General features: G+C 38.1%; 2 protein-coding genes across 3 annotated transcripts; both read left to right on the top strand.

Moving 5' to 3' along the window:
- Positions 1-13,600: 13,600 nt before the first annotated feature.
- TPD52L3 (TPD52 like 3) lies at positions 13,601-14,290 on the top strand. The gene has a single exon (XM_059071924.1). It carries the CDS (start codon positions 13,601-13,603, stop codon positions 14,288-14,290), a length of 690 nt encoding a protein of 229 aa, XP_058927907.1.
- A 55,657-nt stretch (positions 14,291-69,947) lies between these two features.
- UHRF2 (ubiquitin like with PHD and ring finger domains 2) lies at positions 69,948-143,694 on the top strand. 2 transcript variants are annotated; one of them, XM_059071863.2, is made up of 16 exons: positions 69,948-70,483; positions 76,212-76,445; positions 84,931-85,190; positions 104,196-104,414; positions 118,199-118,308; positions 120,589-120,775; positions 125,042-125,165; positions 125,400-125,507; positions 128,418-128,522; positions 131,377-131,483; positions 134,692-134,854; positions 135,546-135,686; positions 137,605-137,698; positions 138,026-138,183; positions 141,535-141,633; positions 142,662-143,694. In XM_059071863.2, exons 1-16 carry the CDS (start codon positions 70,331-70,333, stop codon positions 142,806-142,808), a joined length of 2,409 nt encoding a protein of 802 aa, XP_058927846.1. In that variant the 5' UTR covers positions 69,948-70,330; the 3' UTR covers positions 142,809-143,694. The 2 variants fall into 2 exon arrangements, 1 of the variants encoding a protein (XP_058927846.1); XR_009336945.2 differs by lacking the exon at positions 142,662-143,694 and adding an exon at positions 140,857-141,044 and having other exon boundaries at positions 69,954-70,483; positions 141,535-141,617.
- The last annotated feature ends 485 nt before the right edge of the window (positions 143,695-144,179 follow it).

Raw genomic sequence — 144,179 nt, 5'->3', positions numbered from 1 at the left:
ATCTCAGACATAATTTTAAATAAAAGAAGTCACACAAAAAAGTGTTTATTATATTCCATTTACAGGCTGTTCAAGAAGAGGCAAAATTTATGTTAATAGAGGCCAGATTGGTGAGTACCTATGTGGGAAGAATGGCTATGATTGGAAAGGGGCATGAGATAGTCTTCTAGAGTGTCAGAAATATTCCATGTCTTGATCTAGGGGGTGGTTACATAGGTGTATACATATGTACAATTACCTTGAGTTATGCACTCAAGATTTGGTCACTTTATGAATGTTATATCTCAATTTTAAAAATTAAGTCTAGAAGGATATATTTCCAGACAAATACACACAAAGATACTATGAGAGTTATGTATGCCATATCTCAAGAGAAAAATAATGAGGATGTTCCAGAGAACATGCAATGGTAGAGTAAAGAGGATGGACTTTGGAGTCAGATAGACCTAGGTTTGAATTCCAGCCCTGCCACTTATCAGCTCTGTGAATCTGGGCAAGTTATTCAACTTCCCTCTGTCTCAGATTCCTCACCTGTAAAAATGGGAACAATAAGAGTACTGACCTCAGAGGATTATTGGAAGAATCAAATGAGATAATGTAGGTGAAGTGCTTAAACGAGTAAATGGGTAATAGAAGGTATTCAGTAAAAATTTCTTCTGCTGCTAAAGGTAAATGTAGAAATTCTTTTTTCTGATCCAACACAGGAGCATGCCCATGCATGAGCCCCCACTCACACATACACATGCATGCATGTACACACACGCACAGACACATCCACACACACAGATCCTCTACAAATGTCTCTATTCTATTGTCAAAATTACGAAGAAACAAAGCAAAAAGAAAAGAGACTAACAGCCAGGATTATACCATTTCCAGGAAAAATATAAAGTATTAGACAAAAATATTTTAAATTATGCATATTTCAATTTGCATAAAACGTTTTGTGAACTTTCCAATGAAATTTTCAAAAATCCCAACAGCAAAGAACATGTTTCAATATTCATCATCAGTATTCAAAATTATCACTTGGGGATGAACAACAAGGTCCTACTGTATAGCACAGAGGACTATACTCAGTATCCTATAATAAACTATAATGGAAAAGAATATTTAAAAAAAGAATATATACACACACAACTGAATCACTTTGCTGTACAGCAGAAATTAACACAACATTGTAAATCAACTATACTTCAATTTAAAAAAAATTTTTTAAGTCATCACTTAAAAAGATTTTCCTGTTGGTCCAGTGGTAAAGAATCTACCTTCCAATGCAGGGGACATGGGTTTGATCCCTGGTCAGGGAACTAGGTCCCCACATGCTGCAGGGCAGCTAAGCCCGTGTGCCACAACTACTGAGCTTATGCGCCTCAACTAGAGAGCCCATGTGCCGTAAACTACAGAGCCCACACGCTCTGGAACCCACGTGCCACAACTACAGAGCCCACGTACCCTGGAGCCTGCTCGCCACAACCAGAGAAGAGAAAACCCACACACCACAGCTAGAGAGAAGCCCACATGCCAGAATGAAAGATCCCGCGTGCCGCAACAAAGATCCTGCATGCCACAACTAAGACCTGACGCAGCCAAATAAATAAATAAATAATCACTTAGAATTTCAAATAGAAAACTGAAAAATGCATCAGAAAAGAGACATACAAGTTTGTAAATGCAATTGTCTTCCCTTATTGGAGTGGTTAAGATCAATCATTAACTATGCAGTGATAAAAATAAATAAATCTTCATTTGTAATACTAAAAAATGCTGAAACACACCCTGGGATTCTTTTGCCTGGGCCAAAGGGAAGAAAACCATAATAACTCTTTTTCATAGATTATTAATCAGAATTGTACTCCTGGCCTGGGAACCAGAAGTATATCGGTGGATCAGTGGCTAAAAGAGCCAGCATTCTGAAGAGAATTTTCAAATTGTAAGTGAATGTAGCACAAGTTTAACAACTGAATTATGCAAACAAATTGATGATAAAATCCTTTGAAGGAGACTCCTGTAAAGAATTTTCATTGGCAGACAATGAAAATTTTAAAGCAATGTACAATATTTTAGGGATAATTCAAACCCTAAGAAATAAAAAGACAAAGATCTTCCCATGTTCAAAGTTTAAAACCCAGGTTATTTGTGATTTTTGTTTTGTCACTAAACACCAATAGTTTAATTTTCTGAGGGAGAGACAAGAAGACACACTAATAGAAATACACAAATCTCATGTTAGTCAATAATATCAATAATAGTCAAGGACTTCCCTGGTGGCACAGTGGTTAAGAATCTGCCTGCCAATGCAAGGGACATGGGTTCAACCCCTGGTCTGAGAAGATCCCACATGCCGTGGAGCAACTAAGCCCGTGCGCCACAACTGCTGAGCCTGCACTCTGGAGGCCACAAGCCACAACTACTGAGCCCGCATGCTGCAACTACTAAAGCCCGCACACCTAGAGCCAGTGCTCTGTAGCAAGAGAAGCCACCACAATGAGAAGCTCACACACCACAATGAAGAGTAGCCCCTGCTCACCACAACTAGAGAAATCCCACACATAGCAATGAAGACCCAATGCAACCAAAAATAAATAAATAAATTTATTTTTTAAAAATAATCAGAATCTATATCCTACTTCCTCTGTGCCAGACACTGCTCTAAGTGCTTTTCATGTATCTACTAATTTAATAAGGTAGATAGTATCACTAGCCTCACTTTACAGACAAAGATACAAGGAATAGAGGGATTAAGTAACTTTACCAAGTCGCACACTAATAAATGACAGAACCATGATCTGAATTCAGTCTTCAGACTCCAATATCAATGGTCTTACCACTCAGCCATTTAATTAAAGATATTAAAAAGTATGTAAATTCAGTGATGTCAAGTACCCTTGATATAATGTGATGAGAATGGCACTCTCCTCTGTGGTCATCCTCCCCCAAACATCAGACAACCTCAAATTGATAGACATTCTACAAAACACTACTCAAAACTGTCAATGTCATCAAAAACAAGGTAAGTCCAAAAGACTGTCACAGGCCTAGCTAAGACAGCACTAGAACTAAATGTAATGTATTGTGGATGAAATTCTGGAATAGAAAATGGACATTAACCATAAACAAGATGAAAAGACAACACTCAGAATGGGAGAAAATATTTGCAAATGAAGCAATTGACAAAGGATTAATCTCCAAAACTTACAAGCAGCTCATGCAGCTAAATATCAAAAAACCAAACAACCCAATCCAAAAATGGGCAGAAGACCTAAATAGACATTTTTCCAAAGAAGATATACAGATTGCCAACAAACACATGAAAGAATGCTCAACATCATTAATCATTAGATAAATGAAAATCAAAACTACAATGAGGGATCCCCTGGTGGCGCAGTGGTTGAGAGTTCGCCTGCCGATGCAGGGGACACGGGTTTGTGCCCCTGTCTGGGAAGATCCCACATGCCGTGGAGCGGCTGGGCCCGTGAGCCATGGCCGCTGAGGCTGTGTGTCCGGAGCCTGTGCTCCACAACGGGAGAGGCCACAACAGCGAGAGGCCTGCGTAAGGCAAAAAAAGAAAAAAAAATCTACAAACCATAAATGCTGGAGAGGGTGTGGAGAAAAGGGAACCCTCCTACACTGTTGGTGGGAATGTAAATTGGTACAGCCACTATGGAGAACAGTATGGAGTTTCCTTAAAAAACTAAAAATAGAGCTACCGTATGACCCACCAATTCCACTCCTGAGCATATATCTGGAGAAAACCGTAATTCGAAAAGGCACATGCACCCCAATGTTCATTGCAGCACTATTTACAATAGCCAGGACATGGAAGCAACCCAAATGTCCGTCAAGAGGAATGGATAAAGAAGATGTGGTAAAGGGACTTCCCTGGCAGTCCAGTGGTTAAGACTCCGTGCTTCCACTGCAGGGGGCGTGGGTTCGATCCCTGGTTGGGGAACTAAGATCCTGCATGCCGCATAGCATGGAAAAAAAACAAAAAAGAAAAAGAAAAAGAAAAAGAGAAAGAAAAAAAGATGTGGTACATACTTGCAATGGAATATTACTCAGCCATAAAAAAAGAATGAAATAATGCCATTTGCAGCAACATGGGTAGAACTAGAGATTGTCATACTGAGTGAAGTAAGTCAGACAGAGAAAGACAAATATCATATGATATTGCTTATACATGGAATCTTAACAAAAGGGTACAAATGAACTTATCTACAAATCAGAAATAGAGTTACAGATGTAGGAAACAAACTCATGGTTACCAGGGGGTAAGGTGGGGAGGGATAAATTGAGAGATTGGGACTGACATATACATACTACTATATATAAAATAGATAACTATTAAGGACATACTGTATAGCACAGGGAACTCTACTCAATACTCTGTAATGGTCTATATGGGAAAAGAATCTAAAAAAGACTGGATATATGTGTATGTATGACAGATTCACTTTACTGTACACCTGAAATTAACACAGCTTTGTAAATCAACTATACTCCAATAAAAATTTTTGAAAAATTACAAAAACTTTTAAAAATGTGTGTTACAAATAAAAACAGTTTGCATAAACCCTTCTTTAAAAAAATGTAAATCTAAAACTATTAAAAAAATCAACAGGTTATTTCTTTAAAAGTATATAACCAAATATATGATTTTTACTTACCATCTCCACTCATCCCTTGAGGCACTTCTTGGTGAGATATCCAATAGATAAGCAGCTAGTGTCAGAAAAACACAAAGAGGGAAAAAAATGAGAGGTTTTCTTTCCCATGCCAGAGAACTAATTCCAGGCAAAGAGGGTGGCTTTTATCTTGTTGCCCTTGGAGAAAGTCCTCTGGGATCTAGCCAAAAGACCTGAAGGCAAATGAAAATAATCTTTATTTTTCCATCTCTTTCACCAACAAGGATGTGATTTGTGCCCTACCCCCAACCTAAGGACATTTTTCTTTTTTTACGCTACACGGGCCTCTCACTGTTGTGGCCTCTCCCAGTGCGGAGCACAGGCTATGGACGAGCGGGCCCAGCGGCCATGGCCCATGGGCCCGGCCGCTGCACGGCACGTGGGATCCTCCCAGACCAGGGCACGAACCCGCGTCCCCTGCATCGGCAGGCTGACCCCCAACCACTGAGCCACCAGGGAAGCCCAGGACCTTTTTTAACAATGGTTATTTCCATGTTTCCTGTTCATTAGAGTTACTAGTATACAAAACAGACCTTTCATACAGTATTTCCAGGCACCAAGTGCAATATGCAGTTTTATTCAGTAATATATTGGATACTCCAGAAAACCAACTCAGACTAAACCCTGAGATGACAGCAGGAAGTCCCCTCTGTTAACTCAAGGAGAAGGCCCAAACCAGAATGTAATGGAAGAAGGTTTTTTAAAATTATTATCATTATTTTATTCTTGGCTGCATTGGGTCTTCGTTGCTGTGTGCAGGTTTTCTCTAGTTGCTGCAAGCAGGGGCTACTCTTCATTGCGGTGTGTGGGCTTCTCATTGCGGTGGCTTCTCTTTTGTGGAGCACAGGCCTTAGGCATGCGGGCTTCAGTAGTTGTGGCATGCAGGCTCAGTAGTTGGGGCTGGTGGGCTCTACAGCGCAGGCTCAGTAGTTGTGGTTCATGGGCTTAGCTGCTCTGCGGCATGTGGGATCTTCCCGGACCGGAGCTTGAACCCGTGTCCGCTGCATTGGCAGGAGGATTGTTAACCACTCTACCACTAGGGAAGTCCCTGGAAGAAGGCTTTTGCAACCAGATGACTCCTGATAGGTGGGGAAGAGTTAGCCAGGAAACAAGCAATCCGGGCAGAAAGAGAAACATGTGCAAAGGCCTAGTGGCAAGAGGACACAGTGAATTTGAAGTTTTCAGAACTGCAGTAATTTAGCCCTGGAGTACAAAGTATATGATGGGAAGTGGAAGAAATGAGGCTGGAAAGATAACACATCAAATATGTTTCAGGATATATTTCAGGAAAGAAGAGTCTATTGTGAACAAATATGAAGTCACATGTGCAAGAAAACTAAGTGTATATGCAGGAATAGACTTCAGACAGGCTTCTGGCCTGGGATGGTATACCTGGGAAACTCACCTTCAAGTCACTCAGTGTCTCAGTAAAGAACTTTCATAAATAGAATGTTTAAATATGTTGTGTTATATACATACTAAGGACTACTATACAGCAGTGAAAATGAATAAATTATAGCAATACCACCAACATGGATGAATCTTAAAAACAGTGGGCAAGTGGGCTTCCCTGGTGGCGCAGTGGTTGAGAATCCACCTGCCGATGCAGGGGACACAGGTTCGTGCCCCGGTCCGGGAAGATCCCACATGCCGCGGAGCGTCTGGGCCCGTGAGCCATGGCCGCTGAGCCTGTGCGTCCGGAGCCTGTGCTCCGCAACAGGAGAGGCCACAACAGTGAGAGGCCCGCTTACCACAAAAAACAAACAAACAAAAAAAAACAGTGGGCAAGTCACAGAAGAATACATAAGGTATGATTCCATTTATATAGCATTCAAAAATAGTGACAGATGTTAACTAGATTTATTATAGTGATCATTTCACAGTAAAGTTGACCCTTGAACAACACAGGGGTTAGGGATGCCAATCCCCTCAGAGTTGAAAATCTGCATATAATTTACAGTTGGCCCAATATATCCATGGTTCCACAACTATGGATTTAACTAACTGTGGATCATGTAGTACTATAGTACGTATTTACTGAAAAAAATCCATGTACAAGTGGATCTGTGCAATCCAAACCTCTGTTGTTCAAGGGTCAAGAAATATACAAATATCAAATCATTATGGTATACCCCTGAAACTGTTATGTGTCAATTATACCTCAATAAAAATAAAGTTCAAAAACTGGCAAAACTAAGTAATACATTATTTATAGACACAAAAGAGGTAAAAACTTATGAAGAATAAAAGGAATGATCACCCCAAAATTTGGAATAGAGGTTAACTGGGGGGAAGGAAATAGAATGAGAAGGATACATATCATGCTTCAAAAACACTGGAAACACTACTTGTTAGCTGAGTGATGAGTACATAGTTATTTACATTTATAATTTTTTAAAGTACATATATATACTTTTACATGAGTATTATATTTCAGAAGTAAGAAAGATAATAACGAGTTTAAGTATGAGTTTAAAAAAATGAAGCAGCCCTAGGTTTATAGAGTAATATCCCAAATTTGCTACTTAATAACTAGGTGGCAAGTTATTTTCTGTGCATCTCAGTTTCTTGATCTGCAGAAATGGGAAACTGAGTCTCACAGAGATTAATAGTATTTCTAATACCTACCTCTCAAGATTATTATGAGGATTAAATGAAATAACATATGTGAAAGCACTTAGAACAATTCCCGGCACATAATAAGTAATCAATAAACATTAGGTATCTCCATTATTTTTATTATTGTAGCAGATATTTAATAAATGCTAATTCCCCTTCTGTCTTTTCTTTCAGAAAGAGAAGAGGAACCAGTACAAATGAAGGTCCATTCTGAACTCCAGTAGAAGAATCAAGCAGAGCCATTAGTGTTTATAGTTTGCTGCACTACTACTGTATTTCTTCACTTCTTAAATTCACATTTTGTGGCGTTTAAATGTTTCTAAAATTGGGATTGCGTGATTTAATCAGTGTATGATTTAATACAGGTTTTTCCTCCTAGAAACCTCTTATTAAAATGAAGATGTGTCTTACAATTGATTGTGTCTCAGAATCGAGGAAATAAAGTAATTATGCTGTTGCCATAGCAGGCATGACAGATTTAAGACAAGAATAGCTAAGCAACTACAGAGTAGAGTCCAAGCCTTAGATTTTATGTGTTATAGCAAATTCACCACAATGGTCATAATCTTTATAAGATTGTGAGTTTTCTATTAGCAGTTTGATTGCCCCCAAGTCTCTGCAGCCACTGGCTACACGTGAGTCAAACTGCTTTGGCCCCCACCTTTTGCTGGTTCTAAACCCTCAGAGCCAAGCTTCAGGGCTTAAGCACACCACCACCCCATGCCACCAAGTCTCCCCAGTCACTTCTTCGAGCCTTCTATGATCAGGACCAGCCCTTACATGTGCTTCTAATCTGTTCTCTCTATGGATGTCCAGTCTGTGCCCAGTCCCTTGAGGGAAAGTGTATCTCCTAGTACTCAAAATCTGAACATCCTCCAGATAAATTTTCCTGCTTAATTAAGGGTCAAGTAATCTGGGTCCCTTACAGACATTTTAATAGCAGTCTACACCTTTGTTGAAACTGCATGTAATTCAGGAAGTGTGTTGGCTGGGGAGGAGGGTGATAGTGAGAAGCAAGTGTCAAAATGTCTTTTTACAACCCCCTGTTCCCTTTTAAGGAATACTCCTAATTTCTAGATGCTGACTAGAGAAACACACCAAACCCTGGGTTCCTTAGCAGAGCACAGACAACCTATTTCTACCAGCCCATAACTGACCAAGTCTTTACTGACTCATGTGCCAGCTTCAACAACATTCTTCTCTTAGATGACTCTCTAATGTTGTCCCCAGGACTTACCATCCAACCTGCTATCCTCCAACATGTAAGGAGAAAAAACAAAATCAAAACTTCTGGGAAGGGATAATCTGTTCCCCTCACTTTCCTCAGCCAAATGAAAAAAGGGAATGAGAACACCTTCTGTTGTGAAATTCCCCCTAAAGTCTCCTCATACTGCCCTTTATTTAGTTTAGTTCTTGGGCTTCTTTGCCCTTCATCTTCAGCATTATGAGGGTAGTTTCTGGTTCAGAGTCTGAGAAAATTCTTGGAACCACTAGTGTTTCTGCAAGCATCAAAAGAAAAGTCCATTCTCTGGAACAAAATAGTGTTTAAAGAGCCCTTACTACCCTTTGTAGGTCTTTATATATACAGCCTTCATGTTTCCAACAGGAAGAATCTTCATTTTTAATCTAGGGAAGTTCCTATATCTTTTGATTATTTTCTTTTCCCTTCTCTTCACCCCTCCACTTCCATCGAATGATGGAATCCCTCTGAGGATTCATACGTAAAATTCCTCCTAACAAGCCCCTTCATCCCATACATATCATCTCATGCAAATGCAGAGAGGAGAACATTAGTTCTTCAGATTCAACCAGATTCTGAATATTAATTTGATTCCCCCAAGGATTCCTGCTACAATTATATACACCACCAAAGAGAGTGAATAACTCTCCAACTTAAAATAAGCTCCAATTTAATATCCTGATACTATGTTTGGGTTTCAGAGAAGAAAATCCTATGCTATAATATACCTCACTATTTTTTTAAGTTAATTAGCCCATGTAGAAGGGCTGCTGAAAGGAAATGTCACCCTGGTTCTAAATGAAGACCAACTCAACTACTGAAATGTGAGGATTGTTACCCATAACCTGTGCAGCTGTAAACTGCAGCAAATATTCCAGTTCATGCTGGAGAATATCTATGGGGAAGGTGACTCACTGCATATATTACAGATGGAGCTGGGCTATGATGTGAGATAGTTATGAAAATAACTTGCAAACTGAAATCAAATATAATATTATGGCTTTCCACAAGAAAAGCCTAACTACCAATTTTCTCCTCCTACTCTTGAAACATTCTTACTGGATTAGGTTTTCAACTATATGCCTTATTTTCAGGCCCAATTAAACATTTAAACATTTTTCCTGTTTTTCAGCTAAAATGAACAAAATGTTCATGGTAATAGTTCTGTCATCATAGAAATAAAGTCCTAGAGAACCCACTATGGTTAAATCTAGCAGTGCAAATGACCAGACTACAGGGTGAGTTGTCAGTTCTTTAGAAGCAATCTGAACCACTAATGTGGATTATTTTACAAGAGCTGATGTAATCAGGAAGCTCTGCATTGACCTTCCATAACAAAAGAAGTCAAGTGGTTAAAACTGCTGACACTGGTACAAGTCGCTAATCATTTCTAGACTCAAGAATCAATTACTACAATCTCGCTCCTTCCATCCCCAAACAACCCAGACCTGGTGAGTGGTATGACTTTGCTTTTACATTCAAGTTTCAATAATTTATTTCTAAAACATAATATACAGGCTTCTAAACATTAAGAGAAAAAAACATTTTGTTGTATCATTTACCTTTACATTTACAAAGGATTGGTAAAAATCCATCATCCTTAGTAGAAAAATAATTCGAAGTTTATTCTTTGCAAAAAATGGGTCAATATGGGAATAAAGACACAGAGCTACTAGAGAATGGACCTGAGGATATGGGGAGGGAGAAGGGTAAGCTGGGACAAAGTGAGAGAGTGGCATGGACATATATATACTACCAAATGTAAAATAGATAGCTAGTGGGAAGCAGCCGCATGGCACTGGGAGATCACCTCTGTGCTTTGTGACCACCTAGAGGGGTGGGATAGAGAGGGTGGGAGGGAGGGAGATGCAAGAGGGAAGAGATATGGAAACATATGTATATGTATAACTGATTCACTTTGTTATAAAGCAGAAACTAACACACCATTGTAAAGCAATTATACTCCAATAAAGATGTTTTTAAAAAATGGGTCAATAACGTCTTTCTTGGGAAAAAAATATAGCAATCCATTGTGGGATTAAAAATAATTTTCAAGCTCTTTCTTCAGAGATTACTAACTCAAATATTTTGGCTGTTTTTAGTGAGCAAATAGCATCAAAAAGCTTTCAGTTTCAGATGAACAGTTATGTGAGCCTTTCTGTGGAATACTGATTATTTCATTGTCTAATCTAGAGAGCTGAGGTTCTAAAATCATGGGGCAATAGTGTGGTATTTTACATCTTAAAAAGATAGTTTATTCAAACAGTTGGTTAGATTCACTATAAATTAAGTAAAATTTCATTTGATAGATCTACGTTTTCAAAACCTATGTGTTGTTTTGTATGTGGTTATGCATAAGCCTAATAAAATGGACTGTTCCATTGTGTAACTTATTTTTCCAGGCCTACTTAGGAGGTCAGAATATTACTAGCTAGGAGGCCCCTTTCCAGAGGCCGTGTTTTTCTTTGTTTGTTTGTTTTAACATCTTTATTGGAGTATAATTGCTTTACAATGGTGTGTTAGTTTCTGCTTTATAACAAAGTGAATCAATTACACATATACATATATCCCCATATCTCCTCCCTCTTGCATCTCCCTCCCATCCTCCCTATCCCACCTCTCTAGATGGTCACAAAGCACCGAGCTGATCTCCCTGTGCTATGCAGTTGCTTCCCACTAGCTACCTATTTTATATTTGGTAGTGTATATATGTCCATGCCACTCTCTCACTTCATCTCAGCTTGCCCTTCCCCCTCCCAGTGTCCTCAAGTCCATTCTCTACATCTGCGTCTTTATTCCTGTTCTGCCCCTAGGTTCTTCAGAACCTTTTTTTTTTTTTTTTTTTAGATTCCATATATACGTGTTAGCATACGGTATTTGTTTTTCTCTTTCTGACTTACTTTACTCTGTATGACAGACTCTAGGTCCATCCACCTCACTACAAATAACTCAATTTTCTTTCTTTTTATGGCCAATATTCAGAGGCCATGTTTTGATTTGGGATATGGAAACGAAGTTGCTCAGAGAGGTCAGATCAATTTTGCTATGAGGGAAATCATTACTCTACCAAAAAGAATCACAGCTTAACAAAAGATTTCATACTTTGGGCTTCCCTGGTGGCGCAGTGGTTGAGAATCCGCCTGCCGATGCAGGGGACACGGGTTCGTGCCCTGGTCTGGGAAGATCCCACATGCCGCGGAGCGGCTGGGACCGTGAGCCATGGCCGCTGAGCCTGCGCATCTGGAGCCTGTGCTCCGCAATGCGAGAGGCCACAACAGTGAGAGGCCCAAGTACCGGAAAAAAAAAAAAAAAAAAAAAAAAAAGATTTCATACTTTGAACTGAAGGAGGAAACATAGAAATAAGAAAATAGGAAGTGAGGTTGGTGGCTGAAACAATTCAGAGAAGGATAATCAAGTGCAAGCTCAAATCTGGTCACCTGGAATCTCAACTTGGAAAAGACAAATGTATGCTCCGTGTAATTCAGGGGTTTCTTTAGCCTTCATCCTCAGTTTTAAAAGAAGAGCACTGGTTCAGGGTCAGAACATTCCTGAAACCACTAGCATTTCTGCAGGTGACTGAGGAAGAGTTCAGCCTCTGGAACAAAACAGTTTCTAGGCAGTCCTTATTGCCCTTTTCAGGCCTTTATACACACAGCCAAATCCCTCATTATCCATGTTTCCAACAAGGAAAATCCTCATTTTTTAATCCAAGGAGGCACATACTTCAAAGTAAGACAATAATAAACACTACTGAGCTATATGAAAGGATTATTAAGTATAAATCCAAAGGTTTGAAGTTGGTTTGGATGCCCAGCTAGATGCTTCATTATAGCTACATAGACATGAGTATGGCAAACAGCTGAAATTTGCTGAGGATCATATCAGGTTCCACAAGATCATGCTTGCAAGAACTACCAGAATATCCAACAAAACCACTATAAAATAAGACTTGCTCAAGGCTATTCCCTGGTAATGGGCAGCCAGGCAATGAGCTAAATGATACTTGACCACCTGCTGTTACTGGGTTGAAGTCCTGATTTTTCCGCTGTATAAATTACCAGCTCTGAATAGAAGTAGGGGATATGGTACGTTGGCATCCTGACAGAGCCTGTTCAACTACTACCAGTTTTCTGTGCAGACCAGCTCCCACAACTGATAACCATGTATATGGACAGACATGCCTTCAGAAATGTAAGTGGATGCTTGGAAAAGAAAGAAAATGCAACTGCAACATTGAAAACTCATGCACTGTCTATTTGCATATATCTTATTTCTTCTCTCTTAAATTCTCATAGTACAGTAGCATTTGCTTTTCTTAAGCTTAAACTTGACACAACTATTATAGATTTACTCATTCTCCCTGCCCAAAATAACAGACAATTGTGACGGGTCAGACTCACTTTCTAAGTTCCACTATCCCAAGCCTCTGTCACTGTTGATACTTCATGCCATGGGAGCACTGTTGGACGTAAGAGTTTTGAGGGGCCTTCATATACACCTTATGAGTGGTGCCAGGAGTTTCTCAGGCCCCTTTGGGAACCTGGGAAGGGAAAATTGGGAGGGTACAAGACCAGGAGTCCTAGACTCCCTGCCCCACTTTGAGGCAGTTTTTATTTATTTTATGTATGAGGCTTTGTCATAAATTTCTGTTAGCACAAAAAGTTCAACTGATTTTCAAGGTTTTTTAAATGGCTGCTGTGGTGGAAAGAGGTCTGTAAAGGGAGTTAGACTTGGTTTGAAGGGCAGGACCAGTCACCTCTGAGGCAGGAAGGAAAATACCTCTCCTCTCTGACAATTGTGGCAGCACCTACCTCACAGGGACGTTGTGATGTCTAAACCACTATGCGCATTGGAGGCGCACAGACTGAGCCCAAGTTCTGTCCTCCGCGGCCTTCGGGCCAGAAGTCCCACCTCTGCCTCCACAACCCCAACCCAACCTACCATACCCCCTAGCCACACCCCCAACCCCACCCGGAAGTGGACCCGGTAAACCAAGGCATCTATTCTGCAGCCAGGACACTGCACTGGCCACAGCGTCCATTCCACTGGCCAAGTTATGGATCTGTCCCACCCCACCCTACAGTCTGACCCTGAAGGCCTAGACTTCAACTCTGTTGGCCAAGACTACTTTTCCTCCGGCCATGAGTTCGACTATCTGTACCAAGAATTGGACCTGGACTCTCTTCATGAAGAACTTCTTTCTCAGTCTATGCCAGGTGCCATCACAGAGACCTCTGCGGCCACGTATGAATCCCACCGCACTGCCGAACCAGAGGATCTCACAGAGACGGAGAAAAAGGAGCTCAAATCTGAGCTTGGTAAATTGGAGGCAGAAATTGTAACCCTACGCTGTGCGCTGGCAGCCAAAGAGAGATGCTGCGTGGAGTTCAAGAGGAAGTTGGACCTGATGGTCTTGGTGGGGCTGAGGCAGAATCTGTCCAAGAGCTGGCACGATGCTCAGGTCACCAAAGCCTACATGAAACAAAAGACGTCAGCTGCCCTGTCCACCATGGGCTCTGCCATCTGCAGGAAGCTTGGAGACATGAAGAAATCGACCACATTCAGATCCTTTGAAGGTCTTATGGGGACAATCAAGTCCAGAGTCGCAGGTGGCAGAGAGCTAGGCAGTGACTGCCTTCTTTCTTCAGCGGGGAGTGGGGATGATCCGCTCCCAGTTTCAGGGAGTGGGAGTGATCCAGTTCCAGGAAGTAGGGATGACCTACTCCCCATTCTGGAGCCAGAATGAGCTCCTTGGTAAACTTGCCTGGCCACCTGACCAGTGCAAGAAGAACTCCCTTCCCTCATCCCAATTGCACCTCTGCTCTTCAAAAACAACAACCAAACGACAATGGTAAAATTAATTTAGGAAATGGACAGAGTCCGGTTTTTAGAAAAGTAGCTCCCATTTGTACATACATATTTGCTGCTGTTGAGATAAAGAATCCAACGTTTTGTACCCAGTTATTTTACACTAAAGTTTATATGTGAAATGTATCACTATACTAGCCTTCCTGGGGTTGCATTTAAATGGACAGACAATGGTTCCAGAGGGATTTTAGGCCAAAGCCAAAACTCCTTTTCTGGAAAAACCAGTGCATCAAAAGGCCAAAGTACGTTTCTGTTTAGAACTGGTAAAAGGTATGAAATAATCTGCAATTTTAGCCTCTCCCCATTTCCTTCCTTCCTTCCCTAAATCCTAGAAAGAAGCTTAAAAGCTCTACCTAGCCTACGATTTTTATCTTAAAAAGATGATCAAGAAAAATGTTGTTTCTCTCTGAGACCCTCAGAAAGGGGGAAAGGGCTTCCCTGGTGGCGCAGTGGTTGGGAGTCCGCCTGCCGATGCGGGGGACGCGGGTTCGTGCCCCGGTCCGGGAGGATCCCACGTGCCGCGGAGCGGCTGGGCCCGTGGGCCATGGCCGCTGGGCCTGCGCATCCGGAGCCTGTGCTCCGCAACGGGAGAGGCCGCGACAGTGAGAGGCCCGCGTATCGCAGAAAGGGGGAAAAATATTAATAGACTAATTGGTACATAATACTATGACTTTTATGAAATGATTTTTTTAACTCCTAATTAAGCAAAATAACTTTAGCTTCAATTTAGGAGATTGTCAACTACTTTGGACTCAAGATGAAATTGCAACTTTATTTTGCCCTGTGCTTTGTTTGTAATCTTTTTATATATCAAAATTAGAGTTTTATAATTGAATCCTTGTGGCCATGTGTCTCTGCCACAGCAGCATGCTACCTAAAAGAAAGAAAATTGTTTCTCTGTTCTGCGGCAATTCCTAGTTAGTTATCACCTTCAGCTGAGGGACTGAAGGGACAACAGCATAGCCAAATTCAATAAAGATAAACCCCTGTCTTAAGCGACATTTAAAACAGAATGTCTATCCCCTGCAATTCTGGCCAGTATGCCTTTGAATGGACCTAACTGATTGTACATCACCGGTCACCTTGACTCCAAGTTTGTCCTTGTTTTTAGCTAACCCCAATGGAGAAGGAAACAGAACCCAACCCTCAGGGGATATCAAGATAGTAGGAGCCTGTAGGAACAGGAACCTGGTTTGGGTTTGTTCGAACTTTCTCATATCTGATTTTCACAGGAGCTATGTTTTGGATTTTTTTGTTTTTTGGTTTTTTCTATTTTCAACATGTCAGGACCTGGAAGCTTCTTTCATTCCTCCAGTAACAATGCAGGTTAAAAGTTTGTGTCTTACATTGGCTTTTAGCAGGAGGACTAGAATCTTTATTTTCTTGGGTATATATATTGATAATGTCTCACTGTCTAAAGGTAGTCCCTACAGCCTAAGAAAGTGATCCTGTTTTGTTGATTTTTGAATGCTCCCCCTATATTCCTTTGGTTTTCCTACAAGCAAAACCAAATACCACTATAAATGCAAAAGCACTTGGTAAACTATAACGTCATTGATGTAAAGTCCACATATTTCTGAGGACAACGTTTTGCTTGGATTAAAATAAGATGTTCAACTATTTTACATGTTGTGTTTTAATTCATTGTAGTTTTATGTGCTGAAGAACTAGAGAGAAACTTGCAGCATTCATGAAGCCAAAGTAGCCCAACAGGCAAAGTCTTTGACCCCATATTGCAGAAAGCCTTGTGTTAGAGAAAATCTCCAGCTGACATGATGAGACAAACCCAGAATATGTTCTATTTTATGTAGTAATTCAAACAAATGCTGTAACAGTTTCCCCCAATAAATTCTCAAACCCCTGAGAGCAGTGAAGAACACAACTATTTTTGTTTATCATTGTATTCTCATGCCTGGCTTATGGTAGATGTTCAATAAATACTTGCTGAATTAATGAAGGAATCACTACATACTTCAGACATCAAATCTTGAACCCAAGAGATTATCAACAACATGAACTTGTTGACAAGTTTCTCCTGCTTTTAAAGCATTTCACTTCACCATTCAGCGATAATTTGAGATCCTACTATGTGTCAGGCACTGTGCCAGGCTCTAAAAACACAGAAATCAATTAGACATGTCCCATGCTCTCTAGATTTTCAAATCATTACAACTCATTGCAGTAGGTGCTAAAATAGAAGACATCTGTAAAGAATGGGTGTTCAATTCTGCCTTGGTAGTCAGAAAAGATTCAGAGAGGCATAAAGTCTTAAAGAACTAGTAGGAATTTTCCAGACAAACAAGAGTAGAACATTCCAGACAATATACAGAGGAACTAAGTCATGAAGGAATATAATAGAATGGCATGTTCCAGGAAATACCAATAAGTCATTGTGGCTAGAGAGAGAGGGGAAGTGGTGAGAGACGAGGATGGAGAAATAAGCAGGGGCAAGATCATAAATTGTCTTCTTTATATGCTATCTGACATTAGTATTTAATCCTGTAGGAAATGAGGAGGCTTTGAAGGTACTTAAGTCAAATTCATGTTTTAGATGTATCACTCTAGTCACCATAGAAGTAGATTGAGAAGTATTTAAGAGATAGAATCTCCAAAACTTAGAAAGCAACTGCATAGGAGAGAGGGAAGGACAGATTTGCAAGTTGATAAAGATGTAGAATTGAAAAGACTTGATACTGACAATGCTGGAGCTGCACATTCATTTTGCTTTGGTTCTTCTTTTGGATTCCAGCATACCTGCATCAACAGCCATGGATACCAAATAAAATGCCTTCATGAGCATGTGGACTTTGGGTCAAAGGTTTCCTCCAGATTTTCTTTCTTCCACTTGCTTCTACCCTACGCATGCATTGCTGACCCTCATTCCCTAGCCTTTATAATTTGATCACTTCTGCTCATCTAGCCCTATTTGGATTTTGTAGCCTAGCCTCAGTCTATTTTACTTTAACTAGGCCACTTCAGGATGCAATTTCCAATAATTCTCAGAACATGTGAACCCTCAAAGATGCCCCATCTGGCTCAACCCCTGAGAATCACTGGTTGGGAGTGATGTTGGAACCCAGTTCCCTGAGGCTCCCAGTTTTCTTGGTCTTCTATTGAAGAAGACCAAGTGGGGCTTGGTCTTGGTGAAGGGGCTGGAGTGGAAGGTAGAGACAAGGTTGAAAGTTCCAACTTCCACAGATGACACTCTCCATGCAGTTGGCAAGGATGGGAGTAGAGTACCAAGCCCTTGTTCATTAGCATCATACATACCCCAGCATACTGCAAGCATCACTCCCAGAGAAATTCACCTGCACTTCTGGAAACTACTCTACTCTAACCTTCAGATGTGAGAGAAAATATATCACATACCTACTCTCATGAATTGCATGGACTGCAGAGAGCTGAGCAATGATCCAGAACTGTGTAGGTCTTCTGATAGTGCTAGGCAATGTGCTTGATGGCCCTACCCATCAAGGGCACAATGATGCCATTTGTTGATTCTGCTAAGGAATGAGGTCAGTCACATCTGGGCCATGGAATTTCAGTTCTTGTCCATGAATTCCAGTGTAAGAAAAATTGATGAGTGTCCCTCTATCAAAATTACTGGGGCCGAAGTTACCATCTGAGACCATGACCCACTCCTTCTGACCAGATCTATTGATAGGAGGCTTGATGATGCCATGACTTCCAGTGCCTAGAGCCTCATTCACATAAGGCAAGTGAAAAGTGGAAGAATGCCTTCAAGATGATGCACCTTGGCCAGCTACTAAGAGACATTATCATGGCACTTGGTCATCTCTCAGAAATTACTAAGCAGGTCCCTAAAACAGTCAGAAATGTCTGACAATTCCTGAGAGTTCACCAGGTAATTTAAAAGTTCCTTCCCTGTTTATCTATACTATCACCCAAATAAATGACCACCTCAAGAAGAGAAGTGGGTTCTTCTGGAAGTTGAAGGCTTTAGTCATCTCTACCCCAATCCTGGCTACCTTGCCTCAGACCCATGGCATTACAACTTGCAGTTAATTGGAGAAAAAAATGTTACCTAAGTTAGAGGAATAATTCATAGACTTGGCTAAGCCAAACTTTCTTTCTAGAACACTATAACTAAGAGATTAAAAGTCTCAGTTGGGTTGAAACTGGTCTCTACAGTCATATAGATATAGATTTTTCATGATTTAAATTCATGGTATGGCTTCAAATATCCTAATATTGACTTAGAAGCTTGTATCGTAACCGAGGCCACCCACACTTCCAACCAACTGGCTACAAACCTTCAGGGTTCTTAGTACTCCTTCAGACACCATAATTCACTGGAATGACTCACAGAACTCAGGAAAGTCCTGTACTTATGATTACAGTTTTATTATAAAGGATACAAATCAGGATTGATCAAATGAAGAAGCACAAAGAATGAGATCTCAGAGGAAACCTGAAACTTCCATGTCCTCAGGATGCATCATCCTGCCAGCACATCAATATATGATTACCAAACTAGCAAGCTCAGGTGTCCAGCTTCAGGTGTCCAGAGTTTTTATTGGGGTTTCATTACATGGGTATGATTGATTGAATTATTGGCCACATGATTGAACTCAGTCTCCAGCTGCCTTCTCTCTCCAGAGGTTAGGAGGTCAGGTTAATATAATGTGACTCAAATCCCCAAACCTTAAATCACAAGGTTGGGTCTTTCCAGCACTGCCAGCCCCCATCCTGAAACTATCCAGGGACCTACCACGAATAACAAAGACACTCCTATCACTCAGGGAATTCCAAGGATTTAGAGTCTCCTCACAAGGAATCAGGGACAAAGACCAGCCAATTTTTTTATTATACAGAACAAGCAACAAGAACCTGCCCTACAAAATGGTCCCTCAATCTCCACAAACACAAGCAAAAGGCATTACGCCTCCATGCCAGCCTGTAAACACTTCTTACAGACAATTTGGCTGGTCAATGTTCCTTATCACCACAAAAATCTCATATAATAATTCACAGCATTGCTTCATTACCCAACATATACAATTCCATAACTCTTATAGCTTCCAGACTGTTATTTACCCCAAAATTCCTGATTATTAGTAACACCCTAGTGGTTTGTACCTAGAAAAGCCACAGACTACCAATGGAGGTGTATAAAATACCTTCAAAGGCACCAATGACTATTGGATTGAGGCTGTACTGGAGATGAAACATCTGCTCCACTCATCCCTGCATAAAAGTGAAATATGTCTTCCTTAGCATATTCAAAATCTTTATCCACCCTATGGAAGCTGATATCTAATTATACCCATCTCTGCATATTCATCCTGCCTTCCATTGGTCCTTGCTGAGCCTAGTCCATCTAGATCTTTACCCACTTTTACATATTATCTCCCAGTCCCCAAAATAGAAATATTAGACACCTACTTGTTGGCACCTTGGCTCCCTCTCCCATGGTACTTAATGCCATGGAGATTTTATGGAGTTAGAAAACTGGTAGTGGGAATCAGCCTCCCACTGCAAAATTATCCTAGACTGTGGCCAGGGCCTTTCATGAAGCTCTCCTGAGGGGGTTGGGTGGGGAGTTTAGGGGAGTGGGGTGAAACATTGAAGCAGCCATCCTGAACACCATCTCATTTCTTTCTGGCCTGCTGTCACACTGAACTCTCCTTCTTCCTCTGTACTCTGCCCTGCCTCTGTCTGACTCCAAACCTTTGGTTCTCTATACCCCAAACTTTGAACCTACCTCTGGCCCTGTGAATTTTTTGTTCAAACCAAGTGTTCCCATCAAACGGCTCTTATCTTTTCCTAATGGACTTAGTTTGCCCTTTGATTTGTGACTCTATGTTGCTGTCTGTGAAAGCCTGATAAGCCCATCTGAACCTTCTAGGAGAGGAGATAGGCAACCCACACATTTAGAGTTACCAAAGATTGGCTAGTTGGTAATGTATATAATTTCCAGAGAGGCAAACATTTATAATAATAAGAGCTAACATTTATCTGCTACTTACTATGGACCAGAAACTATTCTAACACATTTCAGGCTTTAATTCATTTAATCCTTACTATAGCTCTTTGAGGTAGATTCTTTATTATTCTAGTTTTACAGATTAGGAAACCAAGACTCGAAGAAGTAAAGTAACTTTCCGAAAAATACACAGCTAGTAAGTGCAGAGCCACATGCAAACTAGGAAGAGAGGTCTCAACAGAAATCAACCCTACCAGCACCTTGCTGTTGGACTTCCAGCTTCCAGAACTATGAGAAAATAAATGTCTGCTATTTAAGCCACCCAGTCTGTAGTATTTTTTTTTTATGACAGCCTTACCAGACTAATGTAATCTCCTTCAAATTTTTACTCAAAAGTCACCCCTTTTGGCCACCCTATGTACACTTTTAACCATCATCTCCTCATTTCTGGGTTTAGAACCATATATCACAGATAACATTTTTGCAATTTGTTTACTGTCTGCCTCTTCAACTAGAATGTAAATTCCATAAGTGCAGAGATTTTTGTCAGTTTTGTTCAGTAGTATATTCCCCAGCATCTAATGCAGTGTCTGACACATAGTAAGTGTTCAATAGATAAATGAAAGGAGGGAAGAAAGTCCAGGAGCTGACTGGCTTGGTCCTCCTCATATCTCACCAAACTCTATAGGACAGAAAGGAGTCAGGGTTGGGACAATAAATGAAACCTGGTCTGTATGCAGAATGGGGTCAGCATGATGGCAAATATCAACTTCAACAAGCAATCAGAGTAGCCAGAGTCAGAAAATCAAACTAGGTCCAAACCAAGGAGATGTCTGAAGTCATTAAAAACTTAAGGGCATCTAGGCAGCCAGTGACTAACTCTGCCCTATACCTGGTTGTTTAGTCCTGTGGTTTTTACTTCTGATTATTTCACCTGCTCAGATATCTGCATTCAAAGGCTTCTCACTCTTATTTTACCACTCTTGTCCTTAGCTCAGGCAGAATTGGTGGTGATCTGAGGAATGATATGCAAGTTTACTCAGTGACTTCAAAAGTTTCCTTCCCTTATAAAGCTTGAGAGTCCTAGAAAAGGAAACGCTTATAGTGTTCCCCCAGGTAGCAGCTAGGAGTCTCTGCAGGGTCCACCAGGTGTCCCTTGTTTCAGCCTAGCTTCCTCCACTGTCTATCTCTCATTGCCAGCCACTTGGATTTCACGTCTCTCGTCAGTCTTTTTGGATGGCATCTTAGTTTTGGTTTCATCCCTGGATACTGCCTCTTGAATTAATTTAAGCACTTTATTCAGAAGTCTCTTAACAGCTGAACCCAGGATCTCAGGATCCTACTCCTGCATGAGTGGATTGGGAGCAAAGCAATAAAGACCAACACTGAGACACTCCCCTTCTCCCAGCCACCTCCCCTCTACTTACAGCTTCTTCTCAACACTAGGGGGTGCTACTCACACTGTCACTTTACTCTATTTTGTGCTACACAAACCCCACAGTCATGCTCTTCATCCCTAAACTTCCATCAGTCATATCTCGTGATGAAACATTTATCATTAAAGCCTAAATCTATGACTCCCACTGAAATATGGATAAACATTGCACCAGTTCCTTATGTAGAAAAAGACTTACCATTAACTAGGGTTTTGACCTTAACCTATAGAACCTACTTGCAACACTGAGAAGGTCAGGGAGAAATTTTTTTGTTAATGTCATAGAATATCTGACTCCATATATTCTGTGTATTCGCTTCAGGACTAGGCAAGTAGAGGGGACTCCTTGTTCTGATCCAAAGTGAGGAGAGAGAAATCCTTCTCTGAAGGAAGAGGTTGTTTGTGGCAGTACAGGGAGAAGGAAGAGGATCAATAATTGGGATCAGTGGATGAAAAGAAAGGAAAAAAAGAAGGAGGGTCACACATGCCAAGGACTGAGGGTATGAAGGGAGTGCAGGCATGGTGGGATTTGAGGGCCACCTGCACCTAGGAGCCTTGGGTAGTTATCGCTGGTCAGCTGGGGTGCTCTGGCCTGGGAGTGTGGCATGCTGTTCCAAGGTGGTGGTGGTTGTGGGAACAAAGGAAGAGCAAGCGCCTCACTGAGTTCTTTGGGCCAAGTGGCTGTGGTGGTTGTTGCCATGGAGACATCAAGCAGTCAGAACAAGTCCGTTTTGGTTTGTATTGTAAATACCTGGGGGTGGAGACAAGATGGTGGAATAGAAGGATGTGACCTCACCTCCTCTTAAGAAAACACCAAAATCACAACTAACTGCTGATCAACCATTGACAAAAAAACGCTGGAACCTACCAAAAAGTTATCCTACATCCAAAGACGAAGAAGAAGCCAAAACGAGATGGGGGCAAACAGCAGAAGCAAGAAGAACTACAACCCTGCAACCCATGGAATGGAAACTGCAATCACCGAAAGCTAGACAAAACAAGATGGCAGAGGAATATGTACCAGATTAAGGAACAAGATAAAAGCCCAGAAAAACAACTAAGTGAAGTGGAGATAGGCAATCTACCTGAAAAAGAATTCAGAGTAATGATAATAAAGATGATCCAAGATCTCAGAAAAAGAATGGAGGCACAAATTAAGAAGTTACAAGAGGGGCTTCCCTGGTGGCGCAGTGGATGAGAGTCCGCCTGCGGATGCAGGGGATGCGGGTTCGTGCCCTGGTCCGGGAGGATCCCACATGCCGTGGAGTGGCTGGGCCCATGAGCCATGGCCGCTGGGCCTGCGCGTCCGGAGCCTGTGCTCCGCAGAGGGAGAGGCCGCAGCAGTGAGAGGCCCACATACCACCAAAAAAAAAAAGTTACAAGAAATGTTTAACAAAGACCTAGAAGAACTAAAGAACAAACAGAGATGAACAGTATAATAACTGAAATGAAAAATTCACTAAAACTAATCAATAGCAGAATTAGTGAGGCAGAAGAACAGACAAGTGAGCCAGAAGGCAGAATGGTGGAAATCAACGCCATGGAACAGAACAAAGAAAATGAATGAAAATAAATATGGACTTCCCTGGTGGTGCAGTGGTTAAGAATCTGCCTGCCAATGCAGGGGACACAGGTTCGAGCCCTAGTCCGGGAAGATCCCACATGCCGTGGAGCAACTAAGCCCATGCACCACAACTGCTGAGCCTGCAATCTAGAGCCCACAAGCCACAATTACTGAGCTCACGTGCCACAACTACTGAAGCCCATGCACCTAGAGCACGTGCTCCAGAACAAGAGAAGCCACTGCAATGAGAAGCCTGCACACTGCAACAAAGAGTAGCCCCCACTCACCACAACTAGAGAAAGCCTGCACACAGCAACAAAGACCTAACACAGCCAAAAATAAAATATAAATAAATTAATTAATTATTTTTAAAAGAGATTAAAATTTTTTAAAAAAGAAAAGAAAGACAGTCTAAGTGACCTCTGGGACAACATTAAACACACCAACATTCACATTATAGAGGTCCCAGAAGGAGAAGAGGAAGAGAGAAAGGACCTGAGAAAATATTTGAAGAGATAATAGCTGAAAACTTCCCTAACATGAGAAAGCAAATAGTCACTCAAATCCAGGAGGCACAGAGAGTCCCAGGCAGGATACACCTAAGGAGGAACACACTGAGACACACAGTAATCAAATTGACAAAAATTAAAGACAAAGAAAAAATAAAAAGCAACAAGAGAAAAGCAACAAATAATGTACAAGAGAACTGATTTCTCAACAGAAACTCTGCAGGCCAGAAGCGAGTGGCACAATATATTTAAAGTGGTGAAAGGGAAGAAACTACAATGAAGAATACTCTACCCAGCAAGGCTCTCATTCAGATTTGACGGAGAAATTAAAAGCATTACAGACAGGCAAAAGCTAAGTTAATTCAGCACCACAAGACCAGCTTTGTGACAAATACTAAAGGAACTTCTCTAGGCTGAAAAGAAAAGGCCACAACTAGCAACAAGAAGATGACGAATGGAAAGCTCACTGGTAAAAGCAAACATACAGTAGAGGTAGGAAATCATCCACACACAAATATGATATCAAAACCAGCAATCATAGCTCTATTTACAATAGCCAGGACATGGAAAAAACTTAAGTGTCCATTGACAGATGAATAGATAAAGAAGATGTGGCACATGCATACAATGGAATATTACTCAGCCATGAAAGAAATGAAATTGAGTTATTTGTAGTGAGGTGGACGGACCTAGAGTCTGTCATAGGGTGAAGTAAGTCAGAAAGAGAAAAACAAATACCATATGCTAACACACATATATGGAATCTAAAAAAAAAAAAAAAACGGTTCTGAAGAAGCTAGGGGCAGGACAGGAATAAAGACACAGACATAGAGAATGGACTTGAGGACACGGGGAGGGGGAAGGGTAAGCTGGGACGAAGTGAGAGAGTGGCATGGACATATATACACTACCAAATGTAAAATAGATAGCTAGTGGGAAGCAGCTGCATAGCACAGGGAGATCAGCTCAGTGTTTTGTGATCACCTAGAGGGGTGGGATGGGGAGGGTGGGAGGGAGACACAAGAGGAAAGAGATATGGGGATGTGTGTATATGTATAGCTGATTCACTTTGTTATAAAGCAGAAGCTAACACACCATTGTAAAGCAATTATACTCCAATAAAGATGTTTAAAAAAGAAAAAAGATGGGCTTCCCTGGTGGCGCAGTGGTTAAGAGTCTGCCTGCCAATGAAGGGGACATGGGTTCATGCCCCGGTCCGGGAAGATCCCACATGTCGTGGAGCGGCTAGGCCCGTGAGCCATGGCCGCTGAGGCTGCACGTCTGGAGCCTGTGCTCCACAATGGGAGAGGCCACAACAGTGAGAGGCCCGCGTACCACAAAAAAAAAAAAGAAAAGAAAAGGAAAACAACAATCATGAGGAGAGTACAAATGCAAGATATTGGAAATGCATTTGAAATTAAAAGACTAACAACTTAAAACAATCTTATCTATATATAGACTGCTATATCAAAACCTCATGGTAACCACAAACCAAAAATCTATAATAGATATACACACAAAAAAGAAAAAGGAATCTGAACATAACACTAAATATGGTCATCAAACCATAAGAAAAGAGAACAAAAGAGGAAGCGAAGAAAAAACACCTACAAAAACAAATCCAAAACAATTAACAAAATGGCAATAAGAATATACATATCAATAATTACCTTAAATGTAAACGGATTAAATGCTTCAACCAAAAGATACAGACTGGCTGAATGGATACAAAAACAAGACCTGTTTATATGCTGCCTACAAGAGAGCCATTTCAGATCTAGGGATACTTACAGACTGAAAGTGAGGGGATGAAAAAGTTATTCCATGCAAATAGAACTCAAAAGAAAGCTGGAGTAGCAATACTCATATCAGACAAAATACATTTTAAACTAAAGACTGTTACAAGAGACAAGAAAGGACACTACCTAATAATGAAGGGATCAACCCAAGAAGATACAACAGTAGTAAATATACATGGACCCAACATAGGAGCAACTCAATATATAAGGCAAATACTAACAGCCATAAAAGGAGAAATTAACAGTAACACAGTAATAGTGGGGGACTTTAATACCCCACTTTCATCAATGAACAGATCATCCAGAAAGAAAATCAATAAGGAAACACAGGCCTTAAATGACACATTAGATCAGATGTACTTAATTGATATTTATAGAGCATTCCATCCAAAAGCAGCAGACTATACATTCTTCTCAGTGCATGTGGAACATTTTCCAGGATTGATCACATGCTGGGCCACAAAATGAGGCTCAGTATATTTAAGAAAACTGAAATCATATCACGCATCTTTTCCGACCACAACATTATGAGATTAGAAATCAACTACAAGAAAAAAAACTGGAAAAAACACAAACACGTGGAGGCTAAACAATATGCTACTAAAAAACCAATAGATCACTGATGAAATCAAAGAGAAAATTTAAAAAATACCTAGAGACAAATGAAAATGAAAGCATGATGATCCAAAACCTATGGAATGCAGCAAATGCAGTTCTAAGAGGGAAGTAGCAATATAGCAATACAATCTGACCTCAGGAAACAAGTACAATTCTCAAATAAAGAACCATACCTTACATCTAAAGCAACTAGAGAAAGAAGAACAAAGAAAACCCAAAGTTAGTAGAAGGAAAGAAATCATAAAGATCAGAGCAGAAATAAATAAAATAGAGATGAAGAAAACAATAGAAAAGATCAATGAAACTAAAATCTGGTTCTTTGAAAAGATAAACAAAATTGATAAACCTTTAGCCATACTCATCAAGAAAAAAATGGAGAGGACTCAAATCAATAAAATTAGAAATAAAAAAATGTTACAATGGACACTATAGAAATATTTACAAAGGATCATAGGAGACTAATACAAGCAACTATATGCCAATAAAATGGACAACCTGAAGAAATGGACAAATTCTTAGAAAGGTACATTCTCCCAAGACTGAACCAGGAAGAAATAGAAAATATGAACAGACCATTCACAAGTACTGAAATTGAAACTGTGATTTTAAAACTCCCAACAAACAAAAGTTCAGGACTTCCCTGGTGGCACAGTGGTTGAGAGTCCACCTGCCAATGCAGAGGACACACGTTCGATCCCTGGTCCGGGAGGATCCCATACGCCGTGGAGCAGCCAGACCCATGCATCACAACTACTGAGCCTGTGCTCTAGAGCCTGCGAGCCACAACTACAGAGCACACACACCACAACTACAGAAGAACATGTGCCCTAGAGCCCACACACTGCAAATACTGCAGCCTGCACACTCCAGGGCTGATGTGTCACAACTACTGAGTCCACGTGCTGCAACTACTGAAGTCTGTGCACCTAGAGCATGTGCTCTGCAACAAGAGAAGCCACCACAATGAGAAGCCCATGCACCATAACAAAGAGTAGCCCCCACTTGCTGCAACTAGAGAAAGCCCGCACACAGCAATGAAGAGCCAAAAAAAAAAAAAAAAAAAAAGTCCAGGACCAGATGACTTCAAAGGCAAATTTTATCAAACATTTAGAGAAGAGTTAACACCTATCCTTCTGAAACTATTCCAAAACATGGCAGTGGAAGGACACTCCCAAACTCATTCTGTGAGGCCACCATCATCCTGATAGCAAAACCAGATAAACATACCACAAAAAAACAAAAAATACAGGCCAATATCACTAAGGAACATAGACACAAAAATCCTCAACAAAATGCCAGCAAACCAAATCCAACAATATATTAAAAAGATCATACACTATGATCAAGTGGGATTGATACCAGGGACTCAAGGTTTTTTCAATATCTGCAAATCAATCAGTGTGATACATCACATCAACAAATTGAAGAATAAAATATGATCATCTCAATAGATGCAGAAAAAGCTTTTAACAAAATTCAACACCCATTTATGTTTAAAAACACTCCAGAAAGTGGGCATAAAGGGAACATACCTCAACATAATAAAATCCATTTATGACATACCTACAGCTAACATCATACTCAATGGTGAAAAGCTGAAAGCATTTCCTCTAAGATCAGGAACAAGACAAGGGTGTCCATTCTCACCACTTTTATTCAACATAGTTTTGGAATTCCTAGCTACAGCAATTAGAGAAGAAAAAGAAAAAGAAAGGAATCCAAATTGGAAAAGAAGTCAAACTATCACTGTTTGCAGATGACATGATAATATACATAGAAAATCCTAAAGATGTTACCAGAAAACTACTAGATCTCATCAATGAATGTGGTAAAGTTGCAGGTTACAAAATTAACACACAGAAATCTGTTGCATTTCTATACACTAACAACGAAAGATCAGAAAGAAAAATTCAAGAAACAATCCCATTTACCATTGCATCAAAAAGAAAAAAATACCTAGGAATAAACCTACCTAAGAAGGCAAATACCTGTACTCCAAAAACTAAGAGAAACTGATGAAAGAAATCAAAGATGACACAAACAGATGGAAAATATACCATGTTCTCAGATTGGAAGAATCAATATTGTCAAAATGACTAAACTACCCAAGGCAATCTACAGATTCAATGCAATCCCTATCAAGTGGCATTTTTCACAAAACTAGAAAAAAAACCTTAAAATTTGTATGGAGACACAAAAGACCCCAAATAGCCAAAGCAATCTTGAGAAAGAAAAATGGAGCTGGAGGAATCAGGCTCCCCTGACTTCAGACTATAAAACAAAGCTACAGTCATCAAAACAGTATCATACTGGCACAAAAACAGAAATATAGATCAATGGAACAGGATAGAAAGCCCAGAAATAAACCCACACACCTATGGTCAATTAATCTATGACAAAGGGGGCAAGACTATGCAATGGATAAAAGACAGACTCTTCAATAAATGGTGTTGGGAAAACTGGACAGCTACATGTAAAAAAATGAAATTAGAACATTCTTTAACATCATACACAAAAATAAACACAAAATGTTTAATCCATTTTGACCTAAATGTAAGACCTGATACTATAAAGCTCTTAGAGGAAAACATAGGAAGAACACTCTTTGACATAAATCACAGCAATATCTTTTTCAATCCATCTCCCAGAGTAATGGAAATAAAAACAAAAATAAACAAATGGGACCTAATTAAGCTCAAAAGCTTTTGCACAGCAAAGGAAACCATAAACAAAACAAAAAGACAACTCTAAAAATGGGAGAAAATATTTGCAAACGATGCAACCTACAAGGGATTAATCTCCAAAATCTACAAATAGCTCATGCAGCTCAATAACAGAAAAACAAATAACCCAATCAAAAAAATAGGCCGAAGACCTAGACATTTTTCCAAAGAAGACCAACAGATGGCCAAGAGGCACATGAAAGGATGCTCACATTGACATCACATTATTAGAGAAATACAAATCAAAACTACAATGAGGTATCACCTCACACTGGTCAGAATGGCTATCATCAAAAAGTCTACAAACAATAAATGCTGGAGAGGGTGTGGAGAAAGGGGAACCCTCCTACACTACTGTTGGGAAGGTAAATTGGTACAACCACTATGGAGCACAGTATGCAGGTTCCTCAAAAAACTAAAAATAGAGTGCCATATGATCCAGCAATCCCACTCCTGGACATATATCTGGAGAAAACAATGGTTTGAAAGGATACGTGCACCCCAATGTTCATTGCAGTGCTGTCTACAATAGCCAAGACGTGGAAGCAACCTAAATGTCCATCATCAGAGGAATGGATAAAGAAGATGTGATACATATATACAATGGAATTTACTCAGCCATTAAAAAGAATGAAAGGGGCTTCCCTGGTGGCGCAGTGGTTGAGAGTCCACCTGCCAATGCAGGGGACACGGGTTTGTGCCCCGGTCCGGGAAGATCCCACATGCTGCGGAGCGGCTGGGCCCATGAGCCATGACCGCTGAGCCTGTGCGTCCGGAGCCTATGCTCCTCAAAAAAAAAGAATGAAATAATGCCATTTTCAGCAACATGGATGGACCTAGAGATTGTCATACTGAGTTAAGTAAGTGACACAGAGAAAGAGAAATATCATATGATATAGCTTTTATGTGGAATCTAAAAGGAAATGATAAAAATGAACGTATTTACAAAATTGAAATAGACTCACAGACTTAGAGAATGAACTTATGGTTACTGGGGGAGGGGAAGGGTGGAGGGAAGGGATAGTTCGGGAGTTCGGGACTGACATGTACACACTGCTATATTTAAAAAGGATAACCAACAAGGACCTACTGTATAGCACAGGGAACTCTGCTTAATGTTATGTGGCAGCCTCGATGGGAGGGGAGTCTGGGGGAGAATGGATACATGTATATGAATGGCTGAGTCGCTTTGCTGTGCACCTGAAACTATCACAGCATTGTTATTTGGCTATACACCAATATAAAATAAAAAGTTAAAAAAAAAAGATAACCAGCAAGGACCTACTGTACAGCATAGGGAACTCTGCTAAATATTCTGTAATAACCTAAATGGGAAAAGAATTCGAAAAAGGATAGATACAGCATAGGGAACTCTGTTAAATATTCTGTAATAACCTAAATGGGAAAAGAATTCAAAAAAGAATAGATACATGTACATGTATAACGGAATCACTTTGCTGTATACCTGAAACTAACACAACATTGTTAATCAACTATACTCCAATATAAAATAAAAATTTTTTTTAAAAAAGAAAGTAAAAGAAAAGTGTGTCAAGAGCTACTCTGAAGCTAAGCAAGGGATAATTCTCAGCTTCTCACAACACATCATACTCTGGTTCCCCAGACTCTGAAAGCCTCCAGCTCCACACCTCTTTACCCTCCTCCCAATCATCTCTTAGGGAGATTCCCTGCCCTAGGCAACAGAGGCTCAGAAATGGGGGATGGGAAGGAGGGAAGAGGCTCCATTCCTGGCATCCTTAGTTGGACCCCTGAACATATTTCCCTGTAAAAATACTGCTTGTTGAATGGCCACATCTTATAGTTCTGTTGGAACTCCACTTCAAAGCATTATAGGTTAAATATAGCTAACCACCATGTACAACATGGTTTCTATGGAGAATGCATTCTGAGTTCCACATAACTCACTTCTACAAACAAACCACTGGAATTCTGGCATTCCAACAGGGGGAATGCCTGTGCAACTCTCAAATGAGAGAGGAAGATATATTAATGTGTTTTGGGACTGTCGGCTTCATCAGACAAGGAAAGATTGTGTGTCCTTTTTGCTTGAGAGCCTTCATATATTACCTCCTGATCATTCTAGAGATAAAGAAATACAAGAGAACAAGTAAAATATAAGAGAACGAGTAAAAGTCGGAAGGAGGTATAATGTTAGCTTCTTTGGGCATTTTGATCATGAAAACTACTAAAGCAAATTGGATAAAAGTAAGCTCAGAAAATTAAGTTTACCTAAATTCAGATTATTAAACTATACTTTAGCCACTTTAGTATAATTGCGGGGGCGGTGGGAATTGGGCAAAAGTTGAGAAAATGACTCATGCACTCTTCTTACTGAAGCTGAAAGTCTAGTAAACTGAAAAGATGCCATTACTAAGTGAGCTATAGCTCATTGTTTATGTGCAATCTTAGACATCAAATCATATTTATCCTTTTTGGGGGCCCTTAGCAAAACAAGACATTTAACTTCTAGTACCTGGAAATATTTCTACATTGCAAGTTTTTTTTCTGGGAAAAAAAAAAAACAACATGATTTGAAAATAGCAAGAGACAAAACAGGCTTTTAAAAATGATTCTTGGGCTTCCCTGGTGGTGCAGTGGTTGAGAGTCCGCCTGCCGATGCAGGGACACGGGTTCGTGCCCCGGTCCGGGAAGATCCCACATGCCACGGAGCAGCTGGGCCCGTGAGCCATGGTCGCTGAGCCTGCGCGTCCGGAGCCTGTGCTCCGCAGCAGAAGAGGCCACAGCAGTGAGAGGCCCGCTTACCACAAAAAAAAAAAAAAAAAAAAAAAAAAAAATTCTTTAGTAATTAACATTTTTACATATAAGAAATGTCTGACAAATATTTAAAGAGCATTAGTAAGTGTCCAGACAGTGATTTTTTTAAAAAGTCCAATAAACCTTGGTATCATTCATCTGAGCACTTCCTATGTGCTAAGGACTTCACTTCTATTATGTTCTTTCATCCTCACTAAAGTCCTTTAAGGAAGAAAGCAACTCTCCCATTTCATAAATGAGAAACTTAAGGTGGAGAGACTAAAGAACTTGCCCAAGTCTTCGAAGCCTGCAAATGGCAGAATGGACATTTGAATCCAGGTGCATCTAACTCAAAGCCAGGCTCTCAGCTACTCTGCTGCCTCCCAAATGTCAGAAGACCAGCTGCCACTATTAAACATTAGCCATTATTACCAAGGATTGCCCAGGGGGCATCTTTATAGTGCAAGTATCATGTGCAAAACACTCCCAAAGGGTTTCTCTGTGGTAAAGGGTGCACTTGCCAGAGGAAGGTGTTTTCGAATATCATTACCAGTAACAAATCCTTAAAATTAATCTATACTTTTTGTGAAATTAACGACCTTTAAGCAAGTACCTTTTTAGAAATAGACCATGGGGCTTCCCTGATGGCGCAGTGGTTGAGAGTCTGCCTACTGATGCAGGGGACAGGGGTTCGTGCCCCGGTCTGGGAAGATCCCACGTGCCACGGAGCCGGCTGGGCCCGTGAGTCATGGCCACTGATTCCGCGCGTCCGGAGCCTGTGCCCCACAACGGGAAAGGCCACAACAGTGAGAGGCCCACGTACCAAAAAAAGAAAAAGAAATAGACCATGAATAATGCAATCTGCATAAAAATAAGCACAATGTCTTATAGGGATATAGGTGTCCTGCTTGGGGGAGCTGGCAAACAGAGGGGGGACAGGCAAACACAGGTGCACACATGTGTGCACACACATGCATCCACCTTGAGGAGTGGTTCTGTTATCACCCAAGAGAAAGAGGGAGTCATGGTATGTTCTAGTTCCATCTCTAGCCTTATACAGAGGCTTGTTAATATTGGAAGGCTCAGGCCTGGTGACCTGAACTAGTTCGTTGCATAATCCACTCTTGAGGCTGTCGCTAAACTGTGGTGGAAGTTTAGATCATCTCCCCCAGGATAGCCCATAAAGCTCTAGAGCTGTCAATCCTTTCTCCTGGCAGATGAACAATGCCTATCAGTTCTTGTGGGTGGAATTTCATTGCTCCCTCCTCCCCCCAGACATGACTGCTGGGCTTCTAAAGTTATCACCCTCCACATCTCCTAAAATGCAGTATGTCAGAAATGCAACCAGTTTGCACCCAACAGCATTCCCCACCAAACCCCCACCAATTCCCAACTAAAGCTCTGGATATTCATGAATCATTATGACTGCTTAATCTCAGAGAGTTTTACTCAATTCCCTCTAAATCTCTCTGGATGGGTGAACAGGAACGGGCTTAGCTGCCCACAGCAGCTGCTAGACCCAGTATCTGTGAAAGCAGGGTCTGTATCTACATTCCCAACCTCCAGTGACTGAATGGACCCAGCAGAAATCTGTCCTCAGGACTCTAAATTTTCCTTCTGTAGTGTCATATGCCCCAGGCCTAGGGAGTAAAGGAAAGCAGAGCCATTGCCTTTTTGACAGGGCAAAGAAGCAGGTGATCTGAATCCAGCGGTTCATTAAAAAATGCTCAATTTCTCCTTGTTTGGGAGGCAGAGGTTGTTCTACCTAGGGTAGAAGCTAGATTCCAAGTGGTCAGAACTGGAACAGTGTTTGCCATGTGGCATCAGGAGGTCAGATGGGCCAGCTAAATCACAATACAGTAGGGAAAGCTTACATTGGAAAGTTGGCAAGACAAAGAGCTAATACATAACCCAAAAGGCCGCAGGTTAGGATTTCAGAACAAGGACTTGAGAATCAGACAAAATGTAGTTCAGTTTACAGGGAGGTAGAGATCAAGGAAAGGTGTCCAAGGGCACTGCTGTAAAGAACCTTAGAGTGTTTGTAAGTGAAACCAAAAGGATACATGGGCAGCTTCACAGCAAAGCGTGCATCCTTCTACCTCCTGCCCAGTCTTCAGGTGAGTTGGAACAGGTCCTTTTTCCAGTTCCAGGCCCAGGGGTATGCATCATACTATACAAAAGCTCCTTCCTCAGAACTGCGATATCACCTTGGCTCCATCTGAATATTTTGGTCTTCTTTGACCTCTGCTTGATCACAGACTAGCTGAAATCTCAAGTCCCTTCTTTCAGAAGATCTTCTGTCCAAAAGCTTTGCAGATATGCCTCAGACAAGGTCCCAATCAACTCTCATTTAAGGCTCCACAGACCTGACTGCAGTCTGACTGGCAAACAAGATACCAATAAAACAAAAATCCCATGCCGCACAGCAGCTAAGCCCATGCACCGCAACTACTGAGCTTGCACTCTAGAGCCTGCAAGCCACAACTACTGAGCCCACGTGCCACAACTACTGAAGCCCTCATGTCTAGAGCTCATGCTCCACAACAAAGAGAAGCCACCACATTGAGAAGCTCACACACAGCAACAAAGAGTAGCTCCCACTCACCGCAACTAGAGAAAGCCTGCATGCAGCAACGAAGACCCAACGCAGCCAAAAATAATGAAATAAATAAATAAATTTATATTTTTAAAAAATCCAAAAGGCTTTTCATGGTCTTCAAAGCTTAGATCATCAATCTCAGCTCATTACCACAGCTTCCCATGCTTACCTCCTTCTAGCTTCAGTAGTCTTTTTGTTCCTTGATCATTCCAAGCTCCCTTTCCACTCCTAGACCCAGGCCGTTCCCTGAGTCCTGTACTTTATAGGGTCCCATCTAGCCTTCCTTCATTTATGTCCTTCCCTATAGGGCAAGGCCCACAAGACAAGGGACATGCCCACCAAGACCCAGTACCCTATTAGATCACCCTATTAGATCATACTTGGGATTCCTAAGACAACAGAAGGTTCTGACCAAACAGCCTCAAGCCTGCCCCTAGAGCCTACAAGGACCTTTCCCCTATGTTCATGCTCCTGAAGGAACCACTCCCACTGGTATGTACATCTCTAGACTCTGTGTTACATAGCATGTTATGGAATACAGTGACACAGAAAGTAATTATTGAACAAAGAAATAAAATTACTCAACATATTTGGTTAGGTCTTCCCAGAAAAGAAGAGTTAAATTAAATGCAGTGCCTTCAGCTGTGCCCTGCCTGAATGTCAACGCATTAAAGCTTTGTTAAACCAGAAAGCCAGGGAAACTCAAAGCCAAGTTACCCCCAAGAAAACTTTTGTTCTTGCCTCTTTTGATGAAAAGCCAGGAACTTGCTCCTAGTTTTCCAATATACGCAGTGCTTCAAGGTTTGAGGATTAAACTCAGCATTTCACAAGGCTGTTGCCGAACTAATGCTGCAACACAAACTATCATTCACAGTCAAGACCGTCTTTTTAAAATATTTTCCAAATCAGAATGTCAATCATATTTGGATTCTGGTGCAGAGATTAGAATAATTAGTACCTGTAATCTTGAAATAATTGCTCATGGACACTGGCTTGCTGACACAAACTAAAGGATAAATGTAAATTAAAATGACCAGATGCTACGTGGCTATTCAGAAGGTCTATATAGAGAAGAGCAGCTGTCTTTCAAAACTTATCTCTGCTTACCTACATATTTATGTTTCCCTTTCGGTTCAACCACTTGGAGTTTATGAAGGGCCATTTTCTTAACTCAGATTTATTAGAAAACAACATGAAGCAAAACCTTCTGCTAATTCTTCATTGGAGGCAAGGAAGTCCCAGGTAGGCAAAAGTGAAGGGAAAAAGCAAAGTGAGGCAAGGAAGGAGAAAAAGGTAAATATTGGTTTGGTCAACCCAATACAATCTTTTTCGTATTTATTGAGCTGGCCATACCTTTGAAAGAGACTTAACAAGTTGTTTGGTAATGTAGGATATCTCCAGAAAGGCATTTTTGGAATTACTTCATCTTGGAATTCTTTGAAAGGCAAGAAAAGCACTTTTCAGCTTTTTTTCCATCTCCTCTTTCCCATAGGGCATTACTTCAATGCTGTTCCTGCCATGTAAAGACAAAGAGATTTTGATACTTCCTACTGGTGGGAATTGGAAGAAAAGCATTTATTAACTGATACTTGCATGGCAAATGCCAGAGGATAAATCGATGTGCTTCTATAAAGATAACCATATGCTGCCCACCAGCCATGACTGGGACTGTCACCAGACTGGATGCATGGTGACCCACCATCATCTACCATCATCCATCTGGTTTTGAGAGCACATAGAGGTGAACTGAAAGGGAATATGATGGGGACCGCCATCCCCACATCCTTCAAGTCCAATAGTAGCACTAATTGCTGCAATCCTTTCTCAGGCGAGGCATTGTTTCTAATTTACATTTTTGAATGGGGGTGGGAACTGTCAGTTTCTGGCACTTCCACTTGGCCTTTCTAAAAATAATGGCCCTTAATCTACATCGTGCAGGGAACCCATGTAAGAGTTCTGATATCTATTCCAGCTAATATCTATTCCATTTATACACTCAAGGACTAGGGAACGAACTACAGACTACCGGGCAGGTCTGCTGACCCACTGGTCCTACTGTGAATTGGACTTGGGCTAATACCCCACTTATCATCTGGCTACCATAACTTCCATTCTAACTAAAAGACCAGGATGGTATTTTGGGTCTCCTAATATCAGTGCCAGAGCCACCTCAGACCTCATATCTAACAGATTTGAAAAGCCTGAGTATTGCCCTTTCCTCTGGCGCAGTTACTCTGGTAAATGACCAAAGGTCCCCTTAGGGAAGGATCAGAAAAATATTTTTCATATATACTATGGTGGCATTGCCAGACTCTTTCTCAAGGGGGACCTGGTCTCCCCTTCAGTAAATGGATTCTGGGTCTATAAACCAATTTAGTTCTAGAAACTGGGTGATTTTTTCATTGTAGCATTGATGTCAGCTTTCCAGCTCTCAATTTTCTATTATACAAATCAAGCAATGCCCTGGTCAGTTCTCCATCTATCTTATCTCTAAAATCACCATAGATCCATGTAGGCCAAGGCACTCTAATTGCTGCTCTGATTTTGGTTCCCATTGCAATAATTATGTCCATTGTGCCTCTGAGAATTGTCCTGCCACTGGTCTCTGTCATTCTGAAATCCCATCAACCTCATTGATATTAGGCAGCCTAACTTCCCTGCCACATATGCAGGCATGGCCTGCAGAGAACAGGCACCACCAAGCTTCCTAAAGAAACTGGCATACCTAGCACTAGTATATTTCTTACTGCCTTAGAGGTGGGAATGAGCTCTGGGTCCTTCAGGGAACATAATCAGTGATAGATTCTCAGGCTGTACATGGTAGATCCATTCTAACATTCCTGCTTCCCTAATGCATACGTCCTTTTTGCTTAATGTAATGCCAAGTTGACTAGCAACATCACCTCACATACTCTAGGCCACTGTCATGACCAAGTTTCAAGGCACCAACTTGACAGTGTGCTTAAACTAGTTCTAGGTCCTAGAGCATTGAATCCTTAATCATGGGAGAATACCCCCATATCAGTGAATTCTCCCCTATCCAGCCCTATATTATTCCCTCCATCTAATATCCCCAAAACCCACTCTTACACATATTCCCTTTTTTCCTGCTGATATATAGTGGCCAGATCCTGTCATTTGTTTGATAGGTAGTCTATTTCTCCCCTAAGCAGAGACTATACCTTTCCTCTCAGGCTATGTTGAAATATAATCCTGGTTACTTGCCTGGAGCCAATAAGGTATAGTAGAGGCAGTTTTGAGGAGAACAAGTATCATCTTGTTAGGCCATTGCACAGCCTCTAGGAAAGGGGAGACTGCTTTCCTTTGTCAAAGAAAGCAGGTAGATTCCACTGGCCCGGGAACATTCCAGGGAATTTTTTAGTTCAGGGTTCTTAGGTTTATCCACTCAAATATCCTCATTACACAGGTCTTTCTGCCCTCTAGCATATTCATGGAAGCTACAAATTTAATTTCCTTTACATCTCTACTGTCTTTATAATTATAATCTGGATCTGATTTTCAATCCATTCTACCCTGAGACCAGACTGCCGGTGACATCTCTGGTTTTCGGAGAATCCTTTAAGTTAGCAATTAGCTGCCCCGAGTCTATCATTTTCTTTTAGTAAGATTTCCACAAAAGCAGCCACCCACGTAACAAGTCTTATAATTACCAATTTCCACATAATGATCTCACAATGCCTTGCCTTCTGCCTTGCATCTCCTCCCAATTAATCACGGGTGAAGTTTCATTAATTGTGATCCCACTGCCAGGGGTCATTATTATCCCAGTTACCACTTGGCAATAGGGTCTCAATTGCTTTGAGTCAATCCAATTCCAAAATTCCATCCAGAGAGTTTGCTTTTTATGGCTAATCCTGGAATCTATTTTCTTAGCTTCAATTCCCTAAAACACAGAGCCTGAGGCAAAGCTTTTGTGCTACTGTTTCATTGGGAGTGCAATTCCAGGGAAGCAAGAGGAAAAATGAGAAGTCAGCCAGGGAAGGAGAGAAGGCAAATACAAAGTAGAGCATTACTAAGTTAACCACAGCTTCATAAGGCATACAGTGGGTTGTCCAGTGGTCATGGGACCTCTCTAGGAAAGCCATAAGCACCACTGTGCCTTGAAATCACCCGTTAGGGAGAAGAAAGGTAGGCAATTTATCTACTGATTCCTTCCTGTTTCCTACTGTATTTAGACAGGTTTGCCTCATATAGCATTGATGCCCCTGCACTTCTACATTCCCTCTGTACATCCACTGGTTCCAGATGGATCAGACAGGCCACAGAGTTACTGTGATAAGCAGCCAAGAACAATGGAACATAATGGATCTGAGAAGACATATAACCTAGGTCTTATGTACCCATAGCACAAATAGGAGAAAATGTCATCTCACACCTAAAGCCATTCAAAGTTATTGTTAAAACTCTCAAAGAGAAACAAAGCTGGATGCTAGTTAAAGGCAGTAAAGACAGATTTACTCAGTAACTACTGCTGTAGTTAAGACAGTCCAGTGTAAACCAAGCTCAATTTTGATCCATGTAGAGGTGACTGGGCATTTTAAAGGGAGAATGAGGAAGTAGACAAAGAGAATACGTAGGAGCTCAACAGAGTCAGGGAAGAGGGAAATTACAAAAAGTGGGTAGGGAGGTTGGTCAGCATGATGAGGCCATCTGAGTTTTCTAACTGGTTCTTATTGAAGTTAGGTACCCTCCCACAGAGACTGGGAGGCAGGGGCCCTATCTTCAGATGTTGACTGAAACAGTAAATTCTTTTGGCAGATTGAGCTTTCCCAGGCAGGGACTTAAGGGGGGGCTTGAACATCCCAGGTATATGGCCTTGAGCTGTTAGAAACCATGCTTTTGTTCAACAGTTTGTTCAGGTCTCTTAGTGTGGAAGGCAGTGAATGAAATTGTTTGTGCTGAGGGTCTGCAGTCCCTATAGGCCAAGCTTAAGGCCTAATTGAAAAGAGGGCTCAAAGGAACCTAAATTTGGTCAAGGAAACAGTCTTTGTCAGTACATCCATGAACTAAGGACTATGATACATATCCCTATCTGACATCAGCCAGTTCTATAGGCTAGAACATCCCATACTATAGATGCAAAAGCAAGTCTTATAAAGGTGGTACCTTTTACTGCAACCCTTTTGTCTTTTATTTCAACCATTTTTTAACTTCCTGAGGGATGATGACAATGTTAAATGAGAAGATGCATACAAGAAAGCATTCAATAAATGTTAGTTCCCTTACCTGTTAAACTTTACCAAGAGACCTTCTTTGCTCCCAAGGGTGATTTCCTCACCAAACGACCTCTTCAGTGGAGCCCTGGACTTTCAGACAGATGCTCATGCACATTTAGTCCCACACTTCTCTAAGAAGGTTGAAGCCTTTAACAGTTCAGGCCTGACTCACAAATGGAAGCCTCAGCCACCTTAAAATAAGGCCCCTACTAGAGCCGCAGATGGTCTCTTCAGATTTCAACTCTGTCCTGAACTCTGGGCATTCTCTTCTGACATCCACTGACTCCAGCAGGCCAGCCCTCGCTCTCCAAGCTAACTCAGTGTCCTAGAGCCCTAGTTAGGAAAAAAAGTTCAGAAACCCCAGTAAGAAAATTATCTTCCTTTGCAGTTGAGTACCAAGCATGACAAAACAGCAAGAAAACCTGATAAACATCCCCTCACCCCCGACTCTGCTCTATAAGACACTGGTTAGATACACTGCAATTAGTCAAGATTAATTAAGCTCCTAAACCTCCAGAGGTGTTAATGAGATAACTCTGGTTTCCTATGTTACAGAGAGAAATGGGTATTTTGTTGTTGTTGTTGTTGTTGCTGCTGCTATCCTAGGGGATAACAGGCATTACCTCCTATTTATTATAAATTCATGTTTTAGTATCATTGACTTATTAGAGACATAATTTTTAAAGAACAGTTTCCTTCATTTAACTGACTGTTGGTTTATTTAAATTCAGTTTAATGGCAAAGCCACCTGCGTAAAAACTGAGAGGTTGCCCCTCTGAAATTGTTTAATACAAATACACAGTCAAAAATCAGAGTTACCTCTGAATCCTAACCCAACTCTGAAAAACCTACCTGGTGTGCTTCAGAGGATCTACCCCCTACTGTTAAGATGCATTTGGACTTTTCAAACATCTAGCTTCAATTTTTTAAAAGAAATCTGAATATTAGATTGTGAAAATCTCTATCACAGAAAACCTGGACCAAGAGAATTATTTTCCAAAGAGTCATTTCTCTAGTTATAATATATTGGATCAAGGAGGGAAAATAACCTAGATGGGTTATTTTGTTATCTTAACCAAATTTTGTTAGAAGACTGTTTGTGGGCAAATAAGAATCATAGAATCTCATCCTTAAGTTAAATATTTTGACTAATCACCTGCTTAACAAATGCTTGGTTGGTATTTTGCAGGTTCTTGTGACTTGTCCCAAATCAGAATCTATTAGAATAGTGTGTAAAGAATCCATTTTTAACAGGCTATCCAAGTCATTGTTATGGCCATTGAAGTTTGAGAACTAGGGTAGAAGGAGGTAAGCACTCTCATACACTGCTGATAAGAGGGCAAATCAATAGAACTTTGTTGGAAGGCAGTTTAGTAGAAACTCTCTCAACCAACCCTGGATTAACTACGTTATTAGATAAACCACACTCTATTCTTTCTATAAAACACACTACTGGCCAGGACCCATCAAGTCCTTGATACCAGTATACTAGTCTTTGATCTTCCCTTACCATTCTGAATTATCTGCTTACCAAAAGTCAGTGTTTTTTATTAAAAAAATAACTTTTATGCCAATTATACTTTTTTTAAAGATTTATTTATTTTTATTTATTTTTGACTGTGTTGGGTCTTTGGCTGCCATGTGGGCTCTTCGTTGCAGCACACAGGCTTCTCTCTAGTTGTAGCAAGCGGGCTTCTTTCTAGTTGTGACATGTGGGTTTTCTCTCTCTAGTTGTGGCGCAGGCTCCAGGGTGTGTGGGCTCTATAGTTTGTGGCATGCAGGCTCTCTAGTTGAGGTGCGCAAGCTCAGTAGTTGTGGCAGGTGGACTTAGTTGCCTGGTGGCATGTGGGATCTTAGTTCCCTGACCAGGGATCAAACTGCGTCCCCCATATTGTAAGGTGTTTTCTTTACCACTGGACCACCAGGGAAGTCGCTGTACTTGCTTTATAATTATGTTATTTGATCAATATTATGTAAAAGAAAAGAAGAAGAGTTCTTTCAGGGAAAACTAATTTAAATGATTTGGACAGATTCTAAAGGCACACATACAAATGTTGTCAAATTAGGAGTAACGAAACGGAATACTACTCAGCCATAAAAAAGAATGAAATTTTGCCATTTGCAACAACATGGATGGACCTGGAGGGTACTATGCTAAGTGAAATAAGTCAGACAAATACTATATGATATCACTTATATGTGAAATCTGAAAACTAAAACAAACTAGTGAATATAACAAAAAAGAAGCTGACTCATAGATATAGAGAACAAACTAGTGGTTACCAGTGGGAAAAGGGAAGGGGGGAGGGGCAATATAGGGGTAGGGGATTAAGAGATACAAACTATTTATTATGTATAAAATAAGCTACAAGAATATATTGTATAATACAGGGAAAATGTCAATATTATATAATAACTATAAATGGAGTTTAACTTTAAAAAATTGTTAATCACTATATTGTAGACCTATAACTTATATAATACTGTACATCAACTATGTTTTAATAAAAAAATTAAATTAAAAAGAAAATGGGGTTATAGATAATAAACAAAATGAGATAAAGGTTTTTTATACAAAATTCACTTTTCTTTACTACCAGAACTTGTTTAAAAAACTAGTCTAATGTCTTTAATTGAAAATTGAGAAGTTTAAGCTATTTGTTAGAGAACATCTATGTCTAATTACAAAGGTTATTAAAATTCAATTGAGAAAAAAAGGAAAACTACAAATCCTAAATAATTCATTGTGGAGGTCATTTATCCAAGAAACATTACATGAAACTTTAATCAAGGGTCCAATTGTCAAAACAATAACAACAACAAATTCCTTATATCTGTGAGTCTGTTTCTGTTTTGCATATAGATTCATTTGTATTATTTTTACATTCCACATATAAATGATATCATATAGTATTTGTCTTTATCTGGCTTACTTCACTAAGTATAATATTCTCCATGTTGCTTATGGCTAATATTCTATTATATATATATAATAATATACACACACATTTTAATCTTTTTTTTTGAATTTTATGTTTTTGTACAGCAGGTTCTTATTAGTTCTCTATTTTATACATATTAGTGTATATATGTCAATCCCAATCTCCCAATTCATACCATCACCACCACCATTTCCCCCCACCACACGCTTTCCCTCCTTGGTGTCCATACGTTTGTCCTCTATATCTGTGTCTCTAATGCTGCCTTGCAAACAGGTTCATCTGTACCATTTTTCTAGATTCCACATATATGCATTAATATACAATATTTGTTTTACTCTTTCTGACTTACTTCAGTCTGTATGACAGTCTCTAGGTTCATCTACATCTCTACAAATGACCCAATTTCATTCCTTTTTATGGCTGAGTAATATTCCATTGTATACATGTACCACATCTTCTTTATCCATTCATCTGTCAGTGGGCATTTAGGTTGCTTCCATGACCTGGCTATTGTAAATAGTGCTGCAGTGAACATTGGAGTGCATGTGTCTTTTCGAATTATGGTTTTCTTTGGGTATATGCCCAGTAGTGGGATTGTTGGGTCATATGGTAATTCTATTTTTAGTTTTTTAAGGAACCTCCATACTGTTCTCCATAGTGGATGTATCAGTTTACATTCCCAACAACATTTCAAGAAGGTTTCCTTTTCTCCACATCCTCTCCAGCATTTGTTGTTTGTAGATTTTCTGATGGCCATTCTGACCGGTGTGAGGTGATATCTCATTGTAGTTTTCATTTGTGTTTCTCTAATTAGTGATGTTGAGCAGCTTTTCATGTGCCTCTTGGCCATCTGTGTGTCTTGTTTGGAGAAATGGCTATTTATGTCTTCTGCCCATTTTTGGATTGGGTTGTTTGTTTTTTTAATATTGAGTTGCATGAGCTGTTTATATTTTTTGGAGATTAATCTTTTGTCCATTAATTCATTTGCAAATATTTTCTCCCATTTTGAGGGTTGTCTTTTTGTCTTGTTTAGGGTTTCCTTTGCTGTGCAAAAGCTTTTAAGTTTCATTAGGTGCCATTTGTTTATTTTTGTTTTTATTTCCACTAGTCTAGGAGATGGGTCAAAAAAGATCTTGCTGTGTTTTATATCAAAGAGTGTTTTCCTACGTTTACCTCTAAGAGTTTTATAGTGCCAGTCTTACATTTAGATCTTTAATCCATTTTGAGTTTATTTTTGTCTATGGTGTTAGGGAGTGTTCTAATTTCATTCTTTTACATGTACCTGTCCAGTTTTCCCAGCACCACTTAGTGAAGAGGCTGTCTTTTCTCCATTGTATATCCTTGCCTCCTTTGTCATAGATTACTTGACCATAGGTGTGTGGGCTTATCTCTGGGCTTTCTATCCTGTTCCATTGATCTATATTTCTATCTTTGTGCCAGTACCATATTGTCTTGATTATTGTAGCTTTGTAGTATAGTCTGAAGTCAGGGAGTCTGATTCCTCCAGCTCTGTTTTTTTTCTCAAGATTGCTTTGGCTATTTGGGGTCTTTTGTGTCTCCATACAAATTTTAAGATTTTTTTGTTCTAGTTCTGTAAAAAATGCCATTGGTAATTTGATAGGGATTGCAGTGAATCTGTAGATTGCTTTGGATAGTATAGTCATTTTCACAATATTGATTCTTCCAATCCAAGAACATGGTATATCTCTCCATCTGTTTGTGTCATCTTTGATTTCTTTCATCAGTGTCTTATAGTTTTCTGAGTACAAGTCTTTTACCTCCTTAGGTAGGTTTATTCCTAGGTATTTTATTCTTTTTGTTGTAATGGTGAATGGGATTGTTTCCTTAATTTCTCTTTCTGATCTTTCATTGTTAGTGTATAGGAATGCCAGAGATTTCTGTGCATTAATTTTGTATCCTGCTCTATACCAAATTCATTGATTAGCTCTAGTAGTTTTCTGATAACATCTTTAGGATTATCTGTGTATATTATCATGTAATCATCAAACAGTGACAGTTTTACTTCTTCTTTTCCAATTTGTATTCCTTTTATTTCTTTTTCTTCTCTGATTGCTGTGACTAGGACTTCCAAAACTATGTTGAATACTAGTGCTGAGAGTGGACATGCTTGTCTTGTTCCTGATCTTAGAGGAAATGCTTTCAGTTTTTCACCATTGAGGACAATGTTGGCTGTGGGTTTGTAGTATATGGCCTTTATTATGTTGAGGTATAGTCCCTCTATGCCCTCTTTCTGGAGAGTTTTTTCCTAAATGGGTGTTGAATTTTGTCAAAAGATTTTCTGCATCTATTGAGATGATCATATAGTTTTTATTCTTCAATTTGTTAATATGGTGTATCACATTGACAGATTTACATATATTGAAGAATCCTTGCATCCCTGGGATAAATCCCACTTGATCATGGTGTATGATCCTTTTAATGTGTTGTTGGATTCTGTTTGCTAGTATTTTGTTGAGGATTTCTGCATCTATATTCATCAGTGATATTGGTCGGTAATTTTCTTTTTTTGTAGTATCTCTGTCTGGTTTTGGTGTTAGGGTGATGGTGGCCTTGTAGAATGAGTTTGGGAGTGTTCCTTCCTCTGCATTTTATTGGAAGATTTTGAGAATGATGGGTGTTAGCTCTTTTCTAAATGTCTGATAAAATTCACCTGTGAAGCCATCTGGTCCCAGACTTTTGTTTGTTGGAAGATTTTTAATCACAGTTTCAATTTCATTACTTGTGATTGGTCTATTCATAGTTTCTATTTCATCCTGGTTAAGTCTTGGAAGGTTGTACTTTTCTAAGAATTTATCCATTTCTTCCAGGTTGTCCATTTTATTGGCATAGAGTTGCTTGTAGTAGTCTCTTAGGATGCTCTGTATTTCTGTGGTGTCTATGATAACTTCTCCTTTTTCATTTCTAACTTAATTTGTTTGAGTCCTCTTCCTCTTTATCTTGATGAGTCTGGCTCAAGGTTTATCAATTTTGTTTATCTTCTCAAAGAACCAGCTTGTAGTTTTATTGATCCCTGCTATTGTTTTCTTTGTTTCTATTTCATTTATTTCTGCTCTGATCTTTATGATTTCTTTCCTTCTGCTAACTTTGGGTTTTGTTTGTTCTTTCTCTAGTTTCTTTAGGTGTAAGGTTAGATTGTTTATTTGAGATTTTTCTTGTTTCTTGAGGTAGGCTTGTGCTGCTATAAACTTCCCTCTTATAACTGCTTTTGCTGCATCCCATAGGTTTTGGATCGTTGTGTTTTCATTGTCATTTGTCTCTAGGTATTTTTTTATTTCCTCTTTGATTTCTTCAGTGATCTCTTGGTTATTTTGTAACATTGTTTAGCCTCCATGTGTTTGTGGTTTTTACGTGTTTTTCCCTGTAATTGATTTCTAATCTCATAGCATTGTGGTCAGAAAAGCTGCTTGAGGGCTTCCCTGGTGGCACAGTGGCTGAGAGTCTGCCTGCCGATGCAGGGGACACAGGTTTGTGCCCCGGTCTAGGAAGATCCCACATGCTGCAGAGTGGCTGGGCCCATGAGCCATGGCTGCTGAGCCTGCGTGTCTGGAGCCTGTGCTCCACAATGGGAGAGGCCACAACAGTGAGAGGCCTGCGTACCGCAAAAAAAAAAAAAAAAAGAAAGAAAGAAAAGATGATTGAAATGATTTTAATTTTCTTAAATTTACTTAGGCTTGATCTGTGACCCAAGATGTGATCTATCCTGGAGAATGTTCTGTGTGCACTTGAGAAGAAAGTGTCATCTGCTGCTTTTGGATGGAATGTCCTACAAATATCAATTAAATCTATCTGGTCTATTGTGTCATTTAAAGTTTGTGTTTCCTTTTTAATTTTCTGTTTGGTTGATCTGTCCATTGGTCTAAGTGAGGTGTTGAAGTCCCCCACTATTATTGTGTTACTGTTGATTTCCTTTTTCATAGCTGTTAGCATTTGCCTTATGTATTGCGGTGCTCCTATGTTGGGTGCATAGATATTTATAATTGTTATATCTTCTTCTTGGATTGATCCCTTGATCATTATATAGTGTCCTTCCTTTTCTCTTTTAACATTCTTTATTTTAAAGTCTATTTTATCTGATATGAGTATTGCTACTCCAGCTTTCTTTTGATTTCCTTTGCATGGAATATCTTTTTCCATCCCTTCACCTTTAGTCTGTATGTGTCCCTAGGTCTGAAGTGGGTCTCTTGTAGACAGCATATATATGGGTCTTGTTTTTGTATCCACTCAGTGAGCCTGTGTCTTTTGGTTGGACCATTTAATCCATTCACATTTAAGGTGATTATCAATTTGTATGTTCCCATTACAATTTTCTTAAATGTTTTGTGTTTGTTCTTGTAGGTCCTTTTCTTCTCTTGTGTTTCCCACTTAGAGAAGTTCCTTTAGCATTTGTTGTAGAGCTGGTTTGGTGGTGCTGAATTCTCTTAGCTTTTGCTTATCTCTAAAGATTTTGATTTCTCTGTTCAATCTGAATGAGATCCTTGCCAGGTAGAATAATCTTGCTTGTAGGTTATTTCCTTTCAGCACTTTAAATATATCATGCCACTCCCTTCTGGTTTGTAGAGTTTCTGCTGAGAAATCAGCTGTAAACCTTATGGGAGTTCCCTTGTATATTATTTCTTGTTTTTCCCATGTTGCTTTTAATAATTTTTCTTTGTCTTTAATTTTTGTCAATTTGATTACTATGTGTGTCAGAGTGTTTCTCCTTGGGTTTATCCTGCCTGGGACTCTTTGCACTTCTTGGACTTGGGTGGCTATTTCCTCTCCCATGTTAGGGAACTTTTAAAATATTCTCTCAGGTCCTTTCTCTCTCTATTCTCCTTCTGGGACCCCTATAATGTGAATGTTGGAGCATTTAATGGTCTCCCAGAGGTCTCTTAGGCTGTCTTCATTTCTTTTCATTCTTTTTTCTTTATTCTGTTCTGCAGCAGTGAATTCCACCATTCTGTCTTCCAGGTCACTTATCCATTCTTCTGCCTCAGTTTTTCTGCTATTGTTTCCATCTAGTGTATTTTTCATTTCAGTTATTGTATTGTTCATTTCTGTTTGTTTGTTCTTTAATTCTTCTAGGTGTTTGTTCTTTAATTCTTCTAGGTCTTTGTTAAACATTTCTTGCATCTTCTCGATCTTGGTCTCCATTCTTTTTCTGAGGTCCTGGATCATCTTCACTATCATTATTCTGAATTCTTTTTCTGGAAAGTTTCCTATTTCCACTTTGTTTAGTTGTTTTTCTGGGGTTTTATCTTGTTCCTTCATCTGGTACATATTCCTCTGCTTTTCATTTTGTCTATCTTTCTGTGAATATGGTTTTTATTCCACAGGCTGAAGAATTGTAGTTTTTCTTGCTTCTGCTCTCTGCCCTCTGGTAGATGAGGCTATCTAAGAGGCTTGTGGAAGCTTCCTGATATATATGACATCTTCTTTAGACAATCATCTGTTGATGGGCCCTTGTGTTGTTTCCATGTATTGGCTATTGTAAACAGCACTGCTATATTATTTCAAATTAGAGTTTTCATCTGTATGTATATATACCTGGGAGTGGGATTGCTGGATCGCATGGCAACTGTATTTTTAGTGTTTTAAGGAATGTACTGTACTATTTTCCATGGTGGCTGTACCAATTTACATTCCCACCAAGTGTGGGTAGGTTCCCTTTTCTCCACACCCTCTATGGCATTTATTATTTGTAGACTTTTTGATGACAGCCATTCTGACAGGTATGAGGTGATATCTCATTGAGGTTTTGATTTGCATTTCTTTAATAATTAGAGGTGGTGAGCATCTCTTCATGTGCCTGTTGGCCACCTGTATGTCTTCCTTGGAGAAATACCTATTTAGGTATTCTACCCATTTTTTGATTGGGTCATTTATTTTTTTCAATGTTGAGTTATATGTAGTGTTTGTATATTTTGGATATTATCCCTTTGTCAATCACATCATTTACAAACATTGTTTCTCAGTCCATAGGTTGTCTTTTCATTTTGTTTGTGGTTTCCTTTCCTATGCAAAAGCTTTTAAGTTTGATTATGCCCCATTTTTTTTTTTATTGCTTTTGCCTTGGGAGACTGACTGAAGAATATATTGCTATGATTTATGTCAAAGAATGTTATGCCTATGTTCTTCTCTAGGAGTATTATGGTTTCAGGTCTTACATTTAGGTCTTTAAACCATTTTGAGTTTATTTTAGTATATGGTGCAAGGAGTGTTCTAATTTCATTGATTTGCATGTAGCTGTCCAACTTTTCCTACAACACTTGTGGAAGAGACGGTCTTTTCTCCATTGTATCGTCTTGCCTCCTTCATCATAGATTAATAGACCATGGGTGCATGGGTTTATTTCTGGACTCTCTCTTCTATTCCATTGATCTACATGTCTAGGGAAGGATTATGCCTCCAGCTTTGTGCTTTTTCCTCAGGATTGCTTTGGCAATTCTGAGCCTTTTGTGGTTCCATATAAATTTTAGGATTATTTCTTGTAGTTCTGTGAAAAATATCATGAGTATTTTGATAGGGATTACATTAAATCTGTAGACTGCTTTGGGTAGTATGGCCATTTTAACAATATTAATTCTTCCAATCCAAGAGCATGGGATATCTTTCCATTCCTCTGAATCATCTTCAGTTTTCTTTATCAATGTTTCATAGTTGTCAGCATATAGGTTTTTCATCTCCTAGGTTAAGATTATTCCTAGGGTTTTTTTTTCTTTTTTAACATCTTTATTGGAGTATAATTGCTTTACAATGGTGTGTTAGTTTCTGCTTTATAACAAAGTGAATCAGTTATACATATACATATGTTCCCATATCTCTTCCCTCTTGCGTCTTCCTCCCTCCCACCCTCCCTATCCCACCCCTCTAGGTGGTCACAAACCACTGAGCTGATCTCCCTGTGCTATGCAGCTGCTTCCCACTAGCTATCTATTTTACGTTTGGTAGTGTATATATGTCCATGCCACTCTCTCACTTTGTCACAGCTTACCCTTGCCCCTCACCATATCCTCAAGTCCATTCTCTAGTAGGTCTGTGTCTTTATTCCCTCCTTACCCTAGGTTCTTCATGACCTTTTTTTCTTAGATTCCATATATATGTGTTAGCATATGGTATTTGTTTTTCTCTTTCTGACTTACTTCACTCTGTATGACAGACTCTAGGTCCATCCACCTCACTACAAATAAGTCAACTTCGTTTCTTTTTATGGCTGAGTAATATTCCATGGTATATATGTGCCACATCTTCTTTATCCATTCATCCGATGATGGACACTTAGGTTGCTTCCATCTCCTGGCTATTGTAAATAGAGCTTCAATGAACATTATGGTACATGACTCTTTTTGAATTATGGTTTTCTCAGAGTATATGCCCAGTAGTGGGATTTCTGGGTCGTATGGTAGTTCTATTTATAGTTGTTTCAGGAACCTCCATACTGTTCTCCATAGTGGCTGTATCAATTTACATTCCCACCAACAGTGCAAGAGGGTTCCCTTTTCTCCACACCCTCTCCAGCATTTATTGTTTCTAGATTTTTTGATGATGGCCATTCTGACCGGTGTGAGGTGATACCTCATTGAGTTTTGATTTCCATTTCTCTAATGATTAATGATGTTGAGCATTCTTTCATGTGTTTGTTGGCACTACCCAAAGCAATCTCCAGATTCAATGCAATCCCTATCAAACTACCCCTGGCATTTTTTACAGAACTAGAACAAAAAATTTCAATTTGTATGGAAACATAAAAGACCCCAAATAGCCAAAGCAATCTTGAGAACAAAAAATGGAGCTGGAGGAATCAGGCTCCCTGACTTCAGACTATACTACAAAGCTACAGAATCAAGACAGTATGGTACTGGCACAAAAACAGAAATATAGATCAATGAAACAGGATAGAAAGCCCAGAGATAAACCCACGTACATATGGTCACCTTATCTTTGATAAAGGAGGCAAGAATATACAATGCAGAAAAGACAGCCTCTTCAATAAGTGGTGCTGGGAAAACTGGACAGGTACATGTAAAAGTATGTGATTAGAACACTCCCTAACACCATACACAAAAATAAGCTCAAAATGGATTAAAGATCTAAATGTAAGGCCAGAAACTATCAAACTCTTAGAGGAAAACATAGGCAGAACACTCTATGACATCAATCACAGCATATCCTTTTTGACCCACCTCCTAGAGAAATGGAAATAAAAACACAAATAAACAAATGGGACCTAATGAAACTTAAAAGCTTTTGCACAGCAAAGGAAACCATGAACAAGACCAAAAGACAACCCTCAGAATGGGAGAAAATATTTGCAAATGATGCAACTGACAAAGGATTAATCTCCAAAATTTACAAGCAGCTCATGCAGCTCAATAACGAAAAAGCAAACAACCCAATCAAAAAAATGGGCAGAAGACCTAATTAGACATTTCTCCTAGGTATTTTTTTTGATGTGACTTTAAATGGGATTTTAAAAAATTTTCTCTTTCTGATATTTCATTATTAGCGTAAAGAAATGTAACAAATTTCTGCATTTAAATCTTGTATCCTGCTACATTGTTGAATTCATTTGTTAGTTCTAATACTTTTTGCGTGGAGACTTTAGGGTTCTCTATATAGACTATCATGTCATCTACAAATAGTGACAATTTCCTCTTCCCTTCCAATTTGGATACCTTTTATTTCTTTTTCTTGTCTGATTGCTGTGGCTAGGGCTTCTAATACTGTGTTGGAAAGAACTGGTGAGTGTGGGCATCCTTGACTTGTTCCTGAATTTAGCAGTAAGGTTTTCAGCTTTTCACCACTGAGTATTATGTTGGCTATGAGTTTGTCATAAATGGCTTTTATTATATTGAGATATGTTCCCTCTATGCCCACTTAGGTGAGAGTTTTTATCATAAGTGTATGTTGAATTTTGTCAAAGGCTTTTTCTGCATCTATTGAGATGATCATGTGATTTTGTCTTTCCTTCTGTTAATGTGTTGTATCACATTGATTCATTTGCATATGTTGAACCACACTTGTGACCCTGAAATGACTCTGACTTGATCATGCTATATGATCCTTTTTCGTATTGTTGGATTTTGTTTGCTAATATTTTGTTAAGAATTTTTTTGCATCTATATTCATCAAAGATATTGGCCTGTAATTTTCTTTTTTATAGTATCTTTCTCTGGTTTTGGTATCAGGTTGATGGTGGCTTCATAGAAGGAATTTGGGACTGTTTCCTCCTCTTCAGTCTTCTGGAATAGTTTGAGAAGGATAGGTATAAGTTCTTCTTTGTATATTTTGTAGAATTCTCCAGTGAAGCCATTCGGTCCTGAAGGTTTTTTTTGCAGGGAGTTTTTTGCCTTTTTGTTGTTGTTAATTACAGATCCTATTTCACCTCTAGTGATCAGTCTGTTCAAATTATGTTTCTTCTTGACTCAGCTTTAGCAGGCTGTATGTTTCTAGAAACTTGTCCATTTCTTCTAGGTTGCCCAATTTGTTGGCATATAACTGCTCACAGTATTATCCTTTCATTTTTTATGTATTTCTGTGGTATCAGTTGTTATACCTCTTCTTTCATTTCTTATTTTGTTTATTTGGGTCCTCTCTCTTGGTGAGCCTGGCTAGAGGTTTGTCAGTTTTATTTATCTTTTCAAAAACCAGCTCTTAGTTTTATTGATCTTTTCTATTGTTTTTTAATCTCTATTTAATTTATTTTTCTCTCTGATGTTTTTATTTCCTTCCTTCTGCTGACTTTGGGTTTTGTTTGTTCTTCTAATTCTTTTAGGTGGTAGTTTAGGTTGTTTATTTGAGATTTTTCTTGTTTCTTGAGAAAGACCTGTATCACTATGAACTTCTCTCTTAGAACTGCTTTTGCTGCATCCCATAGATCTGGAAAGACTGGGTTTTCATTTTCATTTGTCATCAGGTATTTTCTCATTTCTTCTTTGATTTCACTATTGTCTCATTGTTTTTTTAGTAGCATGTTGTTTAGTCTCCATGTGTTCATTCTTTTCCTGTTTTTCTTTCTGTGGTTGATTTCTAGTTTCATACAACTGAAGAAAAAATGCTTGAAACAATTTCTATCCTTTAAATTTGTTGAGGCTTGTTTTGTGATCTAGTATGTGATCTATCCTAGAGAATGTTCCATGCACACTTGAAAAGAACGTGTATTCTGTTTTGGTTTTTTTTGGGGGAGGGGAAGATGTAGTGTCCTGTAGATATCAGTTTCATTTAACTTGTCTATTGTGTCATTTAGGACCTCTGTTTTCTTTTTCATTTATTTATTTATTTATTTATTTATTTATTTATGGCTGCGTTGGGTTTTCATTGCTGTGCACTGGCTTTCTCTAGTTGCAGTGAGTGGGGGCTACTCTTCATTGTGGTGCGTGGGCTTCTCATTGCGGTGGCTTCTCTTGTTGTGGAGCATGGGCTCTAGGCACGCGGGCTGCAGTAATTGCAGCACGAGGACTCAGTAGTTGTGGCTTGCAGGCTCTAGAGTGCAGGCTCAGTATTTGTGGTGCATGGGCTTAGTTGCTCTGCGGCATCTGGGATCTTCCCGGACCATGGCTCGAACCCATATCCCCTGCATTGGCAGGTGGATTCTTAACACTGTGCCACTGGGAAGTCCAGGACCTCTGTTGCCTATTGAATTTCTGTCTGAATGATTTGTTCATTGATGTCAGTGGGGTATTAAAGTCTCCTACTATTGTTGTGTTATTGTCAATTTCTCCCTTTATGTTTGTTGGTATTTGTTTTATAGATTTAGGTGCACCTATATTGAGTGCATATATGTTAACAACTATAATATTCTCTTCTTATATTGATCCCTTTATCATTATATAATGCCCTTCTTTGTCTTTCTTTATGGCCTTTGTTTTAAAGTCTATTTTGTCTGATATGAGTATTGCTACTCCTGCTTTCTTATCATTTCTATTTGCATGAAAAATCTTCTTCCATCCCCTCACTTTCAGTTTGTGTGTGTCTTTCACACGGAAGTGAGTCTCTTGTAGGCAGTATATTGTAGGTTCTTGGTTTTTTTTTTAAATCCAATCTGCCATTCTATGTCTTTTGATTGGAGCATTTAGTTCATTGATATTTAAATTAATTATTGACAGGTATGTTCTTATTGCCATTTTAATCCTTGTTTTGTAGTTCTTCTTTGCTCATTTCTCCTTTTTGTTTTTCCTTTTGTGGTTTTATGGGTTTCTTTTGTAGTATGCTTGAGTTCCTTTATTTTTGGTTTTTGTGAATCTATTGCATATTTTTGATTTGTGGTTACCATGGAGTTCATGTTGTGGCCCATAATTATATCTACTTGCTTTAAACTGATAGCCAGTTGAGTTCAAACACATTCTAAAAGATCTTCACTTTTATACTCCCCTTCCCTACACTGTGTGATTTTGGTGCCATATTTTATAGCTTGATGCTTATCCTTTCACTGTTAATTGTAGTTATAATTGCTTTTATGACTTATTTTTATCGTATTTTAATCTATGCACAGGCTTATTTAAGTGATCCTCAATCCTCTTATATATGTGTCTTTCCTATTATGATTTTTCCCTTTCTCATAGATTCTTGCTTGTTTTCTATTTTGCGAAGACCCTTCAATATTTCTGTTACAGTAGGTTTAGTATTGCTGAATTCTTTTAGTTTTTTTCTTGTCTGAGAAATTGTTTATCTCACCTTCTATTCTAAATGACAATCTTTTGGGGTAGAGTATGTTAGATTGCAGGTTTTCCATTTTCAGGACTTTGAATATATCATGTTACTCCCTGCAATAGGCTTTTATTATTGCTTTATAGACTTTTGAAGTGCATTTATTTACCAGTGTCAGAGTGGGAAAAAATGAAAAAGGAATGACTTTCTCTTTTGATTTTCATAAGCCATTCTAGAAACGATTAAAGTGAGGCATACAGGTATATAAACATTTCCTTTGTCCCAGAAAACATCGTTGAGCAGCAATAACAAAAATATCTTACCTGGATTTTCAACAAAATTAAGATATTTGCAGTAGACATTATCTGTGGTTATAGTTGCAGGAGAAAAGGAACAGATTGTAAATTTTTCTAACTTGAATTTTGAAAAGTAAATAGAAATGTCTTTTATATATATAACTTTATGTGATAATGATATAATATTTTAAACCCTAATGAAAGGTTTGGATTTTCAGAATAGGGAGAATTTCTGAGAACAAGCATACCAAAACTTGCCAGCATGCAAGAGCCACTCCAGATTTGCAGACAAACCAGCCAAGCAACCACAGGCTTCTTCTCTTGCATTCACATCAGGAAAGCCAAATCAGAACAATTATTTTTCAAAACAATTTGTCTCAGTACACTCTTTTTTCCTAAAACCAATATCTATTCTTAAGATAAAACATACGTATAGATTCTGTCTCTTTTGGTTATGTATACAAAACTCTTTCTTTTCTCACTACCTATTTTTAGAAACTATTAATTTGAATTATTGAGTTCTTTGTTTTTTAAGGAAAACAATTCATCTTAACTATCTAGCTTTAGAAAGCAAAATTCTTTACTTAAGCTATTTTAGGATTTATCTGATCTACTGAAAGGAAAAAGAGTTCTGAAGATAACCTCATCTAGTTTTTTTTTCTTTTTTTTTGCAAAGTAAAAAAGATCAGATCATTGTATTCTTTCTCACAGCGTTTTTTTCTATGCAGTTATTTCTTCTTATCTATTTGCCAGTGAGCTTACTAACATTTTAGATAATTGCATTTTCTAAGATTAATATTCAACATGTGGCTATAATTCATTCAACTCTTAGCAATCTGAGGTTCTACCTGGCTGAAGTAAATTTTAAATTCCTAAATTAGTTCCGGGTTTTTAAAAATAGCATTTCATCCTTTACTTAAGGTATTTTGCTATTTGTAATTAGTAGTAAATTGTAATCCTAAAAGGAAAGTGAATAGTAAGACAATTTTAAGTTCATGGGTGTAGCATTATCCCATACACTGATTTGTGTCCCTCTCCCCCAGAATTTATCTGTTGAAGTCCTAATCCCCAATGTGACTGTATTTAGAGATAAAGCCTTTAAAGAGGTAACTAAGGTTAAATAAGTCATAAGGGTAAGATTCTAATCCAACATGATATCACTATAAGAAGAGGAGGAAACACCAGGGATGCACCAACACAGAAAAAAGACCATATGCACACACAGTGAGAAGATAGCTATCTGAAAGCCAAGGAGAGAGGCTTAGGAGAAACCAAACCTGTGGATATCTTGATCTTGGACTTCCATCTCCTAACTGTGAGAAAACAAATTTCATTTGTTTAAGCCACCCAAGTTTGTGGTATTTTCTTATGGCAACCCTAGCAAACTAATACAACATCTGAGGCATTTAAATCACCAAGTATTTTAAAGCCACAGATAAATGCCTACAAATGATAATTTTTTAAAAAAACATAGAAATCTTCCAAACAGTGTAACAGAAAAATAATAAACTAGTTCTATACACAATAGCAAATAGAATGACCGTGTTTTAACGACTACATCATGGACTTCCCTAGTGGCACAGTAGTTAAGAATCCACCTGCCAGTGCAGGGGATATGGGTTGGAGCCATGGTCCAGGAAGATCCCACATAACCACGGAGCAACTAAGCCCACAAGTCACAACTACTGAGCCCGCGCACCACAATTACTGAAGCCTGTGTGCCCAGAGCCTGTGCTCTACAACAAGAAAAGCCACCACAATGAGAAGCCCGCATGCTGCAACGAAGAGTAGCCCCTGCTTGCCACAACTAGAGAAAGCCTGTGCACAGCAATGAAGACCCAATGCAACCAAAAGTAAATAAATAAATTTATTTATTTTAAAAAAATGACTACGTCATGGTTGAATTGATTGCTCCAAAACTGAGCCACATTCAGAGTTACCAACTTAATCACCATATATGTATTGGGACTCAGCCCAGAAAAGATACAGGGAAATCATACTTCCTCTGTGCACCACTACTACCTCTCTTATTGTCCTGATTGGACTTCCTGCTTCAAAGGAGACATTCAGGGCACCTGTTCTATTTCTACTTAGATTCCCAAACTAGAGGACATATAAAAACCCTCAAGCAATATTTTTTTTTTTTAATTTTTATTTTTGTGGTACGCGGGCCTCTCACTGTTGTGGCCTCTCCCGTTGCGGAGCACAGGCTCTGGACGCGCAGGCTCAGCGGCCATGGCTCACAGGCCCAGCTGCTCCGGGAAATGTGGGATCTTCCCGGACGGGGGCACGAACCCGTGTTCCCTGCATTGGGAGGCGGATTCTCAACCACTGCGCCACCCGGGAAGCCCTTAAGCAATATTTTAAGAGTTGCTTTGCTAAAGTTACTGAATCCAAAATCTGACAAGGCCATGACCCTGCCTCAAATACATTCACTCTCCTTGAGTTTCTTTTGACCTTTTTGACAATTATAATTCATTTAGCATATATGCTGACTTTGGATAAAGTTGCTGAAGATATGCACCAATTTCAACCACATTCATTTCTTTTTTTTTTTTTTTTTTCAGTACACGGGCCTCTCACTGTTGTGGCCTCTCCCATTGTGGAGCACAGGCTCCAGACACGCAGGCTCAGCGGCCATGGCTCACGGGCCTAGCCGCTCCACGGCATGTGGGATCTTCCCGGACTGGGGCATGAACCCGTATCCCCGCATAAGCAGGTGGACTCTCAACCACTGCGTCACCAGGGAAGCCCTCAACCACATTCATTTCTAATCCATTATTTTTTTTCCCCACCGATCTATGAATAACTCAGAATAATTGAAATCCTCAAGGAATATATTTTGAGTATAACCCTACTTTTAAAAATTTGTACCTTGCTTCAATTTGTCCCCATAATTTCATGATATCAGGAAGCTAAATGCAAATGCATTTTGGCTCTTAATTGTCACTTTTTAAAATTATATGCATGGGATATTTCAACACATGAAAAACATAATCTAATACCTCGCATTCTTTCCTATCTTCTCATTCACATGTCATTCCAGTCACTTTATCAAAGATCCTACACCACACTGTGAACCAAGTGTCTGCTCGCTCTTCCCCACTTTTCCCATTGCAGCCTCACCTCAGGTGGTCTCTCATCCCCTCCTTCATTTGTCCATGCTATAGCAGGTTCTCTGTGGTCACGTAACTCCTAACCACCACCTCCACAGTGAGGTTTGGTTCACTTCACTACTGGGGGCCTTGTGGATTCTAGGATCACCATCCTCCCTCTCTATACCCTGTTGTTCCAGTTACATTGGCCCCATGGAGAGGTGAGGTGGTAAAGCTGCTCTTCTGTTTACTGCCTTGTCTCTTAATTCCCTCCCCACTGTCCGCAAAACACCACTAACATAAGGCTGCAGAATGGGCACTATGCTTTTCTGATAAATTGTGGGAAAGACAGAGTGTATTACAATATAGGAATAAACATAGAACTGGATGCTATATGAACAGAAATAAAGGTCCCCTTGGACCAGCACCTTAGTTCCTAGACTTGCTTCCACTACCCTCCTTCATAGTTCACTTTCACACTCCTTTTCCCTTCAGAGTGTGGTACTAACCCTACTTTAGAAATATTCTAGTCCCTAACACAGGAGTAACATACTACTTGTAAGCTCTGTGCCTTGTATCCCACCTCCACCTAGAGCAATTCATCTGAAGCTGAACGTTTCCCCAAACCTGCATTGTTGTATCTAGGATAATAGTCCTTGGGAATCTTCAGCAGAATTTTGGGACTCAATGCATACACCTCTTCATGAAACCTTTGCTATTTTAGAGGACAGTTATGCCTCCTCACTCCTCCTATGGGAATCTAGTAGAAAACACACATGCACACACATACACATTCATGTGCACACATAGGTGCACCACATGTGTGCACAGAGCATGTGCACACACAGTCACACACATATATATATATTCACATACATGTGTGTATGTACCATACCTTTCCCAAAAAACAGAACAACCAATCTCTTATTAATATTCTTAAGTCAGGAACCTGTAGAACACTTAAGAAGATTTTATTTGTGTGTGTGTGTGTGTGTGTGTGTGTGTGTGTATTTGGGGTTTTTTTAAATTAATTAATTTATTTTTGGCTGTGTTAGGTCTTCGTTGCTGTGCGTGGGCTTTCTCTAGTTGTGGTGAGCAGGGGTTACTCTTCGTTGCAGTGCACGGGCTTCTCATTGCAGCGGCTTCTCTTGTTTCAGAGCACGGGCTCTAGGTGCACGGGCTTCAGAAGTTGTGGCTAGTGGGCTTCAGTAGTTGTGGCTCACGGGCTCTAGAGCACAGGCTCAGTAGTTGTGGTGCGCGGGCTTAGGTGCTCTGCAGCATGTGGGATCTTCCCGGACCAGGGCTCGAACCCATGTCCCCCGCATTGGCAGGCGGATTCTTATCCACTGCACGACCAGGGAAGCCCTGTGTGTGTGTTTTTTAAGAAGATTTTAAATTTAGCTTTTCTTTACTTTTCACCAGATCAAATTCTCATACTGGGCTTTCTCCCTAATTAATCTCTGAAAGAGGAGGAAGAAGAGCAGAAAGCTTTTTAATTTCTCTATACAGATCAACCTGGGGCCAGGGATAAGATTTACATTTTCATTTATGCCACCAACAGATAGAATTTTAAAATCCACTTTTTCTAAGAAGGACATCTATATAATTATGTGTATGTATACTACAATACACGTATGGTAAAGTGAATACATCGTAAGTGTGTAGTTCACTAAATTTTTACATATCTAAACCCTACTGTGGCCCTTACGCACATCAAAATATAGAATATTATCCACCCAGAAGTTTTGCTTGTACTCCTCCCAGTCAATACCAGCAATTCCTTTACTCCCCAGAGGTTTGACTTCTAAAAGTATGGATTAAATTTGCATCTTCTTGAACTTTATATAAAGAGAATCATATAGTATGTGATTTTTGTGCCTGGCTTAATTTAATCAATAATTTTGTGATTCATTCATATTGTGGCTATATTAGTAGTTCATTGTTATTTTATTGCTGTACAGTATTCTATTGTATGTATACACTACAATTTGTTCATCCATTCTCCTATTTATAGACTTTTAGGAAATTTACAATTTGGAGCTATTATAACTAAAGCTACTATGACATTCTTGTACACATTTTGTTGAACATACGCACTAATTTCTATGCCCAGATTTCAAATTTGGTTTAATCAATTTGCACTCTCACCAGCAATGTACAAAAGTCCAGCTGCTCTATATTTTTGCTAACACTCAATATTTTCAGTCTTTTTATCTTGAGTCCATTCTACCAAGACTTGTGATAAGTTTTAAGAAACTAAATATTGTTGTGATAGTCTTAAAAGCAACTTTTATTTTTATGGGTAAAAACCAAAATAACAATCATTTCTAATGTCTTTCACATTGTATCATGATATATTCTGCAGGGTCACTCAAGAAATTATTATATATAATTTTGCCTTATCGGGGATTAGATAAAATGATACTGGATCACAAATTTCAGATAGATCAAAGTTTACCAGCATCAACTGGTCATGTGTCAAAAACATTCAGCCTGTACCAGAACATATATGAAGCACACTTATAGCAATAATCTGTGGTAGACTGAAATATTGGAAGATTGTGAGAAGTAGAGTAACAAAGTTACTAAAGCCATAAAAGATTATCAATGGTAATCTATTTTGACTAGGACTGGAAGGAGTGATGTTTTAGATTAATTACAAAAATGGTCATAATTATTTCCCTCTCTATCCCTTTGCAATGAATCTTTGCAGCTCCTCCTTTTAAGAAGAGGAGTCAGTTTTCCCTCTCCTTGAGTTTAGGCTGGTTTTATGACTTGCTTTGGTCAATAAAACCTGGTGAATTGACCCTGTGCCAATTCCAAGTCTAGGCCTCAAGAGGCCTTGTTGGCTTATACTGGCTCTTGTAGAACCCTGCACATCCACCATGTGAACAAGCCCAGGCTAGGCCTGTACGGTGCAGTGACAGATCATCTCAGGTGAGGCCATTCTAGATCCAGCCAGCCATCATCTGAGAGAAGAATTATTCAGCTGGGCCTAGCCCAAATTGTTACCACATAGAATAATGAGTTAAATAAATGGCTGCTGTTTTAATCCTCTAAGTTTTGAGATAGTTTGTTAGGCAGCAAAACCTAATAAATAAAAGAAGTATATCTCAAGTACTTGATGGAGAAGGAATTCTTAATTATTATTAGGAGAAATTCACATTTAAATTGCTTCTGAGTCCTGCCAACAGCTCCTGCTGATAGTGGTAGTCAACATTCACTGAATGGTATGTTAAGTACTTACATATGAAATCTCATTTATTCTTACCACAAATCTACTAGGTACCTAATCAATTTCAGTTGAGGAAATTGATGTTTGCCTCACATAGTTTACTCCAAAGCTGACGCTCTCAACCACTGCATCACCAGCTAAGAGTGAGAAGCTTACACTGACCCAATACTACCTTTCCTGCTCATCTCAATTTACAGATAGTAAATTGATAGCCAAGAAAAGCTATGATTTGCCCAAAGCAGTTCCTTCTAACTCCCAGTCTAATATAGTCTTTTGTTAAAATTCTTTGTAGTCTATAAATTATATTAATGCTAATGATAAAAAATTGTGTTGGTCTGTAAAAGAAAATATGTAGGCTAAATATTCTAGAAAAATTCTCTTTCAACAACCTAGAAGGGATAATAAAATTTCTTCACTGTATGGAAACCTTATAAAATGTAATTTTAATAGTACAGTTTTGGAAGGAGTGCATTCGATGTACCTGGTTTATTCATATTGTATAAATAACATTTTAGGTACCAGGGAGAAAATGGGACTGTATTTTTGTAAATATTCTCTCAATTGTGTTGTAATTTTTTTGGCTTTACAAAGTTATATTTTAGGTTTTTAATTTGGGGTCTGGGAGTGAGCAGAGAGAAGGCAGACAGTAGATCTTTTTTCAGTTTTGGAAATCCTCTGGGATTTCAAAAGAGGATCAAAATCTGCTTCAAGGGCCTCACAAACATGATTTGCTTTTTGAACTAATGAAACACCAAATTAATTTAGCTACATGTAAATTTGCCAAGCAGAAGTTAGCACTTCATAATTTATCTCCATTTTGAGTTGACAGAACCCCTATTGGAAAGAGTTCCCTCAGGCTCATAAATCCAAAGCCATAAAATGCTTTTTAAAATAACACCAATGCTTCCCATCCCAAATTCTTTATTATCTCAAATCACTAACAAGATCATCTGAAAACCAGAATAAATTCTATTGACTGAATGCGCTCAGATGTTGTGACAAAAACAGAGGAAAGTAACCATTATTGAGTGCCTATGCAATAAAGCTTTGTCTCATTTGGTTCTTGTGGCACTATGAGAGGTATTATTATACCCTTTTCAGGTACAGAAATCAAAACTCAGAGAAATTAAATAAGTTGCCCAATGCCATAATGCTGGTAATGAGAAGAACCCAGATTCAAATTCAAGTCTATCTAATTCTAGAGCCCATGTTCTTTCCGTCATGCTACATAACTTCATTAAATCTGCATTAAACAAACTAATTACTAAATGGATATGGATCAGTTATACAGTATTTCTCACTCATGTAAATCTGCAAAATAATGTCAACATGTGTTTGTTTGTTTTTTGCGGTACGCGGGCGTCTCATTGTTGTGGCCTCTCCCGTTGCGGAGCACAGGCTCCGGACTCGCAGGCTCCGTGGCCATGGCTCACGGGCCTAGCTGCTCCGCGGCATGTGGGATCTTCCCGGACCGGGGCATGAACCCATGTCCCCTGCATCGGCAGGTGGACTCTCAACCACTGCGCCACCAGGGAAGCCCAACATGTGTTTTTAACTGGAAAATGAGGAGGGGGGCATACCTTTCTATAGAAAGTATTTTAATATCTGTAACCTTTCTCCTTCACAGGCAATAATCCTTATAGCAAACTAAATATTATATTAGTGAGACTGAAACTATTTTTTTCTCTAAAATAGTCTAGGAAAAAAATCTATTTTTTATCTCAATTTTCTTGTCCTTCTTCATAAATAGTAATAGTTTTCAGGGTGTTCAATACCTTAGAACCTAGGAATTTAGATCATAAGAAAATGTACAGCAAAGTTTTTTCTATGCAAAAATTATAACTATCTGTATAAAAGAAGACAAGATTTATCTGCCTCCCTGCAAAGAGGAAGTGGGAGGGCATGAAGAAATAATCTCAGGTGAGGTGGGGTAGAATGATGAAGAGAAATGTCTTTGCCTTTAGAGGCCCTGCATATTATGCAAACTTGTTTCTTATTCCAAGTAAACACCTGAATACTAGTTCCTCCCTCCCTCCTTGCCATCCTTCAACAACAACTTGTTAAGTGTATCTAGGTACCAAGCACTGTTTGTGTTGGAAAGAAAGATTAATAGAGTAAGTCTCTGTTCCTTAAGGAATCAAAATTTTAATGGGGAAGACAATCATGCAAACAAATAATTACAGCTCTGAGTTAGATATTAGACACATGAACTAAGTATGGGAATACAGGGGAAGTCTTTCCTTCAGCTGGGAGGTATCAAGAAAGGTATCCTCTAGGAAGTGGCATTTGCAGGAAATCTTAACTATGAATTAAAATTTTCTAGGCAGAGAAGGCATGGTAGGAAAGAGCTAGTCTGAGTTCAAAAGAGGGAGGCTAGAGGGGTCTAAAGGTAGGTGTTTACTGACCTTTACCCTCAAGAATAAAAGATGAAAAGTGGAGTCCAGTGAGGCTTTTCATAAATCAAAATTTAGTAAATCTGTCAATTTTATTCAGTGTTTCTAAAATTTCTTCTTAATGCAGAGAAGCATGATAAGGATGGGGTTGGGGATCGGCTATAATCTAAAATAACTTTCAGGGAACACAATATATCTAAAGTGTCATAAATTTTATATTAGAGCTGGGGTCAGCAAACTATGGCCCATGGGCCAAATTCTGTACTCTGCCATCTATTTTTATAAATAAAGTTTTATCAGAACACAGGTACACCATTCATTTACATATCGAGTAGAGCTGCTTTTATACTACAACTGCAGAATAACTAGTTGCAACAGAAATTGTCTGCCCACAAAAATCTAACATATTTAACATCTGAGCCTTTAAGGAACTTTGTACTAGAGCTATATATCAACATGAGTAAGTGTCAGAAAAATAATACTGAGTTTAAAAAGTAAGTTTCAATGTTATAAAGAATCATGTTATATAAAGCTTAAAAAGACCCCAAATTTACTATTGTTTAGAGATACATGTATTAAAAGTATAAAGACAGGCATGACAATAATAAATAAGACAATGTTTATCTCTTTGGAAAAGGGAAAGAGGAATGTAAACAGAGAAGGGTTTTAACAATTTGAAATGTTTTATTTCTAAAGCAAGGTGGTGAATACAAAAGTGTCTATTATATTATTCTCTACACCTTTTTTTTTTGTATGACTGATGCGTTTCATAACTTGCAAACTCTTGGTTGTACAAAAAAAAAAAAAAAATTAGATGGAGGAGTTATGTTGCAGATTCTGCTGCCCCCAGATGGCTGCAACATCTTCCATCCCATATACTCTTACAATGTGGCTTTGACACCACTCCCATCTTGAAGAGGGGTCTCTACCCCCTCCCCCTGAAACTGAGTGGGCTTTTGTGAATGTTTTGGTCAAAAGAATATGGTAAAAGTGACACTATGTGACTTTCAAACTAGGCCATAACAAGTGATACAGCTTACACTTTGCTCACTGGAATTCTCACTGTTAAAATCTTCAACTACCATGTAAGCAGCCTGACTGCTTTGAGGCAGCCATGCTGTGAGAAAGTCCAATCCAGCCCAAAGAGACAGACCACATGGAGAAGTCCTGAAACTTCTTACGGAGAGATGCCTAGCTAGTTCCCTACTGCTCTAGTCCCCATTCTTCCAGTTCTAACTGCAACTGACTGCAACAGCATGACATATTCTGATCTAGAACTCCAGTTTTCCAACTAAGCCAATTTCAGAATTCCTGTCCCACAGAAACTGAGAGACAGTAAAATGACTGCTATTTTAAACCTCTAAAATTTGTTTTGCAGAGCAAGTTGTAAATGGAAGTTGAACACTAAATTGACCCTATCATCAGGAAGTTAAACCCTAATAGCCTTCAGTGGAGAAATCTAAGCAAAATTGGTCCAAAAACCCTCAGAAAGGTTTAACAATAAGAAGGACCAATCTCAGAAGGCATGTGACTGAAAACAGGAATAAACTGCAGGTGTTTAATGAGAATCCCAGATCCCCACTCCTATTTGAACCATCAGGCATTCCAAAGAACCAGAGCACTCACTGCAAGGATGAGGATTATTCTCTGGACAAAGTGAATGGGGAGGCCTCCAGAGAAACAAAAGACGGATAGCTGAAGGGTAAAGAACACTGCTTAAAGAGGAAAGATATGGGAAAGTTAAGCTCTAACCCTGTCATTCATTGATTACATGTCCTTGTCCAAATCATTTTCTCCTTTGTTAAAGAGCTTAGACAGGAATGATCTATGAAGTAGATTTCCACAATAAAAATCTGTTATTCTATTAAAAAGAGAACAACCTTTAAAATATGTCTAGCTTAATTAATGAATCACGATATGAAGTGCTTTTTAGTCAATGGAAATTCTATTTCACTTCTTGTAACATGCAGTCCTTTTAGAAATAGCATTAGAAACTATAATAGAAAACCTCCAGTTAAGGTACTTTAAATGTTTTGTTTTTCCCCCACAAGGGACCAATTAAAAGAGTGTGGGCCTGTGGAAAACTGTATGGAGGTTTCTCAAAAAACTAAAAATACAACTATCATATGACCCAGCAATTCCACTCCTGGGTATTAAAAAAAACCCACTAATTCAAAAAGATACATGCACCCCAACATATTCATAGCAACATTATTTACAATTGCCAAGATATGGAAGCAATCTAAATGTCCATCAATAGATAAATGGATAAAGAAGATGTGAGATATAAATACACACACACACACACATATATACACACAGTGGAATATTACTCAGCCATAAAAAGAATGAAATTTTGCCATTTGCAACAACATGGAGGAACTTGGAGGGTATTATGCTAAGTGAAATAAGTCAGACAGAGAAAGACAAATACTGTATGATATCACTTATATGTGGAATCTAAAAAATAAAACAAACTAGTGAATATAACAAAAAAGTAACAGACTCACAGATATAGAGAACAAACTAGTGGTTACCACTGGGGAGAGGGTAGGGAATAGGGGCAAAATAGGGGTAGGGGATTAAGAGGTACAAACTACTATGTATAAAATAAATAAGTTACAAAATTATATTGTACAGCACAGGGAATATAGCCAACAGTTTATAATAACTATGAATGGAACAGACCCTTTAAAAATTGTGAATCACTATGTTGTATACCTGAAACTTATATAATATTGTACATCAACTGTACTTCAATTAAAAGAAAAAAGGGGGAAAAAAGAGGCTGTGAGCCAAGGTATAGGGAACTGAAGGATTATGTACAAATCTAGGACTATAAAAATGTTACCATCCCTAGACCCAAAGAAATAAAAGAAGGGGACTTCCCTGGTGGTGCAGTGGATGAGAATCCACCTGCCAATGCAGGGGACACAGGTTCGAGCCCTGGTCCGGGAAGATCCCACTTACTGTGGAGCAACTAAGCCCACGAGCCACAACTACTGAGTCCACGTACTGCAACTACTGAAGCTCGTGGGCCTAGAGCCCGTGTTCTGCAACAAGAGAAGCCAACGCAATGAGAAGCCCACACACCGCAACGAAGAGTAGCCCCCACTTGCTGCAACTAGAGAAAGCCCGCATGCAGCAACGAAGACCCAACACAGCCAAAAGTAAATTTAAAAAAAAATAAAATAAAAGAAGGGAGAGGTTACCAGAACATGGAAAAGTGAGTTATGCAGAGCAGGTCACTTTTGGAGGAGTAGTGACTTCCCAGGAAGGTGAGGTGACCTTTCAGGAAGAAAGCCAGGGGAATAAATATACTGACCTCCCTCTCTTCCCATCCTGCAGTTTCCTGTCTGTGCTTCCTCCCCACTGGCCAAACTCAGTTGGAAGCCTGAGAGCACTGACCCCATTGGTGTACTCTCTGCCCTTGAACTCCAGGGCAGCCAGCAGGTAGAGTGGCCCTGGAGGAGTGAAAGGAAGGTAATCATCAAAGATGTGCGGATGAAAAGGTGGTAATCAGAACTTTAGAGACCAGATTGAAATTCACTTTATGTGTGTGTGTGTGTGTGTGTGTGTGTGTGTGTGTGTGTGTGTTAACTTTGAGACATTAGTTGAGAAAATGAGATATTCTGAGGGGTGATAAGATTCTAGAATAATTAGTTCTACAATCAATCTTTTATCTTTCTGTTTTGCCTCTTTTAACTTGAATGAATGCTGAATCGTGATAGATGGCATAAACTTTAGTATTTGCTTCTCATCCACGTAAATAATTCCTCTTTTCTTTCCTTGCTCACATCCAAGGTGTTTCAGCTACACATCTGGTAATAAGGCATGGTATGTCAGAACTCTCTGATATTATGGTTTTTGTCAGAGAACTTCTATCTTGTTTTTAAAACTGGGCAGCTTCCTAAGTAGACAACAGCATTGCAGGGGAAGAGAAAACCTTAGTTACAACATTGCACTATGTGGAGAAACACAGAAGGATGTATTTTGTTACATATAAAATCACTCTTTGCAGTTATTTATAGCCTAAGTAACATACTATTCACAAAAGCTCATGTTTCCAGATGTAATTAATTTGGTCTGCACAGGACAAATGTATCTTTTCTGAGTCTCACAGCTCTAAGCCCTGTCCTGTCAATCATTTGGGATCTGCGCTGACTAGATTAACATAAATCCTATACTGTCCCAGTAGATACCCAATTTTGACAGTAGTTTCCCTCCATCCCCCCCCCCCCGAAGGATTCTCCATGGAAGACCCACCACATTAAGGAGGACAAATTGTCTTACGGGAATGAGTACAGGAGATCTTAACTAGTTCCTCTTTCGGAACTTTTCTACTTCCCTGCAAAACTTTAGACCTGCATTTCCAACTGTCACTTAGATATCTCCATCTAGGTATATTTTGGATGCATTTCAAATGCTACACAGTGCAAAGGGAACTCACTGAATTTTCCCAATTTGCTTCCTCTTCTAGTTAAGAGCATCACCATCTACCAAAACCATCATCTAAGTCTCCCAAACTGGAAACTTGTGAATTATTCTTAGCATTCCATTTTCCTCATTACTCATATCCACACATTCTACAAGTCTAATAAGCTTGATTTTCTAGAATACTCTAGAAGCTACCCTTTCTTCTCTCACTCATTGCCACAAATTTCACCAAAATTGACACAATTGCCTCTTCAATAAGGTTTCTGACAGCATCTCCCCCTCCTCTCCTTGTCCCTTAGTTTTTCCCTAAGGCATCCTTCCACATTCCTTCTTCTGTCTTTCCAAAGGCATATTTAATCACAACAGTGGACTCCTTTAAAAACCTTAGTTTCTCCCTGGGGCCCACAAAATCTACTGCTTTGAATGCTAATATTCACACTGTGTTCTTCTCCATCTAGTCAACCTTTCTCTTATATGCAACCTCTTCTGACCTGTAAAAATGCATACCTCCTGTCTTTGCTTAAGCACTCTCTCCTCTTTGGGCATTCTGTACTTAACTAAATCCTCTCCATAATAATAGCACAAAAATAATTTATTGTGTACCAGCAAGAGATAGGCACTATGCTAAACACTCTACACTCATCAGATGTTATAAGCACCATTTTACATTGAGGAAATTAAAGTAAATAATTCGTCCAAGATCACATTTTAAGAAAACAGCAAAACTGGGTTTACAATTCAGGTCTATCTCAATCTGCGAACTGAACACTTAAATGCTGCCTTCACTACAATATACCAGTTAACTCAGATCAAGCTGTACCCCTATCTTTAAGCTCACAGATCATTCTAGTCCCCCTTCACTCATCTCTAATTGTTGTTTTAACCAACAACAATTTAGTACTAAATTACTCTTTAATATTTTCATTTTTTTCTAAATCTTATATGAATTGGATTGTAAATTCTTTGTGAGCAGAGAATTAAAAAAAAAATCTTAATATGCCTCCGCAATGGCATAGCATATCCTATAATAGCAAATAGCTATCTCTTATTGGGACAGTTTATAAGCATGCTTAATATTTACACATGTAATGAATACTCAGTATTTGCTTTACTTAAATCAGGAGCAGACAAGATGAATTATATTTAGAGGATATAGTGAATGTAAAATTTTCAACAAGAGCAGAGACCGAAGTGCGTATCTGTATTCCATATTTTTCTGTCCCTCCCGTGTTGGGCCATCTTTTTTTTATCATACTACTGGACTTCTCTGTACTTGCAGTTATTTTAAGTGGTTATTACAAAAATGCTGCTCTACTTTTTAGGGTAATAATTTCCACCAGCCTGAATAGTCACGTTATGGATTTTGGCCAATATTAAGTCCAAATCTTATATAGTTTTTTCTACCTTCATGTGCTTTCTCCCTTCTTATTTGAAATAAGCTCACTGTTAGGTGTGTTAGGCAACCCTGCTTTAGGCCTATTTCGGAGAATTTATTCCTGGTAGGCTCTCTGGAAGTCCCTCTTCAGAGGTGTGTAATTTTGCGTCCTTTAAAAGCGTTTTGCATGACCCCGCAATCCCTTAGGCCAAATGCTCACTAACCCGGAAGGTCCACAAACGGAAACTAAGAGGCCCTCCGGGCGGCGGCACCAACGCCTCCGTGGCCTGAGGTCCGGTTGTGAGCGCAGCGGGCCCGTAGAGGGCGATCCCAGCCGACCCCGCAGCCTGCAGGCCTAAGGCCGCCACCTCGGCCCAGCGGCGGGAAACCCCAGGAAGCTGGTTTCCGCGCGAAGGCAGCATTCGGGCCGGCGGGAAACGAGTTCGCGAAGCAGAAGGGTCCCCAAGGCCTTTCCTGGGTGGCCGGCCCCACCAGGCCGCGTGGCTGGCGGTGTCTGACTGAGCGCGGTGAAGCGGGTTCATTTCCTTACGTGCTTTCTCACAAATCTAGGCCGCGCCCGCGCGCACGCACACCGCTTTTCATGATCATACAAGTGCACGTCAGAGTTTCTCATCTTTGGTGTGTTTTTGAGACCACAGAACCGAATCGGCTAAGCCTGAGGAGTCACTCGCGCCCTGGGTCGCGAAAGCGAGACCAAGGGTGCAAACCCATGTAGACGGCCTTGTAACCTCCAGACACCCGAAGACTAGAGGACGTGTCCAGGGCCCAGGTGCACGCTGAGGCGCAAGTAACGGCTCTCGGCGGCCCCGCCCCTCCGTCCCGCCCTCCCCGCACCCGCCCATTTTAGTTCCATCAGGTCTATAGCCACTTCCCTGGTCGCTTCCTCTTTAAGGCGGAGCCCGGCGTAGATCTCGCGAGATCCGGGTTGGCGCCGTGACCTCCATGTGGGAGCTAGAGCTCTATAAGTAAACACTCCGCGCGGTGCAGACAAGGCTGTTTCCTATTTGTGAGGCGGGGGCTGCGAGAGCAGCCGCGCTTCCGACTGGTTCCGGTTTCTTTCCCTCCTCAGCTCTCTTAGGTGGGCTCGCGGTCTAGCATTCGCCGCCGCCTGTCGGGCCCGGCGTCTGGTCGGTCTTCCTCGCTTGTGCGCGCGCTCGCCCGCCAGCCGCGGAGAGCCAGAGCAGCCGGGGAAGCGGCGCGGGCCGGGCGGGGCGCGGCGCCCGGAGCGCAGGGGGAGACAAAGCGAAGCCAGCCCCTTCTCCCGGCGCCGAGATGTGGATCCAGGTTCGCACCATCGACGGCTCCCAGACGCGCACCATTGAGGACGTGTCTCGGAAAGCCACAATTGAGGAGCTGCGCGAACGGGTGTGGGCGCTGTTCGACGTGCGGCCCGAGTGCCAGCGCCTCTTCTACCGGGGCAAACAGGTGAGGCGCGCCCACCGCACCCCTCTGGAAGCCCGAGCAAGGGCAGCGGGGCGCCACGGGGTTGCGTGGGCTGGGCGGGCCGGAGGGCTTGGTGCACCGCGCGCGCAGAGCGCACCTAGCTCCACTTCGGGTGGGCAACCCGCGAGGCTCAAGAGTGCGGCCCTGGGCCCACCTACGGGGCGCAGCGGGGTCCTGGTCGGCCCCGTTGCAGGTGCGCTCGGCGGGGGCGCCTCGAGCGCCGAGACCTCACCGCCTTTACCAAGCGGGTCAGCAGCCGCAGGCACAGCCCTCCAGAGCGCCTGGGTTCCCTCGCTTCCCGCGCTTGGTGGGGTCCGGGGCCCCTGGAGGGCGGGGAGGGCAGCGGGCTCTGGCGGCCATGCCGATGTGCGGGTGGGGAGGGTCGGAGGCCCCCGCTCCCAGCCGCGCTGACCCGGCTCCCGGCTCGTATCGCTTCCGTATATTTGCCGGGCTCCCGGTTCCCAAATAGGAGGGGAAACATACATTGCTCCCTCTGGGGCACAAGACCCGAAGTCTGCCTCCTCACTGTGGAAGGGATTTGTATATACTGAAGATTCGAAGGGTTTACAGAACTTCTGGCGCTCGCTTCCCTCACCTCTTTTCCTAGAATCGAATCTGTCGTGGGGCAGATTAGAGACCTGGGCTGAAGAAGCTGTTGATGTAACCCGGGACAGGTTTAAACTGCCCAGTGTTTGCCAAGGTGGTTGTTCGCAGAGTGAAAAGCATTGTAAAAGATTCGTTTTGCTCTTATTTTTCACCTTCTAATAGACCCCTCACTCAAGCTTTTAACACAGCAATTGGAGCATAGCCAGCGGTACATACTTGAAGGCTGAAAGTGTTTTTTGGCGGTGAGGGTGTCTGTGGGCGTCGCTGGTAGTTGAACAGTTTAGCCTTGGTCTGGCCCATTGAAGATTTTTCCTACTCACATGGCCTGTACCTAGAGACCCAGACCCATCCTATTTTATTGCCTTTTTTTAAAAAATAAAAAAACCACGTTAATCCACTAAAGAAGTTGGCATCCTCCAGTTGGTAGATCATAGTTTGGCTCCAATCCTGTGGTTTGAAATAAGTGTAACTCTCTTTGATTTGGTAGAAGTAGCCGTTTTCCTGCAGCCAGAGGGTTTGAAGGGAATATTTTTCTCCCCTCCTAGGCTTACCCTTTGAAAACTGCCCAGAAATTTCAGAGTAACAAGATTACACTCTGAGAAAGAGCCAGGGTTTTTTATGTTTTCAAGTAAACGATAGCATCTTTGATATGTGTTAGTAGCCAGTTTTATATTGATCTTCTAGTGTTAGACTTGTAAAAACAGCTGTTCAATTTAGTTGTAAACTTTGCTTTAGAAATAAATGTGTGTGTATTAAACACTATGTAGCTTTATATTGCTATGCCTCCAGTGGCTGACACCTTTTTTTATCTTTTGGTCAAAAGTGAAAAGCATGTAATCAAGTTTATTGAATTTTATTTTCTAGCTAGGAACAATAGTACATGAACTCCTGGGATACTTTGGTGACTTCACCAGAGATAGAAATGAAGCATGAAAATGTATTCCTGGGCGACACCCCTTACAGTCTAATTATCAAATACGGTAAAAAGAAAATGTGCACCTGGCTGTCTTTAGGAAAAGGCAAGGATTGGGATAAATTCAAGGCAACAGGGTACATTTTCAGGAAACCAGGAGGTTATTCCAGGTTCAGGGGAAAAACGAGGATAACAACATTATGTACCTCCTAGCCCAGGACAGTTGATAACTCCCTACTTTAATTTCACTATAGGGATAAACCAGTAGGAATTAGGAATGGACCTTGGGTGCTTTACTTAGTTGGAGACAGAAGGAAGACATTGCTGAGGCTGTGTTTGTTCCTTATGAGCTGACAGGTAGCCATGGCAGTGATTGTTATCTCTATTCTCCTTTCCTCTTTGGTATCTACAGTCCTTGGACAGAATAGTGTGTCCTGCTATTGGATTGGTGCCCTTATCCTATAAAATGCCTTTGTGCTATTAGAAAAAGGCCACCCCTTCCTCAAGATGCCTTACTGCCACATTGTGAAAAATGTCATAAATGAGAACAAATTTACAGTGTCCATGATGTAAATGGTCTCCCCCCTCCCCCCACCTTTGTATGTTAGGTCTGCTGCTTTTAATCCTTGGAAAACATCAGAATCACCTGTGGATTTTTATTATAGCTGCTCAGCTCACCCCAGAATTGCAAGTGGTTGAATTTAACAAGATCCCATGGGAGACTCTGATGAGCACCAGAGTTTGAAAATGAATGTTGAAGGATAGTCAGCCTCATACTAGTTTCTTAGTGTTCAAAGTATGGTCCCTGGATCAGCAGGACCAACAACATTAGCTTCACCTGGGAGCCTCACACCAGACCTACTGAAGTAGAATCTGTATTTTAACAAGGTCCCCAGGTGGTCTGTATGCAAATGAAGCTTGAGAAGCTCTGTAATTATGTGATTTTCTCTACTTTAGAGAGTCAGAATGGAGAGAGAGCAGCAATTCAGGGCTGTAAGTTCCAGTTAAAGTAGGGTAACCTCATTTGGATATTCTTCTCTGGGAAGTTGAGTTTGCACCCTGGGGGTTGGGGTTTTTTTTTTTAAGGAAGAGTTATATTGGTGGATCTCTAAATCTTTTTGAGAATCCAGAGCTTTTCCTACTTCGAAAGGATTCTCTTCCCTCTTCTCTTTCCTTCCCTGTACCACTGTAGGGACTCTTAGAATAGATTGTAGATATGGGGCATGAACCAGAACTGAAGAAAAACTGAGTAGTTGCCTTTTGCCCCTGGACTCAGTTTTCACATGGAGTACAAAGTAAAAGTGTTTGCCTACTTAAAGGAGAGAGAGTGAGAGAGAGAGTGAGTGTGTGTGTGTGTGTGTGTGTGTGTGTGTGTGTGTGTGTGTGTGTTATAGTGTATATGCCGTGAAAGTATAATGCCCTCCACCTGCATCCCTTATCATTAGCCCCTTGGGAATGACTTCTCTGCCTTCTCAGCCACTGCCAATTGGTGTTTGCTTCCTAGTTTTCCCTTGCATCACTGTTGCCGTGCTTACCGTTACCTGGAATTTCTTCCTTCAACCCAATTCAAGGAAAAAATTCTAGGACTAGTCCTGTTTCTCTAATACTGTAAATTCTGCAGCCTCATCTTCTAGGATGGCAGTTATCAAACATTTTCTGCTGTGAGACATCAATGGACTATAGTTAAATGCATGAAACTCATAGGTGTTTGTAATTTCCAAATTACCCAGTCCTTTTCTCCCCCACTCAGCATACTTTAAGTGCAGGTAATTTTCAATCTATACTTTCATTAAATTTGGGAGAACTTTAGTACTTATTCTTATTTTTTTTTAGCTGTGCAGCTTGCAAGATGTTGGTCCCCTGACTGGGGATCAAACTTGGGCCCTCGGCAGTGAAAGCGCAGACTCCTAACCACTGGACCGCCAGGGAATTTCCAGTAGTTTTAAAATAACATTCCAACAGTCTTCGGAACTCTTCACAATAGCCTAACTCTGTGGAACTTTTTGTGCGGTGTATAATAATCACTGTTTCAGGAAAACTGGGAGGGTACCTATGAATTAGGAAGTACTATAAAATCTGGGTAAAAGTCGCTATCCTAGCGAGCGTGAGTAATTGAGGAAAAATGGTTACTTGTTATTGTGGGCCTAATTTCTGTTACAGGGCTTTATGCCTTCATAAGCTTAGCACTTCACTATGACTTAAGATACTACTTTTCCTTTCAAACCAAGTGTCACTTTAAGCAGCTTATATTTACTCTGATCACTTCCTAGAAACTAGTCAGAGGGGTTGGGTATAAGAATGCCTCCAAGGTCCGTCTCACTGACACCTCAAATTTCAGTGGAAAAGTGTTTACGGAAATACTTCAGATTTCCAATTATTTCATCACCTTAACAGCTATCTTCATTTTGGGGCATGCCCTACCAGTTAATTTGCATGTTCTGTGCTGTTAGTTTTTTCCCTACTTTGAACATGATGTTGTTTTGTAGTTGTCATAATGTGCAGCAGCTGTATGTGTAATCAAAGTTGTGCATTTTCACTTGTTACAGAATTGGTGTGTTCTTACTTGTGGGTGGTGGGGAGGGAAGGGGACGCTGTTGGAGAAAGTCAAAATGAGGGTGTGAATGTGTAGTTTTTTGCTCCTTGAGGTTTTCCCAGGAGTTCACGATTAGGAGTTATTCTTTTTTTAATCAGATAAGCCATGTTAACATCCTGTCCCTATAAGGGCTTATCTGCTTACTGACTTGGAAGACTCCTTAGACTTATTTGAAATAAGCATGTTAACTAATCTGTGAGATAATGTCTCATTTAATTCCCCCACTGGAAAATCTGAATTTCTCAATCCCTTGTTCTGTTTAACGGTGTGAACACCTGTAGTATGCAGGATTGTGCCAAGTGTATTCTTGGACCACTTGAATTAAAGTTACTTTACCTAGTACATTAGTAAGTTTGTCATTCAAGGACAGATTCTCATTCTTTCCTCTTTGGTTGACTTCTCACGTATGGCTTTATTGTGTTAGAGCTGTGAATGGTGACAGGTATTACATACAAAGAGGGAAGAATGACTAGGGATTAAATTGGTAATGTTTCGGGGGAAATGGTAGTTCTGAACTTCAAGGAGTTTAGAGAAATGGCCAACTGACTTTTATAAAGAAACAAAATGGAGACATAGTTTCCTAGGGCTTCCATAGCAAAGTACCAAACCCTAGGTGGGTTAAGACAACAAATTCATTGTCCAGCAGTTCTGGAAGCTGTAAGCCAGAACTCAGGTTGTCAGCAGGGCCATGCTATCTCTGGCTCTAAGGAAGAATCCTTCCTTGCTTCCTTTAGCTTCTTGATGTTTGCTAGCAATCCTTGGTGTTCTTGGCTTGTAAATGTGTCACTCCAGTCACGTGGCTATTTTCTCCCCTAGTGTCTGTCCAAATTTAAACTTTTTATAAGGACACCAATCACGATGGATTAGGGCCCACCCTTATCTAGTTTAACTTGATTACATCTGTAAAGATCCTATTTCCAAATAAGGTCGCATTCTGAGTTACTTGGGATTAGGACTTCACCGTATTTGGGAGGGGTTGGGGGTGGGCCTGGTGGACGCCATTCAGTCCTTTATAGAGACCTTGCCAAAATATGGGTAAGTTGCAAGATAATTTATTCACTAGTCATCCTGGAATACTTTTCATAATACAACTTGATCACCTTTACAGAGAACTTTGAGCAAGTTGGAGTAGCATAAGCAAGAATTGTAATTATTCCTGCTTGAATTTTTTTTCTGCTTGATTTTTAAAAATTACTGCTTCAGAAAGATAAAATGGTTAAATGTCTTTATGAACACAAGATCATAAAACAGTTCACTTTCAAAATTCACCTTTCTTGTAGATTCATTAAAATACACAAAACTTGTTGAAGTTTAGAATTTTTCTGCCTAGGTGATGAGGTCACAGCAGCAGTGATACATTTTTGGTTTCAGTGGCTATCAGTTTTCCCTATAGTTGATATAGAATGATTCTTAAGAATTTATTGAGGTCCTGTAAAAATGCTGTCATCAGAGGCCATAAGAATGGCTTCACAATCACTAAATTGCAGTGCTCTGTATTTTATTTTAATAATTTAGCTAGGACATTTGAGTAACTAAGGATGTAGAAAGATTGAGTTTTGAGAGAAGCATTTAAATCTTTTTCTATCCTTTTTTTCTAGTTAGAAAATGGATATACTTTATTTGATTATGATGTTGGACTGAATGATATAATTCAGCTGCTAGTTCGTCCAGACCCTGATCTTCCTAGCACATCTAAACAGACTGATGTACAGGCCAAACCCTGTTCTAATAGTCCACCTAAAGTAAAGAAAACTCCAAGGGTGGGACCTTCCGGTCAGCCGTCTACATCAACTCATGATTTTCTTATTGATCCTGGCATTGGACTATACAAGGTATGTTGTCTTCCTCAGACTTCTGGTTAATTGTGAGAATATAGATATGTTCTCTTCAGGGTGTTGTGAATAAGAAAACATTGATTGCTGTTTGAGAGTAAGATTGGGCTGTTAATATTTTAACTTTTAAAAGTAATCTTGAAATACTAGTGAAAGATAATATAGACAAATGTATAAAATGTGTATGTACAGTTCAGAGAATAATAAAGCAAACACCTGTGTAATTCCACCAAGGTTAAGTCGTTCGTTTTTAAAGCCTCCTGTGTGCCCCTACCAGAACACATCTCCCTCTCTTTCCCTAAGAGGTAAACTACTTGTTCTCACTTCTATGGTCATTTTATTTTTCTTTAGTGTTACTGCTTATGTATGTGTCTCTAAACAATGTTTTGTTTTGCCTGTATTTGAACTTTTACTTTTTTGCATATACATATTTTATTTTTCACTATTATGTTATTCCATTTTATTAATATGCCATACATAATACGTTTAATCCATGATTAATAGGTATTTGGGCTGTTTCCAGTTTTAGCTGTTATAAATTGTGCTGTCTTGAACCAACTATGTGTATCCTGGTATACATGTTCAAGAATTTCTTTAGGAATTTTTACCTAGAAATAAAAGTGCTGGTGGAATTTCGATGCGTATTGTATCTGTAGATCAGCTTGGGGAATTGACGTCTTTACAATGTTGAGTCCTTCATTCACGAATGATAGATGTCTCCATTAATTTAGATCTTTGACATGTTTCTCAATTACTTTTCTGTTTACATATCTTTGACTTATTTCCAGTAGCTTTGTTTTTGATGCTGTTACAAACAGTTGCCTTTTAAAATTGCTATTTGGTATGTAGAAATGCAATTGATTTATTTATTGACCTTTGTTATCCAGCAACAACTTCAAATTCTAGTAAATTTTGTAGGAATAATTGACAGTTTTGCTCCATGTTTTTCTATCCTTATATATATATATATCTTTTTTTAAATTTTATTTTTATTTATTATTTTTGGTTGTGTTGGTGCACGCAGGCTTTCTCTAGTTGCCATGTGTGGGCTTCTCATTGCAGTGGCTTCTCCTGTTGCGGAGCACAGGCTCTAGAGCGCAGGCTTCAGTAGATGCGGCACATGAGCTTAGTAGTTGTGGCTTGTGAGCTCTTGAGCGCAGGCTCAGTAATTGTGGCGCACGCGCTTAGTTGCTTCGCTGCATGTGGGATCTTCCTGGACCAGGTCTTGAACTCGTGTCCCCTGCATTGGCAGGCAGATTTTTTTTTTTCTTTTTTTTCTTTTTTTTCTTTTTTTTTTTTTGCAGTACGCGGGCCTCTCCCGTTTCGGAGCACAGGCTCCGGATGCGCAGGCCCAGCGGCCATGGCTCACGGGCCTAACCGCTCCCCGGCATGTGGGATCTTCCCGGACCGGGGCACGAACCTGTGTCCCCTGCATTGGCAGGCGGACTCTCAACCACTGCGCCACCAGGGAAGCCCAGGCAGGCAGATTCTTAACCACTGCACCACAAGAGAAGCCCCTCTATCCTTATATTTTTTCTTAATTCTTAACTGGTTGGGATAAACTGGGACCCAAACTTAATTTTTCAGAGCTTTTTCAAGGCTAAAAATTAAAGATTGGTAGACAGAATGAATTAAGAAAATGCAAATAGAGATCTGTGGAAAAATGCAAACAGATCCATAAAAATGGAAAGAATCAAAACTGGCAAAGAGTTGTGTCAAAGTACCTGGCCTGGCTACACTGAATTGCTTTAAACCTATAAAGATATCTAAATTGACCCACAAATGTAAAAAAAAAAAAAAAAAAAGGAAAGCTTTCATTTGTTCTATAAAGTTAGTGTAATACTGATATTTAAAACATGATAAAAAGCACACTAGTATCACTATGTATTGATGTAAAACCTAAGTTATGTTTTGCAAATAAAATTATAACTATAGTAGAACATACCTTGACTAATTGTGGTTTGTCAGGAAGTGGGATAGTTCATTGTTAAGAAATATTTTAATATTTCATATTAATAAACCAAAGAAAACAAATGATCTAATCTGTTTTCTGCATCTAAATAAAAATCTGAATTCATTTCTGATTTTTTTAAAAAATCCTTGGTAAGAGGAACAGATGGAATAGATGAATATTTTTAAACCACACCCAGCATCATGCTTAATGGTGGGTAAAAGCCACAAACATTCCCATTAAAGACAAGAGCCAGACAAAGAAGCCCGTTAATGCTATTGTTTAACGTCTTTCTAGAAGTGCTAGATAATACAGATAAGCAGAAAACAAAGTGTTGTAAATACTGGAGAAGGCAGTCTTTACTTAGGAATACCTGGAAAGCTGAGAAAATACTTTAGAGAATTATGAGCCATCAGCAGAGTGGCTGTTTAAGTAGCTTTCCTTACTATGATCATTTAGTAAAAGAAAAAAGTGTAGTAACAAAACAAAAGTCTGGGAATACATTTACATGATATGCACAAAATTTACATAAATTAGTGCCTTATGTAGTGCTCACAGTTCAGATTGAATTGTTAATATTGAAAGCCCACTTGCCAAATTGTTGTCTACATCACTCATTGATTTCGTCACGCTTTCAGTTACCAAAACTTTCTACTTGATACTTTTTCACATTATTTTAAAAACTTGTTAGTTTAGAACAGTTTTAGATTTACAGCATAATTGGGAATATACTACAGAGTTTCCATATATCCCACACCTGGTTTGCCCTGTTAACATCTTACATTAGTGTGTGGCACGTTTGTTATAATTAATGAACCATATCTCCTTAGCTTGTACCTAATGTCTTTTATGTTCCAGAATCCCATCTAGGACACCATATTACATTTACACTAGTATTATACTAAGATAGTTGTCACGTTTCCTTAAGCTCCTCTTGGCTGTGGCAGTTTCTCAGACTTTGTATTTGATGATCTTGACAGTTTTGAGGAGTATCGGTCAGGTATTTTGTAAAATGCCATGTTAGGATTCATTTGTTTTCCTCATCATTAGACTGGATTTACATATTTTGGGAGGAAGAGCACAGAGGTGAAGTGCTATTTTCATTACATATCTAGGGCACTGTACTGTCGACATTCTATTTGGTGACTATAATTTAGGTTTTACATCGATAGTAACTTACTACTGTTGATGTGAACCATAATCACCCAGCCAAGGTGTAGTGTGTGTCACATTTCTTCACTGTCAGTTTACTTTCCCCCACCCCCCTTTACATACTGTATTTTTTTGAGATGAAGTCAGTATATGCAGCCCAAACTGCATATAGTCAGATTATCTACAAAAATTATTGGGAATTCTTTTATGCGGGAGACTTGTCTCTTCTCCATTTCTTCAGCCATTTATTGACATCAGTATGGATATTTTTTCTCCCGTGTCCCTTCCATATACCCCCATTATTTTGGGTTTCTTTGATTTTCGTTAAAGTGCTTTCTTTCTGGCACTAGCAGTAGCGCTTTTCTTTCGGTCTCATCTTGTAAGTTTCCTGCCCCAGTCCTGCAGTCAGCCATTTCTCCAAGGAGCCTTGGTTCCTTTAATTGGAGAATGGTATTGAAAACTAAGATCCGGCCTCTAGGTGCTCCTTGCTACTGGGGTGTCCTTGTTTTTAGGGCCCTCAGCTGACAGAGCAAGGAAATACATGTAGTATGTATAATAACTCCTGTATATCCATGTATCTATAAATACTTATGTAACCATCTGTGTCCATATTAGGCTTACATGATTACATTTTAACTTTTAAGGGCAACAGTTTAGAAACTGCTACTTTTGACTTGATTTGTTTTGGGCCATGTAGGTATGAATTTGTTTTCATAGGAGGATCAGCTTATGAATCTGCAGATCTGAGATTAATCAAGGTTAAGTAGTTAAGGTCAATTTAAATTCTCTGTTTAGCACATTTCTCAATACCCAGTTGTGTCCCCTCCCCCAAACTAATTCAGACAAGCACCATGAGAAACTACTTCTCTTAACAGATCTTTGCTTTTTATTTGCAATGTTAGCACTTTGGCTGTCAACTATTTCTAGTACTTGGTTTTGTTTCATTTTTTAAACATCTCTTATATTTCATATTAATATATATCATAGATGTTAAGGACTTGAGCTTTGTTGTCAGACTTGGTTTCAAATTTCACTTCAGCCAGCTTTCTGAATTGGACACATTTGGCAAGTAAGTACATTGTCTCCCTTTCCTCATTTAGAAATACACTTGGAACCTGGCATGTAAACTCTCAAAAGGCTACTGTTATTTGTAAAGTAATGTGTTTAGTCAAAGCTGCACTTAACCTTCCTCTTTAGTTGAAGAGGCTAACACAAACTTACTTGCTTTTTTGGATGAAGTGCGGTAATTGGTTGTAGATATTTGAAATTTTGACCAGTGACTTTTTCATATAGAAAGGCTTATTTCTGGATAATCCATTCATTGAATATTTAGATATTGAGGGTATATTTTTACTAGGTACTAGAAATGAGGAGTAAAGAGATGATATTGCCCTCTGCCTTCATAATTATATTAGATATTCTTTTGGGCTAGCCTGAAAATACTCAGAGGCTTCTACTTTTGACTTATTTTGAGTTTGCTTTGAATTTTGTCTATTTTCCTTAGAGTAAGTCTCTGAATAGTGAGTATATCAAGTTTTCATTAAATTGTGTCTGAATCATTAAAAATAGGTAGGTTTTTTTTCCTCTTCATGAATTCTTGCCTATGTAATTTTTGCTTTATAAAGATTTTTCTTTATGGATGAGCAAACAGATTTGGAGGCTTTCCCTTCCTTTTGCTTAAGCATATTTTTGGACCTCATGATAAGCAGGCACAAAAAGTGGATTTTCAAAGTATTGTACTCAAAACAGACATAGGTGAACATTTAAACTTTAAGATGAAATTTTAATCTGAAGTTGTTATCCAGTATCAGTCTTGTTTTGCCCTATTTGATAACTTTGAGTGATATTTGGTCAATTTCAGATAGCTTTTCATATGTTGTAAGAAACCAGATATCACTATCACGTTTAGAAAGTCTGGAAGATTGCAGAGGCTGGGTCCATCTATTCCCATTGTACAACACATTGAATCACACTGACTCTAGGAAGTAATTTATTTTCTGAAACCAGGTGGACCTCTGATGCCTAAATTGGTTTTAACTCTGGTTTTTAGATGTGGAAGCTTTGTATGACTCACATCAGATCTTACTGTTGAAGTGACTCATTCTGGCTTAAATAATTGTTTAGCATGATGGTAGTAAGCTTTTAGGGTTTAGCTAAGAGTGTGGCACTGTTAAAACTTTTTACATGTCTATGCTTATTGTAGCAAATAGAGGAAAATTATCAGTGATTACTAAGTAAAAATCATGGATTTCTTATATTTCCTGTCTTTTGTCTATAGTGCAGTGCTGCTTTATTTAACCTTGTTGATCATGAAATGTAATAGACAACAAATAAGAGTAGAACTTAACAAGATAGTATGAAGTCAGGGTCCATAAATACCACTCAAATTAAGAAATAGAACAGCAGTACGCCAGGAGCTTCTCATGTGCCCCTGTTTATTAAACTCCCTCCTCCCTAGTTGTAACTACTACCCAAACTTCTATGGTAGTCATTTCTTTACTTTTTATTAGCTTTAACCTTTTATTACACTTAACCTCTTAATAACCTTTATTTAACCTATGTATGCATCCCTAATTTTCCTCTTTCTGAACTTTATATAAATGGAACCATATTGTGTTTTGATTTGTAACTCTGAAGAAACACTGTATAATGAGAGAATCATGTTAAGAGTTAGAGAAACCTTTATCAACTTAGCTCCCATTTCTAGCTGTGTATCTTCTGAGGACAAGTGTATTTCACTTCTGAACCTAATTGGAAAATAAGAATGATGTTGCATTGTAATTTTTAATGGAGGTAACATATATAATGTTAAATGGCTAATGTATTTACTAAATAAGCATGGTATGGTAATACCATACTAGGAGTTTTAATAAGTTTTAACATAGGACATATGTTGATACTTAGTGGAAGGAGAGTTATTTCATTTGTTCCTACTATATGCTTGCTAGGTTGGCACATTATACAGATTTGTCACCTAATCTCAATATACTGTGAAGCATGTTACTTTATAAAAGAAGCTGAGGCTGGGACAGGTTAAGTAACTTGTTCAAGGTTACATCTAGTAGGTGATAAGCAAGGGCTTAAACTGAGGTTTATCTGCAGAGCTTGTGTGTTTTCCACAGAACATACAAAGTGCTACAGCTAGCTATGGTAATTTCTCAAGTATTTGCTCTTGGTACTGTTTTATTTTTTAATGATTTTTCCTTGCCTCTCATACTTGGGGCTTTTTTTGTTTGGGTTTTTTATCAAATACTTGGACATGAAAGACTCTTCTCTAAATGTGGCTATGGGCATATCTCAGAGATAATACGGGTTTGGCTCCAGACGACCACAAAAATGAATATTGCAGTAAAGTCAAACAAGTTTTTTGTTTTCCAGTGCATACAAAAATTACATTTACACTATACTATAGCCTATTAAGTGTACAACGGCATAATTTCTTTTAAAAGTGTACATACCTTAATTTTAAAATGCTGTATTAAAAAATAACCATCTAAGCCTTCAGCAAGTTGTGATCCTTTTGCTGGTGGAGTGTCTTGCATCCGTGCTGATGGCTGCTGCCTGATCAGGGTGGCAGTTTCTTAAATAAGACAGCAGTGAAACTTTGTCACATAGATTGACTCTTCTTTCACAAACAAGTTTTCTGTAGCATACAAGGCTGTTGGATAGCATTTTACTCACAGTAGAACTTTCAAAATTGGAGTTGAGTCCTCTCAAACCCCGCAACTGCTTTATAACTAAGTTTATATAGTATTCTAAATCCTTTGCTGTTTCAACAATCTTTACAGCATCTTCAGCAGGAGTAGCTTCCATCTCAAGAAACTACTTTCTTTGCTCATCCATAAGAAGCAACTCCTTATCCATTCAAGTTTCACCATTAGATTACAGCAATTCACCCACATCTTCAGGATCCTCTTCTAATTCTAGCTCTCTTGCTACTTCCATCACATTGAAGTCCTGAACCCCTCAAAGTCATCCATGAGGGTTGGAATCAATGTATTCTAAATCCTATTAATGTTGATATTTTGACCTCTGCCCATGAATCACAAATGTCCTTAATGGCATCGAGAATGGTCAGTTCTTTCCAAAAGGTTTTTAGTCAACTTTGCTGAGATCCATCAGAGGAATCACTATGGTAGCTATAGCTTTACAAAATGTACAGTAATGAGTAGTAGCAAAAACATAAGCTTTAAGGTCAAGGTGTCTTCAAATCCTAGTTTTACATTTTATTAACTTTCATTTGGAGCAGGTTAACTTGTCAGAGCCTTTGTTTCCTTATCCTGTAAAATATGATTTATTAATTATTAAGGTTAGTTAGACAAGCCTAACTAAAGGAGCCTTGCATAATACCTGGTATATGGGTATTAACTTTAGTACATACTCACACCCACCCCTACCCCATGGGATACCATCTGTCAGAATTCTCTTGGATACCTTAAGTGGTCTTAGACCCTCAGGAAAAGGTAGCTTGATTAGGTAATGATCTTGTATTAGTAATGTCATTTTTTTTTTCTTTTTAAAGACTTTTAAAAAAGTTGAAGGGTTGTCTCTTGGTTGTTGCTCCCGAAAGGGCTTTGACCTTTAGGCCAATTCCCTCAGGTTTTTTAGGACAGTATTTTTTTTTTTTTAAACTCGATTCCTTAGGTAACTCTAAATTTCTCTGGTATACCTGTCTTCTAATACCCTGTTTTCCTTTTGTTAGATTGTATGGTTTAGTTCTGGACCATCCACTAGAGTTGACTACATACATTTTGCATCTTTATAGCTCTGTTCTCTTTATATTTTCTTTGTTCTTTGAGGTACTAAATAATGCATTTGCTAGTGACTTGCTGTTGGTGGAACTTATCTCCGTTTTGTATAGGTAGGTTCACTAGATTCTTTCCTTTGTACGTGTGCATAAGTCCCTTGTTTTCAAGTTTTATTTTCTGTTTAATACTGTGTTTTCTGGTTGGGCTGACTGTAAATTATCTGTAGGATTCTGAAGAGATTAATGGAACAAATTAATATCACAGTCATAATGCTTCAAAGTTCTGGCTTTTTGTTAGTGACATTCTTAATGAATGACATGCCAGAATGACTCTTGGGTACACAAGAATTATATTTTAAAAGTCTAATATAGATATGGGTAAGGAATAGTTAAAGAAAATACCTATTTCATTGAAGGATATTGGGAGGAAAGTTAATTTTCATACTAGTAAATAACAGATTTGACAGTATAATCCAAAAAGAATAGTTTCATTCTAATCTTTGAAATTACTTTAAACATGAATATCTGCAAATATTAACTATGATAGCCCTCAGAATAACTTGAGTTATATTAATGTTTTTGAAGCAGTAGATGAAATTACGCTTCATTAACTAATTTTAAACTTTTTTTTTTAGGTAAATGAATTGGTGGATGCCAGAGATGTCGCCCTTGGTGCTTGGTTTGAAGCACGTATACATAGTGTTACTAGAGCTTCTGATGGACACTCACGTGGCAAAACTCCACTGAAGAATGGCAGTTCTTATAAAAGGACTAATGGAAATATAAATCATAATTCCAAAGAGAACACAAATAAATTGGACAATGTACCCTCTACGTCTAATTCAGATTCTGTTGCTGCTGATGAAGACGTTATTTATCATATCGAGTATGATGAGTAAGTGTTCATGCTATTGAGGACTTCATTCATGTTTTTGTTTGTAGAAGCAAAATCTTCCATCTCAAGATTGTTTTCAAATAATAGTCTTTCAGAAGAAATCATCTAGGCGTCATGTTCGGTGTAGTACCATTTGTTTTTATTTTTGTTTGTTTAGTGGTTGTAATATAATAAGGGCTCCTCAACATTTAGCATCTGGCTCCTAAGTGGTTTGTTGTTTTGGGTATCCTAATATCTGGCTTAATTCAATATGTAAGGGTTTCTCTTTGGTCCTCTATTAGAGTTTTTGCTATGTATTTTAATAGCATTCTAGAAAGTATATAATAGTGTGTAATGTAATAGCATTCATTCATTTATTTATTTATTTTGGCCATGCCGTGGGGCATATGGGATCCTAGTTCCCCAACCAGAGATCGAACCCATGCCCCCTGCAGTGGAGGTGCAGTGTCTCAACCATCAGACGGCCAAGGAGGTCCCTGTAATAGCCTTTAGAATGAGGTTGTAATATTTTCTGAAAGCTATTATTGGGATAATTCACATAAAATTTATACATTTAAAGGGTACAACATAGGATTGTGCATTATCACACACTACTCTTAGGACATTTTTATTTTTCCCCAAAAAACTATATGCCCGGCAATCACTTCCCAATCCCCCTCTCCCAACAAAAAAATTTTTTTGAATTTTATTTATTTTTTTATACAGCAGGTTCTTATTAGTCATCCATTTCATACAACAAAATGTTTTTAAATGTTCATCTGAAAACAGTATTAAGAACTTGCTTTGAGGGCTTAGACTTTAACACTGAATTATTTTCCTTACCTATTTTCAAAATCCTAGAATGAAAGTTACTATGGGGAAAGATTTAGTGTTTATTCAACACTAAATGATCTTTGTCTTCATTCAAGTGACAATTTAATATGTATAGAAAATATGAAACCAAATCTTTATCAGGTGTGAGTTCAAGATCCTAAAATGGTTTTGATTTTTCTTAACAAAAATGGTATAAAAGACTGGTGTCAACTCAAATTTCCAGGATACTGGGAAAGGGGTCAAAAGTAGATCCCTTTCATCTTTTCTGATACTTCTTATGGTTGTAGTTAACTTGCCAACATGGCTTATTTCAAATGTGCAATCATACTGTTTTTTACCATAGTAGATGATAATAGAACCAACAACTAGAATGAGTATTAAGATCTGGGATTGGCCAGGACTGGCAATATTGGTAAATCGAGCCTGGGATAGAAAGGGATTGGAGTTGATGTGTTAATAGTAACCAGTGTCTGGGTTTATGAATACCATGGCAAAGAGGCAAGAGTGGAGGACTTAAGCTATCTGTATATCGGTTGTCAACAAGTAGAGTTCTTGATTTGCTTCAAGTTATTATTCTGTTTCTTGGAGAAAAATAACTCGGAAACCTGCTACCTGGGACCTGATTCTGGCCAATAAAGGAGTTATTATTTGGCAAAAAAAAAAAAAATTGTATAGAATGGCACAGTGTAGAAATAGGGTAAGAAGCTTTAAACACTAAGTGAACTAAGACTTATTAAATATTTTACCGTTTTAGGGGCTCTTAGTTGGTTTTGGAATAAGACTTTCCAAGGGATAGACCTGAGTTTGGTACAATGTTAGAATAAATCACAATATCTTAGCGTTTATTTGGTTATTTTTTAATGAAGTTTGTCTTGATTAGAATGAATGTTAGTCTAAACCCAACATGCATGAGAAGACCAAAATTATCCAAAATAATTTTATATGATGGAATCGTTTCAGTGCTGGCAATTTAAAGATATGGTAGCTGAACTTTCTTTGAGACATATCAGAAGCTTAGTAAATGTCATTCATATCTTCAAAAAGAGAAAAGGACTATACAGAGTAAAGTATGAAATAAATAAAATAGATGAGTTTCTGGGTAAGAGTCCCAGATAACAAAAGGCTGGTATAAGCATCTAGAAAAAATCATGATCCCATATGGATGTGGTAAAGAATCCTGTTAAAGTTTCGTTCATCATGGTTATCAGAAAAGTTAAAAACTATAGTCAAGTTTGTGTTAATTTCAGTAACTTACTAAACAAGTTCTTACATTCTTGGACGGAGGATGCATTGAAGATAGATTGTGGAGTACATGGCTTAGCAGTAGTAATAGATTCTTATTGAGTAGTAAGCTCCAACTTAGTCAATAGCATGTAGCTATCAAATAGTTACACTGTAGGATGTTTTATTAGAAGTAAGATATCTAGAACAAGACTGGTGGTGCTACCGTTTTACCGGGCTGGTTATTCGCTACTTGGAATATTGTTTTCCATCTTCATGCTTTAAGAATAATACCAGGGCTTCCCTGGTGGCGCAGTGGTTGAGAATCTGCCTGCCGATGCAGGGGATGCGGGTTCGTGCCCCGGTCCGGGAAGATCCCACATGCCGCGGAGCGGCTGGGCCCGTGAGCCATGGCCGCTGAGCCTGCGCGTCCGGAGCCTGTGCCCCGCAATGGGAGAGGCCACAACAGTGAGAGGCCCGCGTACCGCAAAAAAAAAAAAAAAAAAAAAAAAAAAAAAAAAAAAAAAAAGAATAATACCAACAGGACCTGGTGCATCTTTAGAGTAGAAGTCAAAATGTAAAATTAACATGAAGAATAGCTAAAAGAACTAAGTATTACATTGAAAAGACTGGGATCAAGATAGCTTTCATATTTTAAAAGCTCTGGGTGAAAGTTCTGTACAACATAGAAGGTAGGTTTCAGGATAACATAAACTTCTACCAGTCAAATCTCTAAAGATAGAGAATGGTCCGCACTGAGAAGGAGACAAAAACAAGTGTTGGCTATCTTCAACCTTAGACAGGGGGAATTACTAGAACTGTTACATTGCAAAGGGAAATAAAGTTAGAGGTCATTAATGCAATCACTCTAATGATTACTTCCCAAACAGTATTTGTCAGACAATTTTTTTGTACTTAATAGACTTCAAGTGTACTATAGGCTGCCATCCCATTCCATTTATGATTCTAATTTAGTACTGTCATTTCTCTCAATGAATTAACTTCATTTTTCTCGTAGATTAAGTTGAAAGTAATCTGCTTAATTGTCTCCAAACTCTGAGTGCAGCAGTGCGTTTTGAACAGCCTGTCATTTAGCCAGTGCAGAGAGGTATTGTACATGGGACCAAGAAACCTGTCCGAGTAATTCTTCTGGGATATGCAGTGTTTGTCAGTTTAAAAAGGCACTGTGCAAAAGTTACTTTTATAGTGACCTACAGGTCCTAATATATTAACCAGACCAAATGAATTCTCAGTCTTTGAAATGAATTTCATTAAAAGCATTGCTGTCTCAGAACAAGATAAGTAGGTATACTACTCTGCATCTTCAATCCCCACTCCAGTCAGAGCAGAATTTAAAACAATGTTTAATCTGTGAGGAGTGATATGTATTACAGATTTATAGTATTACTTATTAGGTAGATGTGTTCCACAAAACAACACTCCCAAAAGCCAAATCTAGTAGTTGACCTTGTTCTAGAATCTCAGGGAAATCATTTGTTTGCTAATCTTATTCCATTTTTCCTCTCAAATTTATAGATAGAAATATTCTAAGTGCATAAAAAGCAGGTTATGTTAAGAGTTTTACTGTTTTCAGGGGTCCCTTTTCTATAGATTCCTTGATGAACATAGACTGAATTGAGAGCTTCCTACTGCAAATAATATAAAGCAAAATTGTGGAGTTAACATCAAAGTGCCTGCTACAAAGAACATATATGTGGGTTTGTTCTGTTTTGTTTTTTCATGATGGCTATTCTATACTATTCATCTGTCATCACCCTTGCCTTAGCAAGGCCTTTGTATTTTTAGAATTAAACCAATCCAGTAAGTACTTTGGGAGAAAGAGCTAGCAGTACAAATATTAAATCTAGACTTTAGAGATTTAGATTCCAATGGATTCTTAAGTCTTCTGTAAAGTTTTAACTTATTAAAAGCAGCTTTATTAAGGTATAATTCACATAGCATTCAATTTGCCCATTTAAAGTGTAAAATTCGGTGGTTTTTTAGTATATTAACAGGACTGTGCAACAGGCACCACAGTCTAATTTAGAACATTTTGGTCTTCCACAAACCCTGTACCCATTAGCAGTCACTCTCTATTTTCCTACCCCCCACCAGCCCTTCCTCCAACCCCTCTCAGCCATAAGCAATCGGGAATCTTCTGACTCTGGATTTGCCTATTCTGGACATTGCATGTAAGTGGAATCCTATAACGTGGTCTTTTGTGACTGGCTTTTTTCACTTGGCATAATGTTTCAAGGTTCATCCATGTTGGAACTTATATCAGTACCGTATTCCTTTATTGTCAAATAATGCTCCATATTACCACTGTTTGTTTATCCATTTATCAGTTTATGGACACTGGTGTTTTCTACTTTTTGCTGCTAGGAAACTTCTTGTACTGTTTTTTGTGTGTAGGCATTTGTTTTAGTTTTTTGGCATGTATGTGGCAGCGAGATTGCTGGGCTGTATGGCAGTTATGTTTAATCTTGGGAAGAACTTCCAGACTTGTTTCCAAAGTGGCTGCAGCATTTTACATTCCCATGAGTTGTGTATGAGAGTTCCAATTTCTCCACGTCCTCACCAAAACTTTTTTTGACTAGAGCCGTCCTATAGTATAGGAGGTATAATTAACCTACAACATTATGTTAGCTACAGGTGGACAGCATAGTGATTCAGTATTTGTATACATCACAAAATGATCACACCCCTAAAGTGTATTTATTGGAAAATGACTACGCCTGCTTGAAACTTTTGTTTTTAGTGGTATTTTGGGCAGAAAACAAAAGGGAAGGGGATTCAGAAGTGAGCACATGTTAAGGTAATTTAGGCAATTATAAACTCTTGGAGTGGTTAAATGGTCAATTAAAGAAAAAGAACATCAAATTTTCCCTTATTTCATAGTAAGCTTGTACTGTATATTTCCATAGCTTTCTAAAAGTTGTCTTTATTCCCATTAGTTAGTTACTCTCTGTAGTTATTTAAGGTTTAAAAATTTTAAGGGTCCTGAACATCTAAATTCACAAATCTGTGACTGCAGTCTTGTGAGAGTAGAGATCCTGAAGCTAATTGTGGTGATGAGCCATGATCTTGACTGATAGGGGAGTAGACTGGGAAAGGGACGATCATTACCTTAGTGTTTCTGGTAGGTTAATATGTCTATAGCATAGCTTACAGCTATTTAATTACATTAACTCTTATGTGCCAGACTCTGAGCTAACTTCTTACATGAATGCTCATGTAATCTTTAGAATAACTATAATGTTAGTTACATTAACTCCCATATGAAGAGACCAAGGCTTACTTACATAACTTGCCATCTGTTCAATTGTCTGACTCCAGAGCTTAAGGGTTAACCAATATATATGCATTGTTGCCACTCTGCCTTAAACATGGTACATGTAGTTGGTAATAGCTTACATAACTTCAAAGGTCAACCATTTTGTATGACCTAAAGACTTGCTTTAGACTTGGCCTGGGTTTTAAAGCAGACAGCACTCATACAACTTTGAGTTAAACCCTGGGTATGTAAGCAACTGAGGCCACACTACTGAATTTAATCTTTACTCATCATTTGGCTGCTTTATCAACAGATAAAAGGCTTAATTCCTTACCCTGCTTTTGTATTAAGAAACATCTGTTCTTAGTGGATTTGGTTTAGATTCCTCTTAATTAGACTCGCAGTTCTCAACCCTAGCTACATATTAGTTGTCTAGGAAGCTTTACAAATAACAGTGCCTAGGACCCACCCCCAGAACTTCTTGTATGATTGATCTTTGTGACCTCAGGGGTTTGCTGTCTCAAAAGTTTCTCCGTGATTCTAATGTGTAGCCATGGTTGAGAACCACTGCTTTAGACTAGTGGTTCTCAAAGTATAGTCCTGTCCAGGAACATCAACATTACTTGTTAGAAATCCAAGTTCTTGTACTTAATCCAGATGTAATGAATCACTCTCTGGAGGTGGCCCTGCAGTCTGTGTTATAATAAGACCTCTGGGTGGTTAATACGTATACTCAAGTTTAAGAACCACTCACTGATTGCCTTTTGTACAGCCTTATCAGTTGCTACTAAGAACCAATATGGGGGAAAGGGGTTGATACGACAATTTAAACATAGTAAATATATTAAAGGCTGGAGAAGATATACAATATCTGAGGAATCTATTCATCTTTATTTTAGTACCTGTATAGGTGGCTTATGGCTTGTTGATTTTTCCATTTTGTTTCCATATACATAAAGGATTAGTCAAGTCTTTTTCTAAAAGAAACTATATTTCATTCCAGCTAAATGATCTGTATCATTTAAATGAGGGACCATTTTCCATTATGCAGTCTTTATCTGTACCTTGGCTAACATAGAAAGCAGTGTCCATCATGTGTTTGTGGAGAATATCTTTTATGACATATTGGTACATTCTTTTTTTTCCTTTTTAACCAATTGAAATATTCTGTTTTGAGTTTTGTGGCAATTTTAGTATATTATCATTCACATAATGTTTCTTTTGACTTGATGATAATTTCTCTGAATTCCCTAAACTTGCACTTCCTCTTAAAAACTCAAACCCCAACCCAGACTATATAAAAGGAAAGGTTAACATGGGAGTAGTAGTATTTGCAGAATTAGTTCCAGAACCACTGTTTAAAAAGTATTCTTTATTTCTTCTGTCTGCTCCATCAACGGTTAAGTATTGGTAAATTCTTGAGTGGGGGAGAATACTCTGTATTAGTTGAATATTTGTTCTGAGATCTAGTTCTGGCTTTCCTTTGAATTAGACTCTTAAATGCATCAGTCAGTCGTTCTAAGACAAGCTTTCTGAATTGGGCTTAGGGTTAAACTAGATCTCAAAATCTCCCCGTATACCTTCCCCTAAGTATTCAACAGGTACATTTACAGGTCAGTTAAAAAGGTGAATTTGGGGGCTTCCCTGGTGGCGCAGTGGTTGAGAGTCCGCCTGCTGATGCAGGGGACGCGGGTTCGTGCCCCGGTCTGGGAGGATCCCACATGCCGCGGAGCGGCTGGGCCCGTGAGCCATGGCCGCTGAGCCTGCGCGTCCGGAGCCTGTGCCCCGCAATGGGAGAGGCCACAACAGTGAGAGGCCCGCGTACCGCAAAAATTAAAAAAAAAAAAAAAAGGTGAATTTGGGAATACTAGTCTTGTTAGTGACTTGCTTTTTTAAATTGCTTTATTAAATTTAGTGTTATAATTTAGAGACCTTGATTTATAAATTGGACCTGATTTCTATAAAGAGAAATGTAAGCTAGAAAACACATAGTAGTTTGAACAAGGAAGTATATATATAAAGAGGGAAAATGCTTATGAAAGTTATTTTATTTCTGTATCATATCTTAGTGAATTGTCTATGGCTAGGCAAAGTTGAAATCTTTAAACATGAGAGAGAGTTTTCATAGTGACATGAAAACTACTTATATAATCTTTCATGCTCCATAGTGTTCACATTTCAAATAGAAATGTCAGTTTACCTCAGAAACAAAAACTCTTTTTGTTTTGACTTTTTAGTAAATCATTCTGAAGTACCCTTTTTAAAGCATGGTTCAATAATTCTCTTGTTAAGACAACACTATGTGCCAGGCACTATACAAGTACTTTTCCTGAATTATCTCATGTAATCCTCATTAAACAATCAATGAAGTGGATACTTTTCTAAGTGTAAAGAGGGAATAACTGAGATTTAGAGAAGTTAATATACCTTGTGTTGAATAGGTGATAAGTGGTAGACTGAGATTCAGAAGAGCACTTACTTAGAACCACTCTACCACACTACCTCTCATTTTGAGAGAAGCATGCTTATAAAATACCTTAATGTATAAATAAGTATATATAAAATATTATGAAGCAGTTACGTTTGCATAATTAAAGAATTTTCTGTCATTCTCTCCAGTTATGTCACAGAACAGAAACCTTAAATCAGTAAACACCTGTGTGCCTTTTTCTGTAAGGAAAATGCATAACTCGCTAGCATTCAAAGGATTTTTAAACCAAATAGGTTAAACTGCTGCTTTTAACAGCGTGTCAAGGTTCTACCATGGGATTGAGATCAAATGGAAATGTCATAGCATCACTTAGAACTTGGAGGGTAACTTACGCTAGGCTACAATTTAAAAGCTCTTCTGGCAAACGTCTTAGGATAATGTCATTGCTGCCAGCATTCTTTTAAGATTTTTTGAGCTATTCTAAGCCTGTGGTGCATGCTTTTGAGTATTCTTAATTATGGCTACTGCAAATAGAAGTCACTGAAGCAATTCCGAAAAAAATCAAGTGGTATTTTTAGATTAAAGTTATTATTCTATAAAGTAACAAAACTGATTTTTTTAAATGTATTGATGTGATCTATTTCTAAAGGAATCCCCAAAATGTTTTAATGATGTGTGGGTTTTCATGGGAGAAAAGGAATAAGATTTTTTAAAATCAGATCAGAGTGTCATGTTGATCTTGAGTAGGGAGCTATAAATGAGAGGTTTAGTTTCAGAACCCTGGTGCGGTGACCAGTCTCCCCCATTGTTTTTTGGTTGTTACTGACATGTTTGCCAAAGACTTAGAATATTTCCTCTTTCTATGACTTGCAGTATTCGGAATGGATGATAATCAAAAGGAGGGCAGAAGAAGTTAGATCTTTGACTTTATTGTTTGTTGCTCTTCTCTTGTGTTAAAAGATCACTTGGTGCTTAGAAAAATGACTACAAGTATCAGCTAAAATGACTACAGATATCAGTTGATTTCACCTTTTCAAATTTATACATCATTCCTTTCTTTACATTAGTGTTTCTCAAAACGATGGTCAGCAACACTGCGGATTCACCCAGGTACCGTATTTATAATGAAGATTCCTGAGGGATACCAAATCCCACCCCCACTCCCTGCATTGGGTGGGCCTAGGGTAGAGCCCAGAAATCTGCTTTTCAGAAAGGCAGCCAGGAGCCTATTAAGTATACAGAGCATTGGTTCTCTTATAGGCTGTATAGTTTTAGTCATTAGAATCAGAATTTGCTTTGAATTCTAGGTCTTTGGTTGAGTTTTTTGCTTTGTTTTCTTTGAACTCGTTGAGCTTTAATTTCCTCATCTGTAAATACCTACTTGACCATGTTCTTTTTTTCCCCCAATAACCTTGAAAAGTATCCAGTAATAATAGTCAATTTTTCTGCTTTTCATTTATTAATAAAGCCAGGTTATTTTGGTAAGTACTTATCTTTGGCATAGGTATCTCTTAACCTGATTACATTGTTTCCGCTATTAAAACAGTTATACACCATTGTTAACATGTTGTGCAAGTGAGATTTATTTCCATGTACTATGTAAAGTCCTGCTGTAAGCAGTTTTAAGTAAGTTATTTTTGTCTGTGAGTAAGCTTTACATTTAAGGTGTGAAACTGAGTAATGTTATCTATTAGATTAAGAAATGCTTTCTTTTTGCATGTAGTATGACATTAAAGATTTGCTAAACTAGAACATGCCTCCAGGTGAATGTTGTCCTTATTTAAGCATTTTAACACCAGGAAGCCATGTTTTGAAGGAAGGTTTCAGTGATAATACTTGGCTTAACACTGTTTGAGTCTTCTAAAATGCTTAGTTAGCTTACAAGTCACCTAAGGAAATGCACTTTTACTATTTTATAACAAACGTGTTTTAAAAATTGTGCTTAATCAATTTCCCTTGAATTTAATTCCCCAGGTTTTACTCAATGATTTGTTAATTGAAAACACAATTGGTTTTTGTTAAAATGTCATATAGTTCAGGATAATCAAAAGCATGTACTCTGAAGGATATCTCTAAAAGACATCTAAAGAGTATTTGGAGCAATGAAAATGTTACTGGGAAAACAAGCTTAAGGATATTTAAGGCTTATCTGAGAATATAGACTTCATAACACCAAAGTGTTTCTAAATTCTCAAAGATGCAGAGTAGCTAACTAGAATAATCTTATACCTGTATTGGGGTAATACCTTGACTTCAGGTTCTAAGAACAGAAGCTCATGTAGAATAAGAGGAAAAAAGGACCCTAGTCTTATCCTTACATAGCTGTATGTGGGCTCTTGGCACAGTGTAGTCAGCTTCGGTATGTTCCTTCCTCTCTGCTTCAGGTCTTTGGGGATATCTTGAGCCCTGTTTTAGAAGTTTTTCAAGCTTCCAACACTTCACAAAATGTTTCATACAGTCTCCTGCAGTTTTTGCCAGTGCAAACACTGGAAGAAGTCAGCGCTTGGACCAATTTGTAGAATTTTCAGTGGTTATCTTCAGCCATACATTAGACTTCATGGGAGGCAGGGAATGCTGTGTTGGAGGCTGCCTATACTTAAAAAGACTTTCTCTTGCGTACTTGTGTAAGTAACAGTGGAGCTAACTACAAGTTTCTTCGTTTTAAGAAATCCAAAAGCATAATCTTTAAAACGCCTTTTTCTTATTACCTCTGTATAGAATTCTTTGTTCCCACTTAACTACCCTAAAACACAGTGGTCACAGTTTATTACATTTTATTAAGAGCTTTAGTTATACAAAAGATTTTTCTATTTAATGAGTTGCATGTTTCCAAACATCTGTAGGCCTGGTATATCCTCCCAAACACACTAAAGTTTGAACGTGGTATCTGCTTCTCAATGAAAACTTGCTATTTTATAGTGTAAGTTCTGTGATAGAAATATGCACAACTAGCTTTTAGAGTACCTAAAGTTCTGAGATTATAAGGTAGAGAAGATAGTTCTGTATTCCTGAAGGAGGACCACAGGATACCAAGGATAAGGAGGTACAAAATACAGGGTTACTTGAGGGTAGATTAGTATGGCTGGAGTGTAGGAGGTATATGGTGAGTAGTAAGAAATGAAACTAAAGGTGAATAAAGATTTCAAGTTAAACATGGCAGATTAAGTTGCATGTTTGTCTCCACTCCTTCTTACACCCTCCTAGAAGACAGTAAAAGAATAAATGCATAAACCCCCAAGGACAAAAAATATGATAGAAGTAAGACACAGAAGAGAAAGCAACAATTTTGGAAGGTAAGAAGCTAATGGGTAAATGATGCCTAACTTAGGCCAGAAAAAGCTGAAACCTAAGGATAAGCCAACAACAAGCAAGTAAATTGACATCGAAGAACCTTTGGAAGGTTCAGACCTTGGATTTACCAGGTACTTTGGACGTAGGCATATGGAATAAAACTGAGAAGAAGAGGATTGGTTTATTTATATGAAAGAGCATTTTAATCACTTCCACCCCACTCAAGGCTTAAATCAAGAAAGAGGAAAACATGGTATTCAGGAAATAGGATTCAATGCAGGAAAGAGTAAAAGGAGATCCCAGCTTGTCTAAGCCTGAAGAGCAAGTTTTCCAGATTAGAATAGGACAGAGGTTTCTAGAAGATGTTTTGCAACCCAGAACACTAGTAGAGTACCTGAAATGTCTGGACGTAGAAGAGTTTTAACAACTGTGGCAGAATGGGGATGATTAACATGTACGTGGAAAATTAAGGAAGTAGCAACCAAAAAGAAGAGTTAAGTACTCAGCAGAAAACAAAGTTGTGAAAGGATTTATAATCAAAGCATACTTCATTAGTTAGCTATGAACACTTACTTAGTCAACATGTAAAAAAATATATTGTAAAAAATACTGAGTTTTACAAACAACTGGGTTTGTATAACGTGCTTAAGAGCAAGAAATTTTGTCAATCCTTGCAAGATTATAAGTCCTAGAGCCAGGTGATCAGAGTTTGAGTCATGTCTCTGCTTCTTACTCCTGTCGAAGTAAGTTAACTTCTGTGCCACATCTGTAAAATGGGGATAGCATATTGCCTACCTCTATCCTAAGAGGTAAATATGTTAACACTTAGAGCAGTGCCTTGTGTTAGTAATTATAAGGAAGAAGAGATGGAGGCAAATGAGCTGTACATCAGGGATGGGTAGAATAACAGTTTGAAGTAAAAAGCAATGTGTAAGCATGTTACTTTAAAATATGGTGGAAAATAAAAGAAATAGCTAAAAGTTAAACAGTTGCATCAGGGGAATAGTAATCAGTGTGGTGGACTGGGGCAGGAGCCTGCTTGTCCTCATTGTAAGCCTTGAGTGTTAACTTAGAGTTTTGTACTCTTGTGGGAAAACTTCAAAAAGTGGGAAGAGGCTTTTGTTTGGATTTTAGCTTGAAGCACAGAGCATTTTATTTTTTAGTGTAGAAGTCTTTAAACTTAAGCAGAGGTTGAGAGAAAGAACTCATCACCTAGCTTCAATCATTATGAACTCCTGGCCAATCTTGTTTAATCCATACCAGCATCCCCAAGCACCACCACTGGATTATTTTGAAGCAAGTCCCAAACCTTAAGTCTTTTCAACCAGAAATAGCCTTAGCAGCTGTGGTGGACACAGTGCTCAGATCTTCAAGACAGAACTTGCTGACCTGCAAGGAATGAATGCAGTTAACTGATAACTTTTAGCCACAGCACTTTTGATATCTGTGACAGTGTTTGAGCCAAAGCCACACTCTTTCTTGGCATCCTCCAGCTGGTGACTAAGTGTGGCAGCAGTTCTAGGGCCTGGCAATTATGCCCAACATTGCTCCAGAGCTCACGATTGGATTGGCGAATATTTTGTTTGTATCACACTCTCATGTTTCTCCTGCGCAATGCTCTTTTCTTCTCCTTTCAAAGTGTAAGACAGCATCGTGGTCTAAGGGCTATTGCTTCCTAGTCCTACTCTTTCTCCCTATTTTTCGTAGGTTCATCCTGATCTTGACATCTATTTTCTCAGTTGAATACTCTAAAAGGATACTTTTTAAAGTGTGCAGAAGACAGCTAACATCAGGCCAGAGATTTACTACTCTTTAAAAGGTCTGTGTGTGGTTGACCTTTGGCTGGTGTTGGGGAACTTAACTTTCAGGAGGATTCTCATCATTCCTTGATAAAAATGGTTCACTTTGCATAAACTCTGAAAAAAAAATGATTTATGCCGAACACCTGCTTCTGGGAGTCTGGAATTTTGGTATGTGCTAGACATTGAATGCTTATGTGATGAATCCCTAATAAAAATCTTGAGCATTCTTCACTGTACACCCCTGGTAGTAACATTACACACATGTTGTCGTAATATGTGGCTGGACATATTAAGCACATTTTGTGTGACTACTGGGAGCAGACTCCTTGAACTTGCACCTGATTTCCTCTAGACTTGATTGCATGTGCCTTTTTCCTTTGCTGAATTTGCTTTGTATCCTTTCATTGTAGTAAATCATAGCCATGGGAAGAACTATGTGCTCTCCTGTGAGAATGAGTCACTGATACTGGGGTGGGGACCCTAAAGCATTAAAAAAAAAAAAATCCACATGAAATTTACAATAATTCCTTAAAATCAAATAACCAGTCAATGTTCAGACTGACTTGGTTTTTAAAAATATACTTGGGATTTACAGATAAGGATCAAAATTAAGATCCACCCATTGCATGTAGTTGATAGGTTAAGTCTCAACCTACAGGTTTCCCCTCTTCTTTCTTCCTTGCTATTTATTTGTACAAGACAAGTAACAGTTTATTCAGTTTTCCCAGTCTCAACTTTACTGATTACATTTCTGTAGTGGTATTTAACATGTTCCTCTGTTAATGTTAGTTTCCTGAAAGTTTATACAGTCTTCCCTTGGTATCCATGGAGGATTGGTTCCAGGACCTCCACGTATACCAAAATCCATGGATGCTCAAGTCCCTTATATAAAATGACATATTTGCATATAACCTATGCATATCCTCTTGTATACTTTAAATCATGTCAGATTACTTATAATACCTAATACAATGTAAATGCTATATAAATAGTTGCTTGAGCCTGGCAAATTGAACTGCTTTTTGGAACTTTCTGGGGTTTTTTTTCTGAATATTTTCGATCAGTGGTTGGTTGACTCTGGATGCAGAACCCATGAGTATGGGGGGACGACTGTACTTAGAGGCTTGATTGGTTTTAAATTTCATTATTTGATAAGACTAGTTTAGAGATGGTGTTTATTTACCTATTACATGGCGTTGGGAGGCACATAATACCTGCTTCTTTCTCTTTTTGTGGTAAGATTTGGCTGTTGTCAGCCTGACACATCCATTGTGAAATTTGCTGCCAGCTTTTAATAGTTTTAGTAGCCATTAATCTTTACCTACAGCCACTGTTTTATGAAATGTAGTAAAAATAGTGATACCTCATTCTCTCCTTCATTTATTAGCTATAATTTTTTCATAAGGAGCTTTCCTCAACAAGCAGTTGGTTCATATACAAAAGGTAGAATAAACTATTGATTCTTGAACTTTTTCAGTGTTCAGAATGAATAAATTCCTAGCATCCTCCAGAGGTTGGTCAGTGAGATTTTTACTAAGTCTCATTATGAACTAATGGATTTTAATACTTGTTTTTTTACTCTAACTCAATTCTTTTTGGTGCCCAGATTGTCTCATCTCTGGCCTGTGGAGGCTCCTTCAAGTTGAACCTGACATAATGAGGGTTTCTTTGCATTCAGGTACAATAGGATGTCCCAAGCTCTTCTATTTCCTGCCCAGGCCTGGATTCAGCCATTTCTTTAAGGAGTCCTTGTTCTTTTTGTAAGAGCATATAGTCAGCTGTTCATTGATACTTGTATTGATCATGTTTCTAGGTCTTAATGCTGGAAACAGCTAGGAAATGTTTGTATTGATATTTCCAAATTATTTTAGAGTTGAGGTTATTTAATATCCTTAATCTCTTATTTTTTTCTCTTATCTTGAAAATCATGGTTTCTATTAATGTCACCACTGACTTGTTTTATTCTACTCATATGATGGTTTCAGACTAACAGTACTAATATTGCAAACAATATGATTAGTGAAAAGTTGGTATGTTTTTTACTTTGTCCTTAGTAAATAGGTATAACCCCACTAGGAATGTATAGTTAGTGTATTTTCAAGTCACTTATAATGGTATTTCTCAGTAGTTAAGCCACTTTTTTCATTTTGCTTTTGGTTTTTAGGAATTTCTCACATTTTGTAAATTCTTTTTTAATAATCAAGTGAAACATTAAACGATCCTATAGGTAAAACTTCAAAAAAAGTACATTAAGAAAAAGTGTCCATCTTGGTTCCTTCTACCCTATTTCTTACCTCTTTGAAGTAACTAAATGAATTTTTGTTTATCCTTCTGTCTCAAAATATATGTATGTATGTGTGATTACTTGTATACTCACAAATACATACGCACTTACATATGTACACGTACAAGTATGTATTTCCACACACACTCATTAGGTAGAAAGCACACATAAATACTGTTTGCATCTTGGTCTTTTTTTTTAGTTAATGTCTCTCCATAGCAGATGTCATACTCCTTTTTACAGGAGAATAATATTCCATTATATAATTGTATGATATAGTAAGTAGTTTCCTATTATGGACATTTGATTATTTCTAGTCCTGCTGTTACAGATAGTACAGCTATAAATAGCCTTGTGTATGTGTCTTCCTGGGTTTTTTTGTTACTTATGTTTGGGATAGATTTCTAGAAGTGGAATTCCTGGATCAAAAGGTAAATATATAGGCAATTTTGCTGTGTATTGCCAAATTCCCCTCTATAAGGAGACAGTACTACTTTGTATTCCCATCAGCAATGTAAGAATGCCTGTTTTCCCACAGCCTATGAACAAATTGTTATCAGGCATCACAAAATGTTTTAAGCAGATCTGTGTTTTAGAATCTTTGGCAAAGGTATAATGGAGTCTAAGGTGTAATCCTAAAGACAGGGAGATGTGTTGGCCTTGACAGTAGTCTCAGAGAAATGCAGGCCTTCACTAAGGGTGCAGAGTTACATTAAAGAAGTGTTAACAGTAGGAGGACTACATAACTGGATGGAGGAATTGGGGATAACTCCAATTTCTGGGAGTATGAAAATTTAGAGAATATCGAGCATCAGCAGATTATGGGATGGGGGAATTTCTTGAATTTGAGGTGCTCCTGGGACATACGTGTTAGAGATGTAGTTGGATATGTGAATCTGAAGAGAGAATTTTGGGTTAAAACAGAGCTTCTGAGTCATCACTCTATGTGATGTTAAGATATGTGTAGATGAAGATGCCCAAGAAAAGAATAATAGTGATATTTGAGTCTGGGCGTGCTCTTGACTTTGGTAAAAGTAGTTTTTGGGTCCCTTTTATATCTTTTTATACAGCAACTGACTTATCTCTGGGTAGCATTAGAAAAAGTATACTTCACTTTCATGACTTTTACACACTTAGTGTACACATAAAGATGATGTATTCATATGCTCTACTTCTATAATTCTGTTCTGAAATCATACTTAGTTTCAGGGCAAACAGCTTAAATTCCTTTGCTCTGATGTAGGCAATGATTTATTTTAACTCATCTCCAATAAACATGATTTTAAAAGTTTGTTACAAATATTTCCATTCCTGATAACTAATTTTGGCAATCATAGGTAAAAAGAGAGCTTTTTACCAGTGAAATACGCTATTTTTACTGTTAATCATACAGGAATATATGATAACGTCATGATGTAAAAATCACAATACAGCTGAGAAAAGGATCTCATCTAAAAGAATAGTTTTCTATCCTTTATGGCCTTAAGAATATTTAGTCAGGAAACAAATTCACAACTTTAGAATTAGAAAAGCCCTAAAATATCTAGTTATAAGTCTTCTCCATTTTAGTTCTCAAAACAGCCATATGAGGTAGTTACCATTAGGTACATTTTACACATGAGAGGTAGTCATGTGTAAACTAAACACATATAAAACAGCGAAGTTTAGTAACTTTCCCAAGCATACACGGTGGTAGGAAGCTAAAATGGAATTTAAACCCAGGAAGGTTAAAATAGAACAGATGTTGAGTGAAGGAGACCAGTATGATAAAGGATTCAAAACCTAACGTAAGTTGAAGGAAATTCACTTGAAATGTTTTATACTTAGAAGATAGAGGGGCTTCCCTGGTGGCTCAGTGGTTGAGAGTCCACCTGCCGATGCAGGGGACAAGGGTTTGTGCCCCGGTCCGGGAAGATCCCACATGCCGCGGAGCAGCTGGGCCCGTGAGCCATGGCCGCTGAGCCTGTGCGTCTGGAGCCTGTGCTCCGCGATGGGAGAGGCCACAACAGTGAGAGGCCCGTGTACCGCAAAAAAAAAAAAAAAAAAAAAAAAAAGAAGATAGAGGAGGGCAGGGTGACAGACTTAAGAGTGTCAAGGATTAGGTCTTTCGTGGAGAGAGTATATAGATTTCTTCATGGCACTTAAGCTATGGAACTCATTCTGTGTTTATCTTTGATCCACTATCAAGTATATTCTCTTTCCTATGTCAGAGCTATGTGAAGACAGAATGGTTTTTCTTAGGGTTAAAGCTGACCTCTCATCACTTACCATCTGAGCAGAGGTTGCATGGTTATTTGGGAGGCTTGTGGTAAAGGGGAATTATAGTACTGAGAGGGTAAATGGACCAGATCGTTTCTGAGGCCCCTTGCTAATCCTGAGATTTTTCTTTCCCCAATTAACTAAAATTTGAAGAAACTCGATTAAATTGAGTGATTAAAATTCTACCCAGGGTTAATATCCATTTATTATAAATGAGTTAGATATACTGTGAGTGTCTTAGGCCTGCATAGTACTTGTTTGATTTGGAAGAGCCAAGGCTAACTGCAAGAGCTGCTTCCAACTTCAGGTGCACTTAACTTTTGAGTAGGCCACTCAGTTGGTTAAGGGTTAATGGTCTCTTCCCTTAGTTTTCTACATTGTTAATGCTGTCACAGAATGGTGTGATATTTAACTATTCTTGTGTTTCTGCAGCACAGTAGCTTATCAAACTTGAGTATGCTTGAGAATTTCTGAGATTTGTGAAAATAGATCACTGGGCCTCACTCCCGGTGTTTCTGAGTCAGATCAGAAGTGGAGCCTAAGAGTCTGCATTTATAGCATGTTCACAGATGGAACCACCGGTTTGAGAACCACTGCTATAGTAGTTTGGCCTTTCCCAGTAGATTGAGTTTTCCAATAGCAGGAAACAGATATTACTCATTTCTTTGTCCCTCTACTAGCAAGCAATACATAAAGACAACAGATCTTAATTTTATAGAAACCATTGTGGACTGTTACATTGCTGTTTTTGGTCTATGGATACCAGATGTTAGGCCAAAAAATGAGGAACCTTGTAAAGCTTTAAGTTTGGGTCAAGTTTAGGTTTGTTAAGCTTACATTTTGAAATTCAAGTAAGATCAAGATTCTGCTAATTTCTTTCACATGGTTCTACTTTCTGATACATACAAAATTCCAGGATTTTTTGCTCTTGTTTTTTCATTTTGCCATTACTAGGCAGCTAGCTACATGTAAGAACTGAAATCTTATCTTTCTCTTTCTGGAAAAATGGAAGCCATTGAAAATGTACTAGGTTTATGTTCTTAGTATGTGTAAAACAAATGGCAGAACTTGATGAACTGGTTCCAAGATCAGGAGGAAGTCAGCATCTAGTCTTATTAAAGTAATTTTTAAATATGGGTTAAGAAAATGTGGAAAAGAAGAAATTGGGTTTTTTACTTACTCCTACTCTTTATTCCCTATCACCACCACCACCCCCAAGCTAGCAAAGAATGACTTACTAAGATTTTAGCAAGACTTGTTTATTCTGGCAGTTAAAATCAGGAATAAATATCATTTACTTTAAGTGCCATTAAGAATAATATGATTAGGGCTTCCCTGGTGGCGCATTGGTTGAGAGTCCGCCTGCTGATGCAGGGGACATGGCTTTGTGCCCCGGTCCGGGAAGATCCCACATGCTGCGGAGCGGCTAGGTCCGTGAGCCATGGCCACTGATCCTGCACATCTGGAGCCTGTGCTGCACGACAGGAGAGGCCACAACAGTGAGAGGCTCGCGTACCGCAAAAAAAAAAAAAAAAAATTAGGTTTTTATACATGTTGCATATAGTTTTAGTCTTCCTTGGTGATAAGCATAAGCAGTGTTCTATGATTCTTTTTTCTCTCTTCTCAGATATCCGGAAAGTGGTACTGTAGAAATAAATGTCAAGGATCTTCGACCACGAGCTAGAACCACTTTGAAGTGGAACGAACTAAATGTCGGTGATGTGGTAATGGTTAATTACAATGTAGAAAGTCCTAGTAATAGAGGATTTTGGTTTGATGCAGAAATTACCACACTGAAGACGATCTCAAGGACCAAAAAAGAACTTCGTGTGACTGTTTTCTTGGGGTAAGATTCTCTTCACTGATGCCATTTAATTACTGAATTAAGGAGTATAATTTTTAGATATTAAGCACATGCTCTTTAGTTAAAAAAAAAAAAGATGGAATCTATGAAAGATGGAAATTTCCATACTACAGGAAAACTTTTAAATAAATTCTTGAGAATTTTTTATTAAGAATGGCCCTTAAATCTCCATTGCTACTTTTTTTTTTTTTTTTTTTTTTCCATTGCTACTTTAAGGCTGGAGGTATTATTTGAAAGCACCTTGGAAATAATTGAATATCTTTTTAGAGAAATTCTTGCCTACCACACAGGATTCTCCTAGGTTAAACCAGTAATATACAAAAGCATTTCAATAGCTATGGTTGCTATGAGGATCTACGTTGATATAACACCAGTGAATGTCTACCTAAGCAGCTGTCTGCTGGACTTGGAAGACTAGCAAAAATTTTCTTTTATAGTAATTTTCTTTAAGAACTTAAAACAAGCTTAATGAAGAGAATTCAGAATGTAAAATGTCACCCAAGATTATTACTCAGATATTTCCATTGTTAATTCTTTAAGAAATATTTTTAGATGTTTCCTTCAAGTGATAAAGTACTATGCATTATTTCAAAGCTACCTTTTTACACTTGGGGAAGTAGTATCAACATCATTTTGTGTTCAGTTCTTCTGAATAAACTGTATTGGATAGTCACTAATTTACTTTTTTAAAAAGCCTGTTAAAAGTATTTCCAGTTCTTTATTATGATGTTTACGTAAACAACTTTGTGTATATGTTTTTGTGCATTTCTTTTCTTTAGAATGAATTATTAGAAGTACATTTGTTGTGCTGAGCATTGGGGATACTAGAAAGACCCTGACAGTTTTCTTTTACTTAAGGGAAGCAGCCAAACTAACATTCTTGTCAAGTTCTGGTTAACTGATTATATATATAATGGACATATATTATCATATCTGTTATAACATGGAGGTGACAAATCTAAGATCAAGCATCTGCTTATGATTAATAATATAAAGCAGGGGTTGGTAAACTATGGCCCACTGGATACCTGTTTTATGAAAATAAAGTTTTATTGGAACACAGTGATCCCCATTTATGTATTGGCCATGGCTGGTTTTTTGTGTGTATGCTCAACAGCATTGTTGAGTGGTTGCACATGAGGCTTACAGAATCTTGAACTACTTACTCTCTGACCCTTCATGGAAAATGTTTGCTGACTCCTAAGATAAAGAAAAAGAATGTTGTGAGCTTATCTTTTAGAAAACAGTTTCAGAAATTTGTACAAACACAAGTGTGATTCTATTGCCAGGCTAAGGACGTAACAATTAACAGTTCTAAGCAACTTGAAATTCTGATATGGATACGTATCATGAAGGAAAGGAGAAAGCATCTACATAAATTAGTTATCTAGGGATTCTTATAATGTTTTTGAGTGTAGGAAGTGGAAAGAAGCATGTATACACAATGGGAAGAGATAATACTCATAACATTGACCTAAAAAAGCTTGCTCTTTAAAACATGTTTTCCTGAGTAGTTCTGAGGTACAGTTAGAGTGGAGCAATCTGGCTTTAGGGACTAGAACTAAGATTGAGTGGAAATTATAGATAGGCAAATATTGGCTCATGAGAAAACGATTATATGATGGCTATCTCAAAGTAAAACACACTGTCCTATAAAGGATTATGTTTGCTGTCATTTAGGTTTTTACTAGACATGTTAGGGATACAAGAGTCAAAAAGGAGTCACTGTAGCTTGTGGATGGGAATTTGTTTTCTTTTTTTTTTTTTTTTTTTTTTTTTTTGCGGTATGCGGGCCTCTCACTGTTGTGGCCTCTCCCGTTGCGGAGCACAGGCTCCGGACGCGCAGGCCTAGCGGCCACGGCTCACAGACTTAGTTGCTCCGCGGCATGTGGGATCTTCCCGGACCAGGGCACGAACCCGTGTCTCCTGCATCGGCAGGTGGACTCTCAACCACTGCGCCACCAGGGAAGCCCGGGAATTTGTTTTCATTGTTAGAAATCTTTTCCCTTCACTGGAAAGAGTGGATAAATAACCAAGGGGAAAGTATAAATATATTCTGCTGTTGATAGTTTGGGGCTGTTACAAGCAGTGCTGCCATGACATTATACCTCTGTCCTGGTGCTTATGTGTGTTAGTTTCTGTAGGATGTGTCTCATCTAGAAGTAGAATTGCTGGGTTGTAGAAGTTGTGCATCTTTAACTTTAACAGATAGGACCAAATATTTAAGTGGTTGTACCAGATTGCACTTCCACAGTAGTATGAGAGTTCCCATTGCTCTGCATTCTTTTTTTTTTTTTTTTTTTTTTTGTGGTTCGCGGGCCTCTCACTGTTGTGGCCTCTCCCGTTGCGGAGCATAGGCTCAGCGGCCATGGCTCACGGGCCCAGCTGCTCCGCAGCATGTGGGATCTTCCCGGACCGGGGCACGAACCCGTGTCCCCTGCATCGGCAGGCGGACTCTCAACCACTGCGCCACCAGGGAAGCCCCTGGCATCATTTATTGAAAAGCCCATTTTCCCCTCATTGATCTTCAATATCACCTCATCATGTATCTTTACATTTGATGCATCCATCTGGTCTCTATTCTGTATCATTGGTCTGTTTTGAGTGTCCTTATATAAGTTCCACACTTTCATAATATGATAGAGCAGGTCCTCCTACCTTGTGCTTCAATAGTTCTTCTCTGTTCTTAGCTCTGTGTACTTTCATTCGAGTTTTCCAGTCATTTTGGTAATTTCTACATAAAAACCATTGGGAATTTGATAGGTACTACATTAAATCTAATCCATGGGTGTGGTTTCTCTCCATTTACTTAGGTCTTTATTATGATTTTTTCATGTTTTTATTAGGTGGAACCATATGAAATGTTTTTATAGATTCAAAATATTTGAGTGTTGGCCATTATATGGTTCAGCCTGATATAATTCTCTCCAGAGGCCTGATCTTATGTGTCTGTTATCCTTATTTAACCTCAGATACCATTTGTTATTATAAATCCTTTTTAAATTTCATTTTTCTCTTTGTTAACTGGTATATAAATAACCTTTGATTTTTGGACCCATTAGCCTTACTAGAGTTAATAATTTTAATTCACATGTAGATCGTTACAGGATTTTTATAATTGTAATCTGTGAATTATGACATTTTTGTGTTGTATTTTTCCTTTGATTGCTAACTTTTGTCTTCATTCACCAGTTGCCTGTTAGTACATTGCTGAAAGGAGGTGGTGAGAGCAGGCATCTTTTTTTTCTCCTGATATCTCTTTGAAAATTTTACCAATAATTATAATGTTTGACAGGTATTTTGTAGGTATGCTTTCCTGGATTTGGTTTGACAGTATTTTGTATAGGATTTTTGCATTTAGGTTAATGAGTGAAATTTGTATATTAACTTTCCTATCTTAGCTATCCTTTCCAAATTACGTTGGTTTTATAAAATTATCGTGTGCTATAATATTTTTCTATTTTATGGTAGAGTTTTGTGTCCTTTTCTTGATTGTTAAAACTTCTCAGTGAAGTCCTTTGGGGCTGAGTTTTCTTTGTGGGAAGGTTTTTTGATTTCTGTAATGATTATAGAACTATTCAGATTTTCTATTCTTGAAATAGGATTTAATTTTCTAGTAACTTTTTTTTTTTTTGGTATGCGGGTCTCTCACTGCTGTGGCCTCTCCCGCTGAGGAGCACAGGCTCCAGACGCACAGGCCCAGCGGCCATGGCTCCTGGGCCCAGCCGCTCCGCGGCATGTGGGATCCTGTCATCTTCTATGTCTTTCATCAGCATCTTACAGTTTTCGGAGTACAGGTCTTTTGCCTCCTTAGGTAGGTTTATTTCTAGGTATTTTATTCTTTTTGATGTGATGGTAAATGGGATTGTTTCTTCAATTTCTCTTTCTGATCTTTTGTTAGTGTATAGAAATGCAACAGATTTCTGTATATTAATCTTGTACCTGCAACTTTACCAAATTCATTGATGAGCTCTAGTCATTTTCTGGTAGCACCTTTAGGATTTTCTATGTATAGTATCATGTCATCTGCAGACAGTGACAGTTTTACAATTCTTTTCCAATTTGGATTCTTTTTATTTCCTTTTCTTTTCTGATTGTCGTGGCTAAGACTTTCAAAACTATGTTGAATAAAAGTGGTGAGAGTGAGCATCCTTGTCTCATTCCTGATCTTAGAGGAAATGCTTTCAGCTTTTCACTGAGTACTATGTTAGCTGTAGGTTTGTCATAAATGGGCTTTATTATGTTGGGGTATGTTCCCCCTATGCCCACTTTCTGGAGAGTTTTTATCATAAATGTGTGTTGTATTTTGTCAAAAGCTTTTTCTGCATCTGTTGAGATGATCATATTTTTATTCAATTTGTTGATGTGGTGTATCACATTGACTGATTTGCAGATACTGAAAAATCCTTGCATCCTTGGGATAAATCCCACTTGATCATGGTGTATACTAGACATTTACAAAAAAACTAATGTTCAGCTTTGATCCTCTCTATTGCATTGAAGGTGCAAAGGAAGAAACAGAGGACATGATTTGTAATCTGCCTTGGAGATTTGATAAGGGAACTTGGAGTTAAAGTTCATGCTTGTATCTAATTTTTAATTTGTGAGTACCAAAAAGTGAATATGCTTAAACTATAATTCTAGTTAACAAAATTCCATTTTTAACTTGCCATTTTCTGTTTCTATTTTAGCTTTGAAGAAAATTCAAAACAGAAGTCTAGGGTTTAAAACAGTTTTTCAAAACTTTGGTCACTTACTCTTGTATATTTAATACCATATGAAATTATACTAGATTAGATATTCCTAAGTAGAATTTGAATCCTATAGCAAAAAAAAATTTTTAACCTTACTAAAACTATGGATGTACTTAACTGTATTTTGTGTCATTTTTTAGGGTTTTATTTACTAAGTTTTATCCATACTTGTTTATCATGACATCTCTAGTGATCTTATTATTGAATGTACCATTCTTACAGACTAGGAACTTGATGTCCATATCAAGTTATAAATCAAAGTTCACTGTATTCCAACCATATTGGCCTCATTGTATTGCTTAATCATATAAACACGCTCCTGTTTCAGAGCTTTTGCACATACTGTTTCCTCTGACTGGTCTACTCCGCACAGATATTCATTTGGCTTACTTTGTCTTTTGTTTTATTTCTTTATTCAAATATCACTTTGAAAGACAGCTTTCTGGATCACGCTATGTAAAATCATACAGACAGACAGATACCAGGCACAGGTGTGTGTATATATGATTGAATTCTCCCTTAGTCTAACTTATTTTTCTTTATGATACTGATTATCACCTGACATTTATTATTTTCTCTTGCCCTACTTGTATTAGTTTCCTGTTGTTGCTATAACAAATTACCACAGGCTTAGTGGCTTAAATAATAGAACTTACTATTTTACAGTTCTGTAGGTCAGAAATCTTATGAGTTTCACTGGGCTAAAAGCAGTGTCGGCAGGGATGTGTTCCTTTTTGGAGACTGAAGGAAAATTGACTTCCTTGCCTTTTTCAGATTTTAGGGGCCTCCCCAATTCCTTGGCCTGTGGCCTGCTTCTGCATGTTTAAAGCCAACAAAATTGTATCTTTGACTGTTCATTTGTAGTCACATCTTCATCAGGCTCTTTCTTCTTCCCTTTTCTACTTTTCAAGGCCCCTGTGATTACATTGGGCCTATCTAGATAATCCTATTTAAAGGTCATTAACAAAGTTGCTTTTGCCATATAAGGTAACATACTCACAGGTTCCTGGGCTTAGGACATAGATGTCTTTGGGGCCTATTATTCTGCCAAGCATACCACTGGAATGTTAATGCTTTGATTTTGTTGTTGTTTTTGTTTGCTTCTGTGTGTCAGGCCCTGTTCTAAGCACTAGTTAAAATAAATGTTCAGTAAATACAATATTTCATAGAATCTGAAATTAACGGTTTTCCATATTTTAACATCTCTGAAATTATGATGTATCTTAAAATTGCTATTGGACTGACTAAAGTTGGGTTCTTTGAGATATTTGAGTTTACTTCTGCTAGTCACCTTGGAGTGCCATCTCACTTGAAGTTAAATTTTCTGCTTGAGCTTTTTTAAACCACACAGGTAGTATGAATTCATATCTGCAAACCACAAGGTATGCCTGTGGTTCAACTCTCTGGATACTTTTTCTTCCTATACCCAGGGGTGATATTGAAACAGGCATCTTTATTTTCTCGATCTGCAAGGTGGTTTATTTGCCATTTTTCTTTAACATGAGAGAAGCCATTTGTTGTCCTAGCTTTGAGGGTTTCATAAAATAATATGTCTTATAGTTGTTGGCTTTCATTTGGTGTCCCATCTTTATTTGAGGGTTCTTCTTATACTGACCCATTGCAGGCCAGTTTCTTTTTTGGTAGTATATAAAATAATGCATTTTTACAGTTGTTCGTTTATTAGATTTCAATGAAATAGGGTGTTTCCGGAAGGAATGAATTGACTGTTTACCTGTTTTGGTTGTGATTTATGCCTTGCTTCATTAGTTTAGTCAAGAGGAAATGGATGTAGTAAGCCTTCAACTTAAAATGATAAATGACTGGAAAAGTGATTTTAGTTTTAAGCTGTCTGATTTTGTGACTTCATTGAAGCACATAGAAGGTTTCTCTTTCCAGGTAGGGTGGAATAGCTGGCAGCAGATCAGCATTCTTACCTAGAACAACTAGACTAGCCAGATCACGTACAGTTGTCATCTGAAAGGCAGCAGAGAGGTAAGGAGAACGACCAGGGGTATGACTCTGGAAAGGGAAGAACCTTAGAAAGCAGTTAGCTTTTTTATTTAAATTTATTTTTATTTATTTATTTATTTACTTCTGGCTGCATTGGGTCTTTGTTGCTGCACGCAGGCCCTCTCTAGCTGCAGCGAGTAGGGGCCACTCTTCATTGCAGTGCGCAGGCTTCTCATTGTGGTAGCCTCTCTCGTTGCAGAGCTCAGGCTCTAGGTGCTCGGGCTGCAGTAGTTGTGGCGTGTGGGCTTCAGTCGTTGTGGCTGGCGGGCTCTAGAGCGCAGGCTCAGTAGTTGTGGCGCACAGACTTAGTTGCTCCACAGCATGTGGGATCTTCCCAGACCAGGGCTCAAACCCGTGTCTCCTGCGTTGGCAGGTGGATTCTTAACCACTGTGCCACCAGGGAAGCCTGACAGTTAGCTTTTGTAGTTGCTTTTTGCCCTGGGGACTATGCTAATTATGGATACAGGGAAAACCTCACTGAACAACTGGCGGCAGTGTGGGGACAAGAAATCAGAGCTGTTGGCAGGTATGTGGGATGCCTCAAGCATATGACCTGTGTTCTCTTAGGACTTTTGCCAAATACTGGGTTTTCCTAGGCAGGAGGCTAAAAACATAAGTAAAAAACAAAGTGGAGTTTTTAGCAGTCTTAGAAGGCAAACATGAATTTGGGGATCCCTGGTGGAGTGGTCCCACAGAATATACAACAGGCTCTTAGTTGAAAACTGTAGGTGGTTAAGGCAGACAGGTAGACTAAATCTTACCAAAGCTGAACAACCAGCCTTGCCTCAGCAGAGTTGCTAATTAAAATGTTAAACCACTGCATTATCTCTCCAGCAGAAGGAAGATTAGACCTTCTTAATGGTAAGATAATGTCTGTATCCTCTAATGTGTTTTTTTTAATGCTTTTCTTTTTTTAAAATTATTTTATTTTATTTTTGGCTGCATTGGGTCTTCGTTGCTGCGTGCCGGCTTTCTCTAGTTGTGGAAAGCGGGGGCTACTCTTCGTTGTGGTGCGCGAGCTTCTCATTGTGGCTTCTCTTGTTGTGGAGCGTGGGCTCTAGAGCGTAGCCTCAGTAATTGTGGCACACGGGCTCAGTAGTTGTGCCTTGTGGGCTCTAGAGCGCAGCCTCAGTAATTGTGGCACACGGGCTCAGTAGTTGTGCCTTGTGGGCTCTAGAGCGCAGGCTCAGTAGTTGTGGCACACGGGCTTAGTTGCTCTGCGGCATGTGGGATCTTCCCAGACCAGGGCTCAAATCCATGTCCCCTGCATTGGCAGGTGGATTCTTAACCAGTGTGCCATCAGGGAAGCCTGCCTCTAATGTTTTATATATACTATCTACCATGGAATCAAAAATACTGTGCTACCAAAAGACAGGGCCACATAATCAAAAACCAGAAGAAGATAAACCAACAACAGAAATGGAGTCATAAGTGATCTTGATTTTGATCAAGTTATCAGGCAGGAACTTTAAAGTAATTATAATTAATATGCTTAAGAAAATAGTTGAAAAGATAGAGAATTTCAACTGAGAATTAGAATCTATAAAATAATCATATGGAGAACAAGAAGTGAAAAATACAGTTTCCACAACTAAGACTTCCTTAGGTTGGTTTGTCAGCAGATAAGACACAGCAGAAGATAGGATAAACTCAAAGGCAAGTCAGTGAAAAATATCCAACTAAAACATTGAAAATATAATGGAAAATAATACAGAAAAGACTGTCATATATGTGGGACTTTGTGAAGAGGTGTGTTTACATCTATTTGTACTTCTCCAAAAGAGAGTAGGGTGAAAACTATTTGAAAACGTAATAGCTAGAATTTTCCAAAACTGATAAAAGACGTCAGTCGAAGATTGAAGTTTTGTAGTTCCTAAGCAGGATAAATAAAAAGAAAACAGTGGCATATCGCAATAAGGCTGCTGAAAACTAAAGATAGAATCAAGGAGAAGACGGCTGAGTTTTAACCAGGAGTAGTGTAAGCTAGAAGATAGTGTAATGGCATCTGAAAACACTGACTTTAAAAGTTCTCAACTTAGAAATACATTTTTAATGAAAATATACTACAAAAATGAAACCAAAATAAAGACATCAGACCACACCTGAGAGAATTCAGTACCAACAGACTTGCACTAAAAAATACTAAAGGGAGTTCTTTAAGCAGAAGGAAGATGATCTCAGATAGAAATAAGGAAATATAGGAAATAATTATGGACAGAGGAAGGGTAACTATGTGAGTACAAATAGACTACTGAAAAAATAAGTTTAAAATGTGTAGAATAAAATCATAACCATGTGAAAGATGGGATTAGTAAATGAAGCTTTGAGATTCTGATATGATCAGGAAAGTACTGAAAGTAAAACGTAAAGCAGATTGATTTTTCAGGTTTGCATGGCGCTTTCTCTAAGAACCACTAAAAATTAATAAAATATTTGCAAATTAAGAGTGGAAATAGAATAATACAAAAGAAGGCAATCAAGAAGAGTAAGACAAAAGGTAGGTAAAATAGAAGACATGGTAAAATGGTAGCAACAAATATATCATCAATTATATTAACTGTATATGAACTAAATATTATAAAGACAAAGATCAACAGACTAGATTAAAATAAAAACAAAACTCTTAGGCTGCTTATAAGAAAATCTCCTTAAATATGAAATCACAGAAGTTGAAAATATAAGGATGGATGGGATTCTAGGAAGATGGCAACAGCATAGATTTTAATCTTCCTAGATATCCATATAAAAACAAATAGAACAAAAAGATCTAATCCAAAAATTAAGGGCAGTATCTACAAACATTTAGGGTGATGTGGTATCTCCCACAAACACCAAGATAGCTGCTGAGATAAACAACTGAAAGCTACAAAACCTGTGTGGTATCAGTAACTATACAAGAGGAGGAAGAGGGTAACAGGATATAAGATTGACCCAAGAACTCCAAAATAATAAGTTACCTCAGTAAGCTGTCTCACCTGAGAGTAGCAGCTATGGTGGCCATCTTTTAAGATGACCCCAATAATTCCTGCTTCCTGGTACTCAACACCTTGCATAGTTCCCTCCCACATTTTATTAGGGTTGCTCTTTGTGACCAGTAGAATATGGCAGAAGTGATGGTATACCACTTCTGAGATTGGGTTATGAAAACATCGAAGCTTCCGTTTGGGGCTCTCTCAGATCACTTCCTCTGGTGGAAGCCAGCTGCTATGTTGTGAGAATTCAGACAGCACGTTGGTCTTCTCCCAGTTGAGCTTTTAGATGAGACTATAAGTCTGGTCAACAGCTTGACTGAAACCTCAAGAAAGATCATGAGCCAGAACTACCCAGCTAAGCTGCTTCCAAATTGCTGATCCACAGAAACTGAGGTAATTTTTGTTTTAAACTGCTAGTTTTGTGGTGACTTGTTATGTAATAATAGTTAACTAATACAGCAGCTGAAGCCAGAAATGGGTATGCACCCCAGTTTGGATGAGTATACACAGTTTACAGTAAGGTCTGAAGAGATTAGAGCCCTATGAACTCTCAAAATTAGTCAGCTAAAGGTTCCATTCCAGGACAAAGTCCCATATTGAGAATAAACTACTAGGAATGCAGTCCAAATTGAGTAGGACAGGAACAGTAAAGACAGGAAAAAAGCGTCCAGTTAAAAATAGGGGAGGGGAATAGAGCCAGGAGATACCAAAAGGAAATTTCTATAGTGTCATTTTTTTTTAATTAATTTTTGAGGCAAAATTTACTTAAAGCAGTATGTACCATATTGTAATATGTACCATATAAAGCCACCACTGTAATCAAGATATAGAACCTTTTCATTACCCCCCCCCCCGCCACCACCAAAAGTCCCTGTGAGCTCCATCATAGTCACCATTACTACCACAACCCTCAACCTTGGCCTCAAACTACTGATGTGCTTTCTGCCAGATTAGATTTTAGCTGCCGTAGTTTTGAATGCTTCTCCAAAAAACAACAAAACTGAGTTATATGGAGCTCTGTGGCTGTGATCTAGCAAACCTAATTGAAGTTATACCCTCTAAAGGGTCAAGAAAATTTTATAAAAACAAGCAAAAGAAAAGCATTGATGTCAAATCCATACAAAATTAGAAGAAAAAGAAAAAATAAGGAACCAGGATAACACCCTTACAAGGAAAACATCCCAGAAAGACATCCATGAGTCAAGAAAAGGTAAGCCAAGAATTTTAAGTCTAACCAAACTGGCCTTCAGTATAAAGGCTGAAGACAAACTATCATTAACTTGTAAGAACTAGGGGAGGAATTGTTCTCATGAACCCTTCCTGGGAAATCTTGTAGAGAACTAGTTTCAGACCATCAAGGTGACTGTAAGCAATTTGACATAGAGTAGTGATAGACATTAAAAATATTTCTGCATCTAGAACTGGTACTAGAGGGAGGTACATAAAGGAGAAAGTGTAATATGTAATGGTTTTATGGTCTGACACTGTAGATATAACTTGTAAGACATGGCAGAAATATACAAAGAAATTTTAAAGTATTTTCTGTAATCATAATGACAACTGGTGAAAATGTCATGTGTAATGTAGGGTAAAGCAAAGAAGTACTTGTAGCATTCTAATTTAGGCATCCCTGGTGTCTTTGAGAACTAGGATTTTCTGATTGTGGGGGAAAGTAGAAAGAGAAATAATTGCTTTGTCAAAAGCAGACTTATCCTTTAGTCCTGAATTTGAACAGAAAGTGTTTGCATGAACTCAGGTATCGTGTATGTGTATTAATGTGTATGTCTAAATTTTGTAGCTTGGTCTAGAAATAGTGATCAATCCAGTTTTAGAAAGCTTTTCTAGTGCCTAAATTGTGGTCTTGAAATAACCATTTCACCTAAAAGAAACTAGGCTTCCTTGGAGATAAGACTACAGGCTGGGGGCGGGGGCGGGGGTCGGAAGCTGGGCCGAATTGAGAGTAGCATCTACATATATACTCTACTGAATGTAAAATAGATAGCTAGTGGAAAGCAGCAGCATAGCACAGGGAGATCAGCTCGGTGCTTTGCAATGACCTAGAGAGGTGGGATAGGGAGGGTGGGAGGGAGGAGATATGGGGATATATGTATGCATATGGCTGATTCACTTTGTTTTACCAATAGAAACTAACACAGTATTGTAAAGCAATTATACTCCAATAAAGATCTATTAAAAAAAAAAGACTACAGGGTGGGGGCAGAAAATGTACAAGATGAACTGAGAACAAACATCTTGTCTTGCACATAACAAGGAAGCCCACAAAGACTGCTAAATTCTTGTCAGAAAGATTTGAGAATCAACTGGAAGATCCCATTGGCCAAAGATGAGATGATTTGAACATCAATAAGGAAGATAACTAGCGTGGATTGAAACACCTCAAATACGTGAACTCCTAGTTATATAGAAACTTATTGGTCACCTACATAGAATGTTTGAGAACTATGTTTTTTGAACTGCTAAAGAAAACATTTCATCTCTATTTGTTATATGAGCTATACCACTGAGTCACCAAGTAATTGATGAACTCAGGTTTCTCTTTATGGAATTATTTTAGCAAATAAGTAAAAAGGGAATGAAAGAACTAGAATATCAACATTTTCCAATCCCCAGTGAATTAATCTAGGCATTGAGCATCTATGGCTGCTGTAGGAAAAGACAACTAAATAATTAGGTGCTTACTGATGAAAATAGACCTATAGACAGTTTGACCCAAAAAATGAACCTGGATTTGAGTAAACATTTAGAGCAAGGGTCAGTTTTGTTCTATAAAGGGACAGATAGTAAATAGCTTAACCTTTGGCCGCTAGATGGTCTCTGTCACAATTCAACTCTGCTGTTGTAGCGTGAAACCAGCCATGGAGAATACATAAACGAATAGGCATAGTTGTGTTCCAGTAAAACTTTATTTTTAAAAACAGGCATTAGACCAAGGGTTTTCACCCTTTACTCCAGATCCAACTACTGATTTACTGGAAATGTAAATGACAGAAAAAACTAAAGTACACTTTGGGAATGCAGGTATCAAAATCAAGACCATGGGAAACTATAGGACAAATGGTGGGGCTTCTTCAACAAATTATAAGGAAAAATATTGGGAATTTAGTTTTTGAAACACAAAACTATATCATATACTTAGAGAGGCAGACAGGTGAGAAGACTGAAGAAAATTAAGGTAAATATAACTCGTGGGAGGGAATGAAGAGGTTGTGACTGGGAGCGAGGACATGAAGTGCTGAGGTAGTTGACAGTCTTATCTCTTGTCATGGTTGATTACAAGGATGTGTACCTTATAATTGGCTAAACCATACATTTATCTATAAATTTTCTGCATTTGACATTAAAAGTTTTAAAAGGTGAAATGATTGAAAAGGTCACCAAGAAAATGGTAACCAAAAAAGCCAAAGGTACACTTTTGATACAAAATGCATTACTAGAGATACAAAGACATTTCATAAGATTTAAGGATCCTTAATCTGTATGTACCCAATAATATATCTTCAAAAATACAAAGCAAAAGTTGATAGATTGAAAGGAGAATTATACAAATCGACAGTCACAACAAGAAACTTTGAAGAAGTATATGCAAACAGCTATAAATGTGGCTATGAAAAATATGGCTTAGTATTTGAAAGACTTTTCTTTGTAATAAGAGGTCATCTATTTACCCAGAAACTTGCCATATTTATTGGAAATATGTTTAAATCTTTCATTTTAATTGGGAGTATCATTTTACCTAGTCTTTAAATTAAATTTACAAGATAGCTATCTTCTCACCAGATTATCTGAGTCTTGAATTTTTTTTCCTAATATTAAAAGTGACACTTCAAATATTAATTAATCACTGGACTTTTCCTACTGCTGGAAACAATAACTCAGTGATTAGACTAGCTATAATCCCCATTTGTAAATAGGTAGTATTCAGCGAGTTTCCAAACTGACTTTTAATTACTATTTGTGTATGATTTAGATTTTGCTGGCAGAGGTTAACCTTTCTTCCTTTTTTAAACAGGGGTTCTGAAGGAAAATTAAATGACTGTCAGATAAGATTCATAAATGAAATCTTCAAGATCGAGAAACCTGGAGCCCATCCTCTTTCATTGGCAGATGGAAAGTTTTTAAGTATGGATTTTTCTTATGGGCTGAGACTGCATTTATTGTTCATGATTGCCATTTTAACTGGCCAGGGAATAACTTTTGAGAAAGTATAAAATTGTAGACCATACAAATTTATTTTCAAGACAACCATTTTGATATAAGATCTATTTTGGTTTAATGGATTTTTCTCAAATGATAAAATTTGTTTTCAAAAAATATTTTCTCATCTTGGCATTTTATTGCCATTTTCTTGCTGTTTCCATTATTGTAGAGCCTGTCCAGATTAAAAACCCAGTTTGGTAATGTTGTGGCCATTTAAGATTAATTTTGAATAGTGAGACTTATTTTTATGCTAGTAGAGCCTGAGAAGAATAATGCTGGCTGAGCCCTGAATTTCTGGGAGGTAGTGAATGAGGTTTATGTCATCGTTAGGGTGTTAGAATGTAGCCTTATCTCTTCCTTGCATATATTTTACTTAATATCATATAGCTAGTTGGTAACAGAGGTAGACTAGATTCTAAGTCTTTTCATTCATGGTTCAATAACTATCTTTCCAAATAGGTTACAGTGTCCCATACTCTGTCAATTCTGATTTTTTTTCCTGGAGAACAATTCTTTGACTTTATGCTGTGTGTCAATGTCTAGTATATTCTGGGAAAAGAAATATTCAAGATTAAATAGTTCTGCCTAACCTCCTCTTAACACAGTTGTGCAAGATTAGAACAAGACAAGACCTTTAACAGGTCAATAAATAGACTTCCATGTTACAGGTCTAAAGCCATACTCATTTTTTGAGGCTGCGATGCTAATATATCTATGTGAATTAAGAACCTTAAGGCATACTGTGTATGACTGTTTCTATGGTTTATGACTGTATGGTTATATTCTAGGAATAAAGGTAAACTTGATGAGTAAACTTATTTAATGTGGCTTACTTGCTCTCAGTAAAATACAATAGAAAAACAAGATTGACTAGGTTTTTCTTGTGTTTTCTCTCTCAGTATATCTGCATATATATGTTGTTCTCTCCTCTGTCTAATGCTAATCATGTTATAGCTACAGCTTTGAACGTCTGTGTAAAGAAACCATTTCAGAGCCACAGCCAGATTGCCATTGACCAGATCACTCTCCAAACCAAAAATGTAAACATACCTTTGGCATTTTTGGTCTGTGAAATTTCCATTACTTATATGTTGTCACAGCTACCTTAGTGAAAGTGAAACAAAATTGTAACCTTCCATTTGTTAGCAAGAATAGGCAGTGTGATCAGTCAGAAAGTTAGTACTGAAATCAGTGGCAATTTTCTTTCCCCCTCTCTGATTTGTCAGGTACACTTGTTCCCTGTTTCTCTTATTGAACAATCAGCTCTGATATGGTAAATTCCTCGCGAATTTATTGTGTGCATTTGTAAGAAATTCAGAGTATAGAACTATATAAATTATAGAACTCTCAAGAGGTAATCACTCTAACAATATATGTCATTCTAGACATCTTTCTGTATCTATATAATTCATCTTTGTGTATCTATACAGTTAATTTTGTGTAAAAAATTTATTCTGCAATTTCCTTTTTGAATTTAATGTATTTAGCTACCTCTGTATTACAGTTCTTATAAACTTATCTCATTGTACACAAAATCTACCCAACTGTTACTCTTTTGACATTTAAATTTAACTTTTGGTATTAGTGAGCATTACTATAAGATTTCTGTGTATATATGTATATTTTATAATTTCAAGTGAATATTTTAGCAGAAGTTGTTTGGGTTTAGATGGGGGAGGCTGGCAGGATGGGGGAGGTGGGGGGCAATAAGTGCAACCTGTTAGTTGCCAGAGTTCTGAACCAATTGACAAGTAAGATAAAAAAAAATAATAATAAACTGTTAAATACTGTTACTAATAAAGAGTATATTGGGGGCATAGCAAAACCAAAATGGGTTTGCTAACTTCTAACAGCCGTACCCCTCCTAGTTCAGTCCACCCAAGGAAAGGTTTGGATCTGCAGAATAGGTGTTACCTAATAGTTTCCTTTATTAAGTAGTTAGATCCAAACAACTTTGTTCAAATATTGTATTTTGCTTGAAATTTTAATATATATTACGGTGCCCTGTGAGTTCACTGCATTGCCCCTAGGCATCTTGATGCACATTTGGGGAACTTTAAAGTACTACACTGGATTATTCCTTATGGTTCTTTTCTCTTTGTTAAAAAAGCTGTGTGTTTTTCTCATGGGTTTTTCTTTATAAGATTCATAGAGATAAAAATGATTTTAAGACTAGGCTTGCTATAATTTTGTTCTTAATAGGGAAAAATGACCCTGAATGTGACTTTTGTGGTGGAGACCCAAATAAGAAATGCCGTTCTTGCTCCTGTCATATATGTGGTGGAAAACAGGAACCCAACATGCAAGTTCTATGTGATGAATGTAACATGGCCTATCATATTTACTGCCTGAATCCTCCTTTGGATAAGGTCCCTGAAGAGGAATACTGGTATGATTATCAGGGGATTTTTGTTGCTACTATGTTAAGAATTGAATGTGAAATGTGTCTTTGAAACACCAAAAGTAGATTTCTAAGGATACATAGTGTATATATATTTTTGATAGGTAAGAGGTAGATTTATTGAGAGAGATACACATTCTGTAGGCAGAATGCGGTCCATCTCAGAAGGCGAGAGCAGCCTACCTAGTGTATATTAAAGGGCTTAAAATTGTATAACTAATGGTTATTTGGCATTGATACCTTTATTCAGTTATAACAACAGCTTCTGACCCAGTCTCTCACTTCATTTTTTAATCCCTCCAGTCCCTTCTCCAATATGAGTCCTGTGTTCTTTCAGAAATGCAAATTTGATAGTTACTCCTTTGCTTCAGAGGTTTTATGTTACTGTACAGGGCCCTGCACAGTGTTTTTTAGTTGATTTCTCCCACTGTATCCCTTACCACTTTCCTCTTTTATTTCCCCAAATACTCTATACCCTAGCCAGATTAAATATCTTTCAGCTTCTTAAATAAGTCATGTTCTTTGTCTTCTCTGGGTTTACATTTGATGCATTTTCTTCTTGAAAACATTTTCCTCTTTGCGTAACTTCAGGATGATACTCATCCTTCAGGTTTTCACTTAAGTATGACTTCAACTGGGAAGCCTTTGTAGATGGTTCCCTCTACCCCTCAGTTATTTTAGATGTGCCTATTAAATGTTTTATAATGGTACTTAACAGTTAAGTGCTTCATACATGCAAGACACTAATAAAGTGCTTTGTATGGATTATCATACTTAATCATATGAGGTTAATAGTAGAACCAGGCACCAAGGTCAGATATACTTGCCAAAATCTATACTTCTACTGAGTAGTGTTAGCTACAAAGAGAAAGGATTAGAAAAGAGACTGGGGGAAAATGTTCCCAGTTAAAGTTATAATACGCTTCTTAAGATGTTATATTAGGAAATTTTTTCTTTTTAGACTACGGTTCATGTTGTTAGCATGGAGGATTAAGTTAGAGGGATGACAGACTGTACTCAGATATACTAACGTCACCATTACGTAGCTGATATCATTGTGAAGAATAGATTGTCTCCATTCCTTTGGTCTCTCCCTACCTGTTGGGAAGGTTTGTTGTATTACAGCAGAGGCTGTAGGGGTGGGGGAAGAAGAAAAAGGATACAATTTCTTCTTTTAACCTTCTGCCACTACTTTGCATAGTCACACCCTGCATTTTACCATCACCAGTAATTAATTATATTTCCTCTGAAGTCTCATATGCTTCTTCCTCTTTGTTTCTGTGGACGATGTGTTCCTGCTTCACTAAATGCGAACCTTTCTTCCTGTTCTCACAGTTTCGTATCCTTTTGCATTTTGAGGAACTTCACTCTTGCAGTTAATTCCTCTCCCAAATTTCCATTACTGGGTTATTCTCATTAGTATCCTGGAATCTCTTGTTTTCACAACACATGCACATACACACTCTTTCCTAGGTCCCATTTCTCCCACCTTTGTATTGTGGGAGAAAGCTGCCCACTCCCTTGCTTCTCAGAGCTGTCTCCACTGATTATTTCCATTTGCTCTCCTCCTGTCCATACCCCAGCACTCCAGTCTGACCTTCCCTCTCACTACTCAACAATATCTGCTTATATTAGGCTTACACATTTTATGTTGCCAAACCCAAGGGTCACTTCTGAGTCCTCTCCTTACTGTCCTGCTTACCTGCTAACTGTTTTTGTAGTTTGTATGATATCATCTAATCTCATTTTCCTCTAGCTTCACTGGCCTTTCCTTGGTCTCTTGTTGGTTTTATCTCATCTACCACATTTCAGTTTCCCAAAGCACTACCCATGTTTTCTCTCTTCAACCTTGCTCCCTAGATGACCTAATGTAAACATGAGACTTTAAATACCAAGCAAACAGCTTGGAATTTATATTTTCAGATCCAGTCTTCCCTGAGCTTTATATTCCCTATATTCAACTGCCTGCTTCACTAGTATCACTAGTGAGTTCAAATAGAGATCTTGATTTCCACAAACGTGTCCCCTAAAATCCCGCTCCTCACCTAATTTTCAGTAGTTAATACGATCATCTCATCTACTTGTTGAGGGCCAAAAAGCTAAACTTAATTTTGATTCTCTCTTCTCCCCACTCACATCCAATAATACATGAGCAAATCTTACAGTTCTCCATAATGTTTCTCTACTCTCACCACCCAGTTCAAACCACTATCTCTACCCTGAACTGTATAGTAAATGCCTAACTAGTCTTGCTTTCACACTGTCTACCAGCTATACTTCTTGCCACAGCAGCAGAATGATCTAAGTCCTGAATCAGGTTACTCACCTGTTTAAAACCCCCTAATGTCTTCCTGTTGCATTTAGGATAAAATCTCAACCCTTGCCATCTATGACCTGCCTCCTGACAACTTTTATGTTCTTCAGAACGTACCATTCCTTACTATGCCTCAGGACCTTTACATTTAACGCCTCTTTGCCTGGAATGTCTTACCTGGCTTCTTGATAGGAATCTCAGCTGGAATGCCACCTCAGAAGCTTTAACTATTGTATCTAAAGACATATAACATTTCTAATCACTATTACCACCCACATAACCCTGATGTATTTCCTTTATAGCATTTACCACTTTCTGAAATTGTTTCATTGTATGTACTAGTTTTCCTCAACTGTTTACAAATATTTTGATCACAAACATTTATCCCTACCCAGCACCAAAATAGTGCCTGGGTTCTTAACAAACCTGATGAAAAGATGGATCCCAGGGATGACTGTAATTAGAAGACTGTCTTAGATTCCTCTGTGGAGTATTTCTACATTCATATCGAGGTCCTTCACTTTACCTGGAATTCCTTAACCTTAAATCTTCTTTTCCACTTCTCCAAATCATGTTGTCTGGATATTTAACCTCTGAACTCATTTTCTCATCAGAGATAATATCTGCTTTCACCATAAGATCTTTGATAAAATTATAGTTATAGGGTTAGCACATCAGGTAAAATGCAGTCTTTCTTACAACAAATTCATTTTTGGAAGCCTTCCTGATTTCCAAATTAGTAGGGATTTTACTTGATAGTATTTATTGCTGTATCATACATAATTTTACCTTGAATTTGTTTCTGTATCTCACTGCCTGACTAATTTTCTCAGGGACCGAATTGTTTACATGTCTCATAATTAGGCAGTCAAAATTAACTAGTGGGTACAGGTGTCATCTTCTTTACTCTGTAGGCCACATGGCATAAATCATTATAAAATGGGAAGTATAGAAAAAGAAATCTAAGACTAATGGGGGAGTGGCCAGTTGATCTTTGGATATACTCAAAGTTTCTATTTCTTGGTGTCTCAAGAATAGTCCCATCTCATTCTATAGACTTTGCTTTTTAGAAATGATATAAGGCAGATTATAATGGTGTACAAGTTAACAGTAGAATGACCAACTACAGGTAGGCTAAAGGACAAACAAGTATAGAGAATTGAAATTGAGCTATAATATAAGCTTTAGCTTATATTTAAGCAAGCATAAAGCTAATATAAAGCTAATATAAGCAATATAATGTAAGCAGTATAATATAAGCAGTATAATATAAGGTAATATAAGCAAGCATCCTTGAATCCAGGGTACTTGTTACAATAAACTATACTTTTTTGGGGGGGGACATTTTATTTGCAGCAATATTCTCTAATTAGAAAAATCATAAAATATCTACAGAAAGCTTTCTGGAGGTAATATGTGATTTTAGCAAGGTGACAGGACACCTGTTCAGCACGCAAATATCAATCACATTTCATTATCCCTGCAATTAGTCTATACATTTTTGAATCTGAGAATTCTAATAACCAATTTAGATGTGGAGATACATCAGTTGCATGGATCATTGTTCAGTCTAGAATCATCTGTTCTTACCACTTTTGCTTTAATGACAAAAACTTCAAATGAATAATTTCTACTCTGAGGATTAGTGATAAGATCAGAGTTTATGGTGCCATTTAAATTGGACAGCCTTGTTTGGCTTTTGCACTGCATTTGAGAATTTGATAATCTTTTAAGTTCTGTAAAAGAATGACAGGTTTTTTTCGGTAACCTTAATCATGTAAATATTTTGAAAAGCTTAATACTGAAATGCCAACTGAAACTCTAATATACACCAAGTATTACATCTTAAAACTTGTTCTAACCTAGAAAGGCCATTATTCTGTTACTGGCTTTAATATAATATTATCAAAATTCCTTTTCTTCTTTTTTTTTTTTTTAAGGTATTGTCCTTCCTGTAAAACTGATTCTAGTGAAGTTGTAAAGGCTGGTGAAAGACTCAAGATGAGTAAAAAGAAAGCAAAGATGCCATCAGCTAGTACTGAAAGCCGAAGAGACTGGGGCAGGGTAAAGAAGGAAGTCTCTTTTTCTTCCTAGTTATAATGTTTATAACTGTGACGCAAGTTACAATGTTTCAGTTCCAATAGTAGTAATGGTATAAATGATGTTAAGAATCTGAAATGTTAACAAATAACTATATTGATTAATCATATAAATTGTTGGGTTTTTATTTTATGGGAATTAAGGGCTTTCTTTAAGATTTAACATAACTGATTTCTCAGTTTGTTCGGTACCTTGTAGGGAATGGCCTGTGTTGGTCGCACTAGAGAATGTACTATTGTTCCTTCTAATCATTATGGACCTATTCCTGGAATTCCTGTTGGATCTACTTGGAGATTTAGAGTTCAGGTATGTTTTAAATTGGCTTAGTTGAAAGGGTAAAACTGGGTATAGTTCAAATTGTAGCAGTTTTAATATCAATTGATTCTGAATGGACTAACCTAGGTAGTATCACATGGCATTCAGTTATTAGAATGAAAGATTTCCTGTAGGATGGGTAGACTCTTGCTCATAGCTTAGCAGACAGAGGAGCACACATCATGGAATTAGGCTTCCTCTAAGCCTTTGAATCACTTCATTTTACTATTCTGTTATAGTTATGGTAGTTAAAGTTATTAAGTGTTCTGAAGAACTTTTCTTGCCAAGAATTTAATATTTGAAATAGATCTTTAAGTCATGCAATAAGTTCTCATTTAATGTCATTGATCTGCAAGGAAGCTCACTTAGGGTGTTTTCTTTGGGGATTATCCTCTTGAATGAATGTGTTAAGATATTGGTTAGAGGAAATGTCAGATAATCCAAGGATTAAATTACTTCTCTTTTCCTCTTGAAGAAAACTCTTGTATTTTTCTAATTTCTTCTTTAGAAAGTAATTTTTTCATTATGGAAAATTTAATGTGGAAAAAAAAATCTCTTAGGTAAAGAGCAGTTTCCAATTAGACAGGATTCTGAACTTTAAGAGTCGAATAGCCCTGGTGCTTAGACCATTGATAAAATTTTAAGATTAAAATGGAATACATATACATAGCATGGAAGTTAAATATTAGAGTACGATTTATATTTTAAAAACCTACCCTCGGGCTTCCCTGGTGGCGCAGTGGTTGAGAATCCGCCTGCCGATGTAGGGGATACGGGTTCGTGCCCTGGTCCGGGAAGATCGCACATGCCGCGGAGCGGCTGGGCCCGTGAGCCATGGCCGCTGAGCCTGCGCGTCCGGAGCCTGTGCTCCGCAACGGGAGACGCCACAACAGTGAGAGGCCCGCGTACCACAAAAAAAAAAAAAAACAAAACCTACCCTCTTTTTTAACCATTTTCTGTTTCTAAGAGACAATCACTTTAAAGTTACTTTTTCTGAATTTACCTCCTTATTTATAAATAACATGTTTGTACGCTTTTGTCTTTATATTTTGGTTTTATTAATCTCTTTCTATGGAAGACGAGAATTTAGTTTAACACACTCTGTCCTCTCATCCTTGCAATGGTTATATCATAATTTTGAATAAATCAATTTTCAAGGCTTATATTATGACTTTGGATCTATAAATACAGTTAAAAAAAGAAAACAACTGAGTTCAGGCATACCTCATTGCATTGCGCTTTGCTTCATTGTACTTCACAAATACTGTGTTTTTTACAAATTGAAGCTTTTTGGCAACCCTGTGTCAAGCAAGTCGATAGGCTCCATTTTTCCGACAGCATTATTTTTTAATTAAGGTGTGTACGTTTTTTAGACAGAATGCTGTCATACTCTTAAGACTACAGTATAGTGTAAATATGACTTTTATATGTACTGGGAAACCAGAAAATTTGTGCGACTTGCTTTATTGCAATATTTACTTTATTGTAGTGGTCTGTGACCAAACCTGAAATATCTCTGAGGTATGCCTGTACAATAATAAGATTTATTTTTTATGCTATATTTTATTTATAATATTTATATATGAAATAAAAATTATAATAAAATACACTTAGTGTATTTTTAATTGCCTTGTTCTTTGTTTGCTTCTTTTTTTGTATGCCTGTCATTCATTCCCAGTTTGTAAAAGCCTCATTAATATGGACTAAGATGACTGAGGTCATTGGCCTAAGCATTTAGGAGGATAGTTTTGCAGTTTAGGAAGTAGGGAAGATTCATCATGATTTATTATCAGGGTTGGTGAGGTTGGGAATAAAATGGTCCTATGCTCTAAAGTACCTAGTGTTTCCAAGGCCTAAATCCAGGTTCTGTTGCTCTTATCAGCTTCTCATCAACTTCTAATGTGCCTCTTTACCTAGCCCACTATACAGGCTTGAATTTACTCTGCTAAGAACAGTTGTGTGATAAACAAATGAATTAGAATACTTCTCTTAGGGAGTTTGAAGTACACAAAGAAGTGACACTTAAGTGTAAGTGAGCCAGAATTTGAAGATACATGGGGAAAAGTAGTAGGCCATTGAAATAGAAGAATTGCATGAATAAACTAAAAATCGGTAGTATGTTTATCATTGAGTAGTTGGGCTCAGATGTATAGGCTCCATAATGGAGAAACTGAAGATAAGGCTGGGAAAGTGTAGATAGGAGCCCGGTTGAGAGAGGGTAATATGTAATACTTAACTTGGGCTTAATATACTATTAAGACTGTTTAATACATGTTAAGCAGTTGAAAATTAAAAGCAGATATGTTCTTAAAAGGATCATTCTGTTTGTGATAGGTAGAATGAGTTTGAAGGAACAAAACTGCTGGAGGCAGTGAAAAGGGTATGTTTTAAGTATTCATCCTCAAACTAGGTTTATATCAGTGAAAGTAGAAAAAGATGGTTTTGAGAGATTTAGGCTGTCAAATCAGCAATATTTGTGACCAGATATGGATTGGAAGAATACAGAAGAATGAGGCTGAAATGACTCTTGCCTTTTTGACTTGGCTAGGGAACAGTGCCATAATGAATGATGAGAAATGAGAAAAAAAGAGATCTAGAACACTTGTAGTAAATTATTTTTTGCCCAGATTGAGCTGGAATTACCAATAGACAGGATAATAATTATTTAATAGTTATTTTGAAACTCACAGTTCTAGGCCTGAGCAGTTTTAACAGTCATCAGTTCAGTACCTGAAGGATATATAGTTGGGGAGAAGTAGTCTGTGAGCAAAACTTAGAATTCTGTGTGATATTCAGTTCCTGGTTGAAGCTTTTAGGATACAATAACATATGTGAAACCATTTTGTAAATGTAACTTAACGAACTGTTCAAAGGTATTTTGAGTCTCTCTTGATGTTATAGGTGAGCGAAGCGGGTGTCCATAGGCCCCATGTTGGTGGAATTCATGGTCGAAGTAATGATGGCGCTTACTCTCTTGTCCTGGCTGGTGGATTTGCAGATGAAGTAGTAAGTCATGATACAAGCTTGTTCTTTAGAACCTGTCTTGATCATTCAGTAAAATACAGAAGGTTTGTCCAGGATAAATCCCATTTCTTAGTATTGTTTTTATGTTGAAGTGGTCAGTTCTTCACCAGTTAAAAAGTAAATCAGTTTGCAGTCTTTAATCTTTGTATGTACTGATTATTGCAGTGAAAATAGTCACATTTTCTTTAGAGCTCATTTTTAATTTTGGGCTTATTTACATTTTTAATAATTATAGATTGACATGTAGCATTAGAAATAATACAGAGATGTCTTTGCCCTTTATTCAGGTTCAACCAGCGGTAACATCTTGCAAAACTATAGTTTAATATCACAACCAGGATACCAACATTGATACATTCAGGACACTGAACATTTCCCTTACCACAAGGATCCCTCTTGTTGCCCTTTTTAGCCACCATACTATATCTGCTCCCCCAACTCCCCTTAAACCCCCAGACAACCACCAATCTGTTCTCTGTTTCTATAATTTTGTCACTTCAAAAATTTTTATAAATGGAATCGTATAGTGTATAACCTTTGGGATTGGCTTTTTTTCACTCAGCATAATCCTCAAATTGTGGCATGTGTCAATAGTTCATTCCTTTTTATTGCTGAGTAGTGTTCCATGGATATAGGTGTACCACAGTACAAGCATTCACCCATTGAATAACATCTTGGTTATTTCCAGCAAATAATGCTGCATTAAAAATTGTGTACAGGTTTTTTTGTAAATAATGAGTGCTCATTTCTTTGGGATAAATGCCCAGAAGTGTAATTGCTGGGTTGTATGGTAGTTGCATGATTAGTTCTCTAAGAAACTGCTAAAAAAAAAAAGGAAAAAAAGAAACTGCTGAAGTATTTTCCAGAGTAACGGTACCACTTCTTGTTCTTATCAGCAGTGTATGAGTGATTCAGTTTCTCTGCATCCTCACCAGCATTCAGTGTTGTTGCTTTCTTTTAGCCATTCTGATAGGTATGTAGTTATAGCTCATTGTAGTTTTAATTGACATTTCCCTAATGGCTAAGAGTGTTGGACATGATTTATTTATTTGCTATGTGTGTATCCTCTTGGGTGGTGTAGCTCTTCAGGTCTTTTGCCCATTTTCTAATTGGGTTGTGGGTTTTGTTTGTTTTTACTGTTCATTGGATGTGTAGTTTGCAAGTATTTTCTCCCAGTCTATTTCATCCGTGTGCTTTCATGGTATAATGATGAATTCAAGCATAGATGAGTTAATGACATAGAATTTAACTATTTTTACATATAAATATGAGCATTGTGAGGTCAATCCAGATACCATTTGGAAGACTGTATCTGATCAATTGAAGAAGTGTTCTGGACTGTTTTAGATGTACTTATTTATTAGCATTCCTTCAAATGGAGTATACACTGAAGATGAAATTCCTTAACACCTTATTCTTTAAAATATAGACTTCAATTTTGGGTTAACAAAGTGAATTGAATGAAGGTTTTAGGACATATAGAAACACTTAAAACCATGAGATTTTAGTTATGATTTTTAATCAAAGGAAAAACTAGATGCAAAATAATTGACCATTATTACAAGCAAGAATTAAGTAGAGAAAACTTCATTATCTTAAGTTCCGTCTGAACTAGTTAAAATAATCTTGCATTGAAGAAGAACTACTACTGAGATAGTGTTAAGTAGCTACTATAAAAATACTCGTGGAGCTAGTTTTTTTGTTTGTTTGGGTTTGTTTTGTGGTACGTGGGCCTCTCACTATTGTGGCCTCTCCCGTTGCGGAGCACAGGCTACGGACGCGCAGGCTCAGCAGCCATGGCTCACGGGCCCAGCCGCTCCGCGGCATGTGGGATCTTCCCAGACCGGGGCATGAACCCGTGTCCCCTGCATCGGCAGGTGGACTCTCAACCACTGCGCCACCAGGGATGCCCCTTCTTTGGATGTGTTTTTTTCACATTTAGTAGATGTTATACAACTTTTAGTATCCAAATTCTTTTCTAGCTTTCTTCTTAATGATAGGTAATTGTTTTATGCCAGTATAATTTGAGTAAACCCATAGACTGTAAAATGTGGGGAATTTACAGTGCTGTTACGATCTTTAAGTTTGAAGTTTAGCAGCAGATTTGGATATGGTGACTCACTTTGTTATAAAGCAGAAACTAACACACCATTGTAAAGCAATTATACTCCAATAAAGATGTTAAAACAAACAAACAAACAGGGCTTCCCTGGTGGCGCAGTGGTTGAGGGTCCGCCTGCCGGTGTAGGGGACACGGGTTCGTTCCCCTGTCTGGGAGGATACCACATGCCGCAGAGCAGCTGGGCCCGTGAGCCATGGCCGCTGAGCCTGCGCGTCCGGAGCCTGTGCTTGGCAGCGGGAGAGGCCACAACAGTGAGAGGCCCGCGTACCCGCCCCCCCCCAAAAAAAAACAACAACAATAAGCCTTGGATATGTTATAGATTGCTGTTGGGAAATCCGTTTTGGAGTATTTATTAAAATGATGCCCTGTAAAGAACCTACAAATTAATATTGAAAAGTTGATCATTGAATTAAACTAAACAATATTCCCTACCCATAAGACCTTATTTTGTAACATTCTATAAATATTTGTTTAAGAATAGCTATGTTTGGAGGTGTTGGAAGCTATAACTTTAAAATGAAATCTTTAGATCAAGTGATACAGCTTGAAGGTATATTATACACAGGGTTGCATTTGAATTTTGCCTTATTTTGGTAGACCTTGAGAGAACATGTCAACTTATAACATCCAAACCAAAAGTTCTGACTTTGAAACAAGAATTGGTGAATTATACCTGAGTTTAGGTGTTTTAATGCCAAAAATGTTCTCCTGCAGGACCGAGGTGATGAATTCACATACACTGGGAGTGGTGGTAAAAATCTTGCTGGTAATAAAAGAATTGGTGCACCATCGGCTGATCAAACATTAACAAACATGAACAGGTACTCTATATTGTTAGTTTGTAAAGACTGTTTAGAATTTGGGCTTTGTGTAAAAGTTGGATTATAGGACTACAATTTATAACTTACACTGTAGAGAATCTTAAATTGTGAGTTAATATAGCTAAAATACAAATCCTATTACCTGATTAGTATATAATTATTTATAAGCTTCCTAACTTACTTCATAGTATCATTTTTTTTTAATGACATAATTCCCAGTCTTAATACATGTGCTTTGCATTTGGAAACATGTTGAAACCTTTAAAGGAAAGGAACCTATATAATTTAATGAAATTGAGGACAAGGTGGCTTATCTACTACTACACAGGTCAAAGTTATGTTCTACTAAACACAGATTTATCTTTTAAAGTGACAAACTTCTTTTTAGAGAAGACTAATGTGAAATAGGGTTATGTTTGGGAGCCACATTTATGTGCATAAGTGAAACATCAGATAACTTAATCAGAACTACACAAGGTGCTTTTAGGATTTATGATAAAATGTCTTTTAACTGTTAAAAAGAATGTTTAGGTACAAAAGAGCCACCTTGTGCTGACTTTATTCTATAGAAATATTCATGATATTCCAGCTTCCATGGGAATAGAAAATTTAATAACTTCAAAATGTTTTATTTGGTAAGTGCATGCTAATACCAATAATTAAGTAACCCAAACCATCAGATATCAATGACCACATTATAACTTGTCATACTGATAATTTTGTGATCATGAAGTTGAAATTTTTTGTATCCTATTATTAAGGGTATTTTGTGGAATATTGAGTAAAAGTGAGTATTTTTCGCTTTCCTGAGTCTTAATCACTCAGTTTTAAGTAGTGTGTCCTTAATTTCTGATTACTGTGTGAAGTAAAGAATATACTTTATGATTTCAAGACTTTGTTGCCTACCAAGTTATATACAATCTGTTTTTATGTCTTCCTTCTATATTATTTCTGACAGTAGGATTATTTTATTGAACCAGCAGAGGAGACAGGTCAGATTTGCTGGTGAAAACATTGCTGAGGTAGGAGTCCAGCCCCTACGCAGTCTTTTTCTAACAAGAAAGCAACTCTTTAGGAAGAATGATCTTAAAAGGAATTAGAAATATTTCGATGTGTATTGTCAATGAAAATGTATCTTGAATTTGCAAAAGGGCTTTTTCATGTTGTCAAATCTGAAAATTATTTTTTCCCTTTAATAATAAGATTATTTGGCTTGAATGAAACTTCCTTTGTAACTACCTGTACTTGTAATGTACATGATAGATTCTTGTCAAGCTTTTGAAGAATCTAATAAATATACCCTGTTTATCATATGTCACAATCTCAGAAAATAATTGACAAGTAGTAAAAATGTTTATATTAATAAGGAAGGTAGTGAAAATGAAATAGAAACTCAAAACAATTTAGGATTGACTTATCACGGAGACTCTAACACTCCTTCAGGTAATTTATACATTAAGCTGTGAGTACACCTTGTGATTGTAAAGGCCTCATAGGCAAAGGTACCTGTGTTTTATAAACACGAAAGCTGAGGTGAAAGCTCTGACCCATAGTATACTCTTTCCTGACGTGTATATGGTCTAATTCCTTTTTTGTTTCTCTACTAAGAGGTAGTTTGATACCTGCTTTTTGCTTTTGAGAAGTTTGTTCCTGTTTCTTCTCAGCTCTTCCACTTTATGAAACTGAAGAGGGCAGCAGGTAACCTGGCCATCCTTTATCAGGGCGGTTAGAGGCAATCGATTGAGCTGTGGATAGAATAATGGAAAAGCCTTGTTGTTTTGCCTAGTTTCATCCTCTTGGACTCTTTACACAAACTTGAACAGACTGCATACTTATGGGAAACTAGAAGTGAGTTAATAATTATGATGGAAGGTACCTGTGAGCACCAAAGCATTCCGCTCATTAATGTGAAGATAGTACATATCTTTCTCTTAGCTCTTTAAGAGGATGAAGTATATGTATCTCAATAGGTATTCCATAAATAATACCAGCCCTAGAATTGGTGGCTACATTTTCTTCTACCTCAGAGTTTTAATGCATCTCCCATTTGAGATAAAAAAGATAACTTGGTGACCTTTAACTCTGACCACGTCTATGAAAAAAAAATTTTAACAAAACACCTAAGTTCATTTACTTTAACTATGGTAGAAAGATTATAGTAGACTAGTCATTTAGTCTTAAGGTCTTTTATTTGTTTGGGGTTTTTTTTGTTTGTTTGTTTTTGAGCTTGCATAAAAAGAACTATACCCTGAAAAAGCATGTTGTATCGTATCTGATTTTACCAGATTTGAGGGGAGGGTATCTTTTTTTTTTAACCTTAAATGTTCTTAGTGGATTCTTTTCACTTAGGATATAGGTGTCTTAGAGGAAAAATACTAACTTTAAATACATTCTAGTTTGTCTTTTGGGGAGCAGGACTAAGTTTCCCCAAGGAAAGTCTAACGTCTATTAACCTTACTGATTAATTACTACTAGGTGAGTACACATACTAAGGAAGCTTCAGCTAAATCCAGTGCTGCTTCCAGCTCAGTGTTCCTCCTTGTTCATGTGTCATCAGTAAAATGTAGTGATCTTGAGCAGCCAAAAATCTTTATTGTCATGATTTAGCACAGGTATTTGAATGCTTCAGTTTTATTTAAACTTACCTTTTTACTGGAAGTCTTTAAAGGATATTCTCATATTAAACTTGTTCTTATTATCTTCTAAACTTTAAGGAATCTCTATTGTCTGGAATGTGGAAAGTAGACCTAGAAAGGTCATTCATACCTTGCTGACAAATTTATTTTTCTGGATTTCTTTCTACATTTTTCCAGCAATTTACCTCATTCCCTTATCAAAAATAACTATTACAACAATCACTTGCTTTAGTTTTCCAACTTTCTCCCTTCCCTCAACAAACGTTATTTAAAGAAAATTCCATGTATTTCTAGTTGTTTTCTATTATACGTGGCACAGATGTTATTACTTTCAGAAGAACCCTACAGGCTATCTGAGAACCAATCCCCTGGCTTGGGGGTGACATCAGAAAACTGATTTGTCTTCTCTGCTGGTGGGGGAAAGCATAATCCTATTATCTGGAATAATATGGAAAGAATCATAGAATCTTAACCATCAGGTAAGGCATAATTCACCTTTTAATTGAGCTAATGATGCGATTATATACTTGAAGAAAGATTACTTGGTATAAAGACTTTGTTTTATTTTTTAGGGCATTGGCCCTAAACTGTGATGCTCCATTGGATGATAAAATTGGAGCAGAGTCTCGGAATTGGAGAGCTGGTAAGCCAGTCAGAGTGATACGCAGTTTTAAAGGGAGGAAGATCAGCAAATATGCTCCTGAAGAAGGCAACAGATATGATGGCATTTATAAGGTGCTCTATCTGGCATGACATCTTGTTAGTCATTCTTCCTGGGCTTTCAAGACAGGGTTGCCACAGGGAACTGCTCTACTGTGGGTGGGCTAAAGGAAACAATAGACCATCTTAGTTGGTCTTTCTACTTTTTCTGGAAATACAACATGTACAAAATGAGCTCTTAATTTTGACACTTGTCTTTTAAGGCTTATCTGAAGTCCCTAAAGGCAGAGTTATATTTTGGGTTAAGTTTTTTTACAAGTATATATTCTCTTATGGTAAAGCTGTTCAAATAACTTGGCCGTTGTAGATATTGATTCTTATATCTTCCAGAATGATTCTAGCTGTAATAGCTTTTTCAAAGCAGAGCACATCATAATTTTGAAAATAGGTTGCATTCTTTGTTTTAAAAATGAAGACATCTACTGCCACCATTTTTATCTACTATTATGCAAAATTCTATTAATTAATGAGCATAGTCTTGCTGCTACTTCAAATTTATAGCAATCCATACTTACGGGAATTATCATAATTAGGAAACAAGGTCGAAACAATATTTAAGTGCATAGTTTTTACTTACTATTACAGCAGAGCAAGTATCTTTCAAAGTTGCATTTAGTTCTGCCAAGTTTACTTAAAACACTAATATGACATTATAAATAAGTCTAAACTTTACATTTCAAACGAGTACTGAAATATTACGATTTAGGTGGTGAAATACTGGCCAGAGATTTCATCAAGCCATGGATTCTTGGTTTGGCGCTATCTTTTAAGGAGAGATGATGTTGAACCTGCTCCTTGGACCTCAGAAGGAATAGAACGGTCAAGGAGACTATGTCTACGTTTACAGGTTAGATTACATTTGTCTAGGCTACTTGTATTTTCATAAAAATGTATGCCTCTGTACTATCTATGTGCCTTAACCCTGGATATAACCCACAGCAGTTGGTCAGTGGACTGTAAGGGGTGAGGAATGAGATCATGCAAGTATATGGAAGGAAAAGTAAAAAAGTAGCATCCTAGGTGTCAGACTGCCCTAAGACCAAGAATTGTGCTTGGGGAAAGCTGGGCTTGATAATGAAATGTAAAATGCAGTTGACCCTTGAACACCATGGGTTTGAACTACATGGGTCCAGTTTTACACGGATTTTTTTCAATAGCAAATATTTCAGTACATATCTGTGGTTGGTTGAATCTGCAGGTGTGGAGGGCCAACTATAAGTTACACAGGGATTTTCAACTTGAGAGGATTGGCCCTGCCCTAACCCCCTGTGTTGTTCAAGGGTCAGCTGTATTTCCAGTTCAATCTGGACTTGAAGTATGAGGGAAAGGGATACCTAAAATTTAGATATAAGAAGGCTTGAGAAGGGAAGTTTATCCTAGAGGGCACAGGGGGTGTGTCTGGTAGGGGAAGGGGGGAGGTGGCTTATAAGAGTGGTCTGCTTTCTACCCTTCTCACTTTTCCTCACCCCTTTTCTCTCTTCCCCCTCAAAGCTGCTTCCTTGTCCTGTCACCACCTTTAGTGCTTTGCCTTTTTTTTTTTTCCCTTTGCCCATGCTCAGCTGTTAACCCATATAAGACTTTGTTGGTTTTTTGTGCATAATGGATGGTATGGCTACATTTCCCCTCCACTGCCTATACACCCTAGACTTTGTCCCTGACACTGACTTCAGAGCATGGTTTGAGTTCATTCTCCATCATTCCCCATCGCTGTGCTTCTCGTAAAGACTACCAGCTTTGTCATTTCCCCTGGCTCTGCCCACACTGCATGTGTAGGGGCTGAACTATGGGCAAGTGTCTGACCACCCAGGCAGGTGAGTGTGTCTCTTCTAGTGCAAGTCTGTTTCTGTTTTTGTTTTCTTTTTAAACTCATAGAATTGTTTAAATGAGACCCATCAGCTGCTAAAATAACTGCCAAAATAATTCCTTTTATAAGTAAACATTTTTAAAACCTATTGTTAAATCCATTTTCAAAGGATTTTTTTTTCAGGTCTACTGTTCAGCAGAGCAGTGTTCTAGATAGGTTAAATTTGAAACAGTTGAGCAGAACGAAGCATATAAACCAGTCAGCTATGATGAGTTAATATCATTGATGAGGCCTGTATAACATTGAGCTTTAAATATGAGTGTTATCACAAAGCATGTCCAAAAGAAAGCATAGCCAATAAAACACAAGAGTAATAGGGTAGAGTTTATTCCTTAAAGTCTAACCTTTTAGTTGATAAAGAATTCAGTAATTTAGTGGCTTTAGGTCTTCTAAAAGCTCTCCTGCCCCACCCCACCCCTGCCTCTTAATTTGGGGAGATAGAAACTTGGCCCTTCATGGGGTTTTTTGTTTTTAAGATTGGCTCCATAACTTAGTGTAACCCCAACTATGTGAGTACCATCTATTGTGCTCTTTGGTTGATCTTCACTTACCTTCATATCTAATTCTACTTGCCTTTCTTCCTCAAACTTTTTAAGCCCCCTAGTTACAACTCCTAAAAAGTTCTTTCCTCTTTTTTATTTGAAACTAAGATCATCACATTATAAAATGGAATATCTTTAACAGTCAAAGCTACATGGTTTTACACTGAATTGGGGATTTTTAATAGTCTTCTGTCCTTTGAATTCTGTTTCTTTAAATGTCTGTGTCCTTTATATAAATCTTTTCAATTTAGGGAAAGTATAGATTCCTCCCCATTCCCCTTTTTAAATTTCTGACAAGGATCTAGAACCCCTCTTCTCTGTGAAGCTTAAATCTGCATTGTACTTTTTTCCCTCGTCAGTATCCAGTAGGTTACCCTTCAGATAAGGAAGGGAAGAAGACTAAAGGACAGTCAAAGAAGGCCAGTGGAGCCTCAAAAAGGCCATCTACAGATGGTAGGTAATGATTGCAGGACATAAATCTGAATAACATAGTTTCTAATAAAGAGAAATATTAAGAGAGTAAATTGAAAACTCATAAGAAATTAAAAGAAAAATGAAGGGATTTTTTTTTTTTGGTGGGGGTGGGGTGTGATGAGCTTTTTGTTTATCTTAATAGTGTCAGTGCCTAAACAAAGTATCCTAAACTATATGAGAGAGTTAAATGCTGCTCTACCTTGGTTATCTTCATGCTAAACATAATTGGTGCCAGTTTACTCTTTCGTTTCATAGTTCTGCTTAGAACCACTTGTAGTGTGCTGATGTATTTTTAAATGAATCTAGATGATTGTCCAAGTGCCTCCAAAGTACCGAAAGCATCAGATTCAGCAGAAGCAGTTGAGGCTTTCCAACTAACCCCTCAACAACAACATCTAATCAGAGAAGACCATCAAAACCAGAAGCTATGGGATGAAGTTCTTGCATCTCTTGTGGAAGGACCAGTATGTAAATATTTTAAAATAATTTTCTAATATTAATAAATGATGAAGAATATTTTCCCTATGAATTATCATTTTCACAAGTCAGTTAAAACTTGATCCTTTTATCCAATCTTCTCACCCAGTACGGCCACCTTTCAGAAATAAGGCAGCACTTGATGCTTTTAAATTGATTTTAGTCCTCTTAAATGTTGGTTTTTTGACCTCTCTGTGCTCGAACTTGATAATTTATGGTGAGGTGCTGTTCATAGGGAGAATTTTCAGTTGTGGCACACATTCAGTTTAATACTCATCAGGAAAGTTTTGTTATAGCTCAAAGTTACCTGATAGAACAAGTCTTAAGCAAGTCAGCATAATTTTCAATGCCCACATGTTCAACCTAGGAATAAAAATACCAGCATTTATTTAAGTATTTCATATGTTTTGGATTTTTTTTCTTTTTTTTTTTTTTTTTGGTAATAAAATTTTAAAATGAAAAGGAATTTCAAGGTTAACTGACATCTGGGTCTTGTGTTAAGCTGTGGTTTGCAATGAAGCTTTCTTATCAAATCCCAAAAGGTAGTGGTTTCAAATGTAAATTGTCTGTTCATTCTTTGCTCACTGTTCTTATTGTCTCTAATTTTGCTTATAAATTTGATTCTTCTGTTTTCTTACATATTAGCCCCTTGTCATGTGTAATGTCGTTATTCTTCTGCTTTCTTTCCTTCAAAAAAAAAAGCTGCTGTTGTGGGTGAGCTCTAGTATCCTCTCTTGAAATTCCACTTTGTCATTTTTTAGTAATTTCTTCCTTCCAATGTTTTCTTCATTTTTCTGAGTACATTGGCCAGAACTTCTTGTGTGTCTGAAATGGGGTTAATGCATATCTATATGCCCCTTTTATGTGGGTTTAGAGGGAACTCTGTCATAGTTTTTGTGTTGCTTTTTGTTTGACAAATAGTCATCATTATGGAAACATCTTCCGGATACAGTTTGTAGACTTAGAAATGAATGAGGTTTATCATACCCTTTGGATTGATACTGGATGGTTTTTTTTCTTTGTTTTGTCTATAAATGTGATATTTTGGGTTGTCCTTGGGTAGAATGAGACTTACATGTTTGGAGGACAGATAAAAGTGAGTTAGTTCTGTGAGAAGTGTTACTTGCTTTTTAGCCAAGAGAACCAGGCATATGGAGAGTCTGACTCTGGTATGTCAGATTTTTTTTCACTTAGAGCAAGTAAGAAACAGCAAGCAGTTGTTGGTCATGGTCTGATTATTTTCTGGTTGGAGAGGATACAGCTGGTTAGTGATAACTCAGGTGAGTTCCAGCTGTGAGTGGGCAGAAGACAAAGTAGCAGATACAGGTGAAGGATAATGCTACCTTAGTGCAGATGGAAGTTCTCTTTTGCACGTCTGTTGTCTGGGTTGGGCATGTGTATTAGGCTTCAATCTGCGGCTTTTCATATATCCTGTTTGTCAATTTCAACAAATTATTAAAGTGGTCAAATCCTGCAAGACTTGGTAGGTATGTGCAAATCAAGTATACTTTTCAACCTCTTCTTTCAATGTAACTTTTATGTGAAAGTCACCAACTGACAGTTCTCAAACAAACAAAAACAATAAAAATCCTGTCCCTTGTGGCAGGATCTTACATACCTATACCTAGGTCAGGTGACTATGACCTTGCTGCTAGTGGTTACTCTGAACATTTATGTACTATTGCCCTGCATAGGTTTCATGCCCATTCTTTTCAGATAAACCAGGAACACATTTAGTAAGCCAGAAAAATCAGGTTTTGGCCAGCAGTGACTTTTAAATAAATGCATAGTATGCTTATATCCAAACACCTTCCCAAGGCCCTATATGATCTGGCATCCATCCCTACCTTCCTCTGCATTCTCCTCTTGCTGCTCTCTCAGGCCCAAACTGCTTTAGCCACAGTGACATCTGTGCTATTTAAACACACTCAACCTGTTCCTGTTCCTAGGGCTTTACACATATACTATCTCTCTGACTAGAATTCTCCTCTCTGTATCTTCATGTGGCTCATTCCTTCATATCTTGTAAGTCTCTGCAAAATACTACACTCCTCAGAGAGGCCTTCCCTGGCTGTCCTTTCTAAAATAGACCCTCCTTACTCTGTTGGTTTTATTTGCCTTGTTTCCTCAGATACTACTATCTGAAGTTGAGTTTTTAAAAATCAGCTCTCCTAAAGGAATATAAAGTTCCATGAGAGCAGAAACTTGGCCTTTTTATTACTGCTATGTAGATGAGTGCCTGGCACATTGTAGGAACTCAAAATGTTGATACTAAATATGCTCATATTACAGACACTGTGGAGGTACTGGGGAAATAACAGTCATTAACAAAGTAGTTTGTCAGAGAGAAGGTACCTGGTATTAAAGTTAAATTTTTTCCGCATCTCCCCCTAACTGGTATATTCTTCTAGTGTGTTGAATAACACTTCATTGATAATTCACTTGAGCTTTATAATCCATGCTTAAAAATAAGTTATTATCAAGATATAACTATGAAATGGAATCTTAGGGTTTTGTTTTTTTTTTACTTGAAATTCCTATAGATTCTACTTTTTTTATTAACATAAAGAACAAACATAAAATATACTCCCCTACTACCAAAAAATAACTGAGTGGAGGATTATCCTGGTGACTATTCAAAAAACTACTTTTCCTTCTAGGTTAAACAAACAGCTTGGATAAGATGGAACCCAGTAATGGCTTTTGAAGATTATAGACTACCCATCTGATCATGTTTGCTTTAGAAAGCTCGACCTTCTGTAATTTAGTGCCAATTTGAGTAAACAGTAGCACCAGGAAAATATGGGATTTGGGGATTGGGGCAAAATATCACAGAAAATTATTCTAGGTAAATAAATACGTTGATTCTTTGGGGTCTTAGATACTAGAGTATTATTGCCAAGTGCTTTTATCTTTTTTAGCATAAAAAATAAGTATTGAAGTTTTGTAAGAGAAAACGATTGAATATATATAGACAGAATACCATGGAGCTTTTTGAAAATAGATCTGTATGTAATGACCTGAGACAAGCTGTTCATGATTTTTTTAAGTGAAAAATAATCTCTGGAATGTGAAGTTTACTTTTTAAAGCCATATGTCCTGACTTTGCAACCTTTGCAACTCAATCCTAAGATTTAAAAACTAATGTGTCTATCTTATGGATGGGATTTCTGCAGTTTCCTATTACACATTTGCTTGTAGTTACAATCACTACTTGATTTTTTTCTTAATAGAAAACATACTAAATGGGATTGACACTTTTTTCCCCAATTATTTGGAATTCTTTTAATATATTATGAAATGCTAACTTTTTTTCTTCTCCTTGGGTACCATTCTAGAATTTTCTGAAAAAATTGGAACAATCTTTTATGTGTGTCTGCTGCCAGGAGCTAGTTTACCAACCTGTGACAACAGATTGCCTCCACAATGTCTGTAAAGTAAGTAGAACTCCTTTCTCATTTTCCCTTGTTAGGCCAGAAGGCACACTAACCTCCAAACCTCTTTTCAGCACGCGAACAAGCATTTTTTTCATGAAGCAGAATAGATAAGGAAACTTGCTGGTTAGGAAGCATTTAATTACATCTTGGTGGTGAATCCGTGTTTTAACTCTATAGTAATTCAAATCTGTATTGTCTCAACATTCTATCATGTTTGAAATTATTGAGGAGGGGTTGAAATAGAGAAGAAAGCAATGTGTTGTTGCTATTTTCTGTTACAGCTTACGTATGTTTCATATATTATAGTGCAAACTGAAATAATTTCGTGTACTTGAGGGAACCTAGAACAGATTCTGTCTGGCAGCATGCCCAGAGGAGTTGAATATTGTCTTATCAGTGTGATGTAAAAGGAATTTGAATTTCAATCAAACCAAGGTTGGAATCTTGTTCTACTGATTGGTGGTTATGTGCCCTGACCTAACTTCTGAACTTTAGTTTCTTTTGTCAAATGGAAACCGACCTTCCACATAAGTGTTTGTATGTGACCTTGAGTCAGTTAAGTAGAGCTAAATATATTTTTGAAAAGCACATTATACATTGACTTCATAAAATAGATACGTAATTTAGTTTTAAGCAGGGGATTCCTGAGTTGTTTTTCTTTTGTGCTCTATCAGGAAAGATCAGGATTAAAATCCAACCTAGAAGGTGAGGCTAGTGGAAACATGCAAAATTCTAACATTCATTTTTACTGGATGAGGAAATTAATGTATACAAAAGAGGTCATTTACTTGAAGTCTCAGAGTATGTGTTAGAGGTGGAACTAAAGCCACGTCTGTAGGTTAATTTTCATAGTGCAGATTCAGGCCTTGACAGTTGTTCATGTTTTATGTTTCTCTTGTTGCCAAACAGTAAGTTTCTTGTTCTGTTTAAAAGCCTAAGTCGTTGAGTACTTTCTATATATGCTTTACACTCAGATGAAATTAGGTGTCTTTTTATTTTGTTTCATTTTGGTTTTGGTTTTGCCTTAGGATTGCTTACAGCGCTCCTTTAAGGCTCAAGTGTTCTCCTGCCCTGCTTGCCGGCATGATCTTGGCCAGAATTACATCATGATTCCCAATGAGGTTCTGCAGACTCTACTTGACCTTTTCTTCCCTGGCTACAGCAAAGGACGATGATCTGTCTACTTCTACTGTGTTGGCTCCCGGTGGCTTTTTGGACAATAAAGAATCTAAAATGGTTGGGGTGGGAGGGGGGGGTGGAAGCAATGGTGGACCATATCTCTCACGTTCTGAAGCAGCTAATCCTCTTTCCTACGTAGCCATCATCTTGTGTGTGTAGTAAGAGGCCCATTTCTCAACTGTCTTTTAAATATCAAAAGGTAGTTCTTGTCAGTTTAACATCTAGTTTTAATGAGTAAAAAGTCAAAGCCTCAGCTCTAGTTGATATCCAAGTTATGATTTATTTTGCAACTACCTCAGGACAGAAAAGATTTATGGGGATTTTTTAAATCATTGAATAATTAGTTAAATGAAATTTTAGCTACACACTGCCTCCCAAGTATTAGTTGTGCCTGGTTCATGTAATTTGATTTTCAGAAAAGGAAGTGACACTTGAGATTGTTGGAATGAACGCAGCTTCTGTAGTGTGCATAATACATTTTTAATGTCTTCTTCCATTACAGTGTGTGTTTTGCAGGACAGGTTCATTTTTTAAGCCAATTTTGTGAGCTCCATTGTGCTTTTTTCTGGTGTTTTATGCAAGCTGACTACTAATGAAAACAATATGAATGCATTGTTGCTGCATTAGTGTAATGTGGTGTGGTTTTGCACTTAAAAGAGGTATTCAGATGATCTAGTTGTAAATGTTCATGTGAAAAGCCTCTTCTGTACTAGTCAAACTGCTTTTAGTGAGTCTCACCAGTGGTTTTTACATCTGCAGAGCATTGAGGACTGGGCTGACTTTTTGAGAGGATTGAAATTGCTTCATATTGTGATCCTAAATTTTATATTCACTATATTCCCTAAAGTATACCTTAATAAATATTTTATGACCAGAAAAATAGCTCATCCTGTTTCACTTTTTTATGTTTGTCTGGCTTATATTTGTAGGTGTTTTTAAGAATCAGTCATTTCCAGAGTATTTCATTGTGTGTTTTTATTGAAACATTTTGCACAATTTTTTACTCTTGATTTTTGGTATTGAGAACTAGTATGAAATCTTAAGCACTAAGGGACAGATGTCACCCTGGGTTTGATCTTTTGGGTTTTTTTTTTAACTAAATGGGGAAAAAGTTTCAAATTAAGAACCTAGTGACTATTCTTTTATCTATAACAACCAAGTCTTATGTTCAATTTAAGCATAATCAGTGCTACTTATTTCACAAACCTGAGAATATTCTAAAACGGTTCTAGTTTCTGAAACTAAATTTTCATAAAACTTTTAATATTATCGAATCAGTTTTCCTACCCCTGAATTCAGAGCCATAAATATAGCCATATATTTATTGAATATTTGCTTTGCATTTGTTCATGTGTATTTATTTAATT

Source organism: Kogia breviceps, chromosome 8, assembly GCF_026419965.1.
Source record: "Kogia breviceps isolate mKogBre1 chromosome 8, mKogBre1 haplotype 1, whole genome shotgun sequence".
Classification (NCBI taxonomy): Eukaryota; Metazoa; Chordata; class Mammalia; order Artiodactyla; family Physeteridae; genus Kogia; species Kogia breviceps.
The sequence above is the reverse complement of the archived record's forward strand: the minus strand, read 5'-3'. Positions and strand labels throughout refer to the sequence as shown.

Coding starts and splice junctions, on each gene's coding strand:
- TPD52L3 (XM_059071924.1), top strand. CDS start 13,601: ATGGATCTGTCCCACCCCACCCTACAGTCTGACCCTGAAGGCCTAGAC.
- UHRF2 (XM_059071863.2), top strand. CDS start 70,331: ATGTGGATCCAGGTTCGCACCATCGACGGCTCCCAGACGCGCACCATT. Junction 104,415..118,198: donor CGTGTGACTGTTTTCTTGGG/GTAAGATTCTCT, acceptor TTTTTTAAACAG/GGGTTCTGAAGGAAAATTAA. Junction 134,855..135,545: donor GATATGATGGCATTTATAAG/GTGCTCTATCTG, acceptor ATTACGATTTAG/GTGGTGAAATACTGGCCAGA.